The sequence below is a fragment of the Melospiza georgiana genome, chromosome 13 (assembly GCF_028018845.1).
Source record: "Melospiza georgiana isolate bMelGeo1 chromosome 13, bMelGeo1.pri, whole genome shotgun sequence".
NCBI lineage: Eukaryota > Metazoa > Chordata > Aves > Passeriformes > Passerellidae > Melospiza > Melospiza georgiana.
Genome location: NC_080442.1, coordinates 12827755 through 12965729, shown reverse-complemented (window position 1 = coordinate 12965729; position 137975 = coordinate 12827755). Strand labels below are relative to the sequence as shown.

The 137975-nt window shown below is 49.9% G+C and overlaps 7 protein-coding genes across 7 annotated transcripts; 3 read left to right on the top strand and 4 right to left on the bottom strand.

Annotated features, from left to right (window-relative positions):
* Window positions 1-25717: 25717 nt before the first annotated feature.
* On the bottom strand, window positions 25718-33690 carry RHCG (Rh family C glycoprotein). Its single transcript, XM_058033527.1, has 10 exons — window positions 33504-33690; window positions 29577-29763; window positions 29135-29285; window positions 28646-28793; window positions 28102-28268; window positions 27302-27439; window positions 26812-26948; window positions 26137-26261; window positions 25895-25968; window positions 25718-25800 (listed from the first exon to the last, which is right to left on the bottom strand). Exons 1-10 carry the CDS (start codon window positions 33688-33690, stop codon window positions 25735-25737), a joined length of 1380 nt encoding a protein of 459 aa, XP_057889510.1. The 3' UTR covers window positions 25718-25734.
* A 4858-nt stretch (window positions 33691-38548) lies between these two features.
* TICRR (TOPBP1 interacting checkpoint and replication regulator) lies at window positions 38549-55719 on the top strand. Its single transcript, XM_058033743.1, has 22 exons — window positions 38549-39196; window positions 39740-40025; window positions 40584-40825; window positions 41077-41320; window positions 41834-41969; window positions 42660-42802; window positions 43513-43725; window positions 44366-44514; window positions 45252-45346; window positions 45695-45788; window positions 45956-46035; window positions 46364-46600; window positions 47015-47111; window positions 47328-47400; window positions 48089-48229; window positions 48718-48808; window positions 49304-49365; window positions 50159-50314; window positions 51043-51200; window positions 51408-53667; window positions 54875-54979; window positions 55278-55719. The coding sequence occupies exons 1-22, from the start codon at window positions 38549-38551 to the stop codon at window positions 55394-55396; spliced, it is 5829 nt and encodes a 1942-aa protein (XP_057889726.1). The 3' UTR covers window positions 55397-55719.
* A 1582-nt stretch (window positions 55720-57301) lies between these two features.
* On the bottom strand, window positions 57302-68866 carry KIF7 (kinesin family member 7). The gene is made up of 18 exons (XM_058033664.1): window positions 68566-68866; window positions 66987-67187; window positions 65967-66378; window positions 64891-65422; window positions 64453-64590; window positions 64084-64308; window positions 63483-63685; window positions 63094-63200; window positions 62632-62787; window positions 62125-62327; window positions 61843-62040; window positions 61525-61650; window positions 60853-61029; window positions 60363-60578; window positions 59959-60165; window positions 59306-59504; window positions 59065-59214; window positions 57302-58868 (listed from the first exon to the last, which is right to left on the bottom strand). Exons 1-18 carry the CDS (start codon window positions 68864-68866, stop codon window positions 58468-58470), a joined length of 4152 nt encoding a protein of 1383 aa, XP_057889647.1. The 3' UTR covers window positions 57302-58467.
* Window positions 68867-69628: 762 nt separating this feature from the next.
* LOC131088960 (ras-related and estrogen-regulated growth inhibitor-like protein) lies at window positions 69629-72657 on the top strand. The gene is made up of 4 exons (XM_058033439.1): window positions 69629-69914; window positions 70322-70375; window positions 70622-70698; window positions 71250-72657. The coding sequence occupies exons 1-4, from the start codon at window positions 69776-69778 to the stop codon at window positions 71673-71675; spliced, it is 696 nt and encodes a 231-aa protein (XP_057889422.1). The 5' UTR covers window positions 69629-69775; the 3' UTR covers window positions 71676-72657.
* An 883-nt stretch (window positions 72658-73540) lies between these two features.
* PLIN1 (perilipin 1) lies at window positions 73541-79213 on the bottom strand. Its single transcript, XM_058033506.1, has 9 exons — window positions 79137-79213; window positions 77602-77800; window positions 77400-77482; window positions 76471-76723; window positions 76246-76294; window positions 75948-76089; window positions 75304-75441; window positions 74419-74652; window positions 73541-73927 (listed from the first exon to the last, which is right to left on the bottom strand). The coding sequence occupies exons 1-9, from the start codon at window positions 79179-79181 to the stop codon at window positions 73541-73543; spliced, it is 1530 nt and encodes a 509-aa protein (XP_057889489.1). The 5' UTR covers window positions 79182-79213.
* Window positions 79214-83001: 3788 nt separating this feature from the next.
* On the bottom strand, window positions 83002-88321 carry PEX11A (peroxisomal biogenesis factor 11 alpha). Its single transcript, XM_058033805.1, has 3 exons — window positions 88226-88321; window positions 87600-87715; window positions 83002-86063 (listed from the first exon to the last, which is right to left on the bottom strand). The coding sequence occupies exons 1-3, from the start codon at window positions 88279-88281 to the stop codon at window positions 85498-85500; spliced, it is 738 nt and encodes a 245-aa protein (XP_057889788.1). The 5' UTR covers window positions 88282-88321; the 3' UTR covers window positions 83002-85497.
* Window positions 88322-88584: 263 nt separating this feature from the next.
* On the top strand, window positions 88585-100271 carry WDR93 (WD repeat domain 93). Its single transcript, XM_058033806.1, has 16 exons — window positions 88585-88611; window positions 89076-89387; window positions 90458-90653; window positions 91175-91239; window positions 91463-91541; window positions 92837-92964; window positions 94426-94519; window positions 95070-95247; window positions 95443-95510; window positions 95991-96077; window positions 96402-96533; window positions 97022-97232; window positions 97845-97905; window positions 98548-98704; window positions 98817-99018; window positions 100100-100271. Exons 2-16 carry the CDS (start codon window positions 89124-89126, stop codon window positions 100209-100211), a joined length of 2034 nt encoding a protein of 677 aa, XP_057889789.1. The 5' UTR covers window positions 88585-88611; window positions 89076-89123; the 3' UTR covers window positions 100212-100271.
* The last annotated feature ends 37704 nt before the right edge of the window (window positions 100272-137975 follow it).

The window sequence follows — 137975 nt, the reverse complement described above, 5'->3', positions numbered from 1 at the left end:
AGCTAACCTAGGCTGCGATTATTTGCCTTTCTGAAAGGCAGCGGTTCCCCGTCAGCCGTCCTTCCCACGAACGCAGTCCCGCTCCCGCATCTCTCCGAGCGATTTTAGCATCTGAGAAACATTCCCCCCAGCCTTCCCAGAGCCACAGCCTGCCTGAACACCCAGCCTTTCTGCCGAGCTTCCCAGCTTCAAAGAGTGGGGCGAGCGTTCACTAAATAATGATTCTTTATTCCTGTTCTTTGGCTGCTTTTCAATCGGTGGTCGGCAAACGTGCTCACGCCTTTATGGCTTGTAAAAGACACTCGAGGTCACAGGTGGAAGGAGCTGGGCAGACCCAGCCCCAGGTGGGTTTTGGAACATGGGGGTTTGCTTGCGTTTCACCCCTGAGAAAAGCTTTATTTCCAGGCTGTGCCTGGAGCTGGCATCGGGGTGGAATTCAGAGGCGATGCTCTGCTGGCCTGCAGAGACAGAGGGTGTTCCAGCAGCGGAAGGGAACAAGTGGAAAGACAGGCAAAGAGGGAGCTGTCCTTTGAAAAGAAACCTTCTGGAAGCTGCAGCAGGATGCCCGGGGTTGGATCAATGTCCCAAGCCCTGGCTGCCCACCCTGGGAGCACCCATCCCCAGGGTGAGTGGGCAGGTCAGCGCTTGGGATGGGCAGGCTGGTTCCTGCGAGGTCAAGGGGGCCACTGGGGTGGATCCTACTCTGTTCCCTCCACCAGCGGCAAATTTTACCCCATAAAGAGACAAATCCCTTTTCAGTGAGAGCCCTGCAAGGATCCCCATCTCGGGGGGGGCTCAGCTGCCCCATCCCTGGAAGGTTCCCACAGTGAGCACAGATACAACACCGCGTCCCCAAGCCACCACGGGGCTCCTCCGCAGCAGCACGAGCCATCCGTGGGCTCGGGAGAAATCCTCGCGTGTTGTTTCCCCCCCATCCCCGTCCCTGCAATGCATATTTTGCGAAGGTTTAATTGGCAGCAATTATTAACTAGCACAGACCCTGGAAACCTGCCAGTCAGGAAAATAATGAACCATTTTAATACACATTCAGCCCGTAAACAAATGTGGCTGCCAGAGCCATTGCGGCCGCCTGGCACTGGGAGAGGCAGCACAGAAGATCAGCAGGGAGACCCAGGGCAGCCCCACTGTCCTTCTGGCACTGGGCTTGTGTCTGTGTCCCCAAGGCCACCCTGTGTCCCTGTGGGAAAGGCCTCACTTTTCCCTGGGGTGTCTCCACAGGACCCTAACACTGCCCTGAAATAGGAGCATCAGCAATGGAATGGAACCAATCCCATGTAAATTTAAGGTGTAGATTTGGGCTTTGGGATAGTTTTGGTGGGTAGAACTGGGTCTGTGCATTGGGAAGTGGGCACAGGAGAGCCCCAACACTGAATCCTGCACCTCTCCCTTGCTCCCTGCCTTGCCCTGCATCTCTCCCTTGCTCCCACAAACCCAGCTGGGGTCCTGGCCCCTCCAGCCCGACTCTCAGAGTCACAGGCATGGGGAACAAACCCGCTGTCCCCTGGCAGATCCCTCCTTTATCTGCCAGCATGCTGCCCCCAGACAGGCTCCCAGGGCATTCAGGCAGTGGGCAAACAGCCTCTCTGCCCGCTGCAGGCAGGAGAATGGGATGCTGTGTCCCTAGAACATCCCCGGGGCATGGGCATCCTCCAGCACCCCTCAGCACCCCCTGGCATCCAGCTTAAAAAGGCAGGACCCCCCTGCTTAAAAAAAAAAAAAAAAAAAAAAAAAAATTGGGACACAGGCTTGAAATTTTTCATTCAGGGAAATATTTCTGCAAAGGAGCCGCTTTAGGTTTATTCTACAAGGGATACATTTTTCCGTGTTATTTTTTAATTTTCTCTCTCTCTTTCTCTCTCTCTCTCTCTCTCTTTTTTTTTTTTTTTAATAGTAAAATGGGCTGATGGTTCTTTTAACTTTCAGTAATTTGTGGAAATTAAAAAAAAAAAAAAAGAAAATCATTTGCAACGCGACCCAGATTTAAATGGCACTCTGAAATGGATGTCGCCTGGCTTTGTTTTTTTTTTTTGCCTTTTTTTTTTTTATGAACTCACTCCCAGAATGGTGAAAAATCTCTCAAATCTAGATCATGAAAGTGTAATGAATTGTTTTCCTGTTTTTTTTAAATGTTCCTGACAAATAATTATTCTGTATCTGAAAGAAGATTAAAATAATCTTCATTTTACACGTAGCTCACAGAGGCATATTTTACCATTGGAAAATAAAGTAAAATAGTATAAACCAGAAAGCCTTAAAATATATAAATTAGTAAAAAGGTGGAATCAGCTCTTCCTTCAGGTTCATGTGTGTAAAGAGGCATTTTTATATCTTGCCTGAGCTAAGACTATTGCTGCCTGCTTTCAGAAGTGGTTTCTTCCCTTGAATTAAGTACCAAGGTAGTAAAGATACAGTATTTATAAGCCAAAAAATAAAGCAGGCACAATTTATTAAACAGCTACAATGTGACAATAAATAATTTTAATGTCAATCAAAATCGGATTATTGTCACTGAAATTTGGATTGAAAAGATAAAAGCCTGAAAGGAAGAATTGAAATCCAACACTGGAGACGATTCCAATATCTTTGTTCCTTGCAATAAATATTTTGGGTGAGAGTTTAAACCAGCTCATTCTTAATTTTGGGGGAAAAAAGGTTGGCTGTGGTAGACTTTTAAGAAATATACTAAGAAAATAAATTCATGTTTGGGATTGGTGAGAAGAGCTTTTTTTTTTTTCTTGTGAGAAATAAAACAATTTTATTTTATTGTATTTTTTAAAAAAACACTTGGGTTTTAATTTTCTTTTCAGTGTCAGGCAGTGGCAGGAGAGGGATGCTTTTCTTGACCCAGTGAATATTCCTCCTTCTTCCTCCTATTTTGGAAAACCCAAACCAGCACCTCTTAAATTAAAATCGGGCACAGCCGCCCGTGATTTGGGATGGGAATTTTTTGGTGTAGCCTCACTCCAAAGGCCCAGGGAGCCCTGGGTGCTATGGGGTGCTCTGTCCCCATCAGCCCCAGCCCCAACGCCCTGCCTGCCCTGCTGGGCCTTGGGGACAAGGGCCCTCTTCCAAAACCCTCTCTGCAACATTCCCCTTTGCTCCCAGGGATATTCACAGGGGTAGTATGTGCATCCAGGATGAAAAAAGCCCTTTCTCAGGGTGGTAAAAACTGCAGTAATTCTCCTGGTGGGGAGCAGGGCCTGTAGGAGAGTGGAGGCCAAAGACACAGCTCTGGGAGACACATCCTCGTCGCCTATTTTTTAACCCCAAAATGAGGATGATGAGGACGGGGTGCAGGCAGGGCTTCTGGCCTCTGCTGGATTCCCCTGAGGGGCTGAGACCCTCTGGGTAGGAGAAGGGTCCCTTCCTGACAGCCTTGCCCAGCTGCCCGCCTTGGCACCGAGTTCAAACCGCGCCTGGAGCGGCAAACATTCAACTGGAGTGGCCGAGGCAGGAACACTCCGTGTGTCTCTAGGGCAACGTGCTCGTTCTGCATCCCAATAATGCCCAATCCTTCCTCGAGACAAAGCTCCCAATTGTTTTTACAGGGATTTAGGTGCATGGTATAAATAAATACGCATATTTATATATTTTTAAAGGTGGGCATGTGCTCACCAAATTAATATCCGATATTGGTGTAAAGGCAGGGTGTCAGAACGCGCGGGGATGGAGGTGTGGGCTAGGAGTGGGATGTCTAAGTTTGTCCCCGGAGCGGCTGATAGATGGACAAGGAGGGGGCCGGGTGGTTTTAATCAGCATGTGTGTATGTGTGACAATAGTTGGGTGAAGAAGGGGACCTGACACCGGCATCCTTGATTTGTTATAAATCACACACATAAAAATTGGGGGGGGTGGAAATTAAATCTTGGGGATCGCAGTTCTTTTAGTGCCAACTCAATCCCCAAGCTGGAAACAAAGCTTTGCCAGCCCTGAAATAAATGATGCTTCACCTAATGGCTCTTATCCCTTCCCCACTGCCTCCGACCAGGCAGCTTTGGGGTTTTAACGATGCCGACGTGATGAGAGGCAACGTCTGGGCCTGGTGCTGATTTTTACCAGCAAAGGTAACCCTGCCAGGTGGGGTGGAGGCCCTGGGGGACTCGTGGTGGGGAGGGGAGGCTCGTCCCCATGTCCCCAGGTCCCTGCTCGGCCGTGGCTCCGCTGATGCTCCGCAGCCGCCGGGCTCCTCTCTCTGCTCAATTGCACAGCGCGCAAATGGAATCGCTCTCCTCGCTGTGTTTGTGGCCATGGGAGTGGAAGAATTACATTGGGCTGAAAATAGTATTTACTTTTACTGATTGAAAAATAGATGTTAGGAAAAAAAATAAAAAAAAAAAAAAGCAAAAGCAGGAATTGAAACTATAATTACAACAAACCATATGTAAACTCTCAGGTAAACACTGATTATACTGTGTCATTTCAGCCAGACTTTATTAGCGAGGGAAGAACAGAATCTTCTTTCTCTCTCCGCCCGCGGCGGATGCAGCATGCAGGATCCCACTGCCTGCCATTTGCAGAATACTTCTCACCCTAAAAAATCTCAGGTTTGTGGCCTGATCCTGCCTAGCTCTTATCAGCTGCGTTCCCTAGATGAGCTGTGCCATTCCCCTCCCGTGACTGCAGAGTGGGGCTCCCAGGGAGCTGCTGTGGGTGCAGGTCTGAGCTGGCCCCTGGCACATCCTCTTCTTTGGGGAGAGCCAGAGAAGGGTATGGAGTGTGCCAGGGAAAGAGAAACTCAGGGTGTGGGACCCAGCCTGCTCACTCCTACAGCATCTTGGGATGGGATGGGATGGGATGGGATGGGATGGGATGGGATGGGATGGGATGGGATGGGATGGGATGGGATGGGATGGGATGGGATGAGATGGGATGGGATGCCCCAGCTGCAGAATCCCCTTTCTCTCAGGCAGTTCATAGGCCTAGCTGCAGGAGGACAGGGCTGGGCGGATCCATCCTTGGAGGAAAGCTGGAGGAGATGAGTGGCTGTATCCTTGCCAGGCCCTTTGCTTGCTCCCTAGCAATGGAGCCAGACCCCCTTTGTCGAGGAGCTGCATCCCCAGAGCTCAGCACCCCAAATGCAGGAGAGAAGCACGGTTGGAGTATTGTCCCTGGACATCTGTGTTACACAGCATCCCCCTCACTCACTGCCACGGCACAAGGTCCCATAAAGCCTTCAAAATCTCTCCTCCCTGCCAGGTCTGGTGGAGACAGAGCAATGCCATCATGACACTTCAGTGTCCACTGTGTCACTCTCAGGACATTCCAGAGCAGTCGCAGCATCCCCTGCTCTGCCCTGCAGTGCCAGGGTCACCCGGCAGCACTGTCCCCTTCGGGTCAATATCTGGGGAGCTCTTGCCGCAGTTGCCTTGCGGGGTGGGTGAGAGGAGACAGGAACGGAGGGGAAGAAGGAAACCACGAGCAGCGTGGGGAACGCCAGGTATCCTCCTTACACAACGGGGCCGAGGGCTCGGCGGCCTTACAGCTTTGCCATAGTGGCACCCTGTGGCAAAACGCATTACTACAGCTGGCGGCCAAAGCGGAGGGGACACGGCCCGGGGGCCTCGCCCTGGGGGCTCGCACCCTGCGCGGACACACCCGCAGGGATGGGATGCGGGGCAGGAACAGCCGGGGGTGCCCTCCACCGAGACATCCCATCCCGTGTGGCGGTCACACCCATCTCCTGGGCTCACAGGGACGCTCATCCAGCCCGGACATCCCCAGGGATGGGGCTGGAGCCCGGGCAGGCTCGCTGGCCATCGCACGCCGCTGGCTTGGGGCTTTCTGGCGGCACCGAGGGGCCGGGCTGTGCGGCGATGGGGAGCGGGGTGTGTGCGTGTGCTGGTTCTCTCCTCCCGGAGCAGACCCCGAGTGACGGAGCGAGCTCTTTGTCTGCCTTCGCCTGCCTGTCACGGCTCCCGGCGTTTCCCAGCCACCTCGCACGGCGCGCAGCCACTTTGGCAGGAGCTGTCTCGGAATTTTAATGCGGCTGATTAACGCGCCGCGGTGTGATCGTGGAGCCAGCCGTACCCCTTCCCCAGCCCTGCTTTTGGGGGAATGAATAGCCAAACCCAGCCAGGCACCCCCGCTCACGGTGCCTCATCCTGCTCTGAACTGAGCTGGAGAATGGGACTGGAGGCAGGAGGCGATCCCAAAGGATCCCAGAAAGCTGAGGGGTGTGACAGAGATGCCTCTGCCATCCTGGCACAACGGTGACAGAGGTGGTTTTGGGGCCGGCACAGGGATGTGCCAGGGGTTGTGGCACTGCATGACCGACAAGGAGTTTTGGGAAGGGTCACCTCTCCCTCTGGGAGCAAGGGTGAGCAGTGGAAAACTCCAGGCAGGGGGAGAGGGTGGAGAGGAAGCCTGCGTGTGGAGCAGGGAGAAGATGGCTGAGCAGATCTCTGTGCCACCCAGGAGATGATGAGGGGGAGTTATTGACACAGAGGACACACTGCTAAATTTTCAATCTGTCCCTTTCTTAGGTGGTGTTGACAGAAGAAGATGGGTAGGAGATTTCAATGGCAGGCACACGTGTCCCAGGAGAGGGTGAGACACCATCAGAGATGGAGCAAGAAATGAGCCTTGGACAGCTGCAGGAGAGAAACCCAAACCTTCTCTGGAAACTAGGGTCACCTGCAGGCTGGGGACACCTTATGAAACACCCATCCCTCCAGACATCTGGGAGCATCAAGCAGCCACCAGGAGCTGGCATGGGTTCCGTGGGCACTGGGGAAGGTGCAGAGCACAGCAATGAGGGTGGCAGGTGCCACTCAGGACCCACCTCGCTGCTGGGATGCGCCCATGGATAGAAGGGGAAATGTGAAAGGGATAACAGGGAATCAAGGAAACACAACAGCATCTAAAGTAAAGGGGTGAAGACACTGAACATGTGAAACAAAGGTGGTTTGGGCTCAAATGGGAGAGAAGATCCATACCTGGAGCATCTCCTTCAGTGGGAGATGATTTCAGAGAGGTTGTGAATGTTTGAGCTGGCTCAGGATTTGCCTGGGGAAGGTTTGGCTGGTGTTTCTAGCATGATTGCAACCAAGCCAGCTCTGCAATGTTTATTCATGGTGGGGAAGGAAGGGACCAGCTGACTTTTAGATCCCCAAAAGCATAAAGAGTGGGAATGGGCCCTTTTCTGTGATCATGGACAATGATTGTACTACTTCACCTCAGGGCTTTTCAGTGTCAGTCAAGTCCCAACAAATCAAATGATGAAGAAAGGGGGAATAAACCCCAATGCAAGCAAGGCAGCACAACCTCCTCCCCTGCCTTAGGGCTGCCCTTACTAAAATCTCAGTTGATCCTATTTTTGGGACTGAAAGGCGAACTCCAAATGCAGAGCAAACATCCCTTTATGGGGTCTCTCTTTTCACCCTTAGAACAGAGACATCCCCATTTCCACAGCTGCTGGGCGCAGCCTCCTGGTGCCGCCATCACATCCTTTTGTCCCAAGCAAGATCTTCCTTTGGGAAGGCAATTTCATTCCCATGCACCTTCCCTGGTTCTCTTTGGGTCTGTGTCCCCTCTCCAGCATCCCTTCACCCTATTAATATCCTTTGACTGTCCTCACACCTGCAGACAATCTGGTCCCCAACCACCTCCACCTCCCCCCTTCCTCAAAAGCTTCCCTCAGCTGTCTTTAAGTCGTAGCTGAAATCTGTGGTATGTAGGAGGAGAAATTCAGTCTGACAGCAGTTTAAAACACCGCACTACTTGGCAGATTTAAATGCTATTTTAAATATAAGCTATGACACAACGGACAAAAATAGCATTGAAAATACCCTGTCATGTTCCATATTGCGAGGAATAGGGAAGCAGACCAGGCTAGAAAGGAGCAGAGAGAGGGGCCAGATGGAGAGGAGAGGTTATTTTGTTTGTTTTAAAGAAACTGGATAAATGTATTTTGTATGTGACTGAGTAAATGTGTTTTATAGAGCAACGAGCCAAAAGAAAAAAAAAATAAACCTTCTCATGAAAAATCTACATATTTTATTTGATGTGGGATCTGCCAAAGCAGGTTTGCTGCTGAGAGGATATATTTGTTATCAGGTTGTTTTGGAGATGCTCAACACCAGCAGCCACCAGCTACTGAAGACCACTTGGTCTCTGCTGAGTCTTTTTCTTCCCTTTATTTATTTATGTTTTAATAGGAATTTGCTCTTTTCAAAAAAAAAAAATAGAAAGAAAAATACATTTCAAATACCTGGAAGTGACTTTTCACCTGTGACCTGTGACTCCCAGCTTGGTGACCCTGCACTGGAGGAGTTGATGGATTGCAGAGCTTGGCTGGGAGTGTCCCTGCAGGGTCAGCCCATGGGACCAGGGAGGCTGAGCCAGCTCTGACTGACCAAGGTGCCTGGGTGTGTGCCTGGGACATCCTGGGAGCTCTCCAGACCCTGCAGCATGGTTGCTTTCTGGCATGGGTAGGAAACATCTGGAGTATCTGGGCCCTGAAACTGCAGGGCTGCAAGGAGAGGTTTCCTCATCATTTTTCCTGAATGCCACCACTACTCCAAGCTGCTCTTTCATCTCAGCATCTTCTTCCCCACCCCTTCCCACACTCTGTCTTACAGGGAAGGACAAACATCTGTCCACCCTTTGGGTTTGTCTCATGGGGCTCGGTTTTGGCTCCTTCCAGTCCTCCCAGTATAACCAGCAGTAAATCTGGTCATGAGAATGACCTGAGGAGAGTGCAAGAAACAGGGGAGAAGTCAGAATGTGAGCAAGTCTGGGCTGCAGCACCATGAGACATGCTGGAACGCCTGGAGACAAGGGCTGGTGTTCCACACTAGACTGTCCCTACCTGGGGACAGGCACAGGGCTGGCACCCATGGCACAGAGGTGCCAGATGCCAACTGTGTCCCCAAAATGGGGCAGAATGCAAGGTTCTCTCCCAGCACAGGATCTGAGCAGCTCTGCCTCTGGCTGCCTGATGGCAATAGCAACTGCCCCTCTTGCTGGGGTAAGGATTTGATCCTGACAACACATCACAGCACAAGTTACCAGGGTGGCTGAGCTGCCAGGGCTCTGATGAACACCCTGGCAGGAATTCAGGGCTCCCCAAGCCTCCTGCATCCACTGCTAATCCAGCTGCAGCAGCTGAAACCAGGGGCAAAGACATGGAGTGAAACATTTTAGCTATCATCTTAAAAAGGTCTTTTTTTATTTTAAACCCAACATGTTATTATAATGGAAACGCACAATTTGAAGATCTTAACAGAACAGTTCAATGAAGCCAGGTTAGCATTAGAAATCAAAGACTGAGATCTTTCAACCCCTTAAAAATCACCATGGCCTGGGAAAATGTGCCCCCCGAGGGAGATTTCTCTGACCATCCAGTGGTGGATGCATAAAAAGCTTTTTATTAGGAGAGAGAACAGCCCTGAATCTGTGCTCCATTCTCACCTCTGGGTGCCCACTGCCAGCCAGGGGCTTGTGGCTTCTCCTGAACCCTCAGTCTGTGCTCACCTTGGGGTTCCTGTGGACAGCAGCTCTGTGGGCACTCTGGAAGGAAGGGACACCTCAGACACTGCTCGGATCAGGAACAGCATTGCTGCTCACAGTGCCACAAAGTCTGTGACCTTTTCTGCCTCTAGACTAAGGCAACTGGCAGAGCAGGGCACCCACACCTCCACACCTTAATAAAGATTTTAAAGACTCTCAGTTGCCCCGCCTGCTGCAGGGCAGAGTCAATAGCAGCTGTTTCAGCATGGAGTCTGGCTCCACACGTGTGGCAAGTGGGATGTAACCAGCTCTCAGCCTTGCAGAGGGGGCTGTGTACCCTCCCCAACACCTCCCTGCACTCACAAAAACCCAGAACTAGAGGGAAACAGGAGGGACCCTGGTGAGAGGTGAAGGAAAACTCCTGGTAGGGCCAACAGAGGCTTTGCTGGGCTACAGACTGAGTAGCATCACTGTTGCCAGAGCTGGGAGCTCCACTCACCAGTGATTTTCATGCCCCACTCAGAAAAGCAGAACTATCGCTCTGTAAAAGCAGCTCTGTTGTGCTTCTTTTTATTTCAGATGAAAATAAAAGCATTTCAGTGTCTTTTGATCTGCCTCGCTTCCTTACTGACACATTCAGGATGCTCACAAACATTTTGGCGTGGTGGGTCCCCATACCTCAGCAAGGTCCCAAGATTCCCTGGGGAATTACATCCATGCCAGTACAACCAGCAGCAGAGAAGCAAAGCAAGGATGGGGTTGTGTCCCCAGCCTCCCTGCTTTTTCCCTGGCTGTCACCCCCGTTGCAGTACAAGCCTCAGGGTGCAGAGTTACTGATGCTCAGGTACTCGGCAGCTCCGGGGATGCCGGGCTCCTGCCCACCTGCAGCAGGTATTGCAGGGCCAAAGCTGCTCGCTGGAGTGGTGGCATTGCAGTCCTGCCTCCTCTCACCGCCCTGCCCAGCTGCGACAGCAGCTCAGCTCCCTCCCTTGCTCTTTGTTAACCACTGAATTCATCTGACAACTCAAAGAGAGAGAGAGAGAGAGGGGAGAGACCCTGCGGCCCGCCGGCGCGGTTCCCCGGCTCCCCCTCTGCCCTCATTTGCAATGCTTGAGTGGGGATTTCTCTATTTACTAAGCTAACAATGTGGGTTCCCAGGGCCTGGGCTGATGATGACATCCCGGCGCTGGTGGGTGGTGGGGCCGGGGGGGCGGTGAGGGCTGGGGGGGATTGCATAATGCCGAGGCAGGCGTGGGAAACCACAGCATCTGCGAGAAAAGTCTCTGCCAGCCGCTTTGAGCGTGGCTCAAAGGGCTCCGGGGGAAGCCACGGGGCACAGGGAGCCCTGGGGACCGGGCGGCGAGGGGAGATGCTCCAGCCCGCGTCTCACCGGCACGGCCCCGCTGCCACCGCCTCCGTCCCCGGAAGGGTTAACGCGGGCTGCCACGGGTCTGCTCATTACAGGGTTAAGGGGGAGATGGCACTTGCAAATCCCTCAATTACCCGGGCCAGAAGGCTGCTCAGGAAGAGCTTTATTAACGGTTGCCGTCTTCATTAACCGCTTCTCCACAGCTGCCTAATTACGGCCGCCATTAGGCTCGCTGGGTCTCCCCACCACCGCCCTGATCCCCGGCCCCCTGATTAACCTTAATTACACCTCCATCCTCGGAACGGGGCGCTCACCTGAGCGGGGCCGCGGCCAGGGGCTCGGGGCTGCCTAATTGCGGGCGAGCCCGGCGGGGCGGCGCGGGGAGGGGGCCGGGGCCGTGGCCAGGCGCCCGCCGCACGCCAGATGTTCGCTGCTGAAAAGGCGAGGGCTGCCCTCGCACTGAGCTAAGCGGTGGCAATGAGATCGGTAGCAGGGCATTGAGGGAGGCGGTGAAAGGGTTTCCCACCTGAGCCGATGGGGCTCTGCTGGGAGCAGAACGGGGCCTGCCGGCGAGGGAAGGCAGAGGGTGAGCGTGGGGAGATGCTGTGGGTGCTGCTGCTTGTCCCCCAGAGCTCATCCCCGCCAGGAGACTCGGCATCCTTGGAACGAGGTGGTTTGGAACTAGACGACCTTTAAGGTCCTTTCCGACCCAGACCTTTGTACGATGATCCCTCTGGGTTTCTCGCCAGCCCTGTTCCTTTCCGGTTAGGCTAAGGGATGTCTCAGGGCTGGATGCAGCACACGTGGGTACCAGTGCCCGGATGCGGCTCTACCGTGCACGCCCAAGCTCAGCGTTTCAGGCAAGGCCGCAGATGCTACGGAGGATAGCAGAGATCCCGCTGCCCTCCAGCCCTGCTGTCCCCAGGATGCCACCACTGCTACAGGACAGCCCCAGTGTGATGTGCCACCCGAACCTCTTCCTTTCACAAAGAAGATGCTGCTGCTTTTTCTCTCTCCCTCATTGAACAGGGTGAAGCTCAGCTCCTCAAGCACAGGGAAAATGGAGCCGCTTTCTCCCTCTCCCTCGAGATGCCCCTACCACCTTCTTCCCCCTCCTCACCAGACACCTCCCTTTTGGGAGAAAAAAAAAAAGATAATAAAGTTCTTATTTCCACCACATTTGCCATTTCCTGGTCTAAGTAAAGAGTGTCATAAGAGTGACAAGCTAAAAGCCACTGATTACTGTGGATTCATGGCATTTATTCTCCTCGTGAAAAGAGCAAACATCAGAAATAATGTGGTCCGGCCTGCCTCGGAGCCTAACCCTGCAATTAATCAGCATTCATGTGCAGAAGGTGCACGAGCATCTGATATGTAGAGAGGGAGTAATTAAAGGCAGATGCAATCTCTGCTTCCCGCAGGCCTGGGGGAGGTAACCACGCTCCCCCCTCATTGGGGTGCAGCCCCCCAAAATCAGCGCTGCTCCCCCTTTCCCTCGGAGCAGCCGCTCCCCTTGCCCCGTTCGCCTTGGCCGGGTGCCCGGGCCCGGCTCCGCTGCCCGGGGCGAACGGGCCGGCGGCGGCTCTGCCTCGCTCGGCTCTCGGCACAGCGAGCAGGAGCGCTGGGGATGCGCTATTTAGGCGAGCTTCCGATGCCTTGAACCCTGACATGGCTCGGTGACACCTCGAGGTCCCCGGAGAGGGGGATTCTGCGGGTTGGAGCTTGCCCGGGACTATCACTGGCCTCCTCCCGCCGGGGTCTGCCCCGTTGCTCCCGCTGATCCTGTCGAGACCTTTAATCCGTGGGGGATCAGCAAATTAATCCACTAAAGCATGAAGGGCCTGAGCTGTGTTTAATCGCTCCCTTTTGTGTCAGGGGACGGCTAAATGACCATACAAGAGAAAAACCCACAGAGGGGTCAGAGGGGAGGCGGTGGGCGATTAACCCCCGTCACCTCCCTCCAGGCTGCGGCGCGGGGTGAGACGGGGCCGAGCCCGCAGCCGCCGGTCCCGGCACCGGTTGAGCCGGTGTCCCCTCGTGCCCCGACAGCCCGTGTCACCCATCGGGGGTGGCACTGCTGCCCACAGCCCCCCCCAGCACGATGGGAGCTGCCCCAGCCGCGGGCAGGATGAGCCTTCCGAGGTCTCAACCTGGCTCCCAGCAGACAAGATGTTATCACGGCAATTACCCCCCAAAACATCCTCTGGGAGCTATTCCGGCCGAGGGGTCAGCGGGGCTGAGGGCGGCCGAGCGCTCCCGGCGGAGGAGGAGCCGTGCCGGGGGAGGCTGAGCACAAGCACAAGCCGTCTGCCTGCTCCGGCACAGATTGTGCCAACGCGTGGTTGAGCGCGGCGAACGCTCGCAGCCAGCACCCTTCAAAAATATCACTCGGGGAACAAATGACACCACCTCCCCCTCGCCATCCTCGCACACCAACGCCCTCGCCCAGGCAGGGGCGGCCACGCCAGCCTGGGTGCTGTGGCCCCCCGGTTTCTTCCCCCCTCCCATTTTTTTTTTCAGAAGGAGAATAACCTGCAGTATATATATATATGAATGTATATATATATATATTTTCCTTTCTGGAAACTAATGGACTCCTTAAATAGCAAAAATTGCACCCTGTAATTAAGATCTTGCTTTTTAAATGATTAATCATTCTAACCCCTTCCAGCGGCATCCCACTTACTGCTGCTCTCATATTGAAATGCAGATCTGAGAGGGAGGGAGCCGAACAGGTCTGTGGAGAGGAGCAATTAAATCTTCCAGCTGTCGCTGGTCCACCCCATCCTCCATTTTTTTCGGGAAGCCCTGGGCGTTGTCCGCCGGGCTGGCTCTGTGCCCTGATTCACATCCCCCTTTATCATCCTCTCATCTTCATCCTCCTTCCCACCTCCACCCTTTCTTTCTCTGTTGTCTCGTGGTTTCTGGGCTCAGTGACACTTTGTCACTTCAAGGTCTGACCTTCCTTTCCTTGGAAGGGCTGTAAGCTCCCCAAAAATCTGCATGTACCCCTCTTCTTAGGTGAAAGGATGTGAGTGCATGGTAACATCAGCCTTGGAGAGCCAGCAATTGCAGTTCAGCCCATAACAAGCAGACTCCTGTTCTGGTCCTGCTGCTCTGCATGTCTGCCTAATCTTGTCTTTGCAGCCCTGTGAGGTTGCACCCTCCTGTCCTTCCCTTGGCTTTCCTCTGAACCACATCCTGCTGCAAAAAAATCAAATCCTGCCAAAGACACCCATGAACATGTGCCACTTTCCTGCAAGGGGTTTCCACAGCCTTGGCACAGCACCTCATTCACACTTCCCCAGGACCAACTACAGATTTCTCAGGATGCTTCACCAGGAAAACTGCTCAGCTGTGTATAAACCATAATAAAAAGAATGTCTTCTGGCCTAAATCCATCCTGTAGATTCTCTTTGGGTTGCAGGGTACCCTTCAGGTGATTCCAGAAGCATGCAGCTGGTTTTTCGTCCCGTTTCTGAAGCCATGGGTGAATGGAAAAAAAAAACGGGTAAAATGCATTAGGTTTCAGTCCCCAGCAGTGCCAGGATAATGGTTTGAGAGGGGCAGGCTCCTTCATAATCATCACCCAAAGGGGAAGGACCTGTGGTGTGCATTTCTGTGTCAGTGCTCTGCAATAAATCCCCCTTTCTGTCAACCCCTCCAGCCAGTCCCATGGCAGGTCTGTGAGATAAATGGGACTGCAGGCTCCATTCCCATGGGCCAAGGAGAACCTGGTACTCTGGATCTATTGAAAATGGACAAGAGTTTCTCCAAGAAATCAGAGAAGGGACTCTCTGGAATTTCTGTGCCTCTCTGTTTGATTTTTCTGCTATGGAGACAGAGAGGAGACAGGAAAGTGTATGCTCATATGAGATGGGGGAGAGGGAATGGGAGAGTAAAAGAAGTGGGATTATGATGGGGAGAGAATGTTCCCCAAAGAATGGAAACAAGAGGAGAACAGGCTTTGCCAAGGAAGTGGAATGGAAAGGGGTTTCCTGTGCTGCTGTCACCTCTAAAATACTCACCTCTCCTCTCAAATGTTTTCAAAATAGAAGATTCCCAGAAGATCTGGGGAGGATGGAGACTGGAGCTCCTCTGGACCATCCATCCCACAGTCACTGCATGGCGCATTGGGCCAGCACAGTGCTGAGCCCTGGGGCAGAGCATGGGAAGGATACTCCATGATTTGGGGGAGTGAGGAGCGAGCTTCCTCCACAGCACACACCAGACAGCAAGACCTCAGCATCTGCACTGTTTCCACTCTGATTTCCAGGCTTATTCCTCATGTTCTGGGCTGCAACATCTGCCTAGGACAAGGCTGTACAACAGGACATGGTTCTCCCCACCAGGTACTCACCCATCCCAGGGCACAAGACAATATTTCCAATGAGGCCAAGGCGAGTTCCATCCCTCCCCCCTCTGCCTCTTGACATGGATGTATCCCAGAGGGAAGAAGGTCCTTGTGTACCTTGTCCCATCTGAAGTGTATTTTGGTCTCTGTGGTCACCAGCATGTCTTTTAGTGGCATGGACAACACTGACCAGAGGCTTCATTTTCCCCTTACCCAGCTAGAGCTCAGAGGCCTTTTTCCTATGACAAAATAGAAAAAACACCAACAGGCCACATAATAATCAGCAGTGAGACATGGAGAGCATGAGCTGCCCTTCCAAAAGGAATCATTCTTTGCAGCCTCTGAACTGTCCTGGCACCCTCTCTCACATAGTCTGGATGCTCCAAAACACCCAGTGATCCTCCAGAATTTTAAAGCATTAAATGCCTGTTTTTTTGCTGTTTTGGCTTTGGTATGGGAAAAACACAGGCAGCCAGGCTTATATGGCCAGGAGCTCCACAAGGGTTAATCAGTGGGAAGCAGAGTCGGATACAGATGAGTCTTGATGAGACTAGATTCCCAGGGCACCATGAGGAAAGTCAGCAAACCCCACCAAGCTCTCTATTTATGGATCCCTACTCCTCTGCATGGCCCCTTTCTTCCTCCTCTTTGCTTCCCTCCTTTTACTCCCTGCCCTGAGTTGCAAGGCACAGGACCCCATCCCGTCCCCAAGCCCCCTCCATGCCATCATTTGCATTTTCACCAGCCTTGATTAATGCCAGAGCCTGTTTATAGAGTTACAATCTCCAAATTAGGTTGCCGAAGGCATCCCGGACCAGCCCTGGAAAAATCTCGGTGGCTGAAAGGAGCCATAACTAAGCCTCAAGCAGACGTCTTTATTCAGCTGTAATTGACGTTTAACAGACGTCTGTAACTTCGTCTGGACTTATAAAAAACCCCGAAAAAAAGTTCTCCCCTCTCTTTATGTTCCCCCCTTTTATCCAGCAGTCAAAAGTGTAAGAGCCCACCACACCGGCCCCACTCGGTCAGTGTGCAGCAGGGGCCGTGACAATAGTGGGGCTGAGACAAAGCCACAGCCCACGCTGCACACACTGGCGCCTTGTATGTCTATTTACCTCCTAGAGTGGTTTATGCTAATTTATTGGCGAGCAGCGACCACTCCTGCATACTGATGTGCCGCCACTTCTCTCTGAGCGGGGGCCCTCGTCTGCAGGCAGGCCTGTGGGGGCACCCCCTTCCCCCACAAAAGGATGCTGCAGTGCTCAAGGTGTGCTCCCAAACCATCCAAGCTCCCATGCTGATGCCATGGTGGCTCTTTGTTTTGGTTTCCTTTGGACGCAGGGTGCCGGTGCTGTCCCTCTGCACAGGCACTGGAACCAAGCGGGCAAACCCAACCCACAGCCACAGGAGCTAAGGGCAGGGGAAGAAATGCCAGAGATAGCTGTGGAGACAAATGGATTTTCATATAAATATATCTCCGTGGTGTTCTGCTGACATGTGTGAGTATGGAAGGGTGCTCGCAAGTCAGGAAGACACTAGAAATCAGGATAAAATTATTTTCTTCTTTCCTGAGTGCTTACATTGTGTACTATTCTTTGCTGCACAATGGTTTATTTCATCACTGGGACATGAATTCTCAGATCAGGTTTTACCTGCTAGTTCTTGAAGGCAAATTTTCCTTTCTTCCTCAGGAAGATGTGGTGCTGCTCAGCCCTGGCCATGGAAAAGCCCTTGTGCTCTCCTGCAGACGATCAGACCATCAGGAGGACAGTCAAATCTCTCTGCAGACCACATCCTTCCCAAACAAGGCTTTTATAGAGCATTTCCAGTGTAGAGGCTGCCCAGAGTTACAGAGTAAATTGGTTTTAGTGGTTCAGGACTCCCCAGAGAAAAGTGAAGCCATATGGGATGCTCCTGCTCCCATTCACAAAGCACCTTCCAGCACCTGCCAAGCACAATCCAAGGCAAAGCCAAGGCTTGGAAGCAAAGCCAGCAGACAAAATTGAGACAAAAGGAAGAAAGTCAGCAGCAATTAATTCTGATGCTTTGGATTTGCTGTGTGTAGCATATGGAGCTCCTAAAAACCTGGTCAGTGCCATGACAGTGTGAAATTCGGCGGCAGTCAAAAATGGGTCTTCATGTCCATGGTGTGAGCATTGGGTCATTGTATTGCAGATGGTGAAGTCAATGAGTCAGAGAGTTTACCCAAGAGGAACAGAGGCCATTTGCAGGTTTAACCAAGCAATGGGCCAAGAAGCTCTAAAATGTATGTCAAAAGTCATTCAGCCTCCCCAGGGGAGGATGAAGGGAGTTGTGCTCCAGCCCCCACCCAGCTCTCTGGCTGCTCATTCACACAGGTGATTCTTGGCTGCAGAGTAAGGCAGGAGACCTGTCTGTGCAGTGGAGAGCATGACTCATGGCTGGCAGAGACACACACAGAGTGAGAAATCTGGCCTAGAGTACCAGAGGGCTGCTAAGGTCCCAAAGCTGAGAGCTTGCCCATGCCAGAATGGCCAACAGCCAGGAAAAAGGGTAACAGAATTAGGCAGGACTGTGTGAGAGCCTCAAAAGTCAGCAGACCTTGCCTGTGCTTTGCTGGCTCAAGCCTAGAGAGATTTGAGCATATCCTTCAGATGCTGTGGGCTAGGAGGGATCTATTTGGGGTGGGTGCCCTCTGCCAAGCATGGAAAACAGCCCATGCAGCCATTGCTGCCTGTGGCAAACACAAACTGAGAGAGCACCTGCACCCATAAGTCCACCTTCCTCCAGAATGCCACACATAGGTACCTCTGTTCCTGGGAATACAGGAGAAAGTCATCATGCCTCTGATGTGACTTGGGACAACCTCTAGGTATTGAGGAAGCCATCCCATTGCCCATGGCACTGGAGGTGACATCAGCACTGGTGCTGCCCCTTCAGCCACTGAGGGACCCTCCACAAACTGGACAGGAGCTCACTGGGCCAGAGAGGCCAGTCTGTCAGCTGCTTTGTGCTGCTAAAGATCCAGAAAGGGGCTGTATCACAGCCATGGATCCAGTATTTTGTATTTTAAACCGGGAGGCTCAGGGTTTCTTTGCTTTTTGTGCCGCTGAAAGCAGCAGTAACTTTTACATCTCCTCTGGCATCTTTCCCTGGGGCTTTCTGCACCAGCTGGGCACAGGGCATGGCCTGAGGAGAGGGAGCAGCTTGTGATGCTGTGCCAGAGAGGTTTATCCTTCCCCTGGAAAAGGAAGCAGCCTCTCTGTATGTCTCTTCCACACTCCTGCACATCAGTGGAATGAACCCTGGTCACCTCTATCAGGATATCGAGGGCTTGCAGGATTCTGGGGTCAAGCAAGACTTCCTGGGCTGAGGCAGGAATGAGTGGGTTTCTCCAGCTTCCTACAGCCGTGGAGATGGAGATTTCCTGCACAGGGCAGCTCACAATGAGCCTGAGCTGCCGTGCATCAGTAACACTGGGATGCCTTTGCTCGGGGCTGCTGAGGGAGGCTCGGCAGCAGCACTAGGGAGGCACTGGAGGGGTACAGAAGGGCTGAGAGCCTCCTTCCTCTCCCCACACTCTGAGCGAGGGCAGGTAGGGCGGGCAGGGCTCTGAGAAGATGCCAGCCCTAGCCCTGGCAGCCCGCAGTCCTGCCTGCACCGCTGCCTTGCAGGAGAGGAGAGATGTGAGCACCATGTCTTAGGCGAGGGCACCTCATGCTGGCAGCTTCAGAAATAGCCTGGAAGCCTTTGTCTTAGTGCTTTCCCTTCTTTCTCCCAGGGTCACACGGCTGGTGCTGACAGGATAAAACGGTGCTCTGGAGCAGAGAGAAGCTGTGGGCACTAAAAAAGCAAACCAAAACTGGAGATTATCCTCCTATTTCCTCTGCCACATGTTCCCCTGCAATACCATGCCCAGAGCCACCCCTGCATGAGGCCAAGCCAGATTTTTCTCAGACACCAGCACCAAGCATCCTTCACATCCATGTCCCCATGGTCCCACTGTGCCCAAAGCCACCAGGACGTGGGGACAGTGGGGTGGCTGCCCAAATAAGGACAGCTCCACGTGTGGTAGCAAACCCCAGACATTTAAGGCTGTCTGCCTGACCCCAATGCCCCTCCAACAACTTCTGCATTTTCCCTCCCCTCCCAGGGCAAGCTGCCTCAGCAGGAGCATCCCCAGGCCTCGCCGGCGAGCTGTTATTTGCCAGGCAGAGGTGGGTGAGAAAAGAAACACCCTCCCTAAAAAAATCCCAAGATGTCTGGTGTGAATATCCTGATCCTGCTAACCCTGGAGCCGGCCGCGTGCAAGCAGCAGCCCCGGGTCTCGCTTAGCAACAGGGCACGGAGCAGCCCGCGGCTGGCAGGCAGAAAAAAGGGTCTTTTCTTGTCGCTGAAAGATTCATCGTTGGGCTGAAAGTGGCCCCTCCCCTCTTTCAAATACTTGTCAGCAGGGAGAATACAGCTTAGATACTGGGCTGATCAGATCATGGCTAATCTGTTATTCCTGGCCGGGAAAACTGCCGGAAGACTTTCAAACAACTTCACTGGGAGCGTGTGCGGCGGGAGGGAGCGGGCAGGAGGTGCCGAGCCCCTGGCAGCCCCATGCCGGCATCCTGAGGGCATCCCCTGCTCCTGAGGTGTGCAGGGAGGGCAGCACTGGTTCCTCACCCCGTGCTGACCGCTCAGTGCCATGCTCAGGGCTGGCAGAGGGGAAGGGGTCAGTGCTGAGGAGTAGAAGATGGCCTGGCCAAAATGTCCCTGTGGTGAGAGCAGGCTGTCCTTCTTGCATGGCTTTTTCTCACAAATGAGGTGGTTTGAAGATGTTTGTCACTGTTGAAGGACTTTGGTCACTCATGTGTGGGAGCCTCATTGCCACAGAGAGTACCAAGGAAAGGATGACCAGCTCAGAGAAAGGTGCTTTCCTCCCTCTGGGCTGAGGTGCTTCTAAAGAAAAAACCAGACCAGACAAGTCAGACAATTTGTGTCCTCAGTGGCTTGCAGAAATTTCACATGGTGGCCCAGATCCTGCTCCTGTACATGGGGTACATCAAAGAGATGCAATATCCTACAATATCTCCTACATGTCCTGCTATGCCCAGCACTGGGGCCAGTGTCTGGCTAGCCCAGGGAACAGTGGCAATGCACCCTCACTGCCAGAAACCCACTTCTCCCTACAAAACCAGGATAGGTGGAGCTGCTTTAACCACTGCCACTGCACACACAGGTAAAATCTCATCCCTGGGCCTGGCACATGCTGCTCTGCCTCTTCACAGATGCTCTGCCTGCCCATGCATCTTGGTCATGCACCTTGCCCTGCTCCCTGGCTTTCCTCCTGCTGCCTTGTCCACTGCATTCCACTGTCAGCTTGGCTTTAGCCCTAAATCTTTCTCTTCCAGGCTCAGCAGTAGCCCAGGTTATTGTCCAGCACATGCCATGAAGACAGACCTTAGGTGGGACAGCACTGTGATAGAGAGGAAAACTACCCTGAAGTGGCCCAAACTGATGGCAGCCTGTAGGAGGGGGATGGATGCCCAGCGAGCCTGGGGACTGGCCTTCACCTCAGCAAGCTCCTCTTAGTCAGGAATAATTAATTACCTTCTCAAGGATCTTAGCTTCAGCCCTTCCCTGCTCATGCCCCAGCCCAGGAGAGGAGGGAGGAGGAGACGGCAGCGAAGAGGGTAGAGAATTAATTGGACATTGTGTTGGGAATCGCCTCCTGGTTGCTGTCAATCTTGGGAGTGAACAGCCTCTTGTCTCACTCAATAGGAACTTTATATGCTCCTTTAATCCTTCAGTCTGTATTGTCAGAGCTTCCCCCCTCCTCCTGTCTCTCCTTCCCACCACAGGACTTTTGATGACCCCAGCTGTCTGAGGCAATACAAAGAAGCCCCTTAACTAACACCCTGTGATCTATACAGGCAATAAAGAGGGTCCCCTTGACAAGGATTTGCGGGCAGAATATATGCAAATGCTGGGAGGTGAGTGGGTGGGGAGGTGTGCCGGGAAAACCGCAGTGCAGAGGGCAAGGCTCCTGGCCCTGGGGATGCCGTGGCCCAGGAGGGCATGTGGCACAGGTGAGGGATGCCCAGAGATAGCCAGGGCTGGCTAGGGCTGCTGAGCTGTTGCACACCCTGCCACGGGGTGAAGTAACCAGGAGAGCCCTGTTCATCGGGGCTGCAAGGCCAAGGCATCCATGGGCACATAAATGGGGGGCTCCTGGCCCATGTCCCCCTGTGCTTTACTCCTTGAAGGCCACCTCCCTAAGTCAGGAGGCCGTGCTCCTTCCCACATTAGCACATGAATGGGGTTAGGGGTGGGGGGGAGGTGTGAAGGGGGGCAAGCCCCCACTGTCCACTCAAGCAAACAATTTGGCTAGCAAATTGACATAATTACAAGGGACAGAGAGAAAAGAAAGGCGAGCCCCCTCCCCTGCACTCCAGAGGGCCCGACCCCTGCCGAGTTACTTAGACCCTTTGTGCGACTCAATGCTAGGTACTGATGAGGGGTCGTATGCCCTTTTCAAGGGCCCTAAGCGACCGGCTGCCCTAATCTGATTACAATTTACAGCGCTCCTTCAGAGGGGCTGCAGCGGGGCTTACGAGGCTGGGCCTGGACACGCTGGCCCAAAGGTGGCTGGGTGTGCGTGGCACAGGTAGCACCACGGCCAACAGTGTGTGAACATCACCAGCAGCACCTGCAGTGTGGCTTTCAGTGTGCCACCTGTGCAAGGTCAAAATGGCTGAGTGCATGGCTGTGGGGATGTGGCTTTGTACATGTGGGCAGGCTGGGCCTGGACATGGCGGCCCAAAGGTGGCTGGGTGTGTGTGGCACAGGTGGGAGAGTGTGCACGGTGGCACCAGGGCCAACAACATGTGACCATCACCTCCAGCGTGGCTTTCAGTGTGCCACCTCTGCAAGGTCAAAAAGGCTGAGGCCATGGCTGTGGGGATGTGGCTTTGTACATGTGGGCAGGCTGGCCCTGGACATGGCAGCCCAAAGGTAGCTGGGTGTGAGTGACACAGGTAGCACCATGGCCAACAGTATGTGAACATCACCAGCAGCACCTTCAGAGTGGCTTTCAGTGTGCCATCTGTGCAAGGTCAAGGAGGCTGAGGGCACGGCTGTGGGGATGTTGGCTTTGCACACATGGGTAGGCCAGGCTGGGACATGCCGCTTGCGCTGGCTCAGAGGTAGCTGGGTGTGCACGGCACAGGTAGCACCGTGGCTAACAACGTGTGGGCATCACCAGCAGCACCTGCAGCGTGGCTTTCACTGTGCCACCTGTGCAAGGTCAAGGAGGCTGAGGACATGTGTGGCTTTGTACACGTGGGCAGGCCAGGCGTGGACACGCTGCTCGCACCAACCCAAAGGTAGCCGGGTGTGCATGGCACAGGTGGAGGATGTGCACAGTGGCACCATGGTTAACAACATGTGGGCATCACCAGCAGCACCTGCAGTGTGGCAGGTGTGCCACCTGTGCTAGGTCAAGGAGGCTGTGGGGACATGGGGCTTTGTACACGTGGGCACGCTGCCAGCAGCAGATGTGCAGTGGCCAGTGGCTGGGGCGTACAATGAGCCCATTTCAGCCCAAATCTGGGGTTGACACCATGTATATGCACCTGTGCAGACCAGCACACACATGGGCACAGGTGTAGGAAACAGGCAAACCCCCTTGTCCCGGACAGATCCACAGATGGGCCCCTCTCCACTGAGAGTGGGGGACAGCAGAGGTGAGCAAAGGCCTTCTGCCAAAATCTCTGCGGCAGCTTGCAGGAGCAGGAGTGCGAGCAAAGCCCACCACCTGCCTATTAAAAGAGGGATTAAACTATGCTGTTCCTCCCCCCCACCTCCTCCCTTCTCTCTCTAACATCATCCCCTTGGGGAAACTACCACCTTTACATGAGATTTTCCCTTTTTTTTAACCTCTTTTCTGCTCCATGCCACAGAGATCCCAGGGGATTAGCAGCCAGGCTGGGCCTTCCAGCCTCCTTGAAGGCAGGTTGTTTCAGCCACCCCCCCCCCATGGGAACCTGCCCCAGGACAACTTTGGTCAATGGCTCCGGTGCTTCCCAGCCAATTTGTACCACCTAATCCCCGCGAGTATCTCCAGCCCCTTTCTCACATGTTCTCCCGCCTGCTGGAGCAGCCCAATCCTCTGCTCTCCACGCTCCCCCGTCGAGAAACCCTCCGTCCACCGCTGGGGCCGCGGCCGCACTTCAAACGCGGCAGCCCGCTCCCGGCATTGTTTGCCAGGGAATTAAAGCTGCACGGCCAGCCCCAGCGAGTGATTTAGGCACTGAGACCAGACTGAGCCCCGCCAGAGCACGGGCAATAAAACGCTTCGCTGCCCAGCAGCCCCGGCAATTTAGGGGTCTTCCCACGAGGAGGAGGCACAGCGCAGAGGGCCGGGGAATTGGGTCAGGGCTGCTTCTTCCAGCACATGCACATGGAACAGGACCATCTCCCAGGGCTCGCAGAGCTGTCATCAGAGATGTGGGTTGGCCACTTTGCTGAAGCAATGAGGGTCACCCAGTCTTTACCATTACATGGACCCTCGTGAGCTGCTGGGAGGAAAGACCAGAGGCCACGAAGGTTGGACACACAGATTATCTGGGACACAGACAGATCTTAAATGGTGTGGGATGAAGGGACACCAGTCCAGTCACACAGGAGGAAACGCAGTGCCCAAAAGGTCTGCTCCTGCTTTTAGATTTTGCAGACTTGTGGGGAGAAGTTTTGGACTTCCTTTCTGAAATGACATTGCCTGCGGTGCCTGTCACTGAACATCCCTGTGGTGGTTTCTGATGCACTCTCTGCATGAAGCTGTGAGCAGAAAATGGCTGTTACATCCCTTTCCCAGGGCAGAGAAGCTGGGATGAGATCTCCCTCCTTCAGCAGATCCCAGCACTGGGAAAACACTTGCCCTACATTTTCCCATCCCTGTCTTAGAGAAAGGATGAGCTCAATGTATGTTTCAGCCTCTGCAGGGATCATTCTCCAGAGACCATTTCTAACCCCTGTCAGACCTGCCTTTGCCATCATAAAAGAAATATACAATACACCACTTGCTGGCAAGCAGGCTGGAGCTCCAGCTGGCCCAGCTACGATATTTCTGAATTTCTCCTCAGCCAACCAGCCCTCTCCCTGCATGCCACACTGCTGCCGTGCTGGAAACCAATCCTGTGGAGGATTTTAGGCCTTTTATTACTCTTCTTTTTTCAATGGTGAGGTTGTTTCAGGCCAAATGGAGGCAATGTGTGTACAGGAGAGAGCGTCTCGGTGCCTGGCTGTCCCCGTCCCCGCCATGGCAGGGGAACACAGTGTTTCGGCACCTCCTCCTCTGTCACAATGTTTTTCAGCTCCACCAAGCAAAGTGTCCAATTAGAGCAGAGCCTCTTGCTTCCATCTTTGCCGACATTTAATTAACATGCTGCTGCTGGCAGCTGCTGACAAATTCCAGAAACATGTTGTAAAGGGTTTTTGTCTTTACCCAGCATGGAAAATGAGGGTGTCATATCCCAAGGGGATGTGAATAGCTACTTTTGACTCCCCCCCTCAGGTGTAAGAATTACAGCTAGATGCAGTGAAGAGACCTATCAGCCCTCCTACCTCCTTTCCCCCCCTCCCTTTTCCTTTCCTGCTCCTCATATTATATCACCCTGGAAAACATGCAGGATTTTAGGCCCTGTTTTCATCCCTGTGTCCTCCAACTCTGGCTGAAGCCTGATGGTCCAGCTAAGAGATGGGGGCTGTCCTCTTCCCATCAGAATAGCATCAGACAGTGGAAAGAGACATCTGGTGACACTGGAAGAAATGGATGAAGCCAAAAAGGAGGAAAAGGTCCTTTCAGCCTGTGCTGTACATGCAAAAATGTTCCCAAGGAGCTGATGGAGGCCTTGGAAGGGTGGTTCAAGGCAAGGTGATGGCAGAGGCCATCATGTAGAAGTGTAGCTGCACTCACAATGGCCCTCACCCCTGCCGTGGATGGCAGGATGAGTAGAGGCTCAGCTGCTGCACCCCTGCATCCCCTCCTCAAAAAGAACCAGCCCAGCCTGTGCTTCCCACCGTGGGGGTTGTCATCTCAAGGTGCCAGCTCCCAAACCTAGTATCTCCCCAGACTGCATAATCCAATACATTTTCTAACACACCCAGCTCGTGCTGCCACCGTTCATGCCTCCACTTTGTCCCCAGGGCATTGGGAGCGTCCCAGCGCCTCTGCTTTGCCCCGGGCAGCCAAGAGCTCTCCTGGCAGCGGCTGTGCCGCACATCCCATCCCATCCCTGTGCCGCGCATCCCATCCCATCCCATCCCATCCCATCCCATCCCATCCCATCCCATCCCATCCCATCCCATCCCATCCCATCCCATCCCATCCCTGTGCCACACATCCCATCCTGCCCGGCCGCTGACACACGGCAGCACAGGCCTGGAAAGAAGAACACTTTATTGTATCCACAAAAGCGGCAGAGCAGGGCAGAGCCCCGCGGTCTCGGGGAGCGGACGGTCCCTTTGCGCTCGGTGCTGCGGCGGGGAAGGCGGGCGGGCGGCGGGGCGCGGCTCAGGGCGAGGCGGGCTTGTCGGGGTTGTGCATGTGGTACACGTCGCTCTCCTCGTCCTCCGGCACCTGCGGCAGAGCCCCCTGAGCCCCCCGGGCCGGGCCGCGGGCCGACAGCGCCATCTCGTGCCCCCCGCCCCGCTCCCTCTCCCGGCCTGCTCACCTCCCAGTAAATGCCATCCTCGAAGCAGTTCTCGGCCGCGGCGTCCCCCCAGATGGGCAGCTTCAGGATGCCCCCTGCGAGGAGGAGGGCAGGGCGGTGGGCACGGCGGGATGCGGCTGCTCCACCCAAGGGGGCAAACGCAGCCCTGGCACGGCGCTCGGTGCCGTCCCCCCAGGATGGATCCGGCACATGGATGCCGCTGTTTGAGCATCCTCCCCTCTCCGCGCTGCCCTCCGGCTTACCCACGATGGCTCCCCCAGCGAATGCCATCAGCAGAGACACCACAATGCCGGCTGCCTGGAAGCCTCCCTGGATGCTGGGTGTCCGCGTCTGGTACACGCCCGTGAAGTCAAACGCCTTGATGAACCTGCCGAGGGCAGAAATGGGCATGATTGCCCCTGGCAGAAGGGCAGACATGGTGATGATTGCCCCTGAGAGGAGGGATTCCCCAGCTCTGGAGGAGCCATGGTGCCCAGCTCTTTTGGGAGCTCTTCCCTACCCCCATCCCTCTTTTGCAGTGTTCCAATGACCAAAACACCGCTCACTTCTTTCTCTGACCCCTGGCAAAGCTTTACCAAGGAGGAGCCCAAAATATAAACATTCTCCTTGTAATTCCGAATTTTAGCCTTACCTGACCCCACAAAACAATGCAGGGGAGAGGGAGAAGCACTTCCCTCCCCATTGTGGCCCAGAATAATGCCAAACAGCAGGACTGTGGCTTACTTTATGAGGCCACCAAGAGTCAGCTGCATAAGATTAGGCTACAATTCAGTAAGCCAAACACAGTCAGTGCAACCCATGTTTTTGAGGGATAGCTCTGGGCAACTCTGAACTATTAACAAAAGCTGTTATTTGCTCCCAGCCCACACAGCTTCAGGTAAAATCTGTCCTCAGGGAAGAATTTCAAGCCATCTTACCCTTCCTTTCCATACACATCCTCTGTGGCTGCAGCTGCTGTGATGGCCCCCACAATGCCCCCAATAAGGCCTGGCATGGCATGGAGGTTGTGGATGCCACATGTGTCCTGGATGTGCAACCTGGACTCCAAAAAAGGCTGAGGGGAAGGGAAGTAGAGAGAAATCAGGGAACTGAGTGTGGTCCTGGAAAGGATTAGTTTCTTCCATGGAGGACTGGGATAAGCAGAGAAAGACGAGAGATATTGTGTCCCATTAAAGAGCTAAAGGCTTGAGACAAAGATGTGAGCCAAGCTCAAAATAAACTAACAACATATCCTCCAAACACGCTCCTGTTGGGAGTCTGAAACTTGCTGAGCATTTTGGGGCAGTGAAAGGAGAGAGAAGCGATCTCACAAGGGATTCTGGAAAGCAGGAACCATCAAAGGGAAGTGAATCCATTTCTGGTCTCCTCAGCAGGAGCAGGACTGCAGGCCCCTGGAGCAGCACTCACCGTGAAGTAGACATAGCCCAGGGTGGACACGATGCCAGAGATGGAGCCCACAATGAGGGAGCCATACGGGGTCAGCATCATCTCGGCGCTGGTGCCCACGGCCACGCCGCCGGCCAGCGTGGCGTTCTGGATGTGCACCTGCAGGGGCAACCACTCTGCCTTGGCATCTCAGGGACATTGCAATTGCTCAGGGATGGTGCAAATGGCAAAGCGGGAGAATCAGCTCTGAAAATGTTTCCAGAGGAAATATCAGGGCCCATTTTCCTACTGGGTGGTGAAAAACAAGAAAAGAACAGGCAGCTTCTGTCTGTAGCACAGGTGCACAGAGACTCCCACTCCCCGTACCACACACGTTCTTTGCATCCACAGATATGGGTGGGGAGTTGTGATGAGATGGAAATTGTCTCACCCGTGTGTCATGCAAGCTCTGCTGTCACAGAGACTTGTCACCCACACATCCAACACGTACGAGTCAGCCCCCCGATTGCTCACGAGCTGCTGCGCAGGCCTTGTTTGATGGGGAGCGCTGCCAAAAAGGGCTCTGCAATGTGTCCAAGAGCAAGTCCAGTCCCTGCTGTGACTTGGCAGGGCATCACCCCACACTTCAAGCCCTGCAGGACCCATTCCCACTTTCTTATTCAATATAGCCTCAGAGTTTCTGACTGGATGCTGGTTTCACCATCATCCCCGGAAACCCTGTGTCTGTTCAGCAAAACACAAGTGTCAGTTGTTTCCTAGACCCTTGATCAACCTCATTATGTGTCCCTGGGGCAGTGCAGGGCTCTGTGCTCCCATCTTACCATGTCAAGCTTGCCCTTCTTTTGCAGCATGCTGGAGAAGGCCATGGTGGTGAGGACACAGGCGGCCAGCGAGCAGTACGTGTTAATGGCAGACCTGTGCTGGGCATCCCCGTGGTCAGAAATGGCTGAGTTAAAACTGGGCCAGTACATCCACAGGTACAGGGTGCCTGGTGGGATGGGGCACGTGGGATGAAGAAGAGAAAGGGAAAAGAAAGAAAACAGGGATTGAAAACAAAATTCTTCTGCACAGGGAGAAATTGCATCCTATAGTCCTGCTTCCCCAGATTCACACCCCACATGATGAGAGCAGCATCAGGAAAGGCTGGCACAGAAAGGGAACCAAAATACATCCTTATCTTCCCAGGCACCATCCCAGCCCAGCCACTGATGAAGGGAGCTGAGTAACTGAAATGTGAAACACCTCTGGGATACAGAGCTCCTCAACTCATGCTGGTTTCATTTTTCCCAGAGACACAGGAGGAACCAGCCCTGTGCAGCTGAGAGCTCCCCATGCTGCAGCACCCCGGGGTGAAGGCTGGCTCACCAATCATAGCAAAGAGGTCAGAGTGGTACACAGAGCCCTGCTTGTCCTTGCTCTGCTCCAGGTTGGGTCTGTACAGGATCCGTGTCACCGTGAGGCCAAAGTAGGCTCCGAAGGTGTGAATGGTCATGGAGCCACCTGCATCCTTCACCTGCAGCCACGGGAAAACAGAGGTTTGCCTCTGCAATCTCCACTTGTTCTGGAGCTGAGGACTGATTTGCATCATGCCCAGCTTGTCTGTGCACTTGACAGAGGGACCCAGTGCTCCTGAATTGCCAGGCTTATGTGTAAAACCCCAGAAGATCTCCCTTCCCAGGGAAGCATGACCCACTGCCCCTCTCCTTGACAATCTGCCTACTTTTGCTGCCTGAATTCTTGCATTTTTAATGCTTATGAAGGCAGTGTCTTGGTGGAGCCCCAGCAAAGGGAGAAGGTTTGAAGAGGTGCAGAGAGAAATGAGCAGAACAAAGCAGGTACTACCTAAAGCCTTACATGAAGAAGGTTGAGGAGGATGTACTCATTCACTGAAAAGAGTGTGACTTGAAACAAAGTCATGACAAGGAGCTGTATGGGGCTGGTTTTGCCCAGGATGGCCCCAAAGGCGATGCACACAGAGCCCACGCAGAAATCAGCATTGATCAGGCTGAAAAAGGGAAAGAAAATTGTGGTTTAATAAGGGAAATTTTCTCTGGAAATCACTCTTATCCACCCCCAGCTCTGGAAATCCCACCTGAAGACAAAGAAGTGATTAGGAGACATCCCTGGATTTCCCAGTGACCTTCCTCCCATGCTCACAGTCCCACATTATTCAGGTAATGTGGATGATCTGTGTTCCCAGCACTGACATACAGGCGTTGCCAACTGCTTGGCTCTCATTCCAGCTCTTCCACTGGCCAGGCCAGAGGTGCCATCCCAGAGCCCAACTCCTCCTTACTTCTCCACTCCAATGAGGATCTTCCCGTCCTTGAAAGAGTGGAACCAGCCTTGCATCAGGAGAGCCCACTGGATCCCAAAGGCAGCAAGGAGGAAATTGAAACCCACAGCTCCGAATCCATAGCGCTTGAGGAAGGTCATGAGGAAGCCAAAGCCCACAAAGATCATCACATGGACATCCTGGAAAGCTGTGCAGAGGGAAGGGACTTTCAGCTCTGTGAGGACAGCAGGGCTGCAAGAGCCACGTGCATTTGGTGTTGAAAAGAAACTAATTACATCAGTAGCAGTAGGGGGGAAATTCAAGAGAAAATGTGTGTTTGCCTCATGTCCCCATGCTTCTAAGTCTGAAAATGGCTCAGCTTTTAGAAATTGGCTTTTGGTTAAAAGGCTCAGCCTTTAAAGGAAATGTTTACTAAAAGCTGCATGCAAAAGAAGACCTGAGAGTAATGGAGTGTACAAAGGAAAACCTTTTTCTATTCAGATTGTTTATTCTCCTTTTGTGAAAAACTCAAAACCATCACGTGAAATGAACAGTAAAGTTTTGTTAAAACACGTAAATGGCCATTTTGGGTACATCCATTCAGTGCAGGGTCCTGGTGATGGCTCAGAGCAAGGAGAGCACAAGAACAAGGAAAGTTTACAAATACACTTTTAAATGCTTTGGAAATCAGCAGCAAAACACCCTTGAGAGCAGAAACCCACCGTGTGAGATTTTTAGTGCTCAAACCAGAGAGACCCAGTTCTTCCCACTAATGGTCAGACCTGCTTACCCAAGCCCCTCAGATGCCCTTCCCCGGGGGAAACCAGATCTGTGTGAGCCTCTAGAAAGACCTTTTGGTGCAGTAAACCTGCTGTACTTTTTAATGCTGCACCTTTCTATCAGATAAGCATTCCTTTGCAATTAAGTGAGCTGAAACGCTTGCATACTTTCAAATTGAATCGTGCAAACCCTAACACTGCAGGCCTCCCAGCCAATGGAAAGAACAGGAAACCCAAGGCTGGGATCCCCCTTGGGAGACTCCTGCCAGCAAAACCATGGTGCAGAGCAGATAAACACAGCACTGAGAGAGATAAACCAGAATGTTCTGCATTTTGCAGTGCAGAAATCATTATAGCCACTACATCCAGCAAAGTCTGTGCACTCAGAGAGGGTGTAAGCTCAGGGCAAAGGAAATTCTGTGGGTTCAAGTCTGCTCTACCCCGAAACTGTGCTGAAATCCATCAGCTCCTGGTCCATTTTCACAGGGCTTGTGTCTGCTATTTCCACTGAGGGTGGGTGAAGGCTTGTATGAAGTGCAGCTCTGCAGAAGCTGAGAAGACCTTGTAACTTGTTTAAGGATGAGCATTTGGACAGGCTTAAGCCATGCAGTGCCATGATAATCTGATTGCTTTTAAAAGATGTCCCCGCTATGAAATCACTCTTTAAAAAGGAAGGAGACAAGATCTTCAGCTGGCACTGTTCAGTAGAGGTCACTTCCAAAGCACTTCTCCACATGTCCTAAGAACCAATCTTAGTTACTGTGGTTTTACCACACAATCCCGTAGACTTTCCCTCTGCAGCTGTATTTATTTCTCCTCTCTCTTTTCCAGTGTAAGCAGCACAATATACAGCTAGATTTATCTGCTGCCATTTGCATCATATATTCATTCTCTCATTCTAAAAGCAGAAATACACAGGTCAGAGTTAAAGCTGTGGACTCTGTGCCTTCCCAAAACCCAGAGGATCTCATTGTGTTAGACCCTGTATGAACTCAGCAGGAAGAGCAGATCTTTCCTTAAACCACACCCAATCTAAAACCTTTTTCTAACCCTTGCCTTTGTTTTCCCTTAGTAAGAATAACATTGTTATCATTGAGGCAGTACAGGCATTGCCATGCCCTACAGGTTCTGTAAGCCTGCTTTTGTGGCAGGACAATTGCCATAACTATCAAGAATAAGTGTTTGGGCTTTGAGAATGCTCTCGGGGACAAACAAATCTCATTTCTTTTCCCCTAGAGAGCAGATGAGTCACTGATTACAAAATATCAACTTGCAATCCAAAATGAGAAGGAATTGTCTCACTGACTGGGCCCGGCAATGGGCACCAACAACCACATGTTGGCTTCCTGAAACCAGGACAGCTTCCCTCTGCCTGCCTTCCCAATCTTCTCTGGCTTGAAGGACCTGTTAATTCGTCACCCTTATCCCTCTGCCACTGCAGACAGGTGCTGGGGACAGCAGTGGTCACAGATATGTTGGTACAAATGATCTTCGGGTGATCAACCACCACAGTCTTCTGAGCAGCACAGGATGGACACAAGGATTGAAATTCCAGAGTCTGGCTATCTTGTCATGTTTGTCCATCTTTGCAGAGAGAGAAAATTTCTGATTAGATAAGGGAGAAAGAGCAGCTGTGCTTTTGGGCACGTGAGCTCTTCCTCAGGCCTGAAACAGAAACGTAATTCAAAGCTAAACTGAGCAGTTGCCCTTAGCTTGATTTAGTTGTGTTGAATCCATCTTGCCATTTGAGGGGGAATATTTGGCACTGCAGAGCAGGAGTGGGATATGAGGACAGAAGAGATGTCACTTCCTTAGCTCCTACACACTCTTTCTTGGACTCCTGATGTCCTCCCAGCACACCAGTGACAAGAGCAGCCCTCAGGCACTGCTGCTGCTTCACACCGGCCTGCGTGGGGCTGGTCCCAAGGGCAGATGTCCAGGGAGAGCCCAGAGCAGCCACGACCATACATGAACCTGGAGGCTGACTGAGCAGCGGGTTTCTGTAAGCAAATCCTTCTCTCAACTAGCTAATCCTCAGCAGCCACAGGTTGCTATAGCTCCTTTGATTTAGCAGGTGTTTTTAATGGAAATGTTCTAAATAGATGCATGACTCAGGCCTGTTGCTTCCTTGGAAACAATTGCCTACAGAAGCAGCCTGTTCTGAAAAGCTCACAAAGATGACCAGCCTTGGAGATCAAAGCCACCCAGAGGCACTGGCTGGCCAGAAGAGCTTTAACCTTCTGAATAATTTCTGTGTCGCTGTGATGCAGAACCCAAGAACCCTGGGAACCTGGCAGCTCAGGAGGACTCTGGCACTGAAATGCCAGTAGCTAAAGGGTAATTCACAAGTGAGGGGGTGGACGGAGGAAGAGGAGGAAGATGTCACAGGATCTCAACAGCCGTTCCTCTGTGTGCACAGAAAGGCTTGCTCTGATCCAAAGCTGAGGGAGGGGGCAGAGAGCTGAAACTTGCAGAGTGTTGGGAACACGTCAGCCCTATTCCTGGAAAAAAGACGTCATGGGACGCTGCTGACAGAGCCCCAAGGCACCAGAGGGCCATGAGGCTTTTCTCTGGTTCTTTGGTGAACCCCAAGCCAGCCTCGAGGTGAGAGCATGACCTTCCAGCAATTGGTGCAGACAGCACCTCTGACAGGCTCTGCCACAGCACAGGATGGATAGGGATGGGATAGATCGGGATGGGATGGGATGGGATGGGATAGATCGGGATGGCATAGATCAGGATGGGATGGGATGGGATGGGATGGGATGGGATGGGATGGGATGGGATGGGATGGGATGGGATGGGATGGGATGGGATGGGATGGGACGGGATGGGACGGGATGAGATGGGATGGATAGGGATGGCATAGATCGGGATGGGATGGGATGGGATGGGATGGGATGGGATGGGATGGGATAGATCGGGATGGCATAGATCAGGATGGGATGGGATGGGATGGGACGGGATGGGACGGGATGGGATGGATAGGGATGGCATAGATCGGGATGGGATGGGATGGGATAGATCGAGATGGGATGGGATGGGATAGGATGGGATGGGATGGGATGGGATGGGATGGGATGGGATGGGATGGGATGGGATGGGATGGGATGGGATGGGATGGGATGGGGACCAGCCAGCACAAGGATTAGGCTCCCAGAATACTCACAGGGGTATCGGAAGTAGAAGTCGTTCTCCATGTCACTGGTCAGGTTCATGTCCCGTTTCTCCTCCTCCCAGTGCGCGTCAGCTTCGGCGCCGAAGCGCACGAAGACCCCGAAGAGGACGATCATGGCCAGCTCCCAGAGCAGGCACACCAGCGGCAGCCGCCAGCGCATGTTGGTGTTCTTGGCCATGCCCTGGCGCTCCTGTCCCTGAGCAGGGGCTCCCGGGGGCTGAGCGAGCCACGGCCCCCGCGCCGCCCAGGGCCGGGCACATATATCGGTCAGGGAGGGCGAGGTGGGGCCCAGGGAGGTGCCTCGGGCAGGATCACGTTTCAGAGCTCTGGAGCTTCAGCAGGGCTGTTCCTCTAACCCACCTTCCTCCCTGGGAGGAGGGACAGCCCCAGCACCTTTCCTCTGAGCTGCTCTGAACACCTCTGAGCCCTGCCTCCACAGAGACCAGCAGATGTGGAGGCCAGTGTGACTCAGAGTGTCCAGCCCCCTGCTCTGCCCAGTCCCACACCCCTTCCCTGCCCCTGCCAGGAGCACCTTGATCCCACTGTCCCCTCCCTCCCGGCTCTGGGTGCTCCCCTCACCCCCTCCCCAGCTCTGAGATCCCCTTCCCCAGCTGGCACTGTGGGTGAAGGCACTGCCCTTTGCTCCAGCTCTTGGCTTTTGGAAAAGCAGCTGAGGTGCAGAACGGGAGGAAGAGGAAGGTGTGAGCTTCAAACCAGGTACTGAGATCCTCCATGAATGCAGAGACACGTGATGGCCCTGCCAAGGCTGTAAGGATGTTCAAGTGCCACGTGTTCCATCATTTCCCAAAGTGATTTACCCAGAGCATCCTCCTGGCAAGGCAAACTGAGCTGGGGCTGCATAACCAGGGCAATACTGTGAGATGGTGCTGGAGGCCTAAACAGCCCCTCCTCTGGTATGGTTTTCCTTTAATTAACAAACACAAAGTCCATTTTTCATATTCTTTTGAATTATGTGCTCTTTCCTCAAAGAGCCAGGCAAGTCCTTCAAACAGATCCCAGCTCCTTCCTCTGCCTGCAGATCCCTGGTTTGCCTGTCAGTCTTCCAGAGATGAAAGACTGCAGCCCAGGCAAGCTGCCCAAATTTGCTGATGGCATCTAATTGTGGCCCGCAGGCTGAGCAAGCAGCACTGATTTTGGTGTTGATTAGGCAATAATTTGAGTTTATTATTTTTTCTTGTGTGCTTTTCTTCTCAAAATGACAGATGGCAGAAAAATGCTGTGGATGGTCTTGAAGAGACTGATGGCCACACAAAAATCATCCTCCAACCTCATTTGAACCCGTGCAGGCAGCAGGATAGAGACAGTGTCGAAAAAAGAGAGAAGCCCATCTGCCTTAGCCCTCACCCTGCATGAGCAGAGCTCCATGTGACTGGGGTCACTTTTTGGGGACACCTAAAGCAAGGGGATTTTGCTGTTGTCTGAAGGACGAGCTCCCCCTCGAGCAATGCTGCTCAGGGTGTGGTTTTGGGTCTCCCATTACACAGGGCTGTGCACACCAGGATACAAAAGATCTCCAGCTAGAAGGAAGCTGAAATCCCCAGACAATACTTGATCTCTAATTGCTGGAGTGCTGTTGACAGTTGCCTGTTCTCGTGCCAGCTACGTGGTAGGACTGGTATTGTGCCCTGCCCTAGAGCAGCCTTTAGACACCTCAAAAAGGCAGCACAGAGCAGCATTTTAAAACAAAAGGGAACTTGCTTAGGTACTGCAGCCACCAGCAGCTACACTTTGTGATTACTTGAGCAAAAGAGTAACTGCAGAGCTTTTCTAATCTATGCCATCACTGAAATGGCAGGGTCTCCAGGAAAGCAGCCTGCAAAGCCCTTGTGCAGACCCCAGAGGCAGCAGTTCTGTCCCATCTGCTGTCCCCAGCCCCTCTTCCCACGTGTGGAGGCCAGGAACAAAGGCTAATGGCTTTTCTGCTGGCCTGATAGTCTCACCTTGCTGCACTGCCCCTCCTTATCAGCCTGCAGATCAGCACTTTGTCACTGCAGTCCCAGCGGGGCTGGCATGCTCCACTGGCTGTCCGTGCTGTGAGAGCCCATTAAGGGACCAGCTTCTCTCCAGGCTCCTTTCCAGGGCCAGGATAGCACTGGGAAGGCTGATGGGCTGTGCCAGCACATGTGTCTGCAGCAATGCTGGCAGGGCACTCTTTACAATGGGTTAGACCACCACTGCACCCACCCTGCAAGGCTGGTAGGACACACAGGGCAGGTGTCACCATGTCTCAGTCACAAATATCAGGGTGTTTAAATGTCTTGGAAACTTCAGGCAGGTGTCAGCTTGCTCCACCACAGAATTTCTCCCATCATGTCCAGCACCCATAAGAGCTGCAAGTTTTCCCCGAAAAATTTCTGAGATGATGCTGAGGGAGAAGGAACATTTGCCTTTCTGCTCAAGAGCAGTGGGACCAGGTCTGGCAGTGTCCAGATCTCAGTTACCTTGGGTGAGGGTTGTACAGTACTGGTCCTAGCTGGGTCTCTCCCAGTTTCTCACTTTTATGAGCACTAAATATGTTTGAAAGATGTAGAGACAAAATCTAAAGCACAGGAAATCCCTCCCTCTTGCCTGGAGGCCTTGGGGCAGCTTCACCCTGGACAGGAGGGAATGGGTGCTCCCCAAATCAGTGCTCAAAGCAGCCACCACCAGTAGCCTTTGGGCACATGGGGTGGAAAATGAGGATTTGGGGAGTCCTGGAAGCCTTGATGCAGCACAAATGAGACTCTGGGCATTGCCCAGTATCAAAGGTGACTTGTTGCTTGTGCAGGTCCTTGAGGAGTGACCTGAAAGCAAAGCATCTGAGTCAATACAAAACAAAACTTTTTTCCAGGCTGGCTCAGCCTGGCAAACACTTTCCACTGGGGCAGGACAGAGTGGTGCTATGTGGGGAGATCAAACACTTCATTTAGGTCTGGGCTTTCTCATCAATTTTTTTCAGCCCCACCATTAAGTATCCCTTGGAGATAAACGTTGGAAACACGACAAAGTAAGGCGAGATTTTTTAAGATAAAAAATATTTTATCTGGATCAAAGTGACAACCACACATGAGCCAAATTCTCCAATTATTTTTCTTGAGCCCTCTCCTTCCTCCTAAGAAACAGCATTTACCAGCAAGTAAATGATTGTCCAGAAAGAACCCAAGGACTGTTTGAGAGGGAAGTTGGTGTCCTTGTGGAGCAGGTAGAGAGGGCAAATGTCTGTGAAAGCAGCACAAACGTGGGACAGCACAAGAAGCAGGGGTGTGAGCAACTCTGGCTGTCACACTGGGAAACAATGTCACCTGTGCTCAGCCAACGCCTCTGCTGGCCTTCCCAAGAGCTGGACAGGCTGCCAGAGCAAACCCACTGAGGTGGGCAGGGAAGGAGAAGGGCTTTGAGTAGCTAGCAGCAGTTGCTGTGCTGGAAGCTGTCAGGCTTTGCTGGGAAGCTGCCCTTTGCCCTGGGTTTGTTTCGGGTCCCAGGGGGACTGTGATAAGGCAGGTTTTGGTCACACTCTGCTAAGTGTCCTCAGCGGCCTGCTGGGACAGATGCCAGCGGCTGGACAATGGCAGTGACATGGTGTGGCTGGCTCCTCCTCAGGGCTCAAACAGCACAGAGATGTCAAGCAGCAAGAGATGCCAGCCCTGGCCAGGAGAAGGGAGCCCACATCCCTGGGGCTGCAGGCTGCCCTCTGCACTTTCCCAGGGACACCTGGTGTCCTTCTCTTGCTCTTGGTGACAGGTTACTCCTGCCCAGCCGAGTGCACCAGCCCCTGGTTCCAGCTCGTTAAACCCACTTGTGTTCACAGTCAGCACAGAGCCCAACGGGCCCTTTAGTGCCCCTCGTCTTTGTTGCTCTATAAATACCACTGGCTCTGGTGACACTGGTTTGGGCTGGGCTGCTCTGGCTCTGGAGGTGAGGGTGGAGCAGACACCGGGGTGGGGATGCTCTGTGGGGACTCTCCTGTGTTACCCACTGTGATCACACCGTGATCACTGACGCCACGGGGACAGACGTGCTTCGAGCCCTGCAGGGAGGGGCTGATGACAGCCCAGGGTCTTTGTCCTCCACAAGCGTCCTGTCCAGGTGCCCTGACCCTACACCTCTTCATAGAATCAAGTTTGGAAGAGCCCTTTCCAATCAAGCCTAACCACCAACAGAGCGTTATCACTGTAACCCCTAAACCGTGTCACCCAGTGCCACATCCAGATGTCTCCTGGGCACCTCCAGGGATGGTGACTCCACTGCTTCCCTGCCCAGCCTATTTCAATGCCTGACCACTCGAATAGTAATGTATTTATTTTCTCAATATGTAATCTGAATTTGAATCTGAATTTTACCCATTTGACCCAATTTTATGGGCCCTGGGCTGTCCCAGGGAGGCTGGGGAAGGAGGATGCCACACCGGCAGGACCCTCTGGGCAGGCTGGGTCAGCGCTGTCCCCGTCCTGTGCCCGCGGGCGGTTGCGGGGATGGGGAGGTGCCGGTCCGCCGGCAGCCGCGGTCCTCTAGCGGCACCGGGGGAGCCTGCCGGGGGCGGGGTGGGCAGGGCCCGGCCAGGGCCGCGGCTCAGCCCCGGGCACCGCTCGGGGATCCCGCTGTACCCGGCGAGCACCGCCGCCCTGCCCTGGTGACGTCATACCATACGATGAGTGACATCACACCGCACGCTGGGTGACGTAATGCATAACATTGAGTGACGTCACCGCCAGGCGCGCCCCGCCGGCTTTAAATTTTAAACCGGTGGCGGCGCCCAATCGGCTCGGTCCGCGCGCTGGCCGCGCCCCCCTCCGTCACTGCCTCCCACCAATGGTATAGCAGCTCTCTCCGCGCGGCTGGCCAATCACCAGCGAGCACCCCTCTCACCGCCCCACCGCTCCGCCCTCCCGCTCTCCGTTCTCCGCCAATGGGAGAGGGCGGCGCAGGGAGTGGGCGTGGCGGGGACTCGGCGGCAGCCAATGGGGGCCCGCGCTAGGCGAGGGCGCGAGCGGCCGTACCGGCGGGCGATGGCGGCGGCGGCGTGAGGGGCCCGCGCCATGTCGTGCTCGCACAGCGCCGTGTTCCTGCTGGACACCGCCGGCCCCGCGCGCCGCCAGCGCCTCCAGCGCGGAGCCCTCCGCCTGCTCACGCTGCTGGGCTGCCGCTTCGGCCTCTCCCGCCTCCGCTGGGCCTTCCGCTTCTTCGACTCGCTGGGCGGCCGCGGCGGCGCCTCGCGGGGCGGTGGGTTCCGCCCGCCGGGGCCCCGCGCCTGGCAGCGCTTCGAGGAGGAGCTGGCGGAGCGGCTCGGGGCGCGCGCCCCCGCCGCCCTGCCCGGCCCCGCGCCCCGCGCCGCCCTCACGCACAGCGGCCTCAAGGAGACGCTGCTCGACTTCCAGTGGGACCGGCCGGAGATCGCGTCCCCCGCCAAGCCGGCCCGCCGGAGCCGCAGGACGGGGCCGGCCGCCCGAGAGCCCCCGGAGGCGCCGCCCGAGGGCTTCGTGAACGCCGTGTTCCTGTTCTCGCCATGCCCGCACTCGCGGAGGGAGCTCCGGCAGTTCGTGTCCGGGAACGACGCCCCCTCCTCCCCCGGAGAGCCGCCCTCGGCGCAGGAGCTGGCGGAGAAACTCCTGCCCAGGAGTGTGCAGGAGCTGCTCGTGGAACAGAAAATCTCCCTGTTCTGGGTGGACACTGCCGACTGGGCTCAGGTAGCGGGGTCACACGGCTTTCGGCTGTGAGCACTAGCGGGACATCTGCCACGCTGCCTTCTGGCATGAGTAATCTTTGGGTGGGAGGGAACCACGCCAAGGTTCACTCACTGCCACATAATCTTCAGCAAGGGACTGAAATCTGGAGTGGAATCATCCACGTGGAGGCTGAGATACATCTGCAGTGGAGTAGCTGTACTGTGTTTATTGATGGGATGTCTTGTGATTTGACTTAGAGGGGTGTTAGAGCTGTTCAGAATTGCAGATAAGCAGCCTGATAGTTCAGGTGTGTAGATAACAGATTTAAAAAAAATTGGCTTGAAAATATTGTTAGCTTTTAATTCACTGGGAATAGTATTTACTTTGTTAGGTTCCTACAAAGGCTGGTAAAAGTCCATAAAAACACTCAGAATGCACCGTGTGTAGATGCTGTGGATATGTTTCATGCCAGCTTTTCTGAAAAAGTGCAATCTTTATTTATTTGCATGAAAGCTCTCTCACTGCCAGCCTTAACTTGAGACCTCTTTGTTACTCTTATTTCAGCTGATCGAATGCCCGGATCATGATGGCTACTGGACGATGTGTGAAGTGATTCATCAGATGGGAGGCACCATTTTGCCAGCTGAAACCTTGGTGCACTGTTTGTGTCACCCCAGGGCAGATGCTGCTTCTGGCTTCCTCGGAGACTCCAGATTCCCAGAGCCACAGGCTGTGCCTTGGACCAGGCTTCTGCCCCTGGATGGGACTTTGAACTGTTTGTTCTCCAGGCCATCCCTCTATCGATCAGTGTTCCCCCAGCAAGAAGGAACATTGTTTCTCTGCATGCCTGGTAATAAAAAAAAAGAAAAATATAGATGTGCATGGTAGTAACTGATCTCTCATGCAAGGTCCTTGATGAGCTTCCCTTGTGAATAATGTGTGTAGAAGTAATTCACATATTTCAAAGACTAGGTGTTTTTCTTTTAAAGTTCTGCTTGTGCTCTACTTCTGATATGAGGATTGTGAGCCCAGGTTTCTGATTTAGCCTCTTCAGTTTGCCATGCTCCTAGATGTTTGGATAAAGAGCTCTTTGCTGGTCCCACCTTGTAGAAGTGTACTCCCTTTTCTCATACAATTATTTGATTTAGCTAAAATAAGAACACAGATTAAAGACCCCTTCCAAAGAAAGCAGATCAGCTGGAAAGCAGCATGCAGGATGCATGGGGTCCTTCTTTAGTGGTGCTTCCATGCACTCAGCTCCTTGGGAGCACGGGGAGGAGGTCAGTTCTGCAACACACTTACTCTAGAGTATATTCCCTGTTTAATCTTTTAACTCACTTTTCCATTGAAGTTGTCTCTTCACCTTGATGGAAAAGGCTGCTTTCAGACTTTATCTATCCTTGCACAGGAGGGAAGAAGCAGGAAAGCTGTGCTGTGATCCTGGAACCTCTTGCCATGAGCCAAAGACAGCTGCAGTGTCCAGTCAGCATTGTTGTGAAAGGAACCTTGACAGGCTGGAGCTTGGCACAGGCTGGCCACTTCCTCACAGAGAGCTGGATCCTGCAGAGCTCACAGCCTGAGCAGGGAGAATGTAGCAGCTCTCTGTTTCATCAGCTGTTGGGGAGTCTGGTGGCTGAAGGACTGCACATGGTAAATGTTCATCTTTGCCTTAAACTGATGCCTGCTCTGAAGTGAACTGTGGCAGAAGGGCTGGCAGTATCACTTTGTGAAGACAGTAATAGACACTGCACTGCAAATTGCTCATTTGAAGCTAAACTCAGAACATTTTTTAAAATCATGTGGCTATAACCTGCTTTAAAGGTATCTGTGCTCCTTAGGTCTCTGTATTTCTAGGTAATGTAAACTCTTCTCTTTTTCCCTTTTTTTCCTTTAAAATGCAGATTGCTGAAGTATCTCTGTCTAAGACTTGGTGCCCCTCCACTGCTGTTCTGTCACCTCTTTCTGGGGATGCTGCAGTTCTGACTGTGCTTGGTCCTGAGAAGACAGCTGAAATTCAGGGATGCAGCCTTGAAGGAGCTGTAGTGGAAGACTCTTCCCAAGACTCTGCTACTCACCTGCCAGAGATTGTGAATAGTGTGTTGAGTAAAATTGACATGTCAGTGGAAGATTCTCTGGCCAGTCTGGGTAGGTGTCAGGAAATGCAAAACTCACCATCTTTTCATTATGTCCAGAAAAAAAATCTAAAGTTAATGATTTTCTCCTTGAAGAGTCTATTTTCTGGGACTTGTTCATTGTGTCATCTGTAGCTAAGGCTTTGTGATGTGATGCAGAAAGAAATCTGTATGAGTGTAGCTTTCTTTTTCATTATTAAGGAGTAGTTTCCATTAGCTTGCAGATAAAGCACAGCTACATGTGCCTGAGCACATACTGTTAGAAGGAGGATTCCTAAAATGTGTCACATGGGCCATCCCTGACCAGTAACATTTTTGGGTCGGACTGCAGCAAGGAGGCTGCTTTTACATGAGTGTTTTGTGTTAGAGTGAATCTTCTGATATCATTGAATACATCTTTTGATGTATTTGCTATGAAATTGTCTCAAGGATGAAAGGTTTGTGAACCTCTGTCTTTGAGCTTCTGTGAAGCTTCTGCCACTTAGTTCAGCTTTTCTCATTTTTGGATATGTGTGTGTCTGTACAGGAGAAGAAGCTCCAGTGCCAGAGTGGGTGCAGCGGGAGCTGTCCCATACAGGGGGCTGGCATCCTTCAGTGCTGGAAGCTTGGTATCCTGCATCCAATGCCTGTGGAGCAAGCTCAGATCTCATGGAGTCCTTCAGGTATTTTTCTGGATGTCTTTGAGCAATAATCAAGTATTTCTGCTTCCTATTAAGGGAGTGTGGTTGTAGCATTGCTTAGAGTTCTAGAATTCTGCTTTTATTTCTGTATTCAGTTTACTGGTGGCTAATCTCTTAGTGGGGTATACAGACAAAAGAAACTGGGAACAGGATGTTTGGGTATGAGTTTGCATGGATTAAAATGTTGGCAGTTTCAGAAGGTATAAAGGTCATTTAAAATGACCTTAAGCAACTTGGGAAATGACAAATTTTAGCTTTATGGGATGGTAAGATCCAGTGCAAGATACTGAAGATATGGTTGTGTTCTCACAGTTGGTGTTTATTTGGAATGGATAAGCTTGCTTTCTTCAAAGAGCTTGCTGAGTGTAACTAAAGAGCCTAATGCAGGGTAGTTTAGAGAGCACAAAGCTGCTCATTTAGTTTTGTGGTACAGGTCAGTGCCATATCCATTGTACATTATTGTAATGCTTGTTTCCAGCATTTTAAGAGGTTTGAGTTTTCTGCATCCTCCTAAGTGTATTGGGGAACAGGTGTTGGAAGAGTTACTAGTGTGTGCTGCTAGCACTATATTGCTCCAGACTGGAATCTAGAGAATCTTGTTTCTTTCCACGGGAAGGAAGGGATATGCCTCCTACTCCCACCTTTTGATAACTGTATTGTTCTTTCATACAGGCTCCTGCAGGTTCCTTGTGCTAACAGGAAGGATGGTGCAGACCAATCTGATGTGGAGCTCTCAGAAAGTCTGTCTGAGCTGTACCAGAGAAAATTCAGTGAAACCTCTGCTGCAGCTGGACCAGGAAATAACAAAAAAAGACGTACGTATAGTTTGGGGTTATATGTGTGTGTTGTTAATAAAAGATGATACAAGAACTCCAGAGATCTGTACTCTTAACTAGTACCATGCTTTAGATATTTATCTGGGGACAGTCTCATTTGCTTATTAATATTAGGTTAGTCCTGTAGTAGAGCACAAATTATTGTTATTCAGGGCTGTGCAGTGAGTGACAAAGCTGCTAAAAGCAGCATGCAGAGCTCTGCAGTTTAATTAGCTGTTGAAACAGGGACTTCTCCAACTACTAGTAAATATTGCAATTTTGTTCTAATTAGACAAATAGAACATTTTCTTTTGTAGAAGAGTTTAATCATTGCGTTTCTCTACACTAACTACAGTTGACTTTACCTTAGCCTCATGTATCTGCAAGTCCCGCTGTCAGCTGTTTCTATTTCTGTGACATAAGATTGCTGCCTATATATATATATATATATATATATATAAAACTTCTGATTAAACCTGTGTAAGTTCTTATGCAGAGCAATATGCACCTGGCTTTTCATTTGGAGAAGTAGCTGCCTGCTACCCTGCCTATATGTTAATTTCACAAAGAAATACCAACCTTTTGGGCCATGTTTTCCTCTAGGAGGTTACTAAGGTCACATAATCCAGAATTTAGTGCTGTTCTCTCCCTTGGATGGAGTTCCTGCCCCAGTGTGCCTGATGGTAGAACTCTCTCTTGTGGCATTTTAGGTGGGGTTCCCCGAACTCCAGTCAGGCAGAAGATGAAGACCATGCCCAGATCCCTGCAGATGCTCAATGCAGCAAGACTGAATGTAAAAGCTCAGAAGTTTCAACCTGATGCTGTGCCACCAGCAGTGAATGAGAAGGTTCCACAGAAGCATTCAGCAAAAAGATTGGATGAAAAGGTGGAAGGAAAGGCAAAAGCACCTAAAATATCAATTGGTGTGTGTTAAGTCCTATTATCTTTCTGTCTTGATACATCCCATATGAGCTCTTATATCCTGATAGAGGAGTCATAGAGGATTTTTATGGAAGGGAGAGCAAAGGATAATAATGGAATATTCAGTACCAAGGAGCAGATCAGTGTTTGAGTTTCTGTATCCTCAGCATGGCAAGAGTAGACATTTTTCCCCACCCTTCTGCCATTTAGTTTCTGATTCTTTATAAACTGTTACAGCTGCTTCTGGGATTAGTTTCTTGCCTTGTATCCGTCTGAAAAAAGCAATAAGGATTTACTTTTAAAATTTTTTTAACCAAAAGAAATAGAGGGAAGCACTTGTCAAGGTATAACTGGAAATATATTAATTAGGCAGAAATAAAGGGCATTTCTTGACTGCTTCAGTAGCCTGAAAGTTTGCTGATTTTAAGCAAACTTTGTTGATTATAAGACTAATTTAGCTTATAGTATGTCATGGGCCTGAACCTGGGTTAGCCTCTGTTAGTGTACTGTGGTCTGGATGCATTTTTACTGGAGGAAATGTTTATTATTACCTCCTCTGTTCCCTGCTTCAGCTGGGGTGAGGATTTTATCAGGGAGGTGTGGTGAACATGCATTTAGCTAATGGAGACCATTTCCTTGCAGATTTCCAAACAGAGGAGGAGCTGCAGGCCCACTTGACTGCCAGCTACCAGAAGGCTGTTGCTGAGGGAATTCCCTCATCTGTGTGTGCCCAGAATATGATCATGGCCATTAAAAGCTTCTTGAAAATACAAGATACCAAAGAGAAAGAGGTAGGTGTCAGCATGTAGGCAGGGTTGTTACTGATCTGGAAGTTAAAATTTTTACTATTTTGGGCTAACTTTCCTTCATATTCTCTGAGGCTTTATGTGGAGGTGCGCCATGGTCACTGACTGCTTCTATCTGTGAGGACACAATAGTGAAAAACTGGATACTTGTAAAATATGTAGGAAAATCCAGTTCAGTTATCAGTTTAGAACTTTGCTAAATGTTGCAAGACATCTTTACTTCATATTGACCTCCTTACAAATTCTGATTTCAAAGACAGTATTTAAAAAAATACATTCTTGCAAACTGTATTTTAAAGAAGATGCATCTTTTGTTTTTGCATTATGTGGCAAATCTGGGCCTAGCTTTGTCAGGGAAGAAAAATTCTTCAAGGTATTTCCTACAATTTTAGCACTATTTATAGGCTTACAGTAATCTTAAACCAAAACTGGTAAGCCTGGGATTAATTTAATGAAAACGCTGTGAGAGACAAATCCAAAGTGGATCCAAAGTGAAGAAGGCCTGGAGCTGTGAGCAGGAAACCTCTGTGATTTCAAGCTTTAAGTTGTTTTATTTTATAACTCTGCTACTGAAACGAAAAGTAATTCCTTTCCTTGAAAGAAAAGGAAAAAACTATACTTCCAAAAGAATTGGTTGGGTTGGTAAATGGGGGACAAGGGAAGAACCTACCCTGCAGATAGGGAACAGTTTTGAAGTTCTTGCTGTCATGATGTGTCTGCAGGTGGCCTGTGTGGGAAGAGTCAGAAAACATCTCCTGAAGACCAGCAAAATGCTCAGACAACAGCATGGCTCACAGAAGGAGACCAAAGTCAGAGAGTATGAGACACTCTATTTACTTCAGCCTCTGAGATACTGTGGAGTTGGTTAGCAGTTTTTAATGGTGGCTTTTTTGTACAGCTGGAAAAGTATTTACATGGGACAAATATTTCAAGGGTTGCAGTAAAACCACTTCATTAAATGCAAATATACCCGTGCTGTGTGATAAGCACTGCAGCCAATATCTGCAGTGAGGTATCTCCCTTGCCACCCAAATGAAATGCTAAGTAAATATTGCTGTCAAAAGGAACCACTTCCCTTCCCATTGCTTTTTTGAGCACACCTTTTGCAGTAAATCTGCTGTTTGCAGTAGAACAAGATGTGGTGGGTAATTACTTGTTTCCTTAGGTGCCGACTTCAGGTATTTTTGCGCCTTGAGTTGTGCCTTCAGTGCCCTTCACTGCAAAGCAGCGCTGAGGAAATGGAGCAGCTGTTAGAAGAGGTAAGTAAAGTATAAACCAGGTTGTGTTTCTGCATGACACTAGAAATGGGGATCTGGAACCTGCTTTTCCTTTGATTTTACACTATTACTTCATATTCCTTACTAAAATATCTGGTGCTGCAGCTGGCACATCTTAATCCATTTTGCCACCTGACCTTCTCTTCCAGGTGACAGATATGCTGCGCATCTTATGTCTGACTGAAGACCCAGCCTATCTTACAAAGTTTCTAGAGGAAATATTAGAAGTGTAAGTTATTTGGCATGACTTACTTGGTATTGCTGGGGACTATGGTTTGGGCCAGATGTTGTCTGTGAGTAGAGAGCAATCAACAGCTTTGATTTACTGCATCTTTGTAATTCTCAGAAATTTAGATGGGTTCGCTTTATTATACTTACATTTTGGTTAAAGTAAAAGTAGCTGATAAACAAGTAAATTAATTTAAAAACTCAGTTGATATTCATTTGTTGTTTTTAAATGGACATGTAAGGACAAGGATTTAGTTCACACCTTGAGTTTGAAATACCAAAGTTTTGAGGAGGGACGTATTTCATGTGTGTTCTCTCTGGTGCTCCAGGTATATGAATTCTATACCGAAGACCCTTGGAGATATTTATTATGGTCTGGGTACACAAATTCCTCCGAAGCTAGCATCTGTTCTGCCTTCAGACTTCTTCAGTGATGACTCCATGACTCTGGATAGCAAATCTCCAGGCCTTCCTCTCTCTTTATCATCTGTCTTAACTCCCAGTGCTGTTCGCTCTGAGGGTGATCAGCTGGAGGAGCTGCGCACCAGATCTGCCAAAAAGAGAAGGTACTAAGTCCAAACAGGAGGCAGCTTTTTGTTCACTGTAAAAAATACAGTCTTGATTCTGTATCTGTATCTTATGCAAAAGTAGATTTCAGGAGCATCGTCCATGAGAGGAAACGCATGCTATGCTGTGCAGTAGCTGACCTATACTGTTAAAGCTAAAAGTGATTTACTGGAGATCTCTGTGTTGGGAGTTCTGTGTTCATATGAGCAAATTGTGAATGAATTCCAATACCAGCCTTTTTATATTGCAAACCATATCCCAGTATTGTAGTAAGTGAAGTATCAATGTAGTTTGCAATTTGAATTTAGGTAAACACATCCTATCTCTCGAGTCACACCTAAGTTTAATTGTCAGTAGGTTGATAACTGTGCTGTTGATCTCATTTTAACTTAATTTTTGTGTGTTTTCTGAAGGAATCATGTGTTAGCCAGACACAGGAGCATGACAGAAGCACCACAGAACTTGCGTCAAATTGAGATTCCCAAGGTAGCCAAGAACCCCATCAGAAAGGTAAAATTCTTCCAGAAGGATTGTCTGTGAGTTGTGATGCTTGTGATGCAAAAACCCTTGCTCTGTATTCCCTTACTAAGTGTGCCCTATCAGCTGTACAGAGATAAAATTGTTTTGAAGGAAAAATTGAAATAATGTGTTCAGAGCTTGTAGTTAATATTCATACTTAAACATAGCATTGCATTGCTGCTGAGGCTGATTTCTCATTTGTTTCAGGAGAACTCCCATTCTTACCTTGCCACTGAGAAGTCCCAGCAGATGCCTTTGCTGCAGAAAGAGGCAGGGCAAGGTATATTGACTTTTGGCTTGTTCATGGAAAGGTGCATCTTCAGCACATGTTGTCCCTGTAAATTTTACTGAGCCATGGTGAAATTATGCTGAGGCATGCTGGAAATCTGAAGGAAGTTTTGCTGAGTTGTGCAGAAACTTTGAGGGGAAAAAATATGTGGTATTCTGTGTACTCATACACAGAAAACTTAAATTTTGTATCCTCAAAAGAAAGCCTTGACTCTTGAAATGATTTCCAACTTCTCTGTCCTGAAAAGAAAATGGGAACAAGAATGAACTATATTTGAAAATAGGATATATCCCCACAAATACTTCATAAAAATAAATCTCATGTGTTCTCCGAACCAAGATGTGCTTTGGTTGAGATTTTGTAGTGCACCTAATGTTCCACATGGGACACTGACTGTCTGCTTTTCCTGCTATGGCATCTGCTTGTAGCTTATTGCTGGAATAATGCAAATAATAACAAATTCAGAAGAGAAGGCTGGAATAGATTTAGAGGAGGACATGTTCCAGTAGCAGGAAAAACAACTTCTCAAAGCTTTTTAGCCTCTAAAACCTTGTCTTTCCATGCTGGTATATTGTTCTATCCCTAGTCACCTAACAAAATTACCTTTTTTTTTTTCCTTTCTTTTTTTTCTTCTCTTTTCCTAGTAATTTGATCTTTTCTTACTTTTCTTGTCTCACAGAGGTTACAAAAGTAAGGAGGAATCTCTTCAATGAAGAGATGCTTTCACCATCAAAAAGGTCACTGAAAAAGATGCTTAGAAGCCAGTCAGTATCTGCTGTGGAAGGCCTAAAATACAAATGCACCAGTGAGGGCAGCAAAGGTAGGATATGACTTGCACATGTAGAATTGTTGAGCTTTTGCTAAAATTCCTGTTTTTGCATTCTCAATTCTATGAAACAATTATGATCTGTTTTTATTGAAGGATAAAAGCATTGCTGTGGTGTTTGGAGGGTGAATAATGATGATGTTAAAATTGAAACCTGTTTTTCTAAACTTTTTACATCTTGTAAAGAAAATTAAAAATGCTTGGTTTAAAAGGGATCTGTGAAATGAAGATGAGTAGTGAAAGCTATCTCAGTAGGTTAACTATGTCTGACATGGTACAATATTGAGGGAGTGGGAGGGAGGTGTAGACCCTGGACTGAAATAATGATAGCTTGTGAGTACTGGGAGACAGCACAGTGGTTCTGTATTGACTTAAGGATAACTATTATCATTCTAAGCTGAAGCCTGTACAAAACTGTATTTATTTATTTGTTGCAAGTGCTTTATAATGGTGTGATGTTACAGCTCTTGCATGATTTTTAGATCATCGCAAGTTATTGACCAAGAGAGTTGCAGAAACGCCACTGCACAAGCAGGTGTCCAGGAGGCTCCTGCACAAGCAGATCAAAGGCCGGTGAGTTCTTTCTGAATTTCTTCAGTAACTAATTAATGGCTATGAGCAAAATTACCAGGTATCATTGCAGTCAAAGATCATCTTCACTTAAGGCAGTAAGAGAACCAGTAGAGGCTAAATGCCATTGCTTAAGTGGGGGGAAATACTGCTTGCTTCATCTTGTAAGTCAGGCTGCTTTCATTCTTGAGCTAATGTCTGTTTAGGTTCACTTGCTGATTCAAGGGCTTATGAGGGAACGGCTCCTGCTGTATTTTGTGGGCTCCAGGCTGAATTGTAGCATTTTCTTTCATGTAGACCTGTTACCTGTACATATAGGTAGCTACCAATACTTAATTACATGTCAATAGGAGGCAAAGTGCTTACTGGTCACTCAGAATAGCCTACAACACAATATATTGGTGTAGGATAAAGCACTGCTTCTTACTCTCTGTGGCAAGTTCTGTTCCTGTACATGTGCTCAGTATGCTAAGCCCAAAATGTCTGTTGTTTCTCAAGGTCTTCTGATCCAGGTTGTGACACTGGTGTTGTAGAAGAATCTCCAGAGAAGGCCATATGTGGTAAGCACTGATTTTTCGTTAAAGGTGGTTTGGCTCTGTAGTATGTAGCTCATGAGTGTGCTTTGATTTGGCTAATTCATTAGAAGTCAGTCCAAAAGTGTTGTACTGTTCTGTTCTGACAGAACCACTTGCTGCTCACTGCTTTAACAGCTCTGTACAGTTTAAGTTAAGAAAGAGAGGTAGATAGCAAATCTTTTAAAGGAAAAAACGTGAAGGACTTGAAGGGTGAACAAGATTCTGAGCTGCTATAATTACTGTCAAACCAGCACATGCTTATTTTTAATGTAACTTCACCATGTTGTGCTGTGACCCTGCTCTGATTTCTGCTGTAACAGACAGCCACCTGGCTCTGGGGAGTGCCTCTTATGTTGGCTACTGCTGTTCTTTTTCCCCAGAAGGGAAGAAAATAACAGCATGTCTGGGCAAGCAGGGAAATGAAATTTTGCTAGCAAGAAGAGACAAGAGCATTAACCCATCTTTTAACTTGGATGTAACTTGCATTGAACATGGTTTTTCTAGCATTCCTTTTCATATAATTTCTAAAGAGAAATGAGAGTAATCGTGAGTTAGAGGAGGGGCATCTTACTTGAGGAGATTTGTATGCATAAATATTCCAAAATCCTCGAAAAAACTGAACCTTTGCTTCACTTGCTTGGCTTCCTGGGTGAGACAGGTTATCTGTAGAGAAGTTTCTTCTGAGGGTCTGTTCCTTGCAGTTGTGAACTGTTCCTGATGATGTGCCCATTGCTGAGTGGGAAAGAAGGCTCAGTCTCCACTGTCCTTGCCTTTTCAGAAGCAGGTTTGAGAAGAAGCCCACGCATCAAACAGCTGGCTTTGAATAGGACCTGCTCTGGTGCTTTCTATTCCACTACACTGCCCAGCTCAAAAAATTCACAGCACCTCCAGCAGGGACAAGAAAAGGAGAGCTGTAAACTGCAGGATGTAGAAGGTACTGAGTGGGATTTGAGCAGACTGATACTGCTGATCTGAAAAGCTGACACGGATAGCTCTGAGTTTGATTTGATTTGGCTCTACAAGAGACCGTAAGAAGCTAAGAGCTGTCATGTAATATCTTCCCTAGACAGAAATTCATTCTCAGTAATTATTTTTTAATTGGTAATCTGAATTTTGAGGATGGTAAGGCAGCTGTTTCTATGATGAATTCACTGCCAACTTAACAAACCAGTCAGGCCCATCTAACAGAATACCACTGATTGTCAGTCTGTATTCCTTAAAAGCAGTGAAATCCTTGTAAAATATGGGACAGAAATCCTATAGCTTACTCTGTGGCAGCATAAAGCAATGACTGATGGGATCTTCTTTGGAGGCTTTCTCAGTAGGATTATCAGCTAAAAATGGTGACACTTAGTTCTTTATATTCTACTTATTAGAATCCTTAGTCATGAACCAGAACTATCTAAAGCTACAAGCTATAAATAGAATAAGAGACCGAGGTATTTTATACCTTTTTTTACCATTGGAGCACTCTTTCTAAAGATGGGTATTAATTTCATAATGGGAAATAACAATAATTCTGGTGAAGCTTTAACTCTTGGTTAGAAAAGAACATGCCAGGGATATGAGCTTTTTACACTACTTTTCCACACATCTGACGTGACTCAGACAATTGTGGCACGTTACTTTGTGTTAGTTAAATTGTGCTGTTCCATTTTATAGGCCTTAACCAGCATTCAGAGAGCCCCCCCATCCAGAGTCCCAAGAGGTTTTTCTTTGGTGCAGTCATTGACATGGGTAGTCCAGCAGGGAAGCCTTCACCTGGAAGGAAGAGAACAAGAAAAGATTCCTTACACTTAGAGGAGCTCACCTCATGTCAGGTAGAAACAGTTACCTACCTCCTTTTCTCTTTCTTCCCATCCTTGTTTTCTTCACCATTCATCAGCATCTTAGATTTTGTGTTTGTTAAGTCTCATCCAATGAGTTTTTTATGTTTCAAGTCTTGGGAAGTAAATATGAAGATGGATAGATAATAGTCCTGGAGTAGAACAAGCATGATTCTTTAATACATTATTTTTCCCCTGCAGACTCCTAGCAAAACACCTCACAAATCTGCCCAGAAGCCACTGAATTCTGCCAGCAAGCTCCCAAGGAGATCGCCTCGCATTGTCCACAGGACGCCTCAGAAGCTGGAGAGGACACCTGGCAGAAGCCCAGCAGCTAAGCAGAATGTAGCTAAATGTTTGGGGAAGTGCTTTTCTCATCCTGCACAAAGGATCAAGTCTCCATCTGTGCTAACTGACAGCAGGAGGGTTCACTCAGTGCAAGTGACTGCTGAGGACTTCTGTGCAGCTCTGACAATTTCCCCTCCTTTCAATGAGCCTGCCTGGCAAACACCAAAACGTGAAAGGTTCACAGCCTCTGTATTACCTCCAACAGATCCAAATCCTGTTTCTTCTCCTCCCTCTGCCACCCAAGAAAGGTGTTTTACAGAACTTCAGACTCCAAGACGTTCCTTGAGATACCTCTCAAAATTAGCATCTCCGGTGAGTGCTCGGAGGCAAATCCTCACAAAGGAAATTCAGGAGCAGTCAGATCAGTTATCTCAAGCACCTAAAAGGACACCCAGGAAACTTGAAGATCCTGGTTCAAAGTTATGTACTAGCTCACTGAGCACAGAAATACCTCAGCTTGCTGTGAGGCCAGAGCCTCTCTGCAGTTCTGCACTCCATGAAGGTTCCACAAACACTGTGACAAGCTGCTCTGCTTCCCACACGCAGCCTGGGGAGTCTGACTGGGAACCTGGTGCATCTCAAAAGACTCCAGGTATTACTGGCACTTCACTGGGGTCCCTGCTTCACACACCCAAGCAGGCCAAACGTGAACCAGGTTCTAGAGGAGAGAGCCTCAGGGGTGCAACACTTAGAGAAAATGAGGACAGTCGTCGTGATAGTGGTGGTAACTGTTCTGTGGAAAGCCTTCGGCTTCATCAGTCCCAAGTTGCTGAAAATACTTCTGTATTGGAGAAAAATAAACAGATGGATAGAGTGTCTCAAAAGTCTCCTTCAAGGGAGGACTTGGAAAACTTGGAAAACCATTTGTCTCCAAAGCCTTTTGCTGGAGGGCAGGAACATGCACAGAATGCTGAGAGAGACTGTGAGCCATCAGTTAAGGGGGAGAACTGCAGTGCAAACACCTGTGAGTCCTTCCTAAGCCATTTGCAAACAGTTCATAATGACTTGGAAGCAAGAACTGTGCTGAGGGAAGAATGCATGGGAGTGAAAGCTCCGAGTCTCAGGAGACGCTCCAGATCGGCCCTGAACCCCTCCCCTCCTGTGCAGAAGTCTCCTCCTGCCTATTCCTTACGCTGCACTGCCGACAGGAGGCAGCGGGAGGCTGCGGCACGCATGGGGGAGCCCCAGCTTGCAGCCAAGTTCTCCACTCCTGAAAGTCGTGGCAAACTTCCTTCTGCCAGCCCACCAGCCTACGAGGTGGAGATTGAAATGCAAGCTTCAGGCCTGCCCAAGCTTCGCATTAAGAAAATTGGCTCTTGCTCATCCTTGGAAGTTCAGCCTGAAGCAAGTGCCAGCAAAGCCAGGGGAGGAGAAAGCCCCTTCAGTGATTTTGCTATGACCTGGTGCAGCAAGCACCCAGGAAAACTAGCAGCTGCCTGTGTCTCCCCATCCTGCTGCCGTTCCTTCCATAGCACACCTGGGAAAGGTGCAGGACAAACCTACATATGCCAGTCATACACCCCCACAAGCTGTGCCTCTACTGTCACCTCCCCGTTCCCACTGGAAGCAGTTCTCCAGACACCTTCTCCAAAGCAGAAGGGGAAGAGTACTCCTGATGCCATCAATGACTGGCCTCGGAGGAAGAGAGCAGCAGGCAGCACTGCTGGTGTGAGCTGCAGTCAGGGTGAGAGGAGTGCTGATGATTGGATATGGCCAAGAGAGAGAACAATGAGGATCTCAGAAAACTGCAGTAGCAAAGTGACAAATCCTCTTGGGGAGTTTGAACTGGAAGGGATTTGCAGGCTCCAGGATCAGGCATCTCCTGGTGACTCTGAACTGAAGGCTGATGAGGACTCTGTCATGGGAACCTTTGGCTTGAAATCTCGGAAGCGGGTCTTTACCTACCTATCACCAGAAAAGGAGGAGAACCACAGTGCCAAGAGATCATGTCCTGATAGGGGCAGCTTGGATCTCACTGGCTTTTCCACAGATGAGAGCAACAGAACTAAATCAAGGACAGACTCTGTACTTCCTGAGAAACCAGGAGCATGTGCCCTCAAAACACTGGAGCAGCACAGTTGTCTAGGGGATGATGATGTCTTCCTTTTGTCAGGTAATTAAATGGCACAAAATACACTCCACTGAAATTCAGATGTGGTTAAAAATGGGGGTTAGACTAAAACAAGAGCACAGTTGTTTCCCATGTAATTATCTGAGGGAGACTGAGGTGAAAGGGGAGTGACTTGTAGATGACATGGAAGATAATTATGTGGAGAGGCAGACTGGATATGAGGAGTATTAACGATGGAAGAGAGATCAGAGAAATATGAAAGAGCAGAAAGCTGGAGGAACTAAAAGGAAAGTTTGAGAACTTGAGGAGAGAGGATCCCAGTTGCATCCAGCTGGTGATTTGTTCAGGTTTGTGTTGATACCACTGCCTGTTTCTGCCCAGCATTCAGCTCTGAGGCCAACAAGCCAGTCTTAAGTATAAAGCTTGGCTGTTTCAGTGCTTCAGACTGGAGTCTTGGTGGGGTTAGTCCTGTGGATGTTGGTGTTTATTGATGCTCCAGTTGTCTCTGCCCCTGGTGGTGGGCCACTTGAAAGAAATGCTACCAGAAATTATTCTCGTGCTAGCAATAATGTATCAGGAGGTAAATGGATTTAAGCTGTCTCTCTGCTTTTGCTGTAGGTACAGATGATACTGACCTTGGTGAAACAGGCTGTTCAGCTCTGTAAACAAGGCCTTGTGAATTTCAAATACTTAATCCAGTATTGCTGTAGAAATTACAGGGGGCTGTGGCAGGTGTTGTTCTGTAGTCATTGCACAAAGCTTTGGTGTGTGTTTTCTCTTGCAAGGAAAGATTTGTATAGAGAGGCAGTGTCTTACTCAACATTATCACAGAAAAAAAGGTGACACCTGGAAGCAACATTAATCCATATTCAGGACATGAAATAATAGATTTAAGATGGTCCTGTGAGAGACTTTCTGTACCTACAGACCTCGTGTTTGTATTTCTATATAATTGTGGTTTTGTAATAGTTTTCTTCCAGGAAATGCGAATTACCTGTGTTTATTACAAGTGAAGTGATTTTCTGCTAAACCAGCTAAGAAAATTAAATGTGCTAAAAGCTGATTCCAGACTGCCATTTACCTTTCTCAAATGCTAAAACAGCACTGTGTCAGCCTAGAGTTTATTTCAGATAAACTCCAAGTAACACTTATGCTACCTCAAAACCGACATCAGTATAAAGGCTGTGGTGAGACATAACATTTGAGTTGTTGAGTATTTTTGCTGCAGCATCTCACTGTGCTTCTCCAGGCTCCACCCCACCCTTGAAGAGTGGACTTTGTGCCAGCAGCCTTCGAGCCCTGACCCAGTCTCCACTGCTGTCCCCACCGCCGGCTCAGAGGAAGCGTGTTCAAGGTAAGCACAGGAGAGGAAAGGCTGGGCTCCAGCACATAAGAACAAAATCATGCTGTGCTGGGGCTGGGCTTTGGGCAGAAAACCTCTATCTGCCACTGCTGTGCTCAGTATCTCAGTCTCACATGCTTACAAGAAACTTGGCATGAACTGGGAAGTTTGGGAGGAGAGAAAAGTTGCTGAAGAATGAAGAGAGGGTAGCTACATGGGAAGTGCAACTTCCACCTGGTATTTGGCTTCTTGGAATCACCAGTGAATTCTGGTAAACTGTGCCTCTCATGTATTCTTTCTGTTTTTGTAGAGGAGGAATCTGATGCTGTCCAAATTACTGCCAACCAGGAGCTGTCTCCATTCCACATCACGATTCCCAGGAGGCGTTGCCTCAGCAGGACATACTCACGGAAAAAGCTGCTCAGCTGAAGCTTGGAGCCAGGCCAGCATGGGAAACTGTATTATCCCAGCTGTACAACACACCTTTTAACAAAGACTGGTATTTGGTGCTAGACTGGAGCTGCCTTGTGTTGGTAGGACACTGAATGCAAGCACATGGCAGTAGAAATAAGGACCACTCTAAAAATTTATGGTTTCTTCCATCCATTCAAAGCCTAGCTTGGTCTTTCTGCTAGTGGAACCTTAGAGTGAGTTCTGCAGTGAAGGGCCAATTCTCCCAGGTTAAGAGGGAGAATTGTCACTTTTCTCCAGCTCTTGTAGAATAAACTGATGAATTTTCATGGTGTCCTTTAATCCAAAAATCTGTGTTTGGCTTGAGGGATGTGGGCTGCAGGAAGGAGGATGCTGGAGGCGAACGGGTACAGAACAAGCTGCGTGCTCCTGCTGTGTCTTGTCCTGATACTAAATGGATCCCTCTGTTAATTGCTTCCAGTTTGCCACAGCTTAGTGGGAAAATAACAAGCAGATTAATTAATTAGCCAAGTGCCAAGAATTCAGAAAAGGGGAAAGATAATTTAACTGGGAACATCTTTGTAGATCATGAATGGTTTGGTGTATCCGCTCCTGGCTACTGCTGGCTAAGCAGATGCTGATGGAGTGACTTCATTGTCCTTTTCTGCAAACTTGCAGTAAGCCAGAAAGAATTGGCTGGGGAAGTGTCCTTGAGAAGTAAAACTCGGATGGAATAACTGGAAATGACAGTTTCAAGACTACTCTTTACCAAACTGAGTCATGGATTAAAAAGTGATTTAGTTGCCTGTGACACATTTGTGTTCTAACCCCATGAAGAGAGCAGGAGCTGTGGTTCAGTGCCTGAGATGTAGCCTACAAGGGGCTAAAATTGTGCATAATATTGGAAGGGCTGAATTTTTTCCCTTGGGGTAGTGATCTTGGGGAACTCACACCACTGTGTCTACTGATTGCACAGGAGGTGGAGAGCTATGGAGATGGTGTAGGGTGATCCTAAAACAAGGCATGGGAAACTAGGGGTTTGTTATGTGGCTTTAAGGCTTTGAGGGACTAGATGGGATAGAGTGGAGCTTGTTTCCTGGACACTCTTTGTTGCAGGAAAGCTACACCTCCTTCAAGGATGTGGAGTGACACAAGCTTGGAGCTCCAAATCTGCTACTTACTTCCAAGGAGGATAGATTGCTATTTTTCCTATTGAAGGTCTTTGTTTTCAACAGCAGGAAATAAAAGTGTCTGAATTTAATCTTGTGTAGCTCAGGCACATACAGAGCCCTCAATAATATCCTCCCTTCACTGTCACACCACTACAGGCAAGGTCAAGGATGTAGATCAGAAGGTGGTTCTTCTATCAAATGCTGGCTTTTAACTTGCTGTGTTACTCCTTAAGTCATGGTTGTGGTAGCTGTTCTCATTTCAGGCTGAAGCAGTGGCTTGGTTTTTAGGATCAAGTGGTCAAGCAGCCCTTTGCCCCTACCCCTTGCCCTTCTTAAATCAGGGATCTGGGCTTTACTTCTTTCCCTGCTAGAGTTAAACTTGTTCTCCCTTCCTGAGCTGTCAGTGTTAAGCTGCAGGATTGCATTTAGTCTTTCTTAAATCCAGACTGGAAGTTCTCTCAAGAATATGAAAACCCTGCTTAAAGCAGCTTAGAGGCTGCAAGAGAAAAGCAGAACCAGAGTTCCTTTTACCATGGACATTGCTGGCTGGAGATGTTCCTCCTGTGGTAATTTAATGTAGGAGGCCTTTTAGATGTGGCTGGGACTACTTAAAACAGATATTTAAACATTAGGCCAACAGTGTGACAGCAGCTGACTTCCCATGCAGTGAGATTTAAAAACAACTCCTTTCCTACATACCCGGAGTAAGTGGCCCTTCTGACAAGTCACCATTTCATAAAGCTCACTCTGCTTTATTAGAAAAGTTATAGTAAAAATGTAAAAAACACAAAGTTACTACAAAAATCTATGTACAAATTCTGCAGGGCTGCAGAGCATCTCCCTCCGAGGCTGCCAGGGCTGAGCAAGCTCTTCAGCTGAGAATTCCACATTGTAAACAAGTTTTTAGTGTTAAGAGGCCTGGAAACAAAGTGTCTCCTGCTTCACAGTGTTCAAGCTGCTGAGGGAGCAGAGGAAAAGCTTCCTGTCAGTGAGTGCTGCCTCGACTGTCAGCAACACGGAGAATGCAGGCTGGTGCTCCCACACCTTACACACTCATGACACAAATCACATCTTTGTTCTTCCCCAGGCCTCTGAAATGTAACAGGGTTGCAGCCAGGCTGCCCTGTGGGGCAGGAGAGCTCTCAAGCTCAGCTCAGCAATACCCCCTGCTCCCTGTGCCAGGTGAGCCTTGAGCCTGCCTCTAGAGTGGGTTTTCCCTTACATCTATCAGTCATGGCTGGGTGATGAGGCACTGGGCTCAAGTTAAGCCTCGCTGTAGAGCCGGTTTTTCCTCACATGTATCAGGGCTGGGTGATGAGGCACTGGGCTGACATTGACGTGGCTCTAGAACGGGTTTTTCCTCACTGGGCTCATGTTAAGCCTGGTTCTAGAGTGGGTTTTCCTCACATCATGGCTGGGTCATAAGGCACTGGGCTAATGTTAAGCCTGGCTCTAGAGCGGGTTTTTCCTCACGTGTATCGTGGCTGAGTCATAAGGCATTGGGCTGATGTTGAGGTTGTCTCTAGAGCGGGTTTTTCCTCACATCTATCATGGCTGGGTGATGAGGCACTGGGCTGACGTTGAGGCTGACTCTAGAGCAGGTTTTTACTCACTGGGCTCATGTTAAGCCTGGCTCTAGAGTGGGTTTTTCCTCACATCTACGATGGCTGGGTCATAAGGCACTGGGCTGACATTGAGGCTGGCTCTAGAGTGGGTTTTTCCTCACATTTTTCATGGCTGGGTGGTGAGGCACTGGGCTCACGCTGAGGCTGGCTCTAGAGTGGGTTTTTCCTCACGTCTATCATGGCTGGGTGGTGAGGCACTGGGCTCACATTGAGGCTGGCTCTAGAGTGGGTTTTTCCTCACGTCTATCATGGCTGGGTGGTGAGGCACTGGGCTCACGCTGAGGCTGGCTCTCTAGAGTGGGTTTTTCCTCACGTCTATCATGGCTGGGTGGTGAGGCACTGGGCTCACGTTGAGGCTGGCTCTGCGCAGCTCCCGCCGGGCTTTGGGAGCAGCAGCAGCAGCAGCCGCCAGGCTCCGCGGGGGCAGCAGCTCGTGGGGCTGCCCTGCTCTCAGCAGCGAGTGCTCTGGGTCCCTCTGCCGGGGCTCGCCGGGGCTGTCGCTGGGCAGCGAGGAACGCCTCCATGTCGAGGGCAGAGGGGCGTGCACCAGGTCCCTGCTCTCATCCCTGGGCCGAGGGCTCTCTTCAGCGGCAGCTGGAGGCATGGGCTGCTCCCTGAGGCTGAATTCCTCACAGCTGCCAAGCTCAGGGGCAGCTCTGTCCCCAGCGCCATGAATGCTTCTCTCCATCCCTGCTGGGAAAAAATGAGGGTACAGTGAGGAGATTATCAGGACTTTCATAATCAAAATTGGTGCCTCTATAACAGTTGCTGAAGGACCTACACATGCACTGCTCTGAACTGCTCCAAGCTGTCACTGCCAGTTGTGGGAATTGAACCTCCCTTTTAACTTGGCAGGAACAGCAAACCCCTAGCCTGGCTTTCCTCTCACCTTTGGTCTGTCCAGCATGGAGGTTCATGTTACTCAGTCTCTGGTTCAGCTCCTGGTTTGCCCACATGTACCGGCTCAGCTCCTTTTCCAGCACTTGAATCCTCGCCTCATACTGCAGCTTGCTGCTGGCCAGCCCCTCATCCATGTGCTCTGCAAGCAAGAACAAGGCTGTTTCAGCCTGGGAGGCCTGAGAAAGACAAAAGCAGCAGCACTGCTGCCCATGAGGAGAGCTGGGGGTTACCACGGCTCTGCTGCAGCAGTAGCTGCATGTTCTGCTCGTGCTCCTTCTGCTGCAGGGTGAGCTGGCGGTCCATCTCCAGCCGCTGCCGCTCCACGGCCGCCTCCAGCCAGTACACCAGCTGCTGCTGCTCCTCCAGCTGCATCTCCAGCTCTGAGAAGGCAATGTGCTGCCTGTGCTGGTCCTCTCGCAGTGTCACCACCTGGCCAGGGCCCAAGAGCAAGGAACTCTTCAGCTCCTTCATGCCTGGGAGGATTTCCTGCCCCAGCCCCAGTCAGGTTAGTTTTTTGGTACAGCCTACAAAGGTTAGTAGTGCTGGGATGTCAGAGCTGCCTTGTGGAGGGAAGAGCAAGGTGTGGCTGCACTGATGTAGCAGAGCCCCTGCAGGGATCCATGCACCCTATGACTACTTAGCCCCTCTCCCAGCTAGGGGTCATGGTGCTCTGGCTCTGTGGCCTTACTTTACAGGAATATGATGCAAGGAGAAAGCTTGGAACTGAGGAAAACAGGAGTGTGGTCAGGTCACAATTTCTGTTAACAAGTGCATTCAAGATGTGTTATGTTTATGATGTGTTCTGGCTGGCTAATAATGCAATCACTAACAGCCAGTAAGTGAAATACAGCTCCCACCAGCACAGAGGGCAGTTGTCTCCCACCTTGTCAAAGTACTTGCAGAGCAGAGCTCGTGTCTCAGAGGAGGAGAGGTAGCTTAGCTTGGCCATGAGGTTCATCTCACACTGTGACAGCAGGCTGGCCGAGGCCCGCAGGACTCGCTGCCTGCACGTGATGGACTCATTCTTGTACTCAATGGCTGCATCCAGAGCCTCGATTGCCTCATCCAGCTGGAACAAGATCCGTTCTTCCTGCCAGGGCAGAGCTGTAGTTACCAGGGAGCAAAGGGTTTGCTCTGTCTCACCCTGCCCTAGCCTTGCTTGTCATGTCAGTGCTGGTGAGAAGCTGGGACATGCAGTTTGGGATGTGGGGAAGCATCTGCCAATGATCTCAGGCTCAATCTTTACTTCTCTCCTACAGCCTCCTGCTCCCAGCCCAGCAGAGGTACCTCTGGGGACAGCAGCGTGCCCTGGCGCAGCTTGTTGTCCAGCTCCAGCCTCTGTTTGAGCAGCTGGTCCTTCTCTTGGCGCAGGCTGTTGATCTCCTGGCGGATCTGCTGCTGGTCCTGGGCGCTGCCGTGGCGCAGCTGCCCGTTCTTCTCGCTCAGCTCCTTCTCCAGGTGCTCCAGGCGGCTGGACACGCGCACTATGTCATCTGTCAGGGCCTGCAGCACAGCATGCTCAAGGAGATCTGCTCCCAAGGCAAGTCAGGCCCTCAGCCCTGTTCTACTCCCTCTCTAGGTCAAGTGATCCCCAGTCAGACCAAGGGCTACCAAACCAACAAGCTCAGACTCTTTCGTAGAGACAAGATTTCCTACCCACTTCCCAACGCCCCCTAATCCTCGCCTGCAGCCAGACCCAGGATGGCACCCAAGTCTTCCAGCCTCCACCTCTGCTGGAAATCAAGCAAAGGGTTGAGGTGTAACACTCTTGTCTTACCTGGCTGGAGCGCAGCCTTTTGGTCTCCAGGCCATTCTTCTCCTGCAGCAGGGCTTCCTTTTTGGCCACAATAGCTTCCCGCTTCCTCAGCTCATCTTCCAGCTCATCCAGGGCCTGGCGCTGCTCGAGAACTTTATCCATCTCCATGTCCAGCCACTTCTTCTGTTCCTCAATTTTCTGATGGAGGGAGAAGCAAAAGGTGAGAGTGTGTGCGTGTGTGTGTGTGTGTGTGTGCAGACAGCAGCAGCAGTGCCCAGGACTGCTGGACTAAAGAGCAGCGGGGTTGAGATCTGAACAAGAGTCCTTATTCCATCTCTGCTAACCCCCATAGCCCAGACTTCGCTGGTTTTATCCTTCCTGCTCCTCCAAAAGTCAGAGCTAAACTAAATTCCCAGCTGTCAAGGAGTTCTTGGAGGGCACATCTCTCACCACCCTTCTGCTAACAGACAAAACTTCAAAACTTTTTTACCAATGCTAGGATTTAGATGAGATCCTGTTTCTGGGGTAAGAAAAGATCTGAAGTCCTCTGCTACTAGATGGAAACGACATTATGGACTGTCCCTCTCAAGCACGAGATGGGCTCAGGTCTGTTTTCAGATGTCTCCCATCGGCCTGCAGCCTGCCAAGCATCCCCCCTGAGCAGGGAAGCAGAGGCAGGCTTGCTGTCTGTACCTGCTGCTGCTCCAGGCTGATCACAGAACCGTTGCTGCCACTCCGCCGTTTCCTCTGGAAAGCCGCGATTTCCTCTGTTTTGATGCGCAGGATTTTCTGGTGCTGCTCATGCTTCAGCTCCAGTTCCTGCAGGTGAAAGAGCAGCATGAGCATGGAGGGAGTGGGATGTGTTTGCCCAGGGGCCGAGGGACAGGTTATGTTCTCCTCTAGCCCTTCGGATAGAGCTGTCTCCATGCTCTCCAAGACAACCACAGACCACATCAGAGCCCAGCCAGAGTCATCCTCACAAACCCCACAGCTGCTCCTGGCCTCTCCTACCTTGACTCGGTGCTGTCCCTTGTTCACCTCCGTCTCCAGGCGCCGTTTCTGCTCGCTCTCCTCGCGCAGCCGCCGCTGCAGCTGCCCCTGCTGCCGCCGCATCAGCTGGATGTTCCTCTCCAGCTCCTGCACGCGCTTCTCGCTCTGCGCCGACAGCGACACCAGCCTCTCCGTCGCCTGCTTCTTCTTGCACAGAACCTGCCAGGGGGGAAAACCACCCTTGGCACCTCCTCTCTTTGCAGAGATGCCCCCAGCTCTGCCCTGCTCAGCCCTTCCCCTCACCTGTGCCTTGCTCCGCACGGCCGCCAGGCGTGTGCGGTACTCCTGCAGCTTGCGCTTCTCCCCAGGGTCCCAGGGCTCTTTGGCCTCCAGCTCCTGGAGCTGCTTCTGGCTGTCGCTCAGCTCTGCCCGCACCTGCTCTGCTTCCTGCTCCAGCTCACTGATCTTCTGGCTGTACTGCTTGTTCAGAGCCTGGGCATCCTTGCCTGCAACACAGCCCCCTCTCTCACAGCCAGGATCCCGACCCTTCCTCCCCCTCCACAAGTATTTTTGGCTACAGAGACTGAATGTTCCCTTTCCCTCAGGCACTCCAGGGAAGGAACAAACCAGTAGGAAGGGTTTCTGTCAGCTGGAGGGATGGAGAAACAAAGCCCTGCTGCTTTTAGGAGAAAGAGACTGAGCACAAGCAACACAGGCAGAGAAGATGAGGATGGAAGAAGAGACTAAGCACCACAACTAGGAGGAGGTTTCATGGGAAATGGGTGCATATTCCTGCCAGTAGCTCTGCACCTGTCTTAATGAGCTCCGTGATCAGCTCCTCCTTCATGCGGATGTTGATCGCCAGCTCTCGGATCTTCTGCTGTGCCTGCACCAGCCTCCACTCAGAGCCCTTCCCTGGCAGGCGCTCCCGGCAGCCCAGCAGTGACTCCCGCTTCCCACAGACCTCTGCAACACAGATCCCCACGTCAGGAAAGTCCTATCTTAGCAGATGGGTGACAGAAGGACAATCTGATCTTGGATCTGTCACCAGAGTCTGGCACAGCATTGCCCAGAGTCACCTGAAGCTTCTACCATAACATACACCCTTGCCAGACCCTAAGAGTTCAAGTTTCTCCCTAACAAAAGCAGCTGGGTTCCATTTTTTTGCTCCATTTTTGTCCTCTGGGCACATCCAGGTGGGACACCAAGATCTCCCAGTGAAGCACCACCAGCCCATGGAAGATTGTCCAACAACCTACAGTTGCTACTTGCCTTTTGGCAGTTCCAGCTGCTCCTCCTGAATTGAGTGGGCATTGCCTCCACTTGGCTCCTCACCCAACTTGAAAATCTCTTTCTTGCTCAAATTTTGGATCCCATTTCTAGAAGGAGAAGCAAATTAATCAGTTTGGTCTGGACACTGCTAAAGCTGTTCCCAGTAAGGACCCTCATGATCCACAGGCTCCAGAAGGAGATGGAAAGAATAGCTGTGGTCAGGAATGATGGTAATGAGCTCCCCAGGGAGCAGTAAGGTGTACCAGCAGCATCACTGACCCCACAGGCAGCATTTGCCCTGCATCAGACACGAGAGCTGAGCTGCAGAGGTGGGGCAGCCAGGTCACAGCCAGGGACAGGGACACGGCACAGGGACAGCCCCAACTCACCGGCACTGGGACAGGGGCCGTTTCTGTTCCCATTCCTCCATCTCCTCTCCCGAGGACAGCTCTGATGGCTTCTCTGAGTCCTGGCTGAGCTCCCTCCTCAGCCCCACCTCTCTCACCTCAGGATCGCCACTTGGGTGCTGTGTGTGGTTCGGGTGCCAGCCTGCCAGTTCCTCTTTCTGCAAGCAGGAGCTGCTGCTGAGCTTCTGGGCACAGAATTGGAAAGAGAGGAAACAAGCTGTGTGAGAGCCAGTGTTAGAAAAAGTGGCTCCCAGCTGAGCATCACTGCTAGGCATAAAAGCAACAAAATGGATTGAGTGTATTTTCAGGAGAATCGGTGCATTGCCAGCTGCCTGTGCTTCTGCTGCTCAAACACTGAACAATTCTGGGACTCACCCACAACATGAAAGCAAAAGCCTCAGTTTTGAAGCTGGGCTGTTTTTGCCAGAGTTGTAAAACTCTGGATTTGAACACTGAGCACAGTGCTCTGAACTACACCTCTGGTAAGGATCACACTGAACAGCAGGGCAAAAGCACTCCTACAGTGGAGAGCAGCCAAATGAAGAGGCAGCAGCTCTTCAGTGGCACAGCCTTATGCCCTCACCTTCTTGCAAAGAGCTCTTCCACTCTGCTCAGGAAGCAGCCCCGAGGGAACCCCACCAAAGCCATGAGAAGGGGCAGCATCCAGTGGGGCTGTGTGAGGTCTCTGGCTGGCAGTGACCAGGTGAAGATTTTCCAGCAGTCCTGGCACACACAGGTTTGGCATTGCCATCTCCAAGCGCACGTGCAGCTCTGAGATCTTATCCTGCTGCTCCTGCAGTTTGTCACTCTAGGAAACAATCAGAAAAATGTGGCTACATACATGCTGATCTGAGACTCACTGCAGAGGAACCTGAAAGCTGGGCTGAGCACCCCTGGGCAGGAAGGAGAGGAGTGGGGCAGGTCCCTCAAAGAGAGCAGAGCCCAGAAATACCTGCAGCTTATACTGTTCCATAGCATCCTCCAGGGCAGCCAGGAAATCACGGTTCTCCTCCTCCAGGCGCTCCACTTGCCTCTGCAGCTTGGCCACCTGCTCATCCTTGATGGACTCACACTTCTTCTCAGCGCTCACCTGCTCCCCAAAATAAAAGAGAGGCAGCATCAGTATTTGTCCTTCTCTTCCCATCTCTGCAAGGACACAACAGCTCTGCAGATTCTTCCTATGTAATAAATCTCTCAGCTGTAGCTGAGAGTCCTAGTCCTAGTTTTTCCCTGCCTGCTGTGAGGACCATGTCCTTCTGCCTCCCTAGAGCCTCTTGGACAGGTTACCTCTCCTCCCCTCCCTCTCCTGACCCTTTAATCATGCTATGCTGGAGCTGCTGTGGCCACGAGATGAACCCCACCTCAGAGAGCTGTAACACCCTCCTATTACCTGTCCTTTTGCCACTTTTGACCCTTGTGCCTCCTGCCCCTGCTCCTCCATGGAGGTGCTCTCAATGCCGCTGTCCAGCCCGGCCGAGGTCAGCTCGCTCCTCTGGCTCTCCACGGCGCACAGCCACTCCTTGACGCGCAGGACCTGCTCCAGGCTGAGGCTGCTGTCCTCCTGCAGCTCGGAGAGCAGGCGGTGCGCGGCGTCGGTGCACGTGCGGTAATGGGCGCACTCGGCCTGCAGCCGGGCCGTGGCGTCGGGCGCGCCGCGCTTGGCGCTGCCCGAGCGGCGGATGGTGCGCGTCTCCGAGCGCTGCCGCTGCTCCAGCGCCTTCTGCAGGCTCTTGATCTGCAGGTGCAGCTCCTCGATGTGCTCCGTCTCCCTGCGGCAGTTCACCACCGCCCTGTTCTGGATGTTCTGAGCGCGGCTGGCGTAGTTCAGCGTGTTGAGGCTCTCGTCGAAGTCGGAGGATGAGGGGCTGACGCAGGCTATCATCACGGTCTGGGCGTTCCCACCCAGGGAGTCTTTCAGGATCCTAAGGAAAAGCACAGGGATTAAAAAGGCAGAAATACAAAATAACACAGAAGGTTTTCAGAGGCTGAGTCCAAGGAAAATGATCTTGCTCTGGTCCTTGCTCTGTAGTTCGCTGGCATCAGTGATGTGAATGGAATCATTAAGCAGAGGATTAACAGTTTGCACCACGGCAAGTCTCCATCCAAATAACTCCTGAGGCTGGGAGGTCCCTGACTCTGTGACCACTGCTAGGTATGTCCTGGTGGAGATTGCAAAGGCCACCTGCTCAAGCTAAGAACTAACTGTGGACCATTCAACAAATCTACCGGGAGTATTTTTTATTCCCTGACTGCAGGAAGGGCAGGATAACCCACAGCAACACCTGATCTCAGCTTCAGCAGCATGAGTTATGCAAGCCTCACTGTCTGTAGCACTGCAACGAGCTAGGGCTGCATTCCTATCCTGGCCTCATTGATCCTTGAGATTCCCTACATCAGAACCCTGCAGAGAGGGCAGACCTGTAAGCTGAGCCTGTGAGACATGGGGGGTCCTGCTCCCAGTGGTACCTGGTGATTTTGGAGTCCCTGTACGGGATGTGGGTGGTCTTTCTCCGAGGATCTCCCAAGGCACTGATGACGTTGCCCAAGGCCAGGAGGCCACAGTTGATCTGGATGCTCTCCTTCAGCCTCTCCCCTGTGTTTCCCGTCTTCACAATCCGCTCTGAGCCCGCCAGGTCCACGAAGTGGAACTTGGAGACCAGGACCTGTCCGGCGGCGGGCAGGGCGGGCGGCTGGCGGTGCAGGGGCAGGCGGCCGGCGCCGCGCCGCTGCTCCATGGTCACCGTGAAGATGGTGTGCGAGCGGCTCGACTGCCTGTTGAGGTGCGTGGCTCCCGTGTGCTTGGCCGTGTTCCCCATCTCCAGCAGGCTCAGCACCTCGTCCAGCCCTTCCACTTCCGACTCCTTCACTCCGCAGAGCACTGCAAAGCAAAGGCAGCTGTGCTATTGTAAAAGCAGGTGATCCCCGTCAAAGGGAGGAATAATGCATCTGACTCCATCGATATCAGAAGGCTAATTAATTACTTTATTATACTATATTATTCTATATTACATTACACTATATCTAAACTGAAACTGCACAAGCACTCAGCTCAACTGAACAAAGTCTTGTTACTGTCTCCTGACTGACAGTCTGCACACACGCTTGGCCCTGACAGCCCAAGGAAACAAAACGCCATCACTGTGGGTAAACAATCTCCACACTGCATTCTACTTTGGCACAACACAGGAGCAGCTAATAAGATAAGAATTGTTTCTGATCATTCTTTTCTCTGCTTCTCTCAGGTTCAGAGAATGTGAATCCCACAGCTGGGAGGGATGGGCTGCCCAAGCTGCTCTGCACAGCTTGGTGCTGTCACCCTGCCCATACTGGGCTTTGCCCAGACAAGCTTTCAAGATTAAGCACAGCAAACTGCTGCAAGAGACAAAGGGATGGTGGGGGAAGACCTGGCTCTGCCTTCACGGACAGATAACCCAGCTCTGGCCTACAACATGGGGAGAAAAGGAGCCTGTGCACAGGCACACATACCAATGTTCCCCTTGTCATCCTCCCGGATCTGGATGTCTTTGCTGGCTGTATCCACCTGCAGCAGGTCCCGAAACTCCTCCTTGTACACCTCCAGGTAGGACACTCGCACCGTGTAGTCGATCAGGTCGTTCTCATCGATGAGCCTGAAGGTCTCAGCCATGGCTCTTGGGATGATGCCCTGCTCATCCTCATTGATGGAAGCTGCCAAAGAGAGGCACACACCCATGGAGCATCCAGGGAGCCCACGCTGGCTGGGGACAGAGCTGAGGTCAGGAGCCTGCCTGCAACACACGTCAGCTGGAAAGGAGCAGCCTCACAGCTCCCCCACAGCTCAGCCCTCTCAGCCTGGGTTAAACACCCCACAAGACCTCTGGGCAAATCCTATCCCTCTGCTGTGCTGGATTCCAGCAAAGCTGCTTGGTTCCAGTCCTTCCTCAAGAAGGAAAAAGCACCTCAGCATTTCAGTGTCAAACACCAGGCCTGCAGCTGCACTGTGCTGTCCTTTGAAGCCACCATGACTCCACAACTTTTCCCAACTGAGAGCAGCTTTTCTTTATTTTTTTTCTTTTTCTTTTTTTTTTTTTTTTTTTTTTTTTTTTTTTTTTTTGGTGTGCTTGTAGCTTGCTTGTATCTGGCCATAGCACTCTATTTTTTCTTTTGTCTCCAACAGCCATGTAAAATGGCAATTCTCAAATTTGGTGCAATGATAGCCTGAGCTGGGAGACTGAAAACAGATGTACATTAAAACTGTGAAACAATTTAGTGTTTACAAATGATGCAATTAACTAAAGATGACTGAAATGTTTATAGCACATCCTCTGTAAGAAATCACAATGCCATTAAACCAGCATGAAAAAGTTGCCTCTTTGCTCATTTCCTTCATATAAAGAAATTAACAGGACCAACACTTGCAAACCTCCCTCTCCTTCAGGTTTATTTCAGGACCTAGGACCAACACCAACCACCTCCAGAGCTGGTGGAAGACCAGGTCCTGTCACTTGTCCTGCAGTGAAAGAGGAGAAACCTAAACACTGTGATCTCAAGGGTGTGGAGATACACTTTTGGGGGTGGCTACAGCAACACAGGTCAGGGGAAAGGAAAGGCTGCTGGCGGTGGGATGGTGAGGGGAGGTTGGCTTGAGCTGGAGGGGCTGGCAGGGTGGAAGGGCTGTTTGGGAGTGAAACTGGAAGTGATGGAGATGATGATGACAGCTGGGTTTGGGTAAAGCAAGGATACTGGCAGAGCAGGGGGGCTGGCAGGACAAGGATGCTGGAGGAACAGGGATGCTGGTGGGACAGGGATGCTGGAGAAGCAGGGCTGCTGGCAGAGCAGGGATGCTGGAGGAACAGGGATGCTGGAGAAGCAAGGATGCTGGCAGGACAGGGATGCTGGCAGGACAGGGATGCTAGCACAGCAAGGATGCTGGCAGGACAGGGATGCTGGCGCGACAGGGATGCTGGAGAAGCAAGGACGCTTGCAGGACAGGGATGCTGAAGAAGCAGGGATGCTGGTGGACTAAGGATGCTGGCGGGACAGGGATGCTGGCGGGCACGGAGCCGCCGGTCCCGGCGAGACTCACCGACGCTGGCCTCCCCGATGGTGTAGGTCTTGCCGGAGCCCGTCTGTCCGTAGGCGAACACGGTGGCGTTGAAGCCGCGGAAGAAGGCGCGCAGCAGCGGCTGGACGCAGGCCCGGTACACGGCCGCCTGCCCCGCCGCCTCGGGCAGCACGGCGGCGAAGCGGAACCGGCGGCGGCCCAGCTCCACCTCGCCGGTGGCGGCATCGCTCCGCAGGCACGGCCGGTGTCCCCGCAGCGCCTCCCGGGGCAGCAGCGGCCGCACCCGCACCGCCACCCGCACCACGGCCGCCTCCGCCGCCATGGCCGCGCCCGGCGCGCCGCGATGGCGTCAGCGGCTCCTCCCGAAGGGACGGGACGGGACGGGACGGGAAGGGCAGGGAGGAGGATGCGGGACCGGGAGGGAGGATGCGGAGGGTCGGGAAGGGAGGAGGATGCGGGTAGGGCAGAGGATGCGGGACCAGGAGGGAGGATGCGGAGGGTCGGGAAGGGAGGATGCAGCCGGTCCTCGCTGCACCCCGCGGAGAGCAGTCGGGGGGAGCGAGGGATGCCCGTGTCTGCGGGACTTGCTCCAGAGAAGCTCCATCACTCGGGAGATGCTCCATCACTCTTGGGATGTTTCATCACTCACTCCCTCACTCGGGAGCCCGTCCCTCGTGAGATGCTTCGTCACATGCGAGGCAGCGCTCCGTTAATCGTGAGTGTTCCATCGCTGTTGAAACAAAGTTCCGCCGCCCATGAGATGCTCCGCCAGCCACAGGGGACTCGCGTCTCTCATCAGCCGCTTCGTCCAGCCCAGCAGCGATAACACTCCCGCACTCCCGGGTGACATTGCCACGATCACCGTGCGGAAGGGACAAGGGGCTGCGTGGCCCTGCCGAGGCACAAAGTGCTTTGGGGTGGGGGCGTGGGTCCCTCCTGGGATGCGGTTTGGGAGCAGCTGGTGCCGACAGCTGGTGCTTCCCGGCCGCCCGCCGCGCTGGGGGCTGGCGGGGCCGGCTCAGCCACTGACGTATGTTCAGGACACTCCGAGCGATGACAAAGTTTTTCATCCGGCTGCCTGCAGTTCCCTGCGCACCGCCCCTGCGGCTGCGGGGAGGGGTATGGGCCTGGCGGGTCCCCCGGGTGCCGTGGGAAGCGCCGGGCTGCCGGCTGTGCCGAGCCGGGCTGGACACACGGCTGGGACCGTGCGAGGGGCTCGGCCACGCTCGGCATGGGGCTCCGGCTCCCCCTGCGCCGCAGCACCAGCTTCACCCCCGACCACCCTGCCCTCATGGAGGTGCCTGGCCCCGCTGCCCTGAAGATGGAAGCGAACGTCCTTGTCATGGGAGCAGACAACGTAGGGAAATCAGGTGAGAACTGACGGTGAGCTGTAGCAGGCTGGAAACTGCAGCAGTGTTTGGAGGACAGTGGCAGGGAGCAGCCCATGGAGTGAATTGGTGAGAGGGGGCTGAGCCCTGGGGTGCAGCTTGGTTCAAGGTGGGGAAGCTGAGCACAACCTTGTAGCCAGCCGGGCAATGACAGGGGAAGGTATTTTGCACTGAGCTGCAGTTTGCTGATGCTCCGGCTCGTGCGGATGCTTTGGTTCGTGCTGTGCCTCTGCTGCACTCACAGACCTGCTGGTGGCTGGGGAAACTCAGAGGTCGTTGCTGCTTGTAGGAGTTTACAAGGGCATGGTGCCTGACTCTGCTCTGGATTTAGACAGGAGCATCCTCCAGGTTTTGGGTTATTCTGATGATTCCTGTCCTTCCGTCTGCAGCTCTGACCGTGCGTTTCCTGACCCGGCGCTTTATTGGAGAGTACGGGGACATGGGTGAGTGCCAGGCCAGGCCAGTTCCCAGCAGGGACTGGGCACAGCTCTGCTCTGGGATTTCATTGCAGCCCATCCTCTCCTGCCTTTCTCCAGAGCATCTGCCTGCTCCCAGGGGCTCAGTGTTGTATTTGTTCAGTGACCCATCTCTTTGCTCCACAGCTGCTTCTCTGGGGTGCAAAAGGTCCAGGGTGGCAGCTGGTGGCACCGTGAAGATGACGATTTTTTTTTTTCTTTTTGGGGGCACAGAATTCATCTACAGCCACAACCTGACTGTGGACGGCCGAGAGATTCTCTTACACATCTGGGACGTCCCCAATTCCCAGGTGAGAGAGCTCCACTCCTATCACCCATTTCTACCCCAGGGACAAAAAACTCCTTTACTGGAAGTTACCTATGGGGAACCACAGGCTGGGAGGTTCAAGTGAGCAAGGCTTTCAGATCAGAGCGTTCATAAGTGACTGAACTCTTCTCAGCTGCCAAGCACAGGACAGCAGTGCTGCTGACAGGGTAGCAATAGTTACCATAGCCCATGGCCCTCTGGCTGAGAACACTGGAGCTGAAGCACTGATGGGAATACAGGACTGTGCTAAAGAAATTGAGGTGCTGCTCTGAGGTCCCACACTGTTATCATCTACAGCCTGCAGTGCTTGGCAGCTGGGTGAGGGTTAGGATTAGGGTGTGATGGTGAAAGCTGAATCATCCCCCCTTGGTTAGTTCTGCTAGCCAGGTGCTGCTCTCCCCTCCTTGGTATTCCTCTTTCTCTCTGCCCTTTTGCTGTTCTCTGTCCTGACAGGCTCAGGATTGCCCTGTTCCATCAGGCAGGCCTGGAGGGAGGGAGCTCAATGAGACAACCCTTCCTTTTCTCTTTCCCCAGGAGCAGGCAGAGGATGGCTCCTCGGAGGAGAAGCGAATCCAGTGGGCAGACAGCTTTGTCCTGGTCTACAGTATCTGTGACCGTGCCAGCTTCAACATCCTGCCCCTCAAAGTGCAGTTCATCAAGGCTGCCAAGGAGGGGCAGAGCCAGGAGAAGGTGCCCATTGTCATTGTGGGCAACAAGCGGGACCTGCACCACCAGCGGGAGGTGTCCAGCGAGGAGGGCCGGCTCCTGGCCCTCTCCTTAGACTGCGGCTTCTACGAGGTCTCTGCAGCTGAGGCTTATCACGGGGCCCTCATGGTCTTCCACGGACTGGCCAAGCTCATCCCAGACACCAAGCTGGCCCTGAAGAAGGGCACAGGGATCCGGGGCATCGTCAAGACCATGTCAGCTGTGTTTGCCCGAAAGCGAACGGACTCTCTCTGAGCTCCTGCAGGGCTGCTGCTGCTCTCTGTACTGCCCAGCTGGGCCAGGCCTGCCTGCTGGGTGCCCATGGACATGGTGTGTGTCTTTCCATAAGTATGACGGGTTCCTTGCTGTCCTCCTCGTGTCAGGGTCTGGGTGTCCTGCCATGCACAGCCAGTGCAGCTGAGGACTGTAGTGGGTTCCTCTTGGCTCTGCCGTGGGACAGTCTCATCTCTTTGCTCTACCAGCTCTTTAGGTGCCTCCTGCTTTCTCCTTCCATCCTCCAACACTGGAAACCACGGGGGGATTTTGCCAAAGCTCCAGGCAGCAGCATCCCCAGCTCCTGCAGCAGGAGCTGCCCAGGCTGTCAGCGATTACCGAGAACATCCTGCTCTTGTACAGCACACGACTCCCTGTCTCTCCACTCCTACTGTGGGACCCTTATTCCTGTTTTACCCTCACCAGGGTCCTCCTCAGTAACCCTGGAGCACCCATGAGCTGGAGAGGTGGTGCTTTCCCCACTGGGGAGGCAGTGATAATTCCCACATGTATATCAGAGCCCAGGGCACCGGCGATCCTGGGGAATTTGGTGATGGCTGGTGCCTCCCATCCCCCTTGCCGTGCTTTTGAACAGCTGTGCTCACAGCCCTCTCTCTCCCCCACAGCCTTGCAGCCATCCCAGCCGTTTGTTTCCCTTGTGCGGGCGGGCGCTGTACAGGCTGTGCCTGGGAAAAGCCAGGCGTGGGGCTCGTTCCCAGCATGGGAATTGCACCACGAGCCTTCCCAAGCCGCTCCTTCTGCAGGGCTGCCTGTCCCCGGGGAGGAAAGGAGCTGGGGAAAGGGGCTCGCTGACCCCTGTGCTGCTGGGAGGCTTTTCCCTGCCCCTCCCAAACCCTTCTCTTTGTGCCCTGGGAGCGCAGTGTGTTGGGAGAGGGTTTGTGCGTGATGTTGGGACGCTGATTTCTCTGCTGTGTTCTTCTGGAAATGCAATAAATTGTCTTTGGCAGGAAGCCCCGGCTCCTTGGAGCTGTGAATTTGTACTTGGGGCATGGGAAGAGACACGTACCGTGCTGGGCATGAGCACCCACTCTGTGGGCAGCTACCCACAGGGAACGTAACAGGATGTTTCCTGCACCCACTCCCTTGGCCCTGAGTTGGGGGTCTCACCCCACTGTGTTCCCTTGGTTTGGTGTCTCACTGCCACAAAGAAGCTGAGCAGATGGGGTGAGTTGCAGGTGGTTTGTTATTGCAGGTTTATTATTGCAGCAGATGCAACAAGGTGTTGTGGGAAGCCAGGTGATCCTGTGGGAGAGGGGCTCCAGGAGCTCCACCTGTTCTTTTTCCTGACCCCACCGTCCATCCCACCACCAGCTGGGAGAGAAGCGCCCAGGGCTTTCCCACTCATGAATCCTGCTGGGTGGTGGGGATCTTCAGCCTCTCCATGGAGGAGCAATCTGTGCCTGGGGATGTGCCCTGCAAGGGGGGATGGAGGGAGGAAGGATGGGAAGCAGGCTTGCTATGCTGATGTATGACAGCTTTATCATCCTCCCCTCTCTCTCTCAATGTGTAGCCCATCTAAGTTCACCCTGTCTGCTGAGCAGGGTCCAAGGTAGCCCAGTGCCAGCCCTGGGTGATTGCTCTTTCCACATCTCCTTCATCTGCCTAGTCCCACCTTCCCCTACCTTCTCCTTCTGGCAGCAGGGCTTTTGTTTGCCTTTATTCCCCCATCCTGGCCTTGATGCACTCCAGAATAAGCTGTCCCATGGCCTGTCTACCACTTGGAGCTCCTGTCCTGGAACAGGGGTGAGTGTGGGAAGCTGGCAGGGGCCCAGCAAAGCGTGCTGAGGGGATTGGAGAGGGGCTGGCATGCTTGTCCCGCCTCTGGCTCAGTCCTTCTTGTAGACAGGGCTGTAGAGGCTGCCGTAGTAGGCCCGGCTGTACATGGACTCGGGGCTGAAGCGGTAGGAGCCCTCACTGACCCTCCTGTTGTAGGGGGAGAAGGCGGATTTCCTTGGGAACGGGTACTCGGGCTCCAGGGCAGGGCTGCGGTAGTAGCCGTGCCGCAGGAACAGGGGGTCCTCGAGCCCCAGGAAGGACAGGGGGTGATGGCCACGGTACAGCCGCCAGTCACTCCTCAGCTGCGATTTCTCCTCGCTGGAGGGGGCAGCGGGCTTGGTCTCCTCCTCCTCCTCCTTCTCCTTCTTCTCTTTCTTCTCCGTGTTGGTCTTGCTGGCCCTGGATGCTTCTTCTTCCTTCACCGACTGCCTGCGGAGCTGAGAGATGGGGTGAGCGCCCAGCCAGGTGGAGCCACCTGCCAGCCCTGCCCCACCTGTGCTGCACAGCCCCCCTTAAACTGGGAGAACCTCAGGAGAAGCCAGTCTGCCCCCAGAGTGGAGAGGAGTGGGTGGCTTGCAGTGCTTGAGCAGCTGTGGTGGAGAAACACTCCCAGGGGAACAACAGGCTGAGGTAAAGGAGAGAGAGCAGGGTCTCAGCCTGAAATTTCAACTTCCCAGGAATGTGGTCAAACCTTGGCTTGGGCATGAGCTGTGTGGAGGTGTCACCACTGTCTGACCCATTTGTTTTGTTGAGGGACTCACTGTCATGGCTTTGGGGATGCTCAAGAGGAGGGTGGAACTGAGGTGTCTTCATGGCACCCCATCTCCCTAGTCTGACATTTCCTGCAGCTGCGGGGTGCCCATGGCAGGAGATTGAGCAGAATGGGCTTTGCAGGAGATGGACAGGGCCTGGCTGGGTGCAAACTCACCGGCACATAGCTGTACAGGGTGCCCAGCAGATGCTTAGGGGCACTGACGAGGGTTCCCCCGAGAGCATCCACAGTCTCCATGGCCCTGGACAGCCTGCGGGGCGTGAAGAGGATCAAGCCCTCCGCCGCATCCCAGGCCACGGCCGGCACCTTCTTCACGCTGGAGATGCCCGAGGCGCAGGCGCTCTGCAGGTTGTGAGCCACGCTGCCCACGAGCCCAGGGTCCTGTCCCGCCTGCCCAGAGAAACCAGCTCAGCTCCTGGGCTGCCCCACCGCCAGCAGGACAGGACAGGGGTGGTCCTGGTTTCCCCATCCCCTTCGCAGCTCTAAGCCTGAGAGGTTTCAGCTGGCTGCCGTGCAAAAGGCACCGCAGCCCTTTGCAGCAGGGTCTCCCCCTGTCCCTGCCAGCTCCCCCCCTCGGGCCCCAGGGACCCTCTGCTCGGGGCTGTGCTTCCGCTGCAGGCAGAGGCCAAGGGCGCTGACCCCAACCTGCTGCTTCCCGTCCCCAGCTCCCAGCGGAGCCGGGCAGGAGCTGTTCCCAGCCCCACCGGCTCAGACCGCCCCTCCCTGCAGGCACCACGGCAGGGCGTTTTCAGGGCTGTTCAGAGGTTCAGGAGGGAGTTCAGTGCTGGCATCCCACAGCTCCAAAGGAGTTTTGAACATACGAACCACAGTGATTTTGCCTGGCACAGGGGCTGCCCACAGCTCCCAGCTTTGGAGAAAGGGAAGGGGTCTCCTGGGGCTGCCCCACTGCCACCCCCCTCTTGCATTTCAGGATTGAGCAGGGATAGAGGCCCCACAGGTATGGAGGAACAGCCTCTATGGTCCATGGGTAGGAGGATGCTTTGGAGCATTCCCAGCTCACTGCTCTGCTTTGCTCCATACCTTGGCGTGGTTGGTGTCCTTCTTGCCTGCCTTCTCCTGCTTCTGCTCGGGTGCCTTGCTGTGGCGCCGGGTCAGCCAGCCCTGCCCGTCACTGCGGGGCTGGGGGGCTGCAGGGGCACTCGGCTTGGCCAGGCTTCCCTGCCAGGGGAGCAAAAAAGCACCACTCAGAGGGAGCTGGCTGGTCGCACTCTGTCCTTTTAGCCTGAGGTACACAGGGGTGCACAGGGAGTTCATTTGTGCATCTGGGGAGAAACCCTGAGGGCAGATGGGAGCTCTGGGATTTTGGCACAGGCCAGGGAAGTTGTTCCCACCGCAGCACAGGGTAGGAAAAACACCTCCTTCTCCCCATCCCCTCTGGGTCTCTGCAGGGGCTTTTTGCTTTAGGAAGGATGTTATGGCAAGGCCATAAATCAACAATTACATGCTGGGAACCTGCTAAAAATAACTCGTCCCACTAACGTGGTACATGGTTATGTGTGAACATCACGCAGGAACCGCCAGCCCCAGCTTGTCCTGCTGAGCAGGAGAAGTGAACTCTGCTCAGATTTGCTCCAAGGAGCCTGAAACGTCCTGTGTGGAAGCAAAATCAGCTCAAAAGAGGAGATGGGGGAGCAGGAGCCCAGCAGGTGGGTCCTGGCACTCACCAGGATGGGGATCCAGGAGGCCAGCTCCTGCCCCTTGGTTTTGGCACGCTGCAGGCTCTGGGTGGTTTGCTGGTAAGCGCGCTGGGACACGGTGCTGACCAAAGCACCAATCCGGCCCAGGGTGCTGGGAGCACTGGGAGCACTGGGAGCGCTGGGAGCACTGGGAGCACTGGGAGCACTGGGAGTGCTGGGTGTGCTGCATGCGCTGTATGCCCTGGGAGCACTGGGAGCCCTGGGAGCACTGGGAGCCCTGGTAGCACTGGGAGTGCTGGGAGTGGTGGTGGCAGTGCTGGGATGCTGCTGGGACACCTTTGGTGTTGACAGATGTTTCTTTTTGGGCTTCTTATCTAAAGGGAGAAGAGTACAGGCAGAAGAATGGTTACATTCTGGTGGGACAACCCTCCTAGGCAGCCTTATGCCAAATTCCAGGGGCTGCCTCCTGCCCCACGCACCCCACAACTGAGGAGCCGCCCAGCCAGTTGTCACCAGACTCCCTCAGAGGGGATTTGGGCATCAGGACTACCTGCTTCTTCATCCTCCTCTGGCAGCAGGTATTCCATCAGCTTCTCCAGCCCTCCCAGGGCTGTGTCGACCCCTGCAGCTGCCATCTGGGTCACTGAGTTCTTCCTTGTGTATTTGGCTGTCGTTTCCACTGTGCTCTTGGTGGCCTCATAGCCCTCCGCCGCCAGCTCGATGATCTTATCCATGGAGCTGCCAATGGTGCTTTTGGCACTTTGGAGGGGGCAGGAGATGGTGTCCTTCAGTTCAGATGCGAGCTGTGGGCAGAGAGATGGAGAACAGCCCCTCTGGTGTGCTTGGGGTGGCATGGGACAGCCAGAGGGACTGCAGGGACCCCAGCCACGTCCATGCCAGTGAACAGCTCTAATAGGGGCATAACAGCTCTCTCCACCTGGGGTGGAGGTAGCTGGCAGGGATGGGACACAGACATTGCTGACTTATATTTGGGAGCCCCAGCCATCATTTAGGTTGCAGAGGCCTTTGGAGGAGCCCTCACTTGAAGGTGCTGCCTTGTTTCCCCGCCAGCAGCCTGTCACCATCCAGAAACAAGGCTGGAGGAGATGTACTGTGGGCTTTTCAGAGGGGCTGGGGTGTCCCAGACTGTCCTGTGTGGATCCCATGGGACAGAGAGAGAAAGAGCAAGCGTTTCTCACAGCGCCTTGTGAGAAATTTTAGGGAGTTGTAAGGATGTGACAACTTGTTAAGTATAAACAATCTGCAGGTGGTGTTTTTCTACTTTTGTCTTTCTGTTCTTCTCAAGGATGGTGTATGAGGAAGGTGTTTTTGTTAGCTAGCCAATCAAATGGAATCTATTGTATCACTCTATAAAAACTGTGTGGTTCTCTTGAAAAAAGCCTTCTTTGCTCTTTCTACAATACTGCCTGTTCCAATGTCATTCTCAGTGCAAGAGTGACAGTCCTGCCTGTGACTTACCTTGTCAACAGGGTACTGCAGAGCAGGGATCTTCTCCTCTAGATGGTCCAAGCCCCGGCAAGCCAGGTTGTTGGCCACAGCGACTGCCTTGGGCAAAAGCACGGTAAGAAAACCCCATGGCTGTGCCAGGCCCATGCTTGTGCCAGCACTGCCCCACCGGCTGGACCCCCCTGCCACGTCCCCCCTTGGCAGACAGACTCACACTGCGGCTCCAGGCGGCGCACCACGGGCTCCATGCCCCACATGGCCAGGGCGCCGGCGCCCTGCACGCCGCGCTCGTACACCTCGCACACCGAGGCCATCAGCGGGTGCGACTCCTTGGTGCTGCTGTACTTGCGCTGCAGCGTCTGGCACGTCGAGCTCACCACGGGCAGCTGCAGCACCCTCTGCAGCACGTTCTCCTGCGTGGTGGGTGGGGATGGGTGAGCCAGCAGCAATGCCCTGAGGAGCGCCCCAATTCCCTGAGGAGCGCCCCGCTGCCTGCACACCGCTGGCTCTTGGTGCGCTGCAGTGAGCAGAGATCACTGCTTTGTACAGGATCAATGCTTTGTACAGGATCCCTGCTTTGTACAGGATCACTGCTTTGTACGGGATCAATGCTTTATAGAGGATCAATGCTTTGTACAGGATCACTGCTTTGTACAGGATCAATGCTTTATAGAGGATCAATGCTTTGTACAGGATCAATGCTTTGTACAGGATCAATGCTTTGTAGAAGAATAACTGCCCTCCTTGACCAGCCAGCAGCGCCCTCACTAAAATGCTGCTCTTCCATGGCCTCAATGCACAGGAGGCACACTGAGGACTCACTTTTGCTTGCAGAGGAGGAGTAGAAGGGTATTACTCTAGCCCCACTGAGGGTCTGCCAGGTATGCTGAGTAAGGACAATAGGTTGGCTGTTGCCACTGAGGGAGCAGGGACACTGCAGGCAATGTCTGAGGGGGTTGGTCTTCACTCCTCAATATCCCAAGCCTGTCGCAGACATCCTTTATGAAAAATCCTTTCCTTAGAATTCTTCCTCCTGAGAAGCTCAGAGGCCTCAGGAACAAAATGTAAACAATGATTATCTGCTGCTGTGGAATGCAACAGGTGCATCTGTGATTGTTTCTCATGTGGTTGTTTCTAATTAATGGCCAATCACAGCCCAGCTGGCTTGGACTCTCTGTCCAAGACACAAACCTTTGTTATCATTCTTTCTTTTTCTATTCTTACCTAGCCTTCTGATGAAATCCTTTCTTCTATTCTTTTAGCATAGTTTTAATGTAATATGTATCATAAAATAATAAATCAAGCCTTCTGAAATATGGAGTCAGATCCTTGTCTCTTCCCTCAACCAAAAACCCCTGTGAACACGGTCACACAAGCCCAACTATTTAGATGCTCCCTCTGGCTTTCCTCTGGAAACCTCCATGCTGGAGGTCTGGGGACTAAATGGGGCACAGATGAAGGGCGGGCACAGATGAAGGGCAGGCACAGTAGGCAGCTATCACTTAGTGCTTACATCAGCTCAAGGCTACCTTTTTTGAATCTGAACTATTTAATTTCAAGCAAGCAAAACGGTTTGTCCTTTCCCTTTGATGATGCTCCACACTACTGCAGGTAAAGACCCATATAAAGAGAACATGGGACTTGTGAGACACAGAGGTGTGGCTGGTATTCATCCAGCACAGTCAGCACACACTACCTGGCCCCCCTGGCACATCTGTGCCCTTTTCTCTCTCCCTTCCCTGCACCCACCTTGGCACTTCCATCCTGCAGAGCCTGAGTCTTCTTCACCGTCATTGTGGCGCACCCACCTGCAAAGCAAAGTTGGGAACAGCAGACTCTGCCTGAAAGCAGGGCTGGGCTTGGGCTCCACCTCACTCCTGCACCCCCAAGCACAGCAGCTGGGCTGACACACAGCTCCCGTGGGTGCAATGGACGTGGCATTGCCCAACATTTGACTTTTCACCAGTTAAATGTAAAGCCAAAACCTCCATGCAGCCCTGCCCTGCTTGTGTGCCTTAACACCCAAAGATACAAAAGAATTAGTTGAGAGGCATGTAGTTTAGAGAAGTTATGGTAAGGGCAGGATAAAGTATGCTGGAAAAGCAAACTCAGAGCAGCCAGGATGCTGACAGATGTGCATGAGAATAGACTCTGGCTGAGGAGGGATAGGAAGGCAGGACAGGAGCAGATAGAAGAGCAGTGGGTAGGGATATGGTGAGATGTCCAGCTGAGGTCAGCGTCCCCCTAATACATATCTGCTGCTCACAATGCCAACACTCATCCTTGTGAAAACAGCTCCAGGCCCAGCACAGACCCCTTTTTCTCAGCAGCAGATGAAATTCTGGACATCTAGAGAGAATGGGTGATCCCTGATGGTCCCACTGAAGCTGTCCTGGAGCACCCAGCGGGCACAGACTACTCACCGAGGGCCAGCCTGTCCCCAGCAGAGCAGGAGCAGAGAGTGGTGTCTGCAGTGTCCCCTCAGCCTGGTGCTGTGAGGGTGAGGCACCGTGCTCTGGCCACTACCACCACCACCAGGCCCCACCTCCCATTGCGTGGGCTCGGGAGCTGAGGGATCGTGGTGGAAACGGGCCAAGGAGTTCCCTGAAACCACCGTAATTGGGAGCAGATGACGGCAGAAAATCCCCTTTGCTGCCTTCCCTGCAGAGTGCAGCAGCTGCAGCACGGCTGAAACGTTCCAGGGTTTAACACCTCTCCTTCCACACAAGAGGAGAAGGAGCTCACCACCTCACCACCTCGATAGCAGCAGATCATGGACAGACAGGGAGAAGGGGAAGAGTCAGGGTTTCCTAAGAGATTAAAACCTTCCTGTGTTTCTGTAAGCCCTGCTGTGTCTCATGATGGACCAGGGTATAATACTGCTGGGAAACCAAACACACCAAGAACATGGTTTCTCCTCAGGAGAGTTTACTGAGCACAAGGAGCAGAAGGCAGATGTGGGGGACATATTCTGCTTGAAGCAATCTGGTTTGGGCAAGTCTGCAATTTCTAAGATGATTCATGAGGCTTTTGGTGAGGAGGCTCTAGCTGAGGGTCAGGGCAGACACTGCATTAGGAAAGCTTTAGGCATTTGGGATAGATGGAGAAAAAGATCAGTTTGGAAGTGAAGATAACCTTGTTCAACTCTTGCCCAAAGCAGAGGTACCCTCACAGCCAGATCAGGCTGCTCTTGGTCTTGTCCAGTCTTAAAAACCTCTAGGGAGAAGATTCCTCTCTCTCTGAGGCCCAGTTCCTGTGCTAACCATACTAATGGTTAAACTGCTTTTTACTAATGTCCAGCTGGAATTTTCTTTGCTGTACCTGACGTGTCCTATTTTTGCTTTGTGCACCTCTGAGCAGAGTTTGTACCCCATTCAGTGCTGGTGTAGCCTGTGTTCCATGCCCCTGAATGCCTTGCCCTCTCATGAAAGACTATTCAAGATGTCTCTGTGATGGTGGGACCAAAACAAGACATGTTTCCCCAAATGTGGATTCACAAATGCTTTGTAAAGGAACAGCTGCCCTCCTTGACCAGCCAGCATTGCCCTCACAAAAATGCTGCTCTCCCATGGCCTCAGTGCACAGGAGGCACACTGAGGACTCACATCATTGTTAACAAATCCATTTGTGGTACTGACTGAAACGAAGACCACACCACCTGTATGGGACTATGCCAAGTTTTGGTTATTGACTGCAGATGAGCCACACTGATGAGATGAGGACAGTGTGATGGAAAGAGGACAAATGCCTGAGGACAAGGCAATAATCAGGGAGATCAGTGCACATGAGAGGTCCAGGGTGCCGTGTGTCCCTTGGCACTGGCTCACAATGCCCACAGCTGCCCAGCACTCCCATTCAGCACATGGAGGTGAGCACCCAACACGGCTCCATGGCTCCCTGCTTGTGGCTGCATTGCTCCTACGTGGGGGTGGGAGGCTTCCCTGGGGCATGGGAAAGGCACAGATGGAAAGAAAATCCCCTTTGCTTCCCGAAGAGCCCAGAGTTTGCTGCCAGCCCGGGGCTGTGCCTGCCTTGCTGGCTGGGTGCAGAGGCACATGAGTGTGCTGGGCTGCCTCCAGCTGGTGCTGGGGTCAGCCACTGCCCTTCAGACAGAGGGACAAAGGGCACCAGCCTGCTTCAAAGTTTGCTCTCTTGGCACTCAGACTTTTTCCAGCGCTGCTGGCATGGCTGAAAGTGCAGAGGGCACAGCAACCTCCTCCCTGCCTTGGCTGGAGTCAGGAGCCAGCACAGCCTTTGCCCTACTAAAGCCTGTGCTCATCCCCTCCCCTTCCTCTGGGACAAAGGCTGTGCCAGCCCTGGCTCTGCAGGGCCAAGGCACCACGGCCTCCCTGCCCCACCACTCCAGCACCAGAAACATTCCCTGTTCAGAGCTCCCAGACCCACAGGGGACGCAGCTTCACACCTCTGTCTCTGCAGTCTGCTCCACAATCAGTAATGTACCACAGTGAGAGGATGAGCCAGATCCCCAAAGCCCTGCAAGGCACCTTCATCCTTTGGTCTGGGAAGGGGCTGGAGAAGTATCTGATTCATTTCCATGCAGGATCAGCAACCCCATAACCACTGCTGACAGATGTCTGCCCAGTTTCTTTTTAAGGATGCCCTCCTAGGCAAGCTATTTAGATTTTTTATTTTACTTTCAGTTCAAAAAAAGGTGTGATTTAATTCTTTGTGGCAATTTAAAAGTATTGTCCCCTGGATTTGGAGACTGATTCATTGCCTTGCCCTTGGCAGAAAAGCTTTTAGACACTTAGAAGACTACTCACACCCTCCCTTGGTGACACTTCCTCTACAGAACTGGTTTATTTGGTGTCTCCTTGGAGATGTTGGTTTTTAACCTTTGCCTGCTCTTGATGCTCACCTGGGAATCCCCAATGGCTCACATATTCCTTGAAATGCCATGCCCAGCACAGTGTTAATGTTAGGAAGGCCCTGTATGTAAGCAGAAGAGAAGATGACCACTCTCCTACTGTTCCCATTACAAAATGTGTCTGAGGCCACTAATCCAGAAGGAAACTCTTGCTAAAGCACCCTGAATGCCATGCTTTGTACATTGTTCAGGAGCTGACATTTTGGAACTTCCAAGTTTGCAAGACTCTCACTGCAGGGGGTAGGAGCTAGCAGTGAGCTCAGTTTAATGGTTATCCTGGCTTCATCCCTGGCCACCCTTTGTTCCCCTGAGCTGGCATTTGTCATTAAACCATGACCATCCAAATGAAAAGCTGTTTATGAGATACTGAAATGCAGGTGCCCCTGTCCCTTTCACCCAGCTGTGCCTGCACTGGCCACAAGGCTCCAGCCCTCACTGCTGGTACTCAAAGGAATTCCCAAAACACCTCCTTGTTTCAGGGCAATCTAAGGATGCACTTTCACCTGATATCACTCAAATATCTCTTAATGTTTTTGCAGCTGAAATTGTGATTCTAAATTAACTGGATGAATCTAGCTGCCAGTTGGGTAGCACAAAAGGAAAGTTCTAGAACCCACTCATAATGTCTCTTTAAAAGTGTCACCCTTCATAAAATTCAGAGATGAGAGAAATTCTCCCTGTTTACACCACCTTCCAAGTGATACACAGACACAGTGTCACACTCATCACAGTTTATTGCTTGTGTTCAAACATCTTGTTCTTACTCCAGCTGCTGTATTAGAAAGAGATACAAAAAAAGGCACTAAAAGGATTTTCTCCATATGATCACAATCCTATAGCTTCAGTCACATTATTTTAAGGTACCTTAAATCACCAGCCTCCAGCTGGGGAGCAGAAGGCAAATATTAGTGCTTAACATCTAGTAAAGAGAGGTACTCCTGTGTGCTCCAGCCTGCATCATGGAGAATGGGACAGGCAGGGCTGAGACAGGCTGAAAATTCACCCTCATTTCCCTCAATAAGGCTGCACAAGCTAATCCACACCAGGCCCTATGGGAGAAACATCAAAGCCTGGCTCAGGGCTTAGCACCGTGTTTGCCTGCAGGGCACAGGGAGGGAGACTGGGCTCTATCAATGGCTTTCCCTGAAAAGTGTAAGAGAGAAAGAGAAACCAGATGACAAACCAGTGAAAGTGTTTTGTGAAGTATTTTGCATCTGAGAGCTCCCCTGAGTGGGACTGAAAACACATTTTTAGCAATAAGATGGAATTCTGTACACAAAAGCCGGTCAAACCTCCACTGTCAGATGATCAAGACTCCTCTTCCTTTCTTCCAGGGGTTGCTACACACTGAGATAATGATCAACTCTGACTAAGGTAGGGATGGCTTCCACATGGCCAGGAGATGAAACACAAATGGAGAAAGAAACAAACAAAAAAATTCCATTGTTATAAAGGAGAGGAAGCCTAGAATACAGCCTGTAATATATATCCCACATTGCTCCATTTTGGCCTGAACTGCCAGTATGCTTTTACTTTTAGCGCTGCTCATTTCCATATTGAAGAGCTGCTGAAGGCCACATCTGGTCTTCAAACACACTTAATTATCCTGCCCAGCAACCTCTTTCTTTTCAAACACTTCACTGGCAGGCTATCACTTCATATTCAAACTGGAAGTAATTCCAAGCCCAACCACAACTTCAGGTAAACTGGAGCACTGCCTCACCTGCCTACTTAATTCCACATCCTTTGCCTTTTAATAAAGGAGGTCCACACCTTTTAATTTTCTGGTTTTAGATAGCATCAGAAATAATAAGAGAGAACTTTGGTCCAGGTTAGTCTGTTCACATCTCCTTGACAGATTAAACAAGGACTTCTTACACCAGGAAGCAGCAGAACACACAGGCCTAACTCTGATGAAGAAAAATGTTACATTTATCTCCTGTATAATGTGCAATTTGTCTCAGATGGTGTCAAACTGGTACTCTGCAAACACTCCATGCCATGCTAGAGAGCTGGACACAGCATTTCTCTTTTAACCCATTTACACTGCCAGCCATCCCTGCCAGTGAGGTCACTGATAAACAACAACACAGTTGCAGGGCAACAAAATGAGGCATTTTCAAATGGCTGAACCCATTCAGCCAGCAAGGGAACACAGAAGCAATCATGTGGTCATGAGCAGGGAGGAGAGGGAGCACCAGATACAAAAGTCTAAACCATGAATGCCCAAATCCAGTAAAAAGCTTTCCTCCACAGGGATTCAGATGTTATCATGACAAACTCCATTCTCTCCCCTCCTGGAGCTTACACAACCAGAAACATGTCCTTGCAGTTTTTGTGACTCAACGAGCTCTGAGCCAGGCTTCTCTCCTTAACTGCATGTTCCAAACTCCTTATTACACTGGAATTTTTCATGTAAATTTAAAGACAAAAACAAGCTCCTTATCACAATATCATTAATGGAAAATAATTGTGCTTGCAATTACAGGGGTTTGGGAGTTAATATGCTGTCCTGCACCAAAGCTCTCAGCTGTGGCCTGCTGGAGCAGTCAGAGTCACTGGCCAACAGTCCCTGGCTCACAGTATCAAAGGAAACAAAGAAAGTGCAATTTTCTGGGACAGGAGTTGGCACTCACTAGACTGCAGCTCCAGCACCAGCAGGGCACACACCACAGAGACCATTTCCAAGTACCATCACAGTATGCTCAGTACCTGCAGGGCACAGCATCCACCAACCCAAACCCATCAGAACACTCACCCCTGACTTCAGGCTGCTCTAACTGCAGCTCCTAACCCACCTTAGCCCACTCTAGACAATCTGACTGCAGGGACCTTGGATTAGTGAATTGAAACTTTCCAGTGTAAACATGATTAGTGTAGTCATGAATCATATACCTATTACAGTCGCCTATGCAGTTATTTCACAACCCTGTATTAAAATAAAGGAATATTTTCTTATCTAGCAGCCAAGTTCCAAGTCCTCTTTCTGCTTGTGAAATATTACTTGGCCTTTTCCTCTCTCCACCCCATCAGTGAGTGTGTCATGGCACTAAACTCATCTGCAAAGGCACAGGGAAGGAAAAGTGGCAGAATCCACTTCTTCAGAGGACAAAATTAATCTTGAGATTATTTTAAGACATGTTCATTCGAAAGTGCTATATGAAGATAAAAATCTGTCAGAGGATCAAAGCTGCAGCCTCATACTATGCAGCTCCTTTTATGTCACTGTTTCAGCTTCAGTTGTGGGCTTGCTAACGTGAGGATCCCCACCAGGGAGGAGAGCACGCCGCAGAAACCAATCACTCCCGGGTTGGTCTTGTAGATTCCCAGCGTATCCAAAGGGCCCGAGAGATCACAGAGGTTCTTCACCAAGTCCAGCAGCAAAGGAGGATTCCTTTTCAGTATCTGAAAGAGCTGGCAGAGAAAACTGTGCAAACCATCGCTCCTCACGCCGTTTAGCTCCTCGCCGTCTCTCTGCCAGGCACAATTCTCCTTGGCCTTTTCTTCCAGCGCAGCCTGTTCCAGCCTCCAGGAGATCTCATACCAGTCCCTGGCCAGGTTCATCAGCAGGGAGCAGTAGTAGCACTTGGTGGCCCAGGTGTGCCACTTGGGCTTGTCGAGGTGTGGCTGGAGGCCGACGCTGCGGAGCCAGAGCGCGGCGTCGCACACGAAGTACAGGGCCCGGCTGAGGTGGGAGCCCGTGAGGCACAGGCGAGGCACCACCTCTGGCAGCTCTGCAGCTCTCCTGGCTGCCACCAAGGCGTGCACCACATTGCCCAGCCTGAACACTGCAAGAGAGCCCACACAGGTTAGCACGGCCCGGCCCGGCACGGTCCGCGTGTGTTTGTGCAAAACCTGCAGGGCTTTGGGCATGTGTGTGCTTGAGCACTTGCTAGAATTAGTGAGGAAAGGGATGTGAACATCTCAGTTCTATGTAAACATCACCAGCCCAGGACATACACACATGTCTGGTCAGCAGCCAGGACTTGCAGCCTCTCTTGCCACTCCATTCTTGCACCCCTCTGGACCAATATCACCCTCGGCACTGCAGGACTCAGTGCCAGCAAATAAAGAACACAAACAGAGCCTCTAATTTCAGCTGGACATTGCACAGCATTTCACCTCACTTTGTGGACAGAAGATGTTGCTGCATTAATCCTATTGCAGCCATGAGATACAGGTGTCCTCTGTGCCTGTGAAAGCCGGTGACTCACGTGCTGAGCACGGGGACCAAAGTCCCTCCTCAGCCACGACTCTGCCAGAGGCACATGGAGCTCTTTGTAAACTGTGTGGAACACTGTATTCCATTTCAAGCTACAACATATGGCAAACCTGATTTCACCTCTGCACCGTTTGGGTTTTGGCCCCTGAATGTTAATACAATATTATTGAAAATACTTTTTACACCCTGCTGCCTTTATCACAGTGACAGATGCTGACAGCACCCAAGCCTGGTGGAACTACAAGAGCCCTGAATTCAGGCGTGGTGTCTATTAGTGATTTATTTAGCAGAAGCACGAGAATTATGGCTATGCTGATAAACCAACTGGCCTCCCCACTGGACATTACCATAACTCTAAAGCTAATGGAATAATAAACAAATCCATAGCAATATGATAGACTAGAATATTTGTCTCATGTGTTGCAGTTGCTCCAGGATTGAGCAATTGACAAGTGGGTGCAAGATCAAGCTGAAAACAAGTGATACACACATAGTAACAGTGTAGTCATCGTGGATGCAACCGTGACACAGAAGGGAGTGATGCAAATGGTCAGGCTGTGAGCATGGAAGGGTATGTCATTTAGTAGGGTAGAAATGCTAAAGAGATTAATATGTTAAGTAGGATATAAATGCCATATTAAAGGATGGTCCTTCAGAGGTGATTTTGTAGGATGAGGATCTTTCAGCACTGGGCTGTCTCAATCCATCAGCTGGAAGGACTAATGAGCACACAGTGAGCCAGCCTTGCCTCATAACCCTGCTCTGTCCTTGAACAGAGGTGACAGTTTGGCCTCTACAGCACCAGCTGACTGTTAACTTGTTTGTTAACTGATTCCTCTCATCCTTCCAGCAGTAATTCCAATTGTCTAACTGAAGAGGAGACTGAGGAAGTAAAAAAAAAAAAAAAAAAAATAAATCTATTTAGCCTTACCTAGCCTGGCAAGCCATGGCAGGGATAAGGTCTATTGACAGTTTTGTAAATATACTAAAAGAGGTTTTGTGGCTCAAGGTAGGTTAACTACAGGAAACACAAGGCCAGGAGCTGTTTTACTGGAAGGAGCAAGTGAAGAAATTCTTATCCCTCTAGACACTGGGTACTTACTTTTCCGGCCAGAGCTCATGCTAGATTCCAACTGCTTGAGTTTCATTACCAGCTTCTTTTTATCGGCTTTATTCTCTATTAAATAGCTAAGCAACATGCATGTGTACTGAGTGGCTCTGGAAGGGAAAAAACGAGGAGAGGGGGAGACACAGGTGAGACACGGACAATCACAGGATGGCAGCAGCAGGACAGGTTTATTCCACGGACTCAGAACTGTCAGGCTGGGAAGGAGAACACGCAGTACAACCGCACTGTCAGGGCAGGATCCCCTGGAGGGGTGACACGGTGACAAGGTGGGTTTGGGATGTCCCCAGAGAGGCAGAGAGTGACACTCCAGGCTCTCCCGGGGCAGCCGCTCAGACGCAATGTATAAAAGTTCCTCCTCACGCTGAGGAGGAGGAAAAAAACCAAACTTGTGTTTTAGTTTAGGGCCACTGCTCCTGTCCTGCGGCTGGGCACGGCGGAGGAGGCTCGGTACCATCCCCGGGCAGGGCGGGAGGTGCCGGGGCCCGCGGCGGGGCCGGGCTGCCTGAGGGGCCGGGCGGGACGGGCACGGCCGCGGGGCCGCTGAGGGGCCCTGGCTCGGCGCCGGGGCTCCCGGGGAGCACGCCTGCCCCCAGACTCACCGGAAGACCTGGTCGCGGCCCTGAGAGCGGTTGGTGAAGCCCACGAAGCCCTCCATGGCTCGGCAGCACGGCGGGAGCAGCGCGGGGGCCGTGGCCGCTCCGCCTCGCTGCGCCCGGGCCCCGCCCCGCCGCGGAACGCTCCGCTGCGCGCCGCGATCCCGGCCGGGCTGCGGCGCCGAGGGGCCGTTACCACGGCAACCGTCAACAACGGAGCAGCGGCGGTGTCACCGCTAAAGGCTTCCCCCGCCCCGGAGCCGCCGCCTGACCTGCGGCGGATCCTCCCGGGAAAGCGAAGGAGCCTGGTACTGCAGGATCCTCCCGGGAAAGCGAAGGAGCCTGGCCCACGGTCCCCTGCACGGCCCCTCGGCCCCCGGCCCCGCTCCGAGGTCAGGTGCGCCCGTGTGCGTATGGCCCCGCCGCGGAGATGAAGCTCGAAAGCACGCGGTGTCTTGGAAATGAAGTGTATAAAACTCCCAGTGAGAGCAGCTGCTTTCAGAGCTAATCGTTGGGATTTTACCCAGGCCGAATAAGTCCTGGGTAATTAAGGAAGAGCAAGATAACATTTTTAGATATTTTTGAATGCATTCAAAATGCTTATACATGCTTGTGACAAAGTTTTTGGGCTCTCTTTACCTGTGGGCAGCCTGCAAATCCCAGTGTGGCTGAGATGCCCAGAGCAGGACAAAACCCCCGGGAAACAGAGGCGATGCAAGGAGAATTGAGCTATGCAGAGCAGGGTTGCTCTGGCTATCAATATGGAAAGGAAACCCCCTTAGACATCATTAATCAAGTTTTCCCCATTACCTCATGCAAGAAAGTATTGAAGGAGTCTTTGTTCTTCTGCATCCAGGGTTGTTCCTGCATCCCTGGTGCGTTTTGCATCTGCAAAGGGAGAGCCATGGCAGTGAATAGCCGGCAGCATCCCCTGGAGATTCCCCCGCCATCTGCAAAGGACTGGCCGAAGGAAGAGGAGGAAAATTTCTTCCTGCTGGATCCCGATCGAAAGCGCGATGTGCTGCCACAGCCCTTCAGGATGATCCACAAACTGGTGATGCAGGTTTTTGAGCGTGCTGTGGAAATCATTGAAGAAAGGGAGATGCTCCGAGAAGCACAAAAACGAAAGGTGCAGCCCACAAAGTGCTTTCCTACAGCTGAGTTCCAGGTACAGAGCCAGCATCAACCACCACAGCAGACCCTGTCATTCCTCTGCTCATGACCTTCCCCAGAATGAGCCACCATCTCACTGGCTCACTTTGAAAGCCTGCAGCTTCCCAGCTTGTCTGGCAGGTTCTGCTTCCCACCCAATCATCACACCTCTCTAGGTATTAAACACTAAATTCACCCTCTGCTTCCCGGGCTGGCTCCACCCTTGTTTGCTGAGGAGAAGGTGATTAGTCAGTGGCACACAAGTGGGAAAGCTCAGCTCTGTGAGCTCTGCTGAATGCTCCAGTGGGGGCAGAATGAAGGTGCTGCCTTCCCCAAGAGCATGTGGGGGTGTCCAGGGGGACACTCTGGTGCCTGTGATTGCCTGGGGGAGTTCAGCATCCCATCACTGCTCTGCACTGGAATGGAGGTGTGACAGTGTTCACAGGGGTCCAAGGATGAGGATCTGACTCCATGTTTCAGAAGGCTTGATTTATTATTTTATTATATATATTATATTAAAAGTATATATTAAAATATATATTACATTAAAATACTAAAAGACTAGAAGAAAGGATTTCATCAGAAGGCTGGCTAAGAATAAGAAGGAATGATAACAAAGGTTTGTGGCTCGGACTCTCTGTCTGAGCCAGCTCATTGTGATTGGCAATTAAATAGAAAGAACCACATGAGACCAATCACAGATCCACCTGTTGCATTCCACAGCAGCAGATAACCATTGTTTACTCCTCCTCAGCTTCTCAGGAGGAAAAATCTTAAGGAGAAGATTTTTCATAAAAGATGTCTGTGACAATGGAAGGGTTGAATGCTCCTGAGTTCTTGACCTTTAAAGCCCCTTCTGTTTGTGGGAAGGGGAAAGACGGGGGAAAACTTTGTCATTCTTAACACAGACCAATCTCTGTGACAGAGATGAGAGACCCTTCCCTGCTCTTGTGGGGAAAGAATATGTCCAAAGGTTTCCCTTGTGGAATAAATCAGCATTTTCTGGTGAAAAGGTCAGGAGTACATCATTAGCATGGCTGATGAGAATGCAAGTGGGTACACTCATCTTTTCCCTTTTTTTGCTAGGTAACTGAAAGAGCCAATTGCCTTGCAGCGTCTGGAAAATACATCTTTGTGGGTCTCTCCGTGGGTCTGGCTGCCTTCAGCAGGTGTGACTTGAAGGATGTCTGTGCTTGGGATGCAGCCCAGAGAGAGATCTGTGCCATCCATGCCTCAGCCCTGGGCAACGAGGGCCACGTCCTGCTGGCTGTGGATGAAATGGGTCAGTATGCCCTGGGTGTCCCTGCCCTGGCTGGGGATGAGCTGAGCTCTGGGGCTGAGCTGGCAGTGCCACAGAGCAGCATCAGGGAGGCTGAGAACATTCCTAGAAAGCCCTGCAGAGAGGGCGTTGGACAGCCAGCAGATTGCAGGGTGGCAGAGTGGCCCTGGGGCCTTGTCATTAGCAGGGCTGTGGGTCTGGTGGCCTTTGGGGCACAGCAGGGGCAGCTGCAGAGCTGAGGGGGAAGCACAGTGAGGTTTAGGAACTTCTTGGGCTGGGCAGGAAGACCCCCTGCCTGTGAGCTGAAAGTTGTCACTTCTGGTGGAGACACGTTTCAGACTGGCTTCTCCATCTCTGTGCACAACCGAAGCTTTACTGGTGCTTGCACAAGGAAGCCAGCAAAAGTTTAGTGCTGCAAACAGTGGGATGCTGTTTCTTGGGCCCAGGGAGGAATGTAGTCCTGCTCACTGTCCTGCACATGTTGTAACAGCCATCTCCCTGCTGCTCCTGTATTTCTATTTCAGGGCTTGCCTGGCTCTTCTGCTTCCACAGGGAAAGCTTCCTGCTCATTAAAGCCCTGAATGAAGTGGTAAGTGCTGAGCTAATTCCGTGCACAGGCTGGGAAGTAATCAATCATGAGGAGCACCGGTTGCCCTCAGAAATTTATTCACAGGCAGTAGTGCTCCAAGACTGCTGCCCAATATTTACTTTTGTTCTTCCAGCGGTCTAGCAGGACTTCAGCCTGTTGAGAGCTCTGTGAGAGCTCTCTGAATCAGTGGCCTGGCTGTGATCAGCCTGTTTTTCCTTGGCAGGAGGACATCAGCCAGCGAAGCCTTTGTGTGGAGGTGGTGCTGTCCCGAGGAGGTGATTATGCAGGAATCCTGCTGCAAGGCAAGTGCAGCAACATGCTGTGTTTGGAGAATCCTGTGTTCCAACAGAGGGACAGCAGCAATGTTTTTAGAATGCTGCAAGTGGTCTGGGTAGCCAGGGATCCTGTTTTAATCCTCCCAGTTCCCCCTCTGGCTTAAGGAGCAGCCCCTGCCACTCCCTGTCCCTTCCAAAGTACTTGGTGTGCACTGGGGCTGATCCCAAAATTGAGCTGTCTGGAGCTGGTCACTGCAGTCCTGAGGCAAAGTGGAAATTTTCCAGGGTAGAAATCCATTTTGATTTAGGTGAAATGTACGTTTTTGGGTTGAGTCTGTGGTTAGAAAATATAGCTATTTAGCCTGACTGCAGAACCTAGGCTCAGAGAAGGACAGAGATAAGGTGAGGGAGACAGAGAGTGATAGAGAGAGACAGAGAGTGCTGTGAGAGCAGGTGAACCTGACCTAGGAATTCTTTCTGATAAAGAAGAACTGGCGGCAAATGTCACACGAAATTCGTAAAAATGAATATGTATGAACCTATTGTGAAATTGTGTGCATATGTATCTGAGAGGGGGATAAAAAGGGACCTGAAGTCCCCAGAAGGATGCATGTCATTTTAGGGGAACGATTCCCACATGCGTCCAGTGCTGTAATAAACATATCGGCTGTACAACTTTCACAAGAGTTGTGGAGTTTTGTTTATCTCTGCAAAACAGTCCCCAGCTCCCAGTGAAAGCAGCTTTCCCTCTCTCCAGATGTACCAAACTCAGTTCTTCCTCTGCTTTGCTATGGCTCACTGGAAAGATGTAGACCTGAAGAATTTTCTCTGCAGATACAGGCCAGAGAGCATAGAGAGCCTCTAGAAACACCACAAGAAATCCTTGTTAGCATATTCTTCTGTTTCATGGCAGCTGAATCCATGGCAGGCAGGTTTTCTGGACCTGTGTTTGGTGGGATCTGCCTGGACACATGCTGAGAATGAGACATGTAGCAGAGAGCTAATGTGAGACCATGCCTCACTTTCTACTTTCTACTCTATTACTCAGAGGCTGCAAGTCAGGTTCTTCACTGAGTAGCTTAATGGAATTTCTTTGATGGGTGTGGGAGCTTGAGGACTGAGCTGGAGGCTGAGCTGTCAGTCTCAATCAAGCATGTCAAGCCTTAAGTGAGAGGAGAGTTGGGCTGCATGCAGTTCACAGAGATTTTATATTTCAGAAAATACACAAATCTTTTTATAAAGGATAAAAGATAACAGAGGCTGCCTGCCTAGGAGACCTTTTCTCCTCATTTCCAATTGCTTAACATGGTTTCCCAATGCAGACAGCGCAGAAGCTTGGCTGGAGATCTACCAATTGCCTAAGGACTCCTGGCTGACAGAGATGGAAGAGAACTCAAGAGCTGCAGAGGAGCTGGCTGGCAGTGAGAGGAGGTCGAGCTCCTCACCTGTGGTACAGAACAGTTCCATCTCCCTCTGTGCTGTTTTTTTTAAAGATTTTTTTGCCCGCAGCTCTTCCCCCAAGCCTTGCTGGTACAGACAGTGACAGCCTGACCCAGCCTGAACCCTAAGGGATGGTGTGTGTGTGTCTGCAGCTGCTGCAGCTGCCCATCCCACATTTCATAAGCCTTTGTGCCATTGGGATGTGTTTACTCTCCCAAGACAGGCTTTCCAAAGAGATTCCCCTGGTCCCAGGGCTCGTGTTGCTGCTGCCCCTCCCTGAAACTGGCAGCTCGTTTCTCAGCAGCATTGCTCCATCCGAGGGGGCCCTGGGCATTCCCACAGGGCTTCTCCTGTGTGTTACTGGGGGAAGGAGGAGTGGGAGCCAGGCAGGATGCCTCTGTTTGGGAGTCTGAAGCAGGGTTTGTGTTTTAGATTCCATGCAAGGAGAGCCTGGTGGGGTCACAGCCTCACCCACCTGAGCAGAGTCTCTGCAGTGCGCACTAGCCACAGTCAGCTCTGTTCTTTGGCAGAAAACTGAGGAGCTGCATGGGACAGCTCTGCAGAGATGGTCACTGGCCTCAGGGGCTGTCCTGGGCTGCCATGGGGAATTCAAAGTGCTGAGTCAGTGCTTAACCCTCCCCTTTATCACTTTCACCCTGCAGGATTTCACCTCTCAGCACACAGACACTCCTTCCCAGCACCCTGAACTAACCCTCTGTCACAGCAGCTCCCAACTCTTTCCTCTTTCCTCTTCCTTCAGCAAAGACTTTCTTGGACATTTAATAGGGAACTGCTCTCAGCCTTGTCCTCAGGGCAAACACCCTGCTTAACTTAGTGAAGCCAAAACCAAACACTCGAGCATTCTCTCTTTGCTGATTCTGTACAAACCATCCAAGTTCCTGCCCCTTCCTGCTCAGACTGGCTGATTATTTAGCCAGACCTTTTCTGTTTAGCCCAATGTCAATGTGTGTGGGGTGATGGTGGTGGGCACACGCTGGTGGTGGCCCCCTGTTACAATTTTCTGTTCCCAGCCAAGCATATATGTGAGGAGGAGCCCCAGCCCTCCTCCAGTCCTGGGCTCTGTGAAGTGAAATCTGGTTCTCACTTTCAGGAGACACCCTTCAACCTTTAGTCCTGCTTCTTTTTTTAATTTTTTCCCTTTATTTTCTGAGCATTGCTGTGACTCACACAGGCCTGTGTTGCAACAGGAATAATTGAGAGATGGCACAAAGACAGGAGGGTGGGCAGGACATCCTTGTAATGTAGTTGGGAAAGTAGTGATGCCCTGAAGCTTCTGTGTTTTGGCCTGAAGAATGAGCCCAAACCCAGCATCTCCCAGACAGTGCCAGCCATCCTTTGCCTGCACAAAGGAGTTTTTCCTAAATTCTTTGGGTAGCACTTGATTCCCATGAACAGGTGAAAACTCATTTTGACACACCACAGTTCTCAGGTGGGCACTCTTCTGTTGCAGGAGCTTCGTGTGCCTGCAATCCAAGCTGGATTGGATATAAAGCTGGATCTCCCAGAGCTGCTGCTGACAGTGAGGCCACCCAAACCCATTACAGGTCAGGACTGGGTCTGTGTGTGCAGCCTGATTCAGGTGCAAAGGCAGCAGGGCCCCTGTAAACACAGAACAGGTCAAAAAGTCTCAGTAACACAATCCCTGGTCCTTTCCTGACCTGTCTGTCTAATTACATGTAATCCTGCAGTGGGAGTTGCTTCCTCCCAGACCATCAAACATGTCACCTCTGCCAGCACAAAGTGCTTTGGAGTGTCTCAGAGTGGGTGTGAGAGGGAGGAGGATGCTCCCTAGATCTAGCAGCACTCCTGATCATCACTCTGAGCCCTGGAATTATAGAGAAATTCTGGAATTATAGAGAAATGCCAAGGATGAGGAGGGGACAGGCTTTATTTTGAGAGGCAAGGTGAGTGGGGTCCTTGCCCTAATCCCTGCATTCAAATACTGTAAAATGAACTTGTGATATGGAAAGCCCCACACAAGATAAAGTGTTTTCTGCCTCAAGACTATGCCACCCCCAAATGCCTCCATGCTGTTTGCTTCATGGTTTCTGCTTCTCCAGGGCTGTGCCTTTTCCCTTTGTGTTCCCAACCCAGGCACCAGTTTTAAGGGCCCTTTGGATGCCTTGAAGGAAGTGGGTGATGGCAGCACATTTGGCTTGGGGTACAACCACCTAATCAAGGATTCCCAGTGGGAGCTGCAGGATGCAATCTTCTGTAGCACCTACCAGGAGTATCTGGAGGCTGAGGGAGTGACCAAGGAGGAGATGCCCAGGTGAGTGGCAGCACCAGCCAGGATTCAGCCATGAGTCACCCACACAGGGCACTGTGTAGATGGAAGCCTCTCTCTCAGCTTTGCTTCCTTCCTCCCAAGGCTTCAGGGCAGGGAGCTGGAGCCATTCCAGGTCTTGTTGTCCTGCTGCCTACTTATCAAAGCCTTTCTTTTACATATATTTCTTCCCTTTTTCAGATATGCTACCTTTCATTTCCTCCTTCCTAGCCGGATCCTGATGGCACCAGAAGTGGAAGTAGAGCCAGGTAATCCAAATGGACAAAAAGCTGTTAATTTGTGAAGCATGGTCATTGATTGCATGGCATTGAGCTGCAGTGAGAGCTCAGTGGGTCTGGCTTGCATCCACTCTAAGTTCCATCTCCAAGGACATAAATAAAAAACCTGTCAGCCCTAAGACTATAAGTCAGTTAATAGCATGGAGTAAAAAACTTATCTTCATATTTTAAATTAATTCCACAATCTTCCCCTGGAAAAAAAAAAAAAAAAAACCCAAATCAAAACAATCCCCCCCAAAAATGAAAAAGGAGGCATATAGTCAAGATTAAAAAAAACCCAAACAAACAAAAGGAGAGGTTGTTATGGTTTAGTTTCTGTGTGAGCAGAATTTCTATCAGGAGTACCATGAAAGCTCTAATGAAAGCTTTCTAATGGTGTTTTGGTGTCCTGGATTGTTCCTTTTTTTGTCCCCCAGTCTTCTCTTTTTGCCATCCCCTTCTCTGTACCAGATATTCCAGTTGGCGTTGGAGTGCATTGGTATGGAAACCACAATTTCTGCTTGTACTTACTCAACCCTTCCCTCAAGGACAAAGCAGGTAAGGAAGTTTTGCTTTCTCTGGCAGAGCACTCTGTGGGGAGTGAGAGTGTTCTGTGGCCAGGGGCTCTCACTCTGCCAGGTCTCCAGGATTCAGGGGAATGAGGAATTGGCAGGAAAGCTGACTGATATCTGGTGGGTGAGCCTGGCATTTGAGTTGTGGGGCTCTGTGTTGCACAGACTGGCAGTGTTTTTAGTGAAGCCACTCTGGCAGGAGGCAGCAGAATGGTGGTGCCTGTTTGATGGGGAAAATGGATGCTAGTACTGTGTGAGAGAATGTTCTGCAGCTTCTTACAGTTGTGTCTCTTCATGCCATTCTGTTTAGACTCTGATCTGAAGCCTGATCTTGTGTGGCCATGTGCAGCTCCAATTGCATGCTCAGCTGTCAGTTCCTGCTCCAGGTACCTGGCACTGGCAGGTGAAGATGCAACAATAACTATTTGGGATAAGCACCTAGGTGAGCTTGCCCTTTGGGACTCTGTATTGGGATCACTGTGGATAAATTGCACCTTTGCCTAGGAGTCTGAAGCTCAGACTTAGTGTGAATAAAAGGCTGGTGGTGAATTTACAAGGAAATCTGAAAACAGTTTGGATTCAGTCATCTATTGGGTGCTTGGCCAGCATGACTGCCCAGGCCCCTGCAGAACCATCCCCATGCAGGGCAATGCAGGGGCTGGAGCTGCTGCAGCAAGGACTGATCAGTCCTGCCCTGAGGCTTGACAGAGTGACAGTCACTGCTTTGCCACTGCACTCTAAGGTCACTTCTGAGACTGTTGTGGCACCACATTCAGGCTGCCATCAGTGCTAGTGTCACCCTGCCATGGTGCAGGGACTCTCCTGGCACAAGAATCTTCTTCTGCCATCTGCTTATTCTCCCTCCCACACTCCAAACTAAGCTTTACTTGGATAAATGACCAGTTCCTTTTTTCTCCCTCCCTTCCCCAGGATACCCACTGTCTGTGACTGCCATTCTAGAGGAACGTTTCATCCGTAGCATCCACTTTCTGTATGGTTCTTCAGTTGCCAGTGATGAGACATGTGGTGCAGACCCTGTCTGTGCCATCGTACAGCTCCTAGTGCTGTGTACAGACAGCTCTTTCTATTTGGTGAGAGCACCCAAGGCTGGCAAGTCCAGCATCACACTCCTGGCAGACAGGTGAGGCAAACTCATGGTTATAGTGATCCTGTCTAACAGAGAGCCTCAGATTTCTGTGGAGTAGAAAACTTCCTGCTGTTTTCACCCAGATGGCTCTGCCATGCTGCTGTCAGCAGCAAGTGTGGTTTTATCAGTGCTAAAATTCAATGGTTTGCCAGAATTAGGGGTGTTTCTGGCTTCTTCTGTGCTCCAGAACACAAATACTTCTAGCACAGCTCCAGGGCTGATGCTGAATTGTTTGTGTCTCTGCTGGATACCCAGGGGAATTTTTTCTTCCCTCTTCTGCCCTTAACAGAATACCATCTTTCTAGAAGTCAGAATAAACATTTATTGCCATCTTTCTATCATTTTTGTGTTCACTTATCCCCCTGCTCTGAAGACTCTGGGTTCATGCCTCCCTGGCAGGCAGGGATTTGTATCTCCAGTGTAGTTCCCAGGCAGGTTTGCACAGGGATGGGCCCCAGGGGTTGCTGCCCAGGAGGAGACAGGCTTTGTCTCTGTAGGGAAGGGGCTTGGCTGGGATTATTTGCCAGCCAGTGTGACACAAAGCCAATGTCATCATCACGTGCCAGGTACATGCAACAGCAGCATAAACCTCTGTCTCTTTCACAGGCCTGAAAATCCAAATCTTACGGTCAGTGCAGTGATGCCTGTCCTGGCCTTCCCCAGTGCAGTGAGTATTGCTGCCAGCTCTCTTGACTCTGGGTGGGAACTCTTGTCCAGCTGTGCTGGGACCTTGTTTCCAGCAAGGACAGTAACTGGGTGCTGAGAAGATAACGAGCAGGGTAATCAGATCCTCACATCCTTTCCAGCTTCCAAATATTTTTGATGTGAAGACTTCCCACACCAGTTACGGGTCTGTGTGTAGCTGGTAATGCTCAAAGGATTTCTCTTCCATGATCTTACCCAGTGTCCCCTGGCACCTGTGCCCTCTAACTGGCCACTGAGGTGCACACAGACAGGTGAAGGTGGGAGGGTTCAGGCATCAGGGTCAAATATGAGGTGGCATCCTGGGGAGGAAGGTACAAGAACAAATCCAGCCAGACCTTACAAATGGTTTCAGAAAGTTTGCAGGCATGGGGAGGAAAGGACTGATAGTCACTCACCATAGAAGGCTGAATCTACCTCATTTCTAATGTGCCCTGTTGTCCTTTTCCAATCCAAACCTCCAGCAGTTTTGGTCCAAGTTCCCTGCAAGGGCTGTTCTTAATCTCTGTCATTTTTGGGGATGTGAAGTCCTGGATGTCACCTCAAGTCCTTTACTGAAAATGTTTTTCACTTGTTTTTCACCTACTTGTCAATGTTGCTGCTTCAGGTCCTGATCTTCTGCTGGGATGGCACAGTGTCCCTGATGAACACTGACACATCCCAGACTGTCTACTGCTTCTGCACCCCACCTTCTCATGCTGTGGCCCCTGCCTGGCAGCCAGTGTTCACAGTGGATAGTGCCAACAGCTGCTTGCTGCTCCGAGGTGGGTGGGCATTGGTACACCATCACTGGGTGCCTTCAGCTGGGCACTGCTCCTTGGTTGGTCTTGTTGGGTGACTCCTGAACAGCAGCTCACTGTTCTTGTCTCTGTCTAGGAGATGAGCACCAGCATGTAGATGAATTTTTCCAGAGCAAAGCCACTCACAGCACCATCTTCGTTTATGACTTCAACTCCTACCCACTGAAGGAGGCTGTCCCAAAGAAACCAGATTTGCGTTTCAAACCCACGCAGGAACTGCAGTGGACTGAGAGATGTAACATTTATTTACGTGATAGGTTTCGCTTTCTGCCCGAGAGGTAAGTGCACCTTACCTGCGTTATTGTCAGCTGTGATGCCGCTGAGTTCATGCAAGGGCTCACCCTGGAGCTCCTGGGTTGTTCTGTGTGCTGTGAGAGATTTGTGTCTGGGAAAGGTCGGTGTTCAGGCAGCTGGGTTCCTGACAGCCACCCAGAACCCTTCCTCCTCTCCCTTCTGTCCTCCCTAGAACAGCTTCAGCTGTAAGTCAGGACGCAAGTTTTGATGAGATTTTGTGCAGCACAGTTTGTACAAGCTTTTCAGGGGGTATGATCCTCACGTGTTTGCATGCTCCTTTAGACCCCACATCCAGGCAGAGCTGGGGTCTCTCTGTGCCTCTCTCAGCCCCCATTCCCGGCTCCGTGTGGTGTTTCGGTGGTTTGTGTTGGGGGTTCCTGGGCTGGAGCAGGTTCCCGCAGCCTCGGGGCTGGAGCATCTCGCCGCTGCCGTCATTAGATGGCACTGTGACATCTCTTTTTGGGTCCTTGGCCTTCAGTTCTGCTGGGAACCTGGAATCCGTGTCACAATTTTGTATCTTTTCACTATGCTTTAATTTTCCAATTCGAAACAAAACAGGTGAGTGCTGGTGCGACCTTATAGACATATTTATTACCTGGTAGCCTTCCCTAATTCCTTGTGTCCAGGCTGAATCCTGTGGAGTTGTCTGGCTTGTTAAGTGCAGAAAAGTTCCATCCTATGTCACCAGCCAGCAGTTCTGTCCCTCCTTCTCAAAATGCTGGAGAGGAGACTCTTATCTGCCTCATACCACAGAACTGGGCAGTCACCACCTCCAGGGATGTCTTGCACCCTGGGAACTGAGAGCTGAAACCAAGATTTGTGCAAATACAACTGCAGTGGGACCTGTGTCTACAGAGATCTGGAGACAGCAGAAATTCAGAGCTCCTTGCTGTCAGGAGAACTTGACTATTGATTGGCATGAGGGAATCACTGAGATTTTTGGACACAGGGAGTAGAGCTGCTTAACCAGTAGTGAGCCCCAGGGGCCCTTGGGGATGTTGTCTGAGCACTGGGGTAATGTCAGGGACAGTTTTGGTTTTAACCAACCTTTTCCCACCTTTTCAGGCAGGAGGTACTGCTGGAAATGGAGAAGCAGAAATACTGGGATTGTCTGCAGGCACGGGCAGCTGCCATGGACAAGGAGAGAGAGAAAGTGAAGGGAGAGAAGAAGCAGTAGCCAGCTTTGCATCCTGAGGGCCAGGCCCATGATCCAGCACTGACATTTTCATAGACACTCTATTGCAACCATCTCTCTCCCAGAGATGTGGAGCATCAGAGCAATCTGGCATGTCACAATAATAGGGTGCACCTTAATAAAGCTTTTCCTCCATTAAAAGTCTCTTGCTCTTCACAGCATTGGCATTTTGTCAGACTCTTATTTTCTCTCCTTGTGTTGCTGGAGCTCACCAGTGGGTGTCATTTTCTGTTCCTACCCACATGGACAGCCATCAGCATCCTTGGGCTTAATCAGAAACCTTGTCCTTTCAAAGGAGGCAGCAAATTGGCTGTGGAGGTGTCTTCCCTCAAAGCATGGCAGTGCTAAGCAGCAGTGACACTGCAGAGTGTGACAGGCCTGACAGAGGATGCTCTGCAGTTGTTTCTCTTGACTTCAAAGCAGGCATTTTTGGGATAAGGCTGCTTAGGAATTGCAGCCTGGAAGGCCCCTGAAAAAGCTTCAGTCTTTTTACAACTGATCAGGCCTCTGGATGACTGCCTAACCCACAAGGAATCTGACAAATCTCCCAGGAACAGCTCCAGTCTGTGCATGGGGGACATTTTTTTTTATCCCCTGATGCCTCCTCTAGTGCCTCCCACAAAGGTTCAGGAGAGCACCAATGCAGGTTGCAGGGATTCAGCACAGAATGTGCTGTGTAGACACTCCCATGTCAAGGTCCCATTTCAGTTTTTCATAGCAACTTGTCTTGTTTTGGGCTGAGTTTTGATGAGATGTTTCAGCTCATCCTCTGGAAATGAAGTCAGCCAAGCTGTTGGGGAGGCAGGAAAAGGGAGAAGCATTCCATTTGTTTTGCAGTCTGGCTTTGCTCTGGAGAAGGACAAGCTATTTGAATTAAACCTTCCTCTCTGCTACCTTTGTGAAGGCTCTGAGGCCCGTGGTAAAAGCTTTTGTGCTGTCATTTTCCATCTGCCACAGATTCCAGCTTCACAGCTCATCTGATTGTTACAGATATTGGGGCTGGGCTGGGTGAGCTCTTGCCATCTGCCTCAGTGCAGAGCTGGGAGGGTGAGCCCACACCACCCTCAGTGCCTGTTTAAGCCCAGCCACCTGGGTCAGCACTGAGTGAACAAGGAGCACTCCTTGATCCTTCCTTCTGTTCTTGCTGTGGTGGCCACAGAGCTTAATTATCTTGTTTCTATGGTACTTTCAGAAACAATAGACCTTCTGCCATAGCCAGCCACTGGGGATTACTCAGGGCAGGAATTCCTACATTTCTTCCCATGCTGCAGAAAGCCAGCACAACAAATATGTGGCCCCTTGAGCAGCACTGGGTCTAGTTCTTGCTATTTGCGCAAATATAAAGGGCCTGGGGATCTGTACCTTTAATCCTGCCCCATCTGCTTTTCATCCAGAAGAGGAGCAGGGCTTGCCTGGCATCAGAAGGGGCAGGACAGGATCTGCTGGACAGTTAGATGTACTGTGCATCCACCAGTTTGTGTGTATTCCTCTCAAGACGGACTTGTTTGTTTGCAGTTAGAATTTGCTCTAAGATTCTAATCATGTGCTTGGCCAAGATAACTAGGAGCTGGCAGGCTCCACAGAGAAGGGAAAACAACAAGCAGCTGCAGGAGGCTGATGAAGAGCCTTTGTTTTAACTCATGATTTCAGCAGGGGACCATTTGTTTCCTGCTTCTTCGAGGGATACAGAAAAATTGGCATGCTCTGTGTGTTGACATGTGTGTGTTAGTGATGGAGCTCTGTGCTGAGCTCCACAGCACGTTCTGGAGACAAGCACAGGCACCTCCTTCAAACACAATAATGCCCTTGGCAGCCACATTCCCATTCCTGGTCACTCTGTGAGCCCTGGGCAGCTGTGGGTCTGCTCCAATTTCAGCTGTTCTGCTGCTAGAAACTATAGAAAGGCCTTGAGTAGCATCATATATGTCTATCTCACCATCAAAAAGATGAAATTGTGAGCTCTGGCTGGGCCAGCTCCTAGATCAGTGCCAAGTTCAGTGAACTCAGAGGTGCTCACGGTATAATAGCAGCAATTTGGCTCCGCATTTTAAAAAAAAGGCAGTTAAAAGATCAGCTGGTGGCTGGAGAAGGGTGTAAGGGAGGAAGAGGAGCTCAGAGCCACAGAGAGGCGCTCGAGCAGCATCGTTGCAGCACAGACAGGTCGGAGGTTGTTTCTCTGCCCGAGAAGGGAGACGAGGCTGTCGTTTAATCTCGCTAAATTATCTGCTGCTCTCTGCAAGAAACCAAATGTCATCTTACTTCTTTGCATGCTTGTGCTGTGAAGGAAGGGGAAATCAGAGGTTGATCTGATCTGATTCCCCTGCTCCTGGGGCCGGCAGAAGTTTGGGCTGTTTGGGTAAGCCACGTCTGTGTCTGTTGGAAGAAGCGTGGTGCTTGGAAGGGCTGAAGTGCTGTGTGCTCTGAGATCTGCACTCCTTCTTGCCTGTGTTGCCAATTTTAGGGCAACAATACACATATCCTGTGGTGTCTCAGCACATAAACCTGAAGCCATTCCGAGGAGGAAGATGCAAAGACCTCTGTGTCCTGCCTGGGGGAAATAAAGTCCCTGCAAGACTCTGTGGGACGTGCAGTGGTGCCTGGGGCAGGACAGTCCCAGCAAGGGCTTGCTTGGTTTGCTCTGGAAGCAGCAAGGGAAGGTCAAGCTGTCCCCCCTGCTCTATTAATTTGTGTCTAGATATAGGTAGACTATGTACTGCATCCCATTCCCAATTTCTGAAATAGCTCTCATTGTCCAAACTAGTGTTGCCTCATTACCTCTAATGCCAGTTCCCTGTACCAGGGTGCAGTTTCTCATCATCCTCTGAGCCCAGGCTGTTGCTGTTGGATTGTGCTGTTCAGCCAAGCCATGCAGATCCACTCTTTTAATCTTCCCTAATGCACTGCACCAGGCACCTCAGTCTGGTTCAGTTCTGGGCTTCTGCAAACCCTCCCAGTTTGTCCCTGTTTCTGTTCCAGTTTGATGGTGTACGGTGCCTCTTGTGCTGGTCTGTCTAGGACCCTGTGTGTATTCACCTGTGGTCTCACATGGGGAGCCAGGTTCTGCTGGCCTTGATACCAGCTTTTGCAAGAGCAGGACAATTGGCTGGGATGAGAAACGAGCCAAGTTTTTGAGGCCAAGATACAGGATGAGGTTGGCTGAGCTGAGCTGAGGGTGCTGCAGAGATAAGAGATCTGCACGGTGATGGGGCGATGCTGTGTTCTGGCTCTTGGCCTGTGGATTTACAGGCACCCCAGGCAGCTCAAGGCAGACAGTGCTCTGAGGAGCTCACACCCTGCACAAGCCAGTGCTGGGCCTGGGGTGAGGAGGAGCAGGCTGGTTGTGCTGTAGGGGAGGATTTGTCCTGGCAGGAGCTGGGTGCTCGTGTGGCACACCTCTGTTCAGGGCCGTGTGCTGGCTCAGCCCCAGGAAAACCCATGGTTTAAGAGAAGGGGAAGGAGAATGACTCATGTCACTGCAGGGCTGCAGATCAGACAGGAGGGAAATGTACAGTGTCTGAGTAGTGAGTTGGCTGTGCTGCCAAGTTTGAAACACTTCCACTGCCTCAAGCTCGTCAGACTAAACAGCTCATTTTGTTAGAAGCTTCAGGTCACCCTGCTTGGGCAACCAGCAGCTCTTCTGCACGTGAAGGGCTGGATTGTCAGAGGGAGAGGGGATAAATTTGTGTTGTTGGGAGGGTGTTAATAGGAAAAGCAGATGTGTAGGGGGAAAACAACAAGTCCTGCGCTGAGCAATGAGGAATACACACTAATTAGGCAAGGAAGAGGAACCTGCTAGGTTGCAATCCTGACCTAACAACCAATTATGGGATAGTATAGCACAGTAATACAGGGTAAACACTAAATGCAGGATGCTTCTGAATTAATTCCTCTTTGAAACACGGCCATCATTTAAAAACATCCGGCATCCTAATTTTGAACTGCCCATGGCTGACGCCAGCACAGCCTGTGGTCACTTGTCACAGCTGTTAAACTACCTGTGCTGCTTAAATTTGCACCCTGTTTCTGGTCTGAATTGGTCACACTCCACCCTCCAGCTTGCTGGGTCTTTGGGAAGTGGAAGAGCCCACCAGGAAAAGGTGTGGAGGGACTTGGAAGCCATGTGTGTGTGTGTGTAAAGCAGGTGTAGGGGGACTAAACATCTCCATTGTCCATGGAGGACCTCAGCAGTGGGTTCAGGTTAGAGGTGAGGGGAAATTTGCACTGGCTGTGGAGGCAGCATGAGTGTAGATTTCTGGGGAGTCATGCAGCATCCATCAGTGGAGGGATTCTCCTGGCCAGGGAGATCCAGTAGGACAGAGGGTACTCTTGAATTCTTTCTTGCCCAGGTTCTCTGTTTCTAGAAATGAAATGGACTGTGTTCCTGAAGTGTTTCCCACACATTCTGCATTTGGGTCCTTTCTCTCTTTGAAGGCTATAACATGCAGAAGGAAATGAGAAAAGCATTTCACACAATTCCCGGGACAGTGCAGAGAGGCACCAGGAGGAGGGCTAAAAACCAGGAAAAAATATTTGCAATTGTCCAGGTGGGGATGGAATGTTCAGTTCCATCACTTGCAGCTTTTGCTGTTCATGGATCTGCCCTGTGACAGAGTCCTGGCAGAGACTGAGGCAGTGATGGTGGATGAGACAGGGCTAAAGAGATCTGCCAGGTTGTACTTCCCTCCTGGTTCAATAACTTGTATCCTTCATGCTTCCCAGTGAGCAGGCAGTGCCTATTATGGTTTTGTCATTTTTTTTTTCTCCTGGTCCTGTCTCTGTGGAAGTTCATATTTTAGCAATTCATTTTCTTAAAATTATTTCTGCTAAAAGCATTGCCAGAAGGTCCCTTGGCACTGGCAAATGTTTGCAAAAGCTGAATTGTGTTGATCAGCATTGCAGACAAGCCCCCTTCCAGCAGATTAAATCAGAGTCAGTGCTGCTGAGTGGAGTAACAAGGGGTAAGGCAGGTATGGGTGATAAAAGGAGGGAGCCCAGAGTTATTTGCCTTTGCTATGATCACTTTAATCAGTGGTTTTCAGAAACAAGTTGTATTTTTCTTCAGTGCACATTACCAGTTGTAAATCATCATTCCTCAGGGATCAGAGAGGCTGAAGTTATTTACTTGTTGGAACCAGAATGAACAGATAGACGCTTACACATTTCCTTTACAAAATGAATCTGAATCAGAAGCCTTCCTCTGTATATCCTCCACCTCTTGAGGCAAAACCTGAAATCCCGATCTGGATTTTACACTTGCATCTATCACATCATTTTACTCTTGCTATGATCACACTAATCCTAATCTTCCAGACTGGAGAAGAAACTATAAAGCCTAGCTGCCATTTAGGCTACCTGTTCTGCTTGTACTTCCATTTAATCAGCCTTAACACCAGTTTTTCTTTCTGAACACATTAAGACAGTCTCATTACAGCATAATTATTTTGTGGAAAGACATGCATCTTGTTGCCTCATACCAGAGCTTCTGGAGGAAAAATACTACTGCAGCCTGCACTTTGATTATCATTGTGGTGACAGTTGTTTTTCCATTTAATTTTAATTTTGCTTTCATTCTCTGGGAACAGAGTGATGGCTGCAGCCCCTCTCCCTCTTTCAAAGCTGCCATGCTGCAGCTTGGAAATATTTAGCAAGGCACTGGGACAACACAACAGAAACATAAAAGGCACGTAATGAAACACAATGAATTGTTGGTGAAAAGATCAGCCAATTAATGCTTTCAGCTGCTGCAGCACAAAACCCCCCATATTCCCTCCCCCAAAGGTAGATCCAAGTGCTGTTATGAATTCCTAAAACCTCTTTAGAGAATTTAAATGTATCCTCCAGCTCCAAGCTGTGGACTCACGTAGCATTCCAGCAATAATGTTTTCCCAAGGATGAACTGTTCCTGAGCAGAATGGCCACTGAAGTGCATTTCAGGTGTAAGGGATTTTAAGTTAGCATGAGCTTCTGGTTCTGTAAGTAAGGTTTGTATCATCTATCAGAAAGCTAAACATTTCCCCAAGAAGTTTGTGAAGAACCCTATGGGTTTCAAATTTTGAATCCAACTCCTGTGTTTTTTTACTTGTCTTTATTATCTAATTACACACACAGGGTGAAAAAGGAATAAGAACTGTAAGGAAGAAGGTTTATTTTTTTTTATTTTTCTCAAAGGAGGAACACTGCTGCATTTTGTTTCATTAGTTTAAAAAATGACAATCCTTTTCTCTGAAATGGTCTTTTGAGCAAAACTTGTTTCAGTGTTGTCATGCACACCCTCAGTACTGTAGGAAAGAGGAGATGTGGTTTGCAAAAGAAATTAATGATTTTGGGTGCCTTTACCTCACGTACTCAACTAGGGTTTCCTCAAATTTACTGTTTTCACTGTCCCCCAGAGGCCTCCTGCAAATCAAATCAGAATGTCTTGAGATTTTCAGATGAACCTAAAGATATCTCTCTAGAAAATGCACTGAAGGTTTGGCTGTCATGCATGTGAAGAAACAATTAAATTTTCCACTGGCCCTTAAAATAGCACTGGGCTGAAGCTGCAAGGGCCATTGGGCAGTGTCAGTGGACACCTGAGACTGTGACAGGAACTGCCCTGGGTCAAATTCCCTCCTCGTGTGGCTTCCTTCAATGTGCTGACTTCAGTGCCTTTACACCATGGAAAAAAATTATTTCCTATGCAGATCAACAGGAGGGAACCTGAGTTAATTGCAGCCGTGCTGGGGGTTTGTAGGTGAGCAGAAGGCAGGTGAGCCACACATCCCTCAGGCATTGACTGCATCAGGGTGTGCTTGCAGAGCCATTTGGCTTCCCTGAGCAAGGCTGTGATAACCTGTTGTGTGATAACCTGCCATGTGTGATAAGCTGCCATGTGTGATAACCTGCCCTGCCCTCTGCACCCCCAGCCCAAGGAGAGCCTCATGTCCTTCCACCAAATCCCCTTTCTGCAGTGCCACAGCCACCCAGCTCTGAAGGGCAGCAAAGCAGAGATTCTGTCTGCCAGCCTGCTCAAACATCACAGAGCTCTCTGAGCTGAGCCCTGAGATTGCTGCAGCCCCTTGGGCAGAGCCCAGGCCTGGATCAGAAGAGCTGAATGGGGCTGAAATTGTGCAGCCACCGAGCCCACAGCCCTCCCTGCCACAGCTCTGGGCTGTGTCAGTGACACTGGCAGAGACAGAGACAGTGCAGCCCGTGCCCAGGCAGGGGCAGGAGCCTGGAAATGGCCCCCACTGGCAGCACATTGCTGAGATAGTATGGGGGGTTGAACTAAATCTGCTGGAAATTCAGGGCCCTTCTGGGAAGGATGGTGAGGAGGGCAGGGAGCTGCAGGGTGTCTCTTTTCCAGGAGTAAATGCATTTTATGCAATCATTTTAGACCCCCCCTCTTGGCTTCAGTGCCCTCCCCACAACAGTGAGCTGATTATTTGTGCTCATGTCCTCATCTCTGGTGAACAATATTGCTGCTATATTTAATATGAGAGAGGGTTATTACAGTATTATCTAGAATGAGCCATAACCATTATAGGTTGCTCTGTGTCTCAAAGCTAGTTTTAATTAAAGCTGCCAATAACTTTTGAGGTGTTTGACACCTCTGGAGTTGAGACGAAGGAAGGTGCTCAGGTGGTTTCATTTGGTTGTGAATGAGTTATCAGAAGGGTGGAATCAGCTTCACTGGCAGCTGAGTCCTGCACTTTCTGTGATTTCTGTGTGAGTCCATAGGACCTGACTGGCCTTCCCAACATGTGTATATATTTGGGAGAAGGTTACCATTTCCTACAGGCCATGGAAGGAGATGTTATCCTCCCTCACACCACTCAGCTTGATTTTATTATGAGACAAACCATCAAGGGGGAATTCATGCTACCTGGGATGCCATTTGAACAGAATCCCTGCTAGCCAGAAATAAAAAAAGTGAGTCCTCAGAAGCTGCTTGGTTTGAAGTAAATTCAGAGATTTTTCCAGCTCCCTCCCAAGCATCAGCAAGTCTGGACATCCCATCTGCTCCATCAGCAGGTGTGATGGGATACGAGGTCATGTCTCCCTTTACCTGCAGCAAGTAGAAAATCACTCACAAGTGTGCTATTAAAAGACTGAAATGAACATGCAATTAGAGATCAGAGGAGCCTTCTGCAGGAAAGTGCTAATTACTCCAATCAGAGATTCCTGTGTCTCTCCTCACCTGTGCACATCAGAGTTCAAGATTTGATAGTCACAGCAAACTTAGAAAATCCATTTATATCCACAGCTGATGGCTGGTGTCAGTGACAGAATCGATCTGCTTTGCTGAGACCTTTGCCCACGTCCTGCACAACATCCATAGGCAAACACAGCAGAGGTGAGCTCGGGGCTGAATTCAGGCAGTTTGCAGTTGGATTCATTCTGTGGTTTGGAACAATTCCCCCTTTACCATGGGCCTCCATCACCCTGTGAGACTGTGGCTGCGCCTGAAAAGTTACAGGGCACATGCCTAGGAGGGAAAGGGAAAAGGATCTGGGATTTTGTGCACTTTAATGTAGCTTTGTGAGGAGCGGACCTCTTCAACCCTAGAATCAAAAGAAATAATGAAGAATTGAATAACCTTTTCCCCCACTTCCTCTGCCTGTGCTTTTTCTCCTCTCTATCACATGGTATGTGTCAAGTTTTCTTCCCTGATGGAAGTCACTGGGCAATTTCCCCACCTCAGGTACTGATGGGTGCCCTTCCATGCTCTAATACTGTAATCACTACCTCCAGGACAAAAATCATCTCAGGTTTACCCTTACAGGAGTTTTACACTCAGGTTTACAGCCTGTCCCTTTTCTTGGAGTGCAGAGACAATGCTCCACCATTACACAGTTTGAATAATCTGGAATCCTACCAATTCATCTATCTCATTGCTGAAAAAATATCATTAGAGGCTTCTGTAATAAAGTGTATGAACTTTGGCTTTATTTTGGTACCTAATCAGTACACATTGAATCAGAATTAGCACTGTAATATGAGGAAAAAGAGCATATTTGTTTGGGAAAATGCAGGCAGGCAATGATGGTAGGTGTGAGGGATATTCTTTCTTAGCTGTGCCATGAAACCATTTTTTCTGAGCCTGAAACTTCAGTCTTGATTTCCTTAATAGCCAATTCTTTCATTTTGTTTTCCTTGTTCAGCCTTAAAAGTTATTTACAAGGTACTTCTAAAAGCATGTGATTTAGGCTGCTCTAATGCTTCGTTTGTTTTTGTCTCATCAAATTGCCTGCTGACCTGCAAGTAGTGCCCAAATCAGACTGAAATTAAAAAGGTGGTGGAATATGCCCCAGTCTCTCCTCAATCAATACCAGCCTAAATTACTGCAAACCTGGAGCCATGGTGCATGTAATACATCATTTTGTAACCCCATAAATTGCTTTTAGCCAGTCTCTTCTGATTCCTCTGTAATGGCCTTTCAGCTGAGATCAAGTGTAGCATCAGTTCTGCATCAGCTGTGCCCCCACCCTGGGACTGGCTCACGCTGGCACAGGGATGAGCTCAGCCAAATGGTGAGAACCCCTCCAGTGTTGGTCATCTGGAAGCTGCTCTGAGATGCCTTCCCTCTGAGAATCAGAGCCCATGCATGCCTGCCACTGACTGTGAAATCCTGCCCAGAGCTGGGCTCTTATCTCATCTTTTTTCCAAGAAAGTGAGGCAGAAAGATGGAGAGGTGATACTGGAATTTGTTAACCCCTGGATTACATGGCCCCGCAGCACCAGCCCTTGCCATGATTTTTTTCTGACTGAATGGAGCAGTTTCAAGTCCCTGGTCCTGCAGAACTCTTGCCGTGGCCCCAGCAGCCACAGCTGCAGTGGATGTCCTGCCCATGGATCACCCCTTGGCTTGCACAGAGCCACGTGTGACTGGAGGAGCAGGCGTCCAGCCTCCCCTCCTCCTGAGAGAGCCCTGCTGAGATGGAAGATCCTCACCATCTGCCAGGGCTGCTGGCCTGGCCATGCCACTCCCTTCCCAGCAGCATTGTGCCTGTGTCACAAATGCCCCGGCAAGAGAGGCCCTGCCCTGCCTGCAGAGCAGCCACCTCTGCAGCTGAGCTGAGGGCGTGATGGGCTCTGGGACAGCAGCTTGGCCCCTTCCAATGGTCCTTCCACAGGCTGTGTCCACAGAGTCATTTTCAAATAACTTTAGACAGAAAGGAGTTAAGCCCAACCCAACCAGAAGCAGGACCACCGCTGCATCTCTTCAAACAGGACTCTTGCTTTGGATGCTTTTCCCATTCTTGGCACCTTTTCTGTGGTTGCTCACATAATGATCCTTGTTCAGGGGAGTTTCCAGTTTCAAGGGTGGAGACACTCTCATTTCCCATGAGCTGTGTTATAGAGAGACATCGGGTCCTACACTCACCCATGCCCCCTCCCTGGGACACCCACAAGCTCCCACTCACCTTGATCAGGATCAGGCCTGGAGGGATTGTTTTGTCTGACCAAAATGTGAAGATGGTTAACTAACACTCTATATGGAGTTTAGAGTTATACCCCAAAGCAGTACAGGATTTGAAAATTATAGAAGCTAAAATCCTAAGGCATCAGCTTCTGGGGTGACCCACTGGGGACTTGCAGGTTCCTTGTTCCAGAAAATACAGTATAAGTATATATAATACTTATAGTATATATTTTATATATATATATATATATATATATATATATATATATATATATATACACACTTATAGTATATATATACACTTACAATATAGTGTATATATATATATATATGTACACATATACATGTAATATACAGGATTGGACAGATTCCACAGAGCTCCACTGAAAAGAAATATTTTTACAAGAAAACTTTAGGAAGAAAAGTTTTAACTTTTGGCAAAGAAAAAAACGTGTCTGTGTGTGCCTCCTGAACTGCTGAATATGCTTGGCACTGAGAGCAGCTCCTCTTCTCTTGGCTCTTCTGTTCCACTTTTCCCTGGCAATTGTCTTAAAGAACTCTTGGAAGAACTCTGGAAGATGCTGTAACCAAAGCACAGCCTTGGTCTGTGTTGGTGCAACGTGCAAGTGAAGTGATTCCCTGGGCTGGGAGAGATTCTATGAACTGAATTACTCATAAGATGCCTGAAATTTGTTGACTTGATCTGTGCAACTTCCAACACTCTGAAATGTCAGTGTAGGCTGCAAAGAGCTCAAAACACTTTCAGATGTTCAGAGATGGTCAGAGATCAGCTTTCCCTATCAGAAGTATCAAACACCCCCTCCTTCTACCAAAACACAATCTTTTTATAAACATCTTAATAGGAACAACATGCCTGCTATTGGAGGGCAGAAATGCAAATGTCCTATTTCAAGCTGCCGTTTTAAAATGAAATGAAAATTTCCATTTTGGTTTGTTTTCAGTTTTCCCAAGAGGAGCACCATCACTTTCCCACTGGAACAGCAGCCTTCCTTTCAAATGATTTTTACTTTGGAAGAAAACTAATTTTCCTCTTGGGACAGTAGCTACAGGGTCAGTCTCAAAGAAAACAAAACTGGGAGAAAATGCCATGTTCCCCTCTGTGTTCCAATGCCCCCTTTGCTGCATAAGCCATGAGTACATAAAGGAAGGGCAGCGTGAGTACATAAAGGAAGGGCAGTGTTTGTGTTGGGGCAAGATTCATGCAAGCAGTGGCAGAGCAAGCCATGAGTAACCGGCCTTTATTTTTTTGGGAACTTAAAACCAGATACAACCCAAATCAGGTCAGGGTGGGATTTCCCAGCTCTGGCTGCTGAGGAAGAGAGCAGTGTAAACACTTAGAGGCTGCTTTGAGGCTTGCTGTGCTTCTGGTGCCTTTCATCAGGAGCCGAGGGAGGCTTCAAGGTGACACGGAGAGGCCACTCTTGTGGCCCTTTTCTCTTGATGGACTTCAAGTGGATTAAAAGCTGCCCAGAAGTCATTGCACTTAACAAGCAACACAGTCCTGGATGCAGGGATGCTGCTGGTGGCTTCAGGGGAGGGTGCTACTTGCCACTGTTAGTCACTGCAGGGAGCCCAAAAACTCCTCAGATCTCCTGTAACTGAATAAAATACACTTACAGCTGCAAAATTAATTCATTTTCCTTTCTCTCTGAATTTCAGGAGCAGCATGCTATAAGGTGGGTAAGGCCCAAAGCTTCTTTATGTATCTTTATTTGAAACTGCAGAATTTAAAACTTTTTGCTAATAAGAATAAAGAGGCCTCTTAATTAATAGAGCTTGTAATAGCCACAGCGGCATACAGAGCAAAATTTGACAAGAGAAATTACTTCTGCAGAAGCATTATAATGAACTTGTGTGCAGATCACAGTGCTGATAGACATAATGTACTGCATCTGGTTTCAATTTGCAGCTCTGACCTTTCACCGAAAATGAATTTTAATAGGCAATTGACTTAAATAATTCGTCTGTGCTCAAATCAATACTGGAACGTGATGGTTAAGTGGTTAAAATAATTGAGGTGCATGAAAGGGGGTTTTTAAGGGGTTTCAGACTCTGATCAGAAGGCTGGTGTTTGTGGAGGTCAGAGCTCAGATCTGTGGCTGTGCCATCGCTAACGCGCCCTGTGCGGCCGTGGCTTCAGCAAAACTGCTGTGGCACCTCTGGAACCCTCCCAGCCCCACACTGCTCCTCCTCCAGCTCTTGAACGAGCAGTCATGGAGCTGAGGAGGATGCTGTGCTCCCTGGGTTGCCATGGGAGGGAGAATCCAGGTGCACATCTGTGACCGTGGTTGCAGGGGTCCAAGGATGAGGGAAGAGATGAGGATCTGACTCCATGTGTCAGAAGGCTTGATTTATTATTTTATGATATATATTACATTAAAACTATACTAAAAGAATAGAAGTAAGGATTTCATCAGAAGGCTGGCTAAGAATAGAAAAAGAAGGAATGAATAACAAAGATTTGTGTCTTGGACAGAGTGTAAGCCAGTTGACTGTGGTTGGCCATGAATTAGAAACAACCCCATGAGACCAATCACAGATGCACCTGTTGCATTCCACAGCAGCAGATAATCAATGTTTACATTTTGTTCCTGAGCCCTCTCAGCTTCTCAGGAGAAAAAAATCCTAAGGAAAAGATTTTTCAGAAAAGATGTCTGTGACATACATCCACGCTGAGCACACATCCCATCCCGCTGCCCCAAGCTGGCCACACGCTGGGGTTTCAGGCTCTGAGTGAGCTCATTTTCTGCATGTGCAAAGAAAAAACATGTTTTGCAGATAACTGTGTCTGCAGTGGTCCACAAGAAGGTTCTCTTTGGTTGTACAGCACAGCTGTTGCTCTGAATTTCATTCATGATGTGTGGATAAGAGTAGGGGATGTCACGTTGCACCCAGCAGCGAGCGCTCTCAGCTGTGCCGTGCTGGGGATCTGCTCTTGCTTCTGAAGCCAGTGCAAAGAATTTAATCCTGCGTACTGAAAACTGGTTGAAAAGTGAAGGACAAGACAGCACACCATAGTCTGAGGCCTCATTCTCCCAGTTTGTGGCTGCAAACCTGCCCTGCTGGCCCCTGCACTGGGTGACAACACCAAGCCCTGCCCTGCCTGCCACCCCAAGCCTGGCTGCAGTGAGAGTGTTTAGCACAGGACAATTGTGCCAGTGATTTATGAGGCAAGAGGAGTCCAGGGGTATTTTTCCATTGCTGAAGAGCAGAATAAGACTCATGCTTTTATTATATATGTACAAACATATTATTTTTAGTGCAAGATGTGTGCTTTGCTGGTGATTTGACCTCTAACACTTTCACACTTCTTCTGCATAGAAAAGGTTTTCTTTATCCATAAAGAGGAAAAAAAAAAAACCAAAACAAAAACCAAAACACCAAACTTTTCCATTTGTGCCATCCCTTTCCTCTAGGTTGACCTCTCTTCTGTCCCCTGTGAAGGAACACAAATGTTTTGTCACAAAACTCACACATTTCCTCCCAGGGCAATCCAGGAGAGTGGGGTAAAAGATTTCAGGTGGGGAAGATGAGGTTTTTTAGTGCATTGAATCCAGACCACCTGACAAATCACTAAGGGCCATGAGTACAAAAGGGTCCCCCAGCCCAGCTCAGGGTAGATATTTGCAGGATAAAGTGCCTTTGCAAAGGAAGAGGATGGCTGTGGGAAATGGAGCTGCTTGGGAGCCTGCATGGTAAGTTGAGGTGGTGGCTGCTCTGTTTTTTTTTTTTGAGTTTGGAAAAGCTGCTTTGGTTTGAGGCTTAGTTGCTTGTTGAGGGGTGCTGAGGAGCAGCAGAGGGCTTGTATTCAGGCAAGGCAAGAGAGAAATTAAACATCCTTGTATATGGTGAGCTTCTCTGGTCCCTCAGGGAGCAATTTTAGGTAGAGGGGGTAGTTCAAGCAGCTTTCAGTAGTGCTGCTTTGCTTGATGCTGGGAGAGTCAAATGTTGACCTGAGTTTGAAGTGAGTGCCCAGAAGAATTTTTTTTCTGGTGTAAAGTGCAGTCCTGACTCTGGTAGGTGGCGGATACATTCTGGATCCTGGCACGATTTCCCTCCTGTTATACATTTCTATCAGAAGGAGGAGGCTGAGTGGCAGAGCTGGTTAATGTGCTTGACTCAGGTTGAGGGATAGAAGGGAAGGGGCTGTGGGCTCTGGCTTTTGCATTTATAACAAACTTTACCTTTTCTGTGTTTTACCTGTCTGGTTCTTTCTGGCAACAAAGAGATGGACTATATGCATGCATATTTCAGCTTAAAAAAATAGCAAACCCCAAAATCTAGAGGTTTTACTGTTGCCTAAGGGTTTATGATAATGCTGCCTGGTACCTCAAGCTGGATGAGTGGCCTTGCAGTGCTGCTTGTCTCTCTGGTGAGGCTGTGCCTGGTGGGGGCTGCCCATGGAGGGCACCAGAGGCTGTGCACGATGCTGGAGTGTCCCAGGGCAGCACAGAGAAACCCCAGCACATCTCTGGGAAGAACTGAATGTGCTGGGGTGGGGCATCCATGCCGGGAGGCATCTCACTGCCAGCACACCAGCCTCAATCAAGGAGAGCTGTGCTGCAAGCTCTGAAGCTAAATTTAAGAGTTTATTTGCAAGGAGTTGCCTCTTTTTTTAGCCCAGCTCCTCAGTCTGCTTTTGCTGTGCCAGCTGCATGTACAGCTGTAGTTGGGTGATGGAGGGAGCAGCACAGGGCTGAGGGCAGGGGAGGGATCAGCAGGGCTGTGTGTTGGCTGTGCTCGTTCACGTGGGGGCATTGAGCTCTCCTTGCTTTTGGAATGGAAAGGTGATGATGCTGGTTTGCTGCTGCAGGTCTGACATGGACCTGGGGGTCTTCTGCTGTCCCTGTAGCTGGCACCAGTGTCTGCTCACCCCAGGCTGGGCAAGGATCAGCCACACCTGGGGAACCAGTAAGTGCAAGGTGGCTGAGTGATGGAAACCAGTAAGCGCAAGGTGACTGAATGATGGAATGAAAACTTGGCTGGACATGCAGCAAGCTGGGGCTGAGCATCATCTGACTCCAAATGAGATTTCTCTCCTCTTTCATCTGCTCTTGATCTCAGATCTGGACTCATAAGTAGACTAAATAGTGACAGCAACATTGTTGTCTGCATTTTAGCAAATGCTCCATACTTAGGGGACCCTTCATCAAAAGGGGCTGGATGACAGTGAGGGGAGATGTGGTTTGCACTTTTTTTTTTTTAAGGATGGAAAATTCTGCAAATCTTTTTAGCTATATTTGCTTTCACAATGGAACAGCTGCCAGCTCAAATATTTTTGTGGTGCTTCTGTAAATAAGGTTTGCAGGTATGACTGATACAGCAGTCTGTCATTGTGCCAAGTGGCTGTTCCACCCTGCAACTGCAATTTGATCCCTATGCAGAAGAACCCCTTTAATGTATAGGGGAATAATCACACATTGTTTTCTCAGGATATCCCTTCTCTGGGAAGATAAAAAAAAGAAATCTTTCCATCAAACTATGTTTCATCCTAATTAATGCATGTGCAGACCCTTTGGTGGAATTGTTGTCCCCAGGAGTGACAAAGATGAACCCAGCAGTGGATGGCAGATGGGTCTGACACAGACGAGGAGCAGGGGGAGAAATTTTCCCTTTTGTCTCTGAGTAAGTGGGCATCTTCAGCAGTGCATCTGTCATAGTGCTGCCCAGATAATCCATCTTCTGCAGCCTGAAATCTGATAGGATTTGAGACTGACAGTCTGGAAAATAGAAGCTGTCTTGGCACTGGGCAGGCTGGCAGGGGAACCTCTTCCTGGGGGTGGGATTGACAGCGTGGCAAAACCAAATTACCCTGGACCCTGGTTTGGGCGAGCTGGGGCTGTGCCTGGGCAGACAACACCTGATTGTGATGCCTGTGCTGGTGCTCAGGTGAGCAGCTGCCATTTGCTGAGGGCTGCAGCTTTCAGGGGTTTTGTGGTCCTGAACTGCTCCGTGCTTAAAAACTGCTTTTTGCAGCTATGCATTATGTACTCCAACTGTGCTCCAGCGTTAAAGGAATGCCTGGAGGAACACTGCCTTCTGGAAACATCACTTCACTCCTACATCTTCTGGAAAGTTCATTGCTGCCTTGACAAAAATTCAGTTTTTATTTAAAATGATGAATGTCTATGAATTTAATCAAGGCGTGTTCGCCCAGCAGTGGCTCTGCTGTAATGGCTGGGTTTTAAACAGCTTGTGTCCTGATGCGTGAGGTGTGTGATGTTATTTGACAGCAGTGACATTTATATTTGTAATTACTAAACGGTGACAATCCACTGGAAAGCCTGCCCCACTCGAGGGAAGGAAATGGATGGAAATGCAGGGCACTGAAAAGCACAGAGTGTCACAATACATCAGTGCATCCCCAGATTAAAAAAGCCACGGATGATGTTCTCCTGCTAACAAAAGCACATATGTGCTCTCAAATAAATTGCTGAGTTTTAATTATTTCTCTTGTATTCTTGAAATATTCTCTTCCTGCTTATTTCCTGGCACAGTTGCCTCTTTATTTCACAGCACAGGAGCATCTTGAAAAGCAGAAGATGTCATGCCCAAGAGTCATGGGCCTCTCGGGGTTTGATTACAGAATGCTGAAATATTGGGCAAGTCAAGCTGGAGCAGAGAACCCAAATCTGATATAAATCTTGATAAATTGGTCAGGGAAAAGTGTTTGGAGCTGCTGTTTGTGAAGTGCTGAGATACAGGATAAACTTCTCAGCTGGTAGGCGCTACTTTGAAAGTGGCTTCAGACCATTAACACTTTGCAGATAGGATCCCTCCCCCTGCAAGAGGAAACTTGGTGTTTATCAAAGCACTTGGGAGTGGGCTGGCAGTGAAAGGAGATATCCCTGGGCCTGCAGGTAATTAATGGTGCTTATCTCCTAGTCAAGAGGTGCTGTTGGACAGACCAGTATCTGGGTTTTGCAGGTCTAGTAAGAACAAGGAGCTCTAAATGAAATTCATAACTTGGATGGTTTATGCGACCTGCTGGGGTGCCTGGTGACACTGGGCTGTGCTTGTCCTTGACACCAATTTCCTTCTCTCATCTGCTTGGTCTGTTAAAGCTTTTCCTGCCCACTCAAGGTCTCTGTTCTGGCTGCACAGCAATGCATTGGGGAAAATGGACTCTTGTTCCTACAGAACGTGCAAGTTACCTCCTGCAGAACTGTTCCTCTGGCAATCCAACATTTCTTCCTGTCCATCCAGCCCTCCACCACCTTCCAGCCGGGGCCTGAGCATTTCCAGGAGTTCTGGTGTGTTAATAACATGAGCTGGGAAGGATGGTGCCCTGATGGGTGTACGCCCATCTCCAGGGTATCTAAGATTTAGCAGAGGAAAAAAAAAAAGGTCCCTTAGACACCATTAGCAAAAATCTGCTTCATGTTTAATCCTTTTCTTTGGCTGGTACTCCCTTTGACCAGGAACTATTAATCTTTATGGCTTTTTCATTCCTAGGAAAAATTAGCTTTTAGTACTCACCCTCCTTTTAAATAAAACCAAAAAACCCAATAAAACCTCATTTTAAATAAAACCAAAAAAAATTGGTTTTGTTTTGGGTTTTTTTTTCTTTGCAAAACTCCAGTTGCTGAAGAGGTCTAGCTGTAAATAATAACCTTGTGACTCCCTCAAGTTCATGTTGCAGCTGGAATTTTTCTGATAGTCATAATAGATATTTTCTTTCCTTTTATCCCTTGCAGGTGCCAATTTGTACTGATTGCAGCTCATCAGTCTTGCATCTTATCTGCCACGGGGTTTCTTAGGCTTCCTGATTTCCTGAAGGAAATGTGTATTGACAGCTCTCAATGAATCCCACAGCACAAGGGGGGGAATGTTCTGCCAAAGCCTTGCAGAGTGCTGAGCCCCAGACACTCTCTGACAATGCCTCTTGGTTTTAGACTCAAGCAGAGGTTTCATTATATTAATCCAACAATGGAAAAGTGGCACAAGACTTATTATAGTACTTTTTTTTTTTTTTTTTCCAAAATAAAAACTCTATCAAAAAATAAGTGACCCATCTCTTATAGGCTCTTCAGTAGGTGGCAAAAACTGTCCTTCAGATAAGACTGAAGTCCTCCTCCTCAAGTGGTTTTCCAGTTTTTTAATCAAACTTTCCTTTTGGGAATGATCTATAAACTCTATCAGTACTTATGAAAAAGATGTTCATAATTCAAAATGAAGAAATGAAATATTTAGGCAAGATTAATCCTGAAAACATCACTGCTTTAGCTGCATAGTCATTCATCTTATGACATGGACATATTTGCTTGGCTACAAACTTTTCCTTTGAAAAAAAAACTAGTTCCATTTCAGCTTAAAATATTAAAGTGGGGAGAAAGGACAAGTTTTGGAAAGGAACAATATGGGAATAGAAGCTGATGGCATTTAAACTGAAGGTAAAATGCCATATGCCTGGCACAGGAGCCAGAATAATTAAAGCTGCTGTGTTTTGAAGGTGGTCCCTGACCATATGTACCCACTCAGTGCAGCTCTACAGGTTGCTGTCTGAGATATCCTTGCAGAGGACAGAGCAGTTGAGTTGTTTTTCTCAGTCTGGGGAAGATGCTCCGATGGTGTTTTTTCATCCCGGGATAGATTAGGAGCTGTAAGAACTGCCTGAGGGGCATCTTTGCAGCACAGAAATTGCTGATGTCCCCAGGGTGTCCTTTGGTGCCTTCCTCCCCAGGGGCACTAAAGCCCTGTGTTCCTGAGATCCAATTCCTCATTTTGGGATGAGGCGACTGCAGAACACCCCCAGATCCCATCCCCACATCCAGTGCATCTCAGCTGTGAGATGGAATTGGATCTCCAGCTTCTTGAGGCTGGGAGAATTTTGCTTTCTTGTTTATAGCAGTGCCTGAACTAAAGCCTGATTGCTGTTGTGGCAACCTTGAACTTTTGCAGTTTCTCATCTTCCAGCTAAAGTGATTCAGTCTGGCAGGAGTCTGGCGAGGCTCTGAGCTGCTTATGAATACACAGCTTGTACCAATGAGGGAAATTAATAATTCCTCAAAACCATGCAACAGTTTAGTCAGATGTTCATTGTATTGTTGGCTTTTTAAAGTTGAAACTGTCTTAAAAGGCACCGTGGAAATTTTACCCTGCCTGTTTTGGGGGGATTGGTGCACAGCCTGGGCTTGAGTGGGGTGGGTGGCTGGCAGGGATCCCTGCTCCTGCAAGTGCAAGGTCCTGTGGAACAGATATGGAGTAGGAACGTTTCACTGAGCCATTTTGTGTGAAATCAAAATCCACCCAGATCTCAGGCAGGTGGAGCCACAGAGATCTTCCAGAACTTGCTGAGTTCCCATCTTGGGACAATCAGCTCAGAACAGGGCTTCAAATGAGTGTGGGGGCACAGGGCTAATGTGCAGCAGCTGGCACATTGAGCTCAGGCAACCGTGCAATAAATCTTTGGCCCAGAAGATGCACAAAAATCTCTGTCCCAGCTCCCTGTAGGCCTGAGGACTAAAGTACAGCATGTTTTGCAGGCTGTGCAAGCAGCAGCACTATCTGCTCTGTCTGCTGGGGTCAGCTGTGGCGACTGCTGGGTGCACAGCTCTGCCTTTTTACAAATAATTTGGGGCTGGTCTGAGGAACTGCCTGAATCCTGAGGATGGATTATGGCTTTGGAGAAAGGAAAGCTGTTCTCCTGTCCTCTTCATAAACAACACCCACAGTTGTCTGAATTATCCTTGTGGGGGACACTGTGCTGGAGGCCAAGCCCAGCTGACTCCCCCATCCTTGTTTTGCACAGTTTTATGGTCACTTCTGAGAGTGAAGAAGTTGTACAGAACATGAAGGCAAGAGAGCTCTCAGGTGCTGTGCTTATCTCTGATTTATCCTTAGCAAAGAGCATCCTGGTGCCGCTCCCAAGGGGAAGCAGCTGAAGGCAGTTGCTGTATTTACAGCTTGTGCTGCTCCTCAGCCTGACCTCTGCTCTGTGGCAAAGCCCTTTCATGGTGCAGGATGGTGCTGGAGGGGAGATAAATTAAAGGCCTGAGAGTTTTTATTAGACAAAGTATGAATGATAAAATTGCACTGGCATCCCTGCAGTGGTATAATTTAACACAGGATTCAATTAGTTTTATCCTGCCCCTAAATTTTTAATTTTTTCAGTATATTAAACTTGCTTCTCTCCATCCCTCTTCTGAAAAACCTAATTCATGGAAATATTCTGTGATGAGGAGACTGAAAAACATGACCAGCTTTGGAGATGCTGCTGGGGCTGTTGGTATCCACTCCAATTGCTTTGTGGGGTCAGGCAGGAAGGGAAGTGGCTGAAAGTTTAATTCAGTGTCTGAAAGTTTAATTCAGTGTCAGGAAAGATCCCAATCCTATTCAGAGAACTTGCAAGCAAGTAGGATTATTTTAGTAAGGGGTGCTATTTCTTCCTCTCCTATGGGAAAGCTTTTCCAGCTGTGCCCTCATCTAGCACCTAGACATTTAACTAGCCAGTGTATTTGTGCTGGAAATTAAATGTAGAAATTCCTCTTGTGCCCCTACTGCTTTTTGTCTTGCATGTTGTTGATGGAGCCAAGGGTCACTCCAGCTCTCAGTGTAAAAACAGGCAGGGTCTGATGCTGGTAATCTCCCTGATCTATTCAAAGACTGCAATTGTGCCTCTAGACTTTCATTTGCAAACTGAAATGAGTTATTTTTAATCTTCTTTTGTGAGATTAACTAAACACATATGGCTCTTTGTACCTGTTTCAGTCTGAATGAGATCTTTCCTAAATTGGGATTCCTGGGCCTGAGCAATAACACTGATCTTCAGCTTCTCCTGAGCAGACCTTCTGTAATAACTGCAGAAACTCATTAGCCTCTCCTGTGGCCCAGTCACATCATCAGCTTGTTCTATCAACAAACACACAAAGGTTGTCATCTTCCCAGGCCATCTATTACACTCAAATAGAAACAGTTTTTTCCTCAGGGTTACGTTTTTCCTACTCTTGTTTCAACACTTTCCCTGAAATAAATACCTGGTTGTTGCAGACATCTTTTATGGAAAATCCTTTCCTTAGGATTTTTCCTCCTGAGAAGCTGAGAGGCCTCAGGAACAAAATGTAAACAATGGTTATCTCCTGCTGTGGAATGCAACAGGTGCATCTGTGATTGGTCCTTGTTGGATGTTTCTAATTAATGGACAACCACAGTCAGCTGGCTCAGATAGAGAGTCCGAGACAAAGCCTTTGTTATCATTTCTTCCTATTCTATTCTTAGCTAGCCTTCTGATGAAATACTTTCTTCTATTCTTTTAGTATAGTTTCAATATAATATATATCATAAAATAATAAATCAAGCCTTCTGAAACATGGAGTCAGATCCTCGTCTCTTCCCTCATCCAAGAACCCCTGTGAACACCGTCACACCTGGTTGTTTCAGGATTTTATGGGTGTGTGTTGGCAGCCATCAGCTTGGTGTGCCTGAGGGGCCAGATTTGTGCTTTTTCCCTCCCTCTGGGGGTATTTCTGCAGACCCTGCAGCTGGCTGGAGAGAATACTGGTGTGGGCTTTCCAGCCTTTTCCCTACCTGCTTTAGGAGATGGTGGAAGGGGGAATTTGGATGTGTGAGGTGACAGGATGAGAGGAAATGGGCTCAGGCTGTGCTGGGGAGGTTTACAGAATGGATGACAGGAAAGATTTCTGCACTGGAAGGGTGGTCAGGCAGTGGAACAGGCTGCCAGGGCAGTGGTGGAATCACTGTTCATGGAAGAGCTCAAAATCCAGTGAATGTGGCACTTGAGGAATGTGATTTAGTGGTGAACATGGTGGTGCTGGAGTCAAAGATCTGAGGTCTTTTCCAACCTCAGTGGATTCTGTCATTTTAAAGTGGTTTTATCTCTGATCTCTGACTACCCAGACACTGTGGTGTTGTCTTTTTGGGTAAAGAAATCAAGTGTTTGTCCCTCCTCTTGAGGAGGCATTGTTGTGACCTCAGGGGTCTGTTTGGGTGGCACTGCTTGGGTTTTCATGGTCCAGTCTGCCTTCCTGCACTTCAAGCTGTCCCAATTTTAAGCTATTTAAATAATAACTATGGCAATTCTCCTGCAGAGTGAAATGCAGAGCAAGTTGTGCAGTCATTCTTAGACAGCAGTAGGCACTGAGTGATGCTTAAGGTCAGGGGGCCTCAAGTACCCAAAATTGGCCACTTGTAGCAAGGTACAGTTGATTTTTCTTCTTGCACTGGATGAAGCAACACACAAAGTATTGTCCCTACTCATCAGGTTTATTCTTGTGAAAGGAAGTCTGATCAAACCCTTAATTTATCTTCAATTGATTAGATAGCACTGACATGTTGAGAAGACACTTATAAAGACTACTTCAATCTTAATAAATTCCAGAGGAAAAAAGGCAGTTTTTAATTTTCCAGTTGGCTACATAGAATTTGTTGAAGCCACATTCTGTGAAAATTGGCTCAACCTAGAGAGCTTCAGGTCTATCCCTTTGTGCCTCAACAAAGGGCCTCAGTAAAGCAGCAGATGAGTATCAAAGACTTGAATGACTGAGTGCGGTGGGTGGTTTAAAATTACATATTAAAGGAGTTGTCATTGCCCTTTTAGAGCTTTTGGTGATCTCAGAAAAGGAGACCTTGACATCAGGAGGAGGAAATACAAATTGATTCAGCCAAGATTGGTGATTTTTGAATCTGGAAATTACTTTAATGCAGGTCAACTTAGTCCTTTTGTTTTTCTTCTTGGAATCCAGCCACCCAAAAATGCAATGGGGGCTGTGCAAAAGGCCTGGTCCTCCCCAAGGCTGTGAGGACAGAATTGGCTCCCAGTTTCCAAGGAGTCAGTGCCTGTGAGATGGGTGAGGCATAGTTCTGTCTGTAATTTACAAACGAGACCCTTTGCACTGATTTGCTCTCACTCCCTGATGGAGCAGCTGCCTCACCAGCAGTGGGGATGTGTGTGATCCTCAGGAGTTCCTTAGGTGCATGTCTCGCAATAAATGTTCTTTATTTTGCTATTGACTGAGCTGATACCCACAGAGGGGACTGTTAGGGCATAGCAAGTGTTGAGGAAGGAGAGCTCCTCCTGTCTGGGGGTGATGCATCCCCTTCCAGGGCTGCTCTGGATTCCAGCTCTGCTGTTTGTATAACAATCCTTTCAATATTTGTTAAAGCTATCTACAGTATTGGGTAGGGCTTCCTTTTTTGTTGGGATAGAGATCCTGAATGTATGCAGAGAAATGTTTTCAGTAGGATTATTTTATAAAGCAGAAAATAAAACACAGCACTCTCCAGCTTAAGAGGCATACTGGGCTTTTTTCTTGAGTTCTTACTGAATGTAGAAATTGAAGCTTAAAGAAAAAGGTTTTTATTTTTCTTTTGCAAGGCCAAGTCTGATCTTGGTGCCATTTTGGTTCCTAATTTGTAACCACAAACTTTCTACTATGCGAGTTAGGAGTAATTAAAATCTAAATGGGCTGATCCTGGCTGAGGTCTAAGGACTTGAATTATTGTGGCTGCAGAATAGAACATCTTTTAATCGATTGATCTTTGCTCCTCTTTAGGACTTGGAGAAAAGAGAATTCAGTAAAGAAGAAAATTTAACAACAAATCTTATTTTTGAGGGTAGATATTAGTTTTTACCCCATCCTTTTTTTTTTTAAATTTTTTTTTTTTTTTGGCATCAGTGCTGCTTTTGGTGAGAGCAGGTGAATGAAGGCTGTTTGTGAGGAATGGGGTGGATCCACCAGAGCGGATTAGGAAACTGAATCTGTGATTTACTTTTCAATTCACCTGTGATGGCTTGAAAATGAATCCAAGTGGAAAACCCAAGGTAAACAAAGCTCCTCTTGATCTAGTGGTTTAAAATCAGTGATGGGGAGGGCAGGCAAGCACCACAGGAAATCACTGCCTTGCTGTGGACTGTGGCACTTCCATCTTAGATAATATTTTCCTCATATGCATTTGGGAGATGAGCTCTGGCCAGATCCTGGATTTCCATCCTTCCCTACCTTGAGCAATGCATTCTCAAGGACAACCTGGAAGCACTGGAGCATTTTGCCTGTACTGCAAGTATCACAGTAATGAAAACTTCACTTCAAATCACTGCATAACTCCAGGACAATTGGAGAGGGTTTTTTTTTTTCATTTAGAGCAAGTAAATTTCTATCTCTTGTGGTGAGAAACCTTGAGCTAAGTATAGCCTAAAGCCTTTAAACGGACGGCAGATGAAAATAATGCAATGGTTGCAGCTTTTTTAATAATGACTCTTAGGGCTTAATTCATGACTTTGAAGCTCTTGGGGTTGGAAGTCTGAGGGCTCCTGAGGTCTGAGGCACATCAATAACAGTAATAGCCTGTCCCTGGATTGATGAGCTGAGCAATGAAGGGAAGCAGCTGTGTTCAGGAATGGTGGCAGATCCATCACAACCTCCTCTCTGCACACACCTGGGATGTTTTACCTGGGAAACACAGGCCTGGACAGATCACCTGGAGGCCTGACCTGGTAGATATACTCTTCAATCCTCAGTTGAGTCAGATTTCATCTCAATGTGTGCATATTCCTAAGGAAAATAGCCCTCAGGGATGGTTGTCCCCACTCCCATCGTGGCTGTTTGTGTAAATGGAAGCTCCGCTCTTGGTCTGTGCCCTTGAGCTCCCCACATCAGAGCCATCCCTGGGGCCTGGCACAGCTCCTGCACATCCAAGGGCTCTGCTGGAGGTGCACAAGAGTAAAATCTCTGCACCCAGGTGATTAATGGTGGGAGTTGTAGCTGCAAATCCCTGGATTTTGTTCTTAACCAAAGTGCTGAGGCAATATATCCTGGCTGTCAGGGCGGTGGCTCGGGCAGGGCTGCTGCTGCTGGAGTGGAAAGCTGCTCCTTTGCAGCAAATATCTGTGTGAGATTCCAACTCCCTCCTCATCTGAATGGAGGAAAAAACCCCAACCCACCCTGTTTAGCAGGCAGGTCAGCTCTCCTGCAGCCTGATGAATCCTGCAGGCTTGATGGTCCTGCTTCCCCCGAGCAGTGCTTGAGCCATTTGCCAGCTGCTTGCTCTGACCACAGCCACCAGTGGCTGTCCACACACTGATTTTCAGAGATGTGTGAGGTCTAGCAGCAATCAAGTAATCTGCACTGCTGCCTGAAGATCTATTGGGCAAAGCAAATGAGCCAAGAGCCAGAGCTGGAAATTTCCTTATGCTTCCAGTCTTAACTGCAAGAGGTTTAAAAAACAAGGAAAAGAATAAATAAAAGGACTTCCAAGTTGTATACACTCATAATCCAGGCTGCCTATCAACAGCTCATATGAGAGCATCTATTTGTCCTAATGTTGATTTGATATAAATTAAAATATAGGAGGGAAACAGAGCTCTTGAATGGGCTTTTATGTGCTTTGTGCACAGGGGCAGGAACTGTGTGCTCCTCTGGCTAAAGTGAATTTTGGGTTCTTTTCCCAGGTGAAATTAGTTTTGTTAACAGGAGCTCAAGAACATGGCTGAGTCTTGTGCAGCCCTGGTCCCATGCTGAGGGGTGAGCTGGCCCACTGGGGCAGCAGATTTGTGTGTTTGACCCTCTGAGAGGTAAATCCTCTGTCCTGACAAAACTTCTGATGAGGTACAGAACTGTCTGTGGAAAGAAGTTTGAGCTGTGCTGAGTGTGTAGATTTTTATCACAGCCCATAAATATTCTGCAGCAAATAGCAGTGGCTATAAAACAAAAAATGTATATGATTTCGTTATCAGCAAAACACTTGCTCTGTCACTTGAATTCTCAATCAGAAACTTTGCCAAACCAGCAATTTTTTTCATTGTTTCAGCCGAGAAAGTTTCTTGGAAACAAAATCACACTCCAGAATTAATAAACGCTGATCTGAAAGTTCCCTTTCAGGAGGAATGGTTTGCTGGGCAGGAATTCAAGTTCTCTTGTTTGAATGAGGCAGCTTGTTCCCTTCTGGAGCGCTGCGAGGCAGCACCTGTGCCACCAAGGGTGGCTCCCTCTGGCTCTGGGACAGCAGCTGCCACCAGGGCTGGGATGGCAGCACGGGGCTCAGGGTCCAGCCCTGCAAAGCACAGCTTGGTCTGGCTGCTGGGCACAGCCTGCTGCTCACTCAGCATCTCCTGCAAGAAGGACACTCAGCTTCTCCTTGTCTTTGCTCTATACAACATGTATGCTCCTTATATGTATGCTCCTTATATGTTCCCTTACTGCCTAGGGAAGTGGATTTTCCTCTGCCTTCTTGCAATATTTTTCTCTTTAGGTGGTTGGTTGGCATTGAAAAGTCTCTGTAAGGACGGAGCAGGAATGCAGCACAAACTACACAGTGCTGGTGCAGAGTGTGCAGCAATCCTGCTGGCCTGGCCAGGAGGAATGGAATTTTGGTTGGAATTTTTTCCCAGCTGCCTAGTGTGAAGGAGGTAGTAGGAGCCCAGTGTGTTCTTGGAGCCCAAAGCCTCTCTGAGCATTTTCTTGCTGCCCCTCTGAGCTCCTTCACAGTCCCCTTGACCCATCAGGTGAGGGTTGGCCAGCACAAGCCAGTGGCCTCTTAGAGCTGAAAAAGCCATTTTCTGAGTGTGCAGCTGGTGGCACAAGGATGTCACAAGAAGCCAGAGCTGCTGCGTGAAGAGAGGCATCTCCCAGCAAAGCTGAGACAGAGGTTTGTGACTGTGAAGTCCCTGCTGTGCCTTGGCTCATCTCCTGGCTTTCCCTGGTCTCCCTCTGCTGTCCTTGCTGTATGAGCTCTCAGGAAAATGTTCTTGCTTGCTTCCCACTCCCAGCTGTGCCCCAGCAGCCCTGTTGGGATCCTGACGTGCCAAACAAACTGGTGATGGACCTGAAGAACTAAATTCCTCCACCCCATTTAGTACTGACACTTGAGACCACTGGCTGTCTTGTGCTAGACCTTAATGAACTTAAGTTCATTTACCTCTGTAAACCATCCAGGTGTCTCTGTCTGTAATGACATGGTCTGCATCTCTAACACACTCACTTCCCTTGCTCATTTTCTCAGCCTGTTTTGAGCCTTCTGCTCAGGTTCCCATGGCCCTGGGTAGGACCAGTGGCTCCTGTAAAACACAACAGTTTGGTGTGAGCTTGTGCCACGTCTTAGGCTGCTGGCTGTCCCTCTCTTGTCCCCAGTCTGTGGCCCTAATTAGAGGTGCCTCATTGAAATGCCAAATCTGCCTGCCTTGGAGTCATCTTTAACCCTTTTTATCAGCTCACCTGGTGCTTTTGCAGCAGATCCTGGCCAGCAAAACCCAACCTGAGCAGCCACTGCCAGTTAATTCTTGGCCGATGAATCACAGACCATCCTGAGCTGGAGGGAACCCACAAAGATCATTGAAATCTAACTGGTCCTGCCCAGGACCACCCCAGGAATCACACCATGTGCCTGAGTGTTGACCAGGCAGTTCTTTAAACTCTGGCAGGCTTGGTGAATGAGCCAGCTGTTCCCTTGAAAGCAAGTGCAGGTTTATTTTCTTTGGGTTATCCTCATTTATTTTTGTTGTATTGCTTCTACACCCATAGCCTACAGCAGTAGGTTAAGGAAACGACTCTGTGAGATGCAGCAGAGCCTCTGGAAAACAGCCTACCACGTCCATGCAGGGCAATGTCTGTGCTGTGCAGAGTAATCTGCACCTCGTGCCCTGGGGTGTGCTTGGCACAGGCTGCTTGTGTTAATTGGGCATCACTGCTGGAGCCCTCAAGTGCCCCAAAGGCACCATCCAGGCTCACAGCTTTCCATTGCTCCCTTTTTGTCTCCCTGGATTAAGCAGCAGAGCTCTGAAATGGAGATTTTCCAGGTGCTGCACTCCCAAATCTCAGCGCAGAGTCTTTAACACTGCGGGGCAGCTGAACAGGGGCTGGTCCTTGGGGTGCCAAAGGGGGTCTGCTCCACCTCTCCACCCAGGCAAACACTGCTGGAAGATGGGTATGGGGGCCTGGGAACGAGGGGTGGTTAGGAGACTTCCCAAAGCTTCAGTTGCTGCTTGAGGCCACATCTCCTGCTGTTGGAGATTCTTCCCTCCCTCAGGAGAGAACAGATAAGCCAAAGGCACTGATAATCTGTGTGTCATCAGTGCTTCTCTGCCTTTTGCTAGTCCTCTCCAGTGGCCCCTTCTAGGGCATTATCACCCCATCCCAAGATCTGATCTGGCTGATGCTGTCCCACCTTGACTCCTCCTTGCCCAGCTTTGGCTTGGGGAAGTTCTGCCAGGACAAAGCTCCACAGGAGCTTTCTGTGAGAGAAGATTTCTGACAGGATTTGCTGCCTTTTGCTGTGCACCGCTGCTGACCCCAAAATGAGTCTGTGCAAAGGATGCTGCTTAAGATTTGAGCACTGGGATGTTTTTGGGTGCCTGTGTAAATCAGGATACAGGCTATGGCTGAGCCCACCCAACCAGGGACAACATGGGGTGCACAGGCTGGAGAAGATTTGGAAAAAAGACCCTGATTTGATCAGTTTGTGGCCATTCAGAGCCCCCTGTAGTGGTGGGAGGTGAAGCTGGACCTGTCTGTGCTCAGCAGCCATCCCTGGTGTGTGGGATGGGAGAGCAGCAAGAGGGTGAACTCTGCACCTCTGACTTCTTTTGCATCCTTTAAAGGCTCTTTGGAGCAGTAAGGTTGTTCAAGAAATGCCCTCTCTATTGCTGGCATTAATCTGAAGGAAATGTTAGATTACATCTCTCACCAGCAGGTTTTAATTTGAAGGCACACTGCATTTCAACAATCAGAAGTGTTGTTTCGATATAAACCAAAAATTAATTCCTGTGAAATTTACTGAATAAGCATTAAATATTTTGAGTTCATGAAATGTGATTTTTAGGTTGTTTTCAAGAAAGCATTAATTTAAAAAGGAAATGGAGATTTTTAACTGCTTATCTTCCAGTCTTGGCCAATTATACTCTGCAGCCAGAATTAAAAAGCATTAGATAAAATATCTTTCCATTAGAACAGAATGAACATGCAGAAAAGGAAGTGCCTTGGAATATCCTTGCCTTGAATTTCAAATAAGCTTCTTATCTGATAAAGCTGGAGATACTCATCCAAAGTCTCTGAAGCCAGGAGGGCTGGGAAGGGGTGTGAGAACATCCATAAAATGCTCCCCTGGCCTCACTCCTGTGAAGGTTTTGCCTGAGCACTGCAATTAGCATTTGATCAAGGAGAGTTTTGTCATCCTGTCTGTGCAGGACCCTGTGTCAGCCCTGACCAGACCTTGTGCCTTGTGGGGCATTTTCTGCTCCTGGGGTGAGCCTGAGGAATTGGTTGGACTCGAGGACATTCAATAACACCTTTATCCAATTAAATTGCCAAGACTTTTGGAAAAACTTCCAAATGCACTTCCCAAATCCCTAAAACCCTTTGTGAAAACTCTTTGCCCCCTTTAAACTGCTGTGAAACATTTTAAGGACAAAAACATTTCCCTTTCAAATACTACAGGGGTTTAAATCCTCCCCCCACTCATTCCTTGGGCTGTATTTTCTGCAAAGCAATTATCAGCCTTTGCTAATTTGTATCAGCATTATTAAATGCTTGTGTTCTTCTTAAGTAGATCTTGCATTCACCTGATTAGTGAATACTCAATATTTAAGCCCTCTCACAGTTTTGAACTCTGATCCTGCTGTACTTTTAATGGATCTGTGTTTGATGGCAGGTTTGCACCAGGCACGATGTGCTGGTACCTCTGCAGCACTTTCATCTGAGCTATTTTGTAGTGCCAAGGAGACCCAGCCCTGCTGGGTGGTGCCACAGCTTTCCTGAGGACTCAGCATGGCTCTCAGTGCTCAAGATGAGGCCCAAGTGGCCCCTCCTGCTGAAAAATGTGTCTGGCTCCTGCCCTCCAGACTGATTCTGTTGCAAGTGTTTTGTGAGGCTTCTCATCAGCGTGGTGTGCTGAGTCAGAAAAATGTAATTCACCACGTATTAGGAAGAATAAGCAATTATCCCTTGTGAATTATGCCTTCAATCAGTGCATATAAACAGCTGGTGATGCAGAACAGCCTTCACTTAAAATCAGAGAACCTTTTAGGAGAGTTGGTTCATTTCCATATATTTACCAAATTTTCTTCCTATAAAAATATCATGTCTTTAGGAAAAAAAAAAAAAGTGACTTAATCCTCTTGGTCTCTGGGGCAAATGGTGTATTTTTAGGTATGACTAATTAGCAAATGTAGAGGGGGGATTTTAAAGTTGCTTTGAGAAGAGCTCTGTCACTTGAAACGTTCAGGAGGTGGTTGCTGGTTGTTATTTCTCTCCAGCGGTGTCGAGCTCAGATGGATGAGGCTGGTTCCTGGTCCACAAGTGTCAAACTCTTGCCCACCAACTTTTCTGGGAGCCTGATTCATGGGAACTCTCCAGAGGCAATCCCAGAGGGAGCAGCGTTGGTGCTGAGTGTGGGGTGATGCTCCTTGGCGAGCATCACTAATGAGCCATTAAAAGGGGAGGCATGGCAGTTAATTTTGACTTTAATTTTATTTAATAGTTCATAACACTTAATTTCAATATTTAACAAGCTAAACAGAATGAACAACTTGTGTGCTTTTTATGTTAATTGGCAATATTTTGCTGCTGACTGCTCCTGTGCTCTTAACCCTCCAAGTTCTTTCTCTTGACCTTAATTAATGCTCTCCAGGATTTCTGCTCTGCCACAGCTGAAATGGGTTATTTCTTCTGGTTGTTAACACTTTTGAGTAGGGAATATTCCCCAAGCTAAGGGGGTGTGACCGTGTTCCCAGGAGTCCAAGGATGAGGGAAGAAATGAGGATCTGACTCCATATTTCAGAGGGCTTGATTTATTATTTTATGATATATGTTATATTAAAACTATACTAAAAGAATAGAAGAAAGGATTTCATCAGAAGGCTGGCTAAGAATAGAATAGGAAAGAATGATAACAAAGACTTGTGGCTCGGCTCTCTGTCTGAGCCAGCTGTGATTGGCCATTAATTAGAAACAACCAACATGGGCCAATCACAGATGCACCTGTTGCATCCCACAGCAGCAGATAATCAATGTTTACATTTTGTTCCTGAGGCCTCTCAGCTTCTCAGAGGAAAAATCCTAAGGAAAGGATTTTCCATAAAAGATGTCTGTGACAAGGGGGAATGACAGCTGATCTCTGGCGGTGCCTCCTGAGATGCTGCGAGGTCTGCAGGGGTGTGTGGTCACCCAGGTGCCTGGAGAACCTTTGGGGAGAATGTTTGCATTTTCTCTTAAATGGCAATGCACAATTTTAATGGCAGACAAGCAGGATTTCTAAACATAAATGCTTTGAACCACCTGAGGCCAAGGACAGATCCAACTGCAGGCAGAGGGAGGGAAACTGCCCATCTTCTCCATGACTGATGCACCTCATCTACCAAAAGAAGTTGGATTCATTTTTCTTTGCTGAATTGTTGCTGTTTTAGGCCAAAATAGACTTTTCCAAGGAATGGAACAAGTGACACCATTTTGTGGGTGTGTGCAGTAGATGGCTTGGGACATGATTGGTTTTGGGACGAGGCAAAAAAGAATTAACAGCTTGGGAATGGTTTTGTGGAGAGAAGGCCCTCAACCCTTGCTCCCTGTGTGGCATTAATTTTCCTCTGCCACCAAAGCTAAGCAAGGATTGTTTTTCTGCTCTTGAGGGATGATGGGTAAAACAGCATCAAAACCCTGCAGTGCACTGTCTCCTGCCTGATTAAATTATAGTCAGAGCATTTCTTTCTGTCCATGGCCTCTCTGCCTATCACTTATAAAGTAACGGAGTGCAGTGATTTGTCCAGCCTGTGTTCCTCTTAATAGACTACATCACATTAGAGTGTCTAATGGGTACTTGGAGCACTTCTACAAAACTCATCAATATGCTTATGGAGTGCACCTTCCCTCACCTTTCTCCAGGGTATCTATAAAAGTATGGATATGCAGTCTGTGCTCATCGTTAAACCAGAAGTAGTAAGTATTATTTCTTCTCATGAGATTGTGAAAGCATGGGCTGTGTAAACTCATTTGCACCAGCCAGAGGTTAGAGGCCTGTATCTAAACTTCATTTTAACACTATCTTATCACTGGAGTTAATGTATGGTGATAGGTGCAGATGGCAGAATGATTGATTGAGTGAAGTTAATTTGTGTGCTGACTGAGAGGTGTGGTAGGGAATGGAGACATCCATCACTGCAATGTGTTCTATAATATATATATATATTTGTGTGTATGTGTGTGTATTAGGATCACCTGCTGCTGATGTTCTCAGCAGGAGTAGGAAATTGAAGCTGTGTCAAACAAAACTAAAATTGTGTCTCTTTCACTGCTGCTCCTTGTCTTGGCTGGATCAGCCCGTGGTGAGTTTGAGATGTGGATGTGTTGGGATGTGGAGGGGGTGCTCCTGGAGGGTTCTGTGGTGGGACATGTCTCACCCAGTGTGTGCAGAGCTGCTCTGTGCTGTTTGAGGTGCAGGGTCTCACCTGATCTGCTCTTACATCGTGCAAGGATCACTCTCCAACACCCCAGTCTGGCTTCCCTCCTCCTGACAGAGGAGGATCATGAGTGGAGAAACATTGATTCCTCTTGCTGCAAAATGAGAGCTCCCACCAGTGAGGTCTGCAGCACATGGACAAGCAATTCCCAAACTGAGGCTGCAGTAAGGCTGGCGCTGACCAAGTGTGTGCATTTTGCTGGGCTGTGACCCCCAGAAGGGACACTGGGCCAACTCTCATCATCCTTACAGCTGGGATGGCCCTGGCAGCAGGGAGGTGCTGCTTGTATCTCTTCCTTCTGCTCTTTCCAAGAAGTCCCAGCTTGTGCACAGAAATGCTTAAAGCCACGTGCTGACCTGCAGAGAAGAACAATCCATTGCTCCTCCCTGGGCTGTGAGTGAGTGCTGCAGGGGTGACTGATGCCATCCACCCTGGTGTGCTGATGGAGGGCTTGGCAGGGCTGGTTCTCTGCTTGGGGCACCTCTGCAGCTCAGCTGGGCAAGGGAACAGAGCAGCTCCTGGGTGGGAGAAGCATGGAGCATGCCAGCCAAGGCTGCTTGTTCTCCATGGGAAGCAGTGTTAGCAGAAATTGGAATTTACAAGGCCTTGCTGCACAATTATTTAAGTGTGTATTGGTCTCTCCCCTCTGTCACCTCTTTTATGGGTTGGTGCAGCCCCTGCTCTGTTAGGATCCAGAGGAGCCAGGTGACCACTGGCAGCTGTAATAACTCTGCGAGCAATAACAGGAGCTGCTGCAGTTTAGCAATTGTTAACTATGTTCTTCATTGAATTCTGTTATAGCTGTGCAATTAAGCTCACTGTAGTATGTTACACCTAATGTGTTTATTAAGAAATCTACTGAACCAAAACAAACATATCCATACCATCTGACAAACTTGTTTTCCACCAAAGTTAATTAAAGAGGAGGATTCCTCCTGACTTGAATATTTTCTTGCCTTGCACCTTAAAAACCAGCTAATTTTAAACTAATTGGATTGTTAGCCATGCTCAACAGAGAGCAATTCTGACTGCAGGGGTTTCCCAAATGCTTGGGGACATGGTGGGCACCATGCAGGTTAAGCAGGACTGAGCCTGGTGCAGGGCAGCAGGGCAGGGGATATTTTGGTGTACAGGTCAGGCAGGGAGGGGAGGTTGCTTATCCCAAGCCAGGAGCTGAGATACCTGAAAAAACCCTGTGGGATTTTGGTTTGGGTGAACTCACTGCTGACCTGGAGGGCATTGGCTTCCTGTGAGCTGTTTTGTCTTCATCTTGGGAGGATTCTGCAGTCTCTGCAGGACTGTGCAATTTAGCAGCACGCTGGGTTTGATGGCAATGTCTCTTTCAGGTGATGTTATTGCAGGTGCTGTGGGAACTGTTGTGTCAAGGTGGAGCCAGGTCAGCAAATTCTTTGTGTTCATATGTCTAGAGAAGGAGGTTTGCAACATCTGTATTAAGGTAAAGGAGGCAGGGAGGAAAGCTTCCAGGCAAGTATGTTCCTTCCTATTTAGCTTTTATTCTTTTTTTAAAACTACATCAGTGTTCTAATAAAAGATAAAGCTTCTGGGAAGAAGCACTGTCTCTCTCTTACACTCATAGACCAGAGGATATTGATTTCCTTAACTCTTCCAGAGGGAAGATGTGCCCAAAAAGGTGATGAGAGGAGGCAGGGTGGCACAGCAGCACCTGAGCTGTGCTGGGGGACAGGCTCTGGACACTGAGGGCTGTGCTGGGAGGGAGCTCAGCCCAAAGTGTGAGTCTGAATATGTCCTTGGAGAGCCAAGCCTTCCCAGAGATCTCACCATCTCCTTGGAGAGCCAAGCCTTCCCAGAGAGTGACTCCGAAGTTTGCACGCAAACTTTGCTTTCTAAACTGCACTGAAGAGACACAGTCAGCTCTGTCACTCTTGTTCAGCTTAATACTGCAATCTCCTTAAAAGCCATCATTACATCTGCCACCTGCTAAGCAAGAGTGATTTCTTTTTTTTTTTTAATAGTGAGAGAGCTGTTTACTGGTATTTGAATGTCATCTAAGATTAAAAACTTTATTCAATTACCTTCTGAATGGTACCTCAGTATGATCTGATGATAGACAGGTAGTAAAGTGAATTGATTTGATTTTGTCTGAGAGATTCATCACAGGAGGTGAAACCCCAAAATATTCCCCAGCAGTAAATTAATATTCTTTTCCTGCTCATAAAAAAATCAAATACTTGTGGTGTTAATATATTTTAATCTTGTTAAGATTTGAATTGTGGATGTTCTTGTAAAGTTTTGTGTTGCCCTTTGTGAGGAGTGGCTGTTTATTTATTGTTTCTGTATCAGCTCTGGCTGATGGACACTGATTTCCATTCCACAATGTCTGAACCTCTGGTTTCAGGGAGGGCACAGCTGTGAGTTGTTGCATGGCTAAATATCTTTAAAACAGTTACACCTTAAATTATGTCAGTACTGCACCTTCTTCTGTCTCCCTATAGAAAGCCAGCTCCTGGTTTTACACACTCTAACTCTTTCCAGAGGCTTTCCAGGCTGGTTCAGCACCTTCCCACCCTGTTCCCAGTGTCTCTCCCACTTTCTTCACTGTACCCAAAGGCTGAAAGACAAGCCACAGTGCAATTACCCCAAATTATCTTCAGCACCCTTGAATGAGGGATGCCCTGCACAGCCTGGTTTGGCCATGCTGCTCACATCTTCACTGTGCTGTTCCTCCCTGGTTCCTGCAGCACTAAAGCACAAAGATATGTGTTTGGAGAGGGTAGGAGACCCTGCTAAGGCTTCTTGGTACAGAACTCATCTCTTCTGTAATATCTCTGATCATTTGTGTGCTGCTGGTTGTTCCTGCAAATAGCTGCTGAACCTGAGATCAGGATGCTTTTGATTAAGACATGCTGGGATGGAGACAGAATGTGCCTGCCTGATGTTTCCGAAATAGGAAACCTTCTAGCACTGCCACATTATGGCTTGGAGATGGGAAAATTATGCACTGGCTTCTCAGGAATTTTCATATTGTTTTTTTTTCCTTCTCTGTAGCACTCAAGTCACATTCATTTAATAACCTTACATGGGGTGGGTTAGGGGGGAAGTTTGTGCAACGCAATGCAGCTTAATTTGAATTTTATAGCAGTTTAGTACCACTTGGTGTGTGCAGCCTTTCTGGCTTTGATTTCTTTAATAGCCATACAGACATTTTCCTGCTGACGAAGTATCTGCTACTCTGCCCATACAAGGAAGATTGTGTTTGCAATCTTGGAGCTGACGAGTCTGGAGAAAACTCAGGGTGGGAGTGTGCTCCTGCAAGGTGCCTTTGTAGGAAGGGCAGCACAGACAGCTGAGGTCCAGACCTGTGACCGTGCTCACAGGGGTTTTCAGATGAGGGAAGAGACCAGGATCTGACTCCATGTTTCATAAGGCTTGATTTATTATTTTATGATGTATATTACATTAAAACTATACTAAAAGAATAGAAGAAAAGGTTTCATCTCAGAAGACTAGCTAAGCTAAGAATAGAAAAGAATGAATGATAACAAAGATTTGTGGCTTGGACTCTCTGTCTGAGCCAGCTGACTGTGATTGGCCATTAATTCCAAACAACCACATGAGACCAATCACAGACCCACCTGTTGCATTCCACAGCAGCAGATAATCAATGTTTACATTTTGTTCCTGAGGCCTCTCAGCTTCTCAGGAGGAAAAAATCCTAAGGAAAGGATTTTCATGAAAAGATGTCTGCGACACAGACCAGTGTCATTCCTGTTTGGTACTGGGCTTTCCTGGCCCAGGGAAAGAGTTCTTTGTGCTTTTCCACAGCAGGTTGGGTTTCACTGGGGCTGGACTGTGCTGAGGGACAGCCACAACCACAGTGTTTCCCTGTCTGGTGCAGGAGAATGGTCTCAGGCCTTTCCTTTGCTGATTGTGTTTTTCTAAGCCATCCCTCAGTGCTGCTGGTCCTTGTGGGGCAGGGATTTGGCACCTGCCTGATTTAAATTTTGTGTAAGATTTCAATTTTGTGTAAGGCTGAAATCCTTGGTGCCTCGGGATATCCACAGTGTAAAGTGTCGCAGATATCTTTTCATTAAAAATCCTTTCTTGGGATTTTTTCCCTTCTGAGAAGCTGAGAGGCTTCAGAAACAAAATGTAAACAATGGTTATCTGCTACTGTAGAATGCAACAAGTGGATTTTTGATTAGCCCACCTTGGATGTTTATAACTAATGGCCAATCAAGGCTGAGCTGTCTCAGAGTCTGAGACAGCTGGCTTTTGTTACCATTCTTGTCTATTCTATTCTTAGCAAGCCTTCTGAGAGGAAACCTTTCCTTCTTTTTCTTTTTAGTTAGTTATAAAGTAATATATATATATATATCATAAAATATTAATCAAGCCCTCTGAACATGGAGTCAACATTCTCGTCTCTCCCCTCACCTGAAGACCCCTGTGACCACTGCCACAGTAAAGCTGGAGTATCCGAGCCTCCTCTGTGTCAGCATGAAGCAACCTTCACACCAGGCCATTGGCAAGGCTGTGACTGAGTTTGCAGAGGAGAGAGGATGGGCTGAAACTCTGTGAGTAAACAAAGCTATGCTGCAGCTGTGGAGAGGAACACGGGCTTGGGGAGCATTACAAACTGGATGGTTTAGGACAGAAAATTTCTGCAGAACTTTCCTGAAGCTAAGGACATACACAATTGTCCTTGTCTACTTCAAAGGACAATAAGTTGTTACATTCCCTTAAAAAAAGACTCAAAAAGGCACTTATTTTATGAGTGGGCTTATTAAGTACCTAAGATGTGAGAATTGAATTTCATCAACCATAGAAACTCAGACTAACCTTAAAAAATTAAGCCACTGCTAAGATAAAAGATGGGAGGACAAGAACACAGTATGTGTGTATTCTGGTCAGCTCCTTCAAGAGCTTCTCACTGCTAATA

Excerpts from the sequence above, each read along its gene's own strand:
- PLIN1 (XM_058033506.1), bottom strand. The coding sequence starts at position 79,181 with ATGACGGTGAAGAAGACTCAGGCTCTGCAGGATGGAAGTGCCAAG. Across the intron at positions 76,724-77,399 it reads TGCAGTACCCTGTTGACAAG|CTCGCATCTGAACTGAAGGA; the intron begins GTAAGTCACAGG and ends CTCTGCCCACAG. Across the intron at positions 76,090-76,245 it reads ACACCAAAGGTGTCCCAGCA|TGCTCCCAGTGCTCCCAGCA; the intron begins GCATCCCAGCAC and ends CAGCGCTCCCAG.
- TICRR (XM_058033743.1), top strand. The coding sequence starts at position 38,549 with ATGTCGTGCTCGCACAGCGCCGTGTTCCTGCTGGACACCGCCGGCCCC. Across the intron at positions 40,826-41,076 it reads TGGCTGAAGGACTGCACATG|ATTGCTGAAGTATCTCTGTC; the intron begins GTAAATGTTCAT and ends TTTAAAATGCAG. Across the intron at positions 44,515-45,251 it reads AAGATACCAAAGAGAAAGAG|GTGGCCTGTGTGGGAAGAGT; the intron begins GTAGGTGTCAGC and ends ATGTGTCTGCAG.
- PEX11A (XM_058033805.1), bottom strand. The coding sequence starts at position 88,281 with ATGGAGGGCTTCGTGGGCTTCACCAACCGCTCTCAGGGCCGCGACCAG. Across the intron at positions 87,716-88,225 it reads GGCCGCGACCAGGTCTTCCG|AGCCACTCAGTACACATGCA; the intron begins GTGAGTCTGGGG and ends TTTCCCTTCCAG. Across the intron at positions 86,064-87,599 it reads CATGAGCTCTGGCCGGAAAA|TGTTCAGGCTGGGCAATGTG; the intron begins GTAAGTACCCAG and ends GCTCTCTTGCAG.
- WDR93 (XM_058033806.1), top strand. The coding sequence starts at position 89,124 with ATGGCAGTGAATAGCCGGCAGCATCCCCTGGAGATTCCCCCGCCATCT. Across the intron at positions 94,520-95,069 it reads GCCACCCAAACCCATTACAG|GCACCAGTTTTAAGGGCCCT; the intron begins GTCAGGACTGGG and ends TTCCCAACCCAG. Across the intron at positions 96,534-97,021 it reads TATTTGGGATAAGCACCTAG|GATACCCACTGTCTGTGACT; the intron begins GTGAGCTTGCCC and ends TCCCTTCCCCAG.
- LOC131088960 (XM_058033439.1), top strand. The coding sequence starts at position 69,776 with ATGGGGCTCCGGCTCCCCCTGCGCCGCAGCACCAGCTTCACCCCCGAC. Across the intron at positions 69,915-70,321 it reads AGACAACGTAGGGAAATCAG|CTCTGACCGTGCGTTTCCTG; the intron begins GTGAGAACTGAC and ends TTCCGTCTGCAG. Across the intron at positions 70,376-70,621 it reads TGGAGAGTACGGGGACATGG|AATTCATCTACAGCCACAAC; the intron begins GTGAGTGCCAGG and ends TTGGGGGCACAG.
- KIF7 (XM_058033664.1), bottom strand. The coding sequence starts at position 68,866 with ATGGCGGCGGAGGCGGCCGTGGTGCGGGTGGCGGTGCGGGTGCGGCCG. Across the intron at positions 66,379-66,986 it reads GGATGACAAGGGGAACATTG|TGCTCTGCGGAGTGAAGGAG; the intron begins GTATGTGTGCCT and ends TTTGCTTTGCAG. Across the intron at positions 64,591-64,890 it reads CAAAAGTGGCAAAAGGACAG|GTGAGCGCTGAGAAGAAGTG; the intron begins GTAATAGGAGGG and ends TTTGGGGAGCAG.
- RHCG (XM_058033527.1), bottom strand. The coding sequence starts at position 33,690 with ATGGCCAAGAACACCAACATGCGCTGGCGGCTGCCGCTGGTGTGCCTG. Across the intron at positions 29,764-33,503 it reads CTTCTACTTCCGATACCCCT|CTTTCCAGGATGTCCATGTG; the intron begins GTGAGTATTCTG and ends CCCTCTGCACAG. Across the intron at positions 29,286-29,576 it reads ATCCTCATTGGAGTGGAGAA|CCTGATCAATGCTGATTTCT; the intron begins GTAAGGAGGAGT and ends TCCCTTTTTCAG.